Source organism: Ammospiza nelsoni, chromosome 2 (genome assembly GCF_027579445.1).
Source record: "Ammospiza nelsoni isolate bAmmNel1 chromosome 2, bAmmNel1.pri, whole genome shotgun sequence".
NCBI classification, from domain to species: Eukaryota; Metazoa; Chordata; class Aves; order Passeriformes; family Passerellidae; genus Ammospiza; species Ammospiza nelsoni.
Genome location: NC_080634.1, coordinates 105,318,493 through 105,434,454, shown reverse-complemented (window position 1 = coordinate 105,434,454; position 115,962 = coordinate 105,318,493). Strand labels below are relative to the sequence as shown.

The 115,962-nt window shown below is 39.9% G+C and overlaps 2 protein-coding genes across 4 annotated transcripts; both read right to left on the bottom strand.

The window, feature by feature from the left end:
• Positions 1–4,602: 4,602 nt before the first annotated feature.
• On the bottom strand, positions 4,603–45,816 carry SMS (spermine synthase). The gene is made up of 11 exons (XM_059494014.1): positions 45,662–45,816; positions 32,190–32,310; positions 24,750–24,843; positions 23,936–24,000; positions 21,224–21,399; positions 19,307–19,461; positions 18,218–18,307; positions 17,136–17,250; positions 16,599–16,678; positions 6,323–6,438; positions 4,603–5,012 (listed from the first exon to the last, which is right to left on the bottom strand). The coding sequence occupies exons 1-11, from the start codon at positions 45,711–45,713 to the stop codon at positions 4,970–4,972; spliced, it is 1,107 nt and encodes a 368-aa protein (XP_059349997.1). The 5' UTR covers positions 45,714–45,816; the 3' UTR covers positions 4,603–4,969.
• A 21,172-nt stretch (positions 45,817–66,988) lies between these two features.
• On the bottom strand, positions 66,989–107,483 carry MBTPS2 (membrane bound transcription factor peptidase, site 2). 3 transcript variants are annotated; one of them, XR_009420517.1, is made up of 12 exons: positions 107,345–107,483; positions 102,328–102,476; positions 100,510–100,648; positions 96,610–96,713; positions 94,108–94,235; positions 90,217–90,335; positions 89,200–89,380; positions 86,672–86,766; positions 84,258–84,453; positions 84,063–84,127; positions 74,151–74,226; positions 72,788–72,857 (listed from the first exon to the last, which is right to left on the bottom strand). XR_009420517.1 is itself a non-coding variant. In XM_059493694.1 (11 exons), the coding sequence occupies exons 1-11, from the start codon at positions 107,417–107,419 to the stop codon at positions 72,635–72,637; spliced, it is 1,485 nt and encodes a 494-aa protein (XP_059349677.1). In that variant the 5' UTR covers positions 107,420–107,483; the 3' UTR covers positions 66,989–72,634. The 3 variants fall into 3 exon arrangements, 2 of the variants coding, with proteins under 2 accessions (XP_059349677.1, XP_059349678.1); XM_059493694.1 differs by lacking the exon at positions 84,063–84,127 and having other exon boundaries at positions 66,989–72,857; XM_059493695.1 differs by lacking the exons at positions 84,063–84,127; positions 107,345–107,483 and adding an exon at positions 106,940–107,117 and having other exon boundaries at positions 66,989–72,857.
• Positions 107,484–115,962: the final 8,479 nt, after the last annotated feature.

The window sequence follows — 115,962 nt, the reverse complement described above, 5'->3', positions numbered from 1 at the left end:
ATTGAAAACACCGAAGTGTTACAAGACATGCCAATCACTAGGAAGTAATTTCACAGAATGTCCAGTGAGGAGCTTAAGAGCAGAATCAGGACAAAGCATGGCATAAAATAGTTTTAAAAATCAATGCTATCAGGTTTGATAATTAAGTTAAACGGGGAAGTGTTAGATGACACTAGCAGCTACCAGAAAAACCAAAGGCTTCAGAGAGCTGTACACACTCATCTTTGTTATTCCCATCTACTAAAACCAGTGTTTTATTCCATTGGTGCATTTCTGTGCCTATACAATAACAGTTGCATTAAGATGTTTCCATTATACACCAATAAAATACTTTTATATTTGGGTGCTGCACAGCAATATGGCACATTGTGCTGTGCATTCATCACTGATAAGAATTTCCTCTCAAGTAACACACAAAGTCATCATGGCATGTTGAAGTCAGATGGCTGTAGCAGTGCTTTTTAGTTATTATCATACATTTGCCAGTTCTGATCAGCATTTCCAGTTGCATGAGTTGAAGACAGCAAAGACACCACTAGTATCTTCTACCTACCTCCCTTCCATGCTCAGTGACAATCCATGACAGTTAAATCCCACAGCTGCCCTGCCTTTGGACTTCATGAAGTTTGTAATTATTTGCTTCAGTAATCAGTCTACCCTTAAACACTCCTTAATCTGAAGTTTCCTTTTAGTCTTCATTTAATTTCCAGCAGTTAAGCTCTTTTCCTCCGAAAATACTTAGAAGACATCTTGCATTCATTACTCAGTTAGAAAAAACAACAACAACAAAAAAACCCCAAATGTTTCCAATTTCTCTTCCTTCTCCATCCAATACCATCAGAGGACAGGCTGGGCAGTGTGACTGGCACTTTTTTGTATGTCCAGATGTGTTCCCCAAATCCCCACACCACATCTGTTGTGCTGTCCTGTTTGTTGGTTCCTCTTCCTGGCTCATTTCCTCAGTTCCTTTTCAACTTAATGCCTCTTGCCCCTGCATCCTTTCTGCTCTTGACACTGCACAGGAATACTTCTCATCACACTTCCAATTATGAAATCAATTTCACATTTTACTTTTCCTTCTTTACACCTTCTCCACTTCTACCTCTGAAGCTCAAGTTCACTGCAATGTATGACCACAGTATGAACTTCTTGATATCCTCCCAGTTCCCATTCCACATCCCTCATTCCTAGCTTCCTACAACATTCCACATTTCAAAAAGGCACTTCTGAGCTGCTCAGTGCTATTATTAATCACTGCAGCAGTTGCTTACTTTGCTACTACTCTCACTTGCTCCCTTGGCATCTCTAATGACTCCAACTACTCTTCTCTCTGTGGGCAAAGTTTGTCAGCTCTCTGCTATTACCCACAGGCAACATCATCTGCAGCCTCCTATTCCTCAATTAAAATAAGAAATTGAGTTCTCTTCCTCTCAGCCATCCCCTCACCTTGTTCCCTCCAGCAAGCTGTCAACACCTCAGACTCTCAAACAGCAAAAATAAAAACCCAAGATATCTATCTTCCCTACTGTGCATGCAGGCACTCCAAAATTACCCCTTATTCTATGTTCAGTCTATGTGTAAGATTTTTTTCCCCTCAAAGTTAAACCTTCCCCCTTTCTTTTTCCCTACTAGCAAGCTTTCTGCTATCACTGTACTTAATGCAGATGCGAATATTTCTCTTTTCCAGTTGGCTGGAATTCATGTAAATCTCTCTATATTTTCTGTGAGTAATGTCTTTCTTTCATTTATAACATTATGATAGGGTGTGATTTGGTAAGGCTAATAACTTCTTTGATGTGCCCTTTCTGTTTGTGCCCTTCTCCCTGTTTCCTAAACTTCTGTGCCAGTTTCCATCATTCTCAATGTCACACTGACTTCTCCTAAGCCTGTCTTTTCTCTGTGCCATACAATGAATCACTGTCCCCCAAAGCCAACTTACTACTTTAGCAGAAAAATTCTCTTCCACTTAGAGACCTTCAAAGAATTCACATCTAAAATGCTCTACACAAAATTAACTCTTTCTAGGCAAATATCACTGAAGCCTCTAGTGATCCCCCCCATTACAAATATCAGTGTGCTGTTCCATATACAGAGTATCTTATCTGAGCATTTATTATATGGAAAATAACAATTTATTAATCTGAGACAGAAAAGATACTCAATAAAAGGACCAGGAAATACCTTTATGGAACAAGGAAAAAGGAGGTACAATGGTATGCATCATACCCATCAATTCTGTCATTTGAACACTGAATCCACAGTGGATTTAACAATTCAAACACACAAGTAATGACAGCGTACCTTTATTGTAACACGTGCACTGCACTGATGCAGTAGATACAATGCCAGCAATCTTCTCCTTGCACAAACTATTATCAGTCAGGAACTTCTAGGTGGAAGCAGCATTTAGTGCAAAGAATAATTAAGAAACCTCTAATGTTAACCATGTCTTGGGAACTGTTTGCATACATAGTGCAGCACTCACAGGCATTTCCCAAATGCCCTTAAACATGGAAAACTGATCAGCTATAGCAGTTTGCATTTGAAAATTCTAACACAGACTTCTTTTTCTTTTTAAAAAAAATCTATACTACAGCAACAAATAAATAAAGGCTAACAATGTGTATATATATTTGCTCAGAATCAATTCAGCAACTTAAAAAAATATAATGTTCAGTGTTTGCTGAATTGCTTTATACTGCATCTATCACTGTGAAACACTACATTAAAAAAGTTAAAGAAAAAATTCTTCCAATTCTCTTCATACCCTATTAGCTGAAAAGTTTGCAAGCACTGCTGTCTCTCAGCTATTAATATGCAATTCAGGTCCCCTGGTCATTCTGGGAATCTTTCCAGAACATCCCTGCACACCCAGCAGCTCCCTGTGCAGCGACACCAAAGGGAAGCACAAGCCCTGGTACAAGAGCAGATTAAGTCATCTTCCAGCTCACAAAATTCCTTGCTAAAAACTCAACCACCCCTACCTGTTGTGACTGATTTATACATCTGCCAAGCTCACCCAGGAACACAGATGCTCTGAGCTCTGTCCCTGTGGGCTTCGTTTCATCTACATGACTAATCACACTAAGAACCAATGGAAATATTCATGCTTGCAAAGTTATGGACACACCTGCTTACAGGGTATCTGCATTCATCTGCAGCTAGACAAACTGATTGCAGTCCTGGATCATAAATTAAGAGTCTCTATTAGACTACAGATAATAATATCAAATTATTTTCCGGGATGCCTACAGCAGACCTAGAACACTCAGGGAAATACAGGAAACTTTATTCTGTTTAGAGGGAAGCTCTGTTCTTTGGGAGTATTCAGTGATTCACAAGCTGTAGGCCATGGAAGAACTGCACCCTGTGTCTATTAGAGAATTAATTGAGATCATTTAAATCAGTAAGACTGAAAAATGCTTCTATTGGCTATCCAAACTGAAAACATTTAGACCAATTATAGGCCAAAGACAAAGCAAATTTTGGCACATTTTTGAGTATCACTCTGGAATTCTGCATAGGCTACTCAGAGTCTATGAAGAGTTTATATATGTGGCATGCAATAAAATTTTTCTTTATGAGTGGTTTAGAAACATAAAGGACAGCTTTTGTATTGTTTGTTTTCATTAACAGTATATTGGTGGGGCAAATCAACTCTCTCCAATAAAACTAAGAAAATGTTGATATGGGTGTTGAATGAAACATCATTGCTCAGGATTAGAGTGTTTAGGGAAACAGTACACTTCTTATTCTACCTTGGAAAAGTAAAAAATGCACATATTGGTCATATCCTTCCACCTCCTTTCAAGTGGGATTTTTAAGCACAAATATTTTAGTTGCTAGATAGCAAACTCTTACAAAAATATAACTTCTGACAGCATGAGAAAATGCTGAAGAAAAATGCATTTTCTTCCAGAACAGAACTACAAGGCACCCCAGCTTCTACTGATTTTTACACTGCAAGTGAATTTAACTGAGCAAGAGCCTCAGACAATATGGGCCATCTGTGGCAATACAACCGCCACTGACCCTACTGAAGCACACACACTCTTCAAAACATCCAGTACAGGTGCACATAAAGATAGATCATATCACACCCACATTTCTTCATCCTCTAAGCCAAATTTTACTTCAAAAATCTAGTGCTTCCCATAAGGCTGGGGAGAGGATATGCCCACATGAACCTCATTACACTCAATTTCTTGCACCATGGTGGAATGAAAACCCAGACTTGATCTTCATGCTTCAGTACAAAGCTACTGTGAAATCCATATCAGAATCCAAATCAATATGGCAGCAACTAAAAAAATCCAGGAGGTAAAAGGCCAAAGATTCTTCTGCAGCAGAGATTACAGCAATGATGAATTGCTAGGGTAAATAAAAATTTAAGACTGGCTTTCTTCCCTTTGCAACAAAGGACTTGGGGTATTCTCCCACAAGATTTTTTTTTCTTTTTTAGTTATGCTCTTCTCTATATGGAAGCACTGCAGTGTTCATTAAAAAAAACCCAAAACCACACAAAACCCTCTCCCATTTTTAAAAAGCACCATAAATGAAAAATCTGTTGGAAAAACAAAACCAACAAAAACTCCATCCTCCTTCAGGGATGAAATGCTAAAGATGTCTTTTTTAATCAACCAGTTTGTGAAGATCTACAAAAAAATGAAAAGGATCACATTCTAAAGGTTCAGTGCAGTCAGCAGCTATATAGTTTTGCTGCTTATTCATCTAAGTTGACTTTCAAAAATAACACCCTAGCTCGTCAAAATATACATTTTCCATTTGCTTTTAAATTAAAATAATAATAAAAAACATTTAAAGAATTCACAATCAATAGCATGACTAAGTTTCAGGATCATCTACAGCATATAATTTAAAGGTTCAAGATGCCAATATGCAGCATGTGGCAGGCCTATATGCTCCATGCAGCATGTACATTTAGGATCATCTCAAATAATCTTGATGTTCAGATGTTAGTCTGTTTCTTCCAAATTGTGTAGAATACCCATCTGGAGAAAGTAAGCAGTTAAGGAAAAAAGGCAACACTTGTACACAGTTAAAATGCAGTTCTTTTTACTTATATTTAAATTCTGAAAACTTCTGGTAGCTCATAAAGGGCAGGGAAAACACTCAAAAGTGATATCTACCTGGATTCTCTTCTTGACTCAGCAGATCAAAGATGCCTACTCTTCAAAACACATACACATTCCATTAAGGCCTGGCACTTGTAAAGGCAAAAATAACCACTTTCTCTGAAACTGTAATCTTTAAGGGCAAGTATCTTGATATCCTTCACATTCTCTTGACTTGAAAAAATAAGGTCAAATCTGCATTTCCCAAAGAGCTGACAATAATGAGAAGCAGGAGGAGCTGGCTGGGGTCAGCACGGGGTCAGTCTGGGGGCTGCAGCAGTGAGCACTACCAGGCTTGGGGACACAGGAGGGAGGGGAATGAACACACACAACACAAGAAAGGCTGTGGCAGTATCATGTGCTTAATGTATTATGAATAAGAAGATTGTGAAAAGATGTTTCCTGTCAAGAGAGACAGCCAGAGCAGGCTTCACTCTGCAGGAACATTTCCAGGGAGATCCCACAAAAGCAGTAAACACTCAAGGCAAATGCAGATGGCAGAACCACCTTACAGCAGTTCAAAATGCCCCTCTCACACTAAGGGCTTGAAGTTTAAACTTCTAGGCTCCTTACATAACTTCCTTACCACCCACAAACTGAAGAAATTCTGAAGGATTATATTTAGGAATGGGAGATTGCTGAGAATATGCATAACCCTCTACTTGGAATATTTTTTCCAGTAACACTAACTAGTAATTATTGATGGGAATCACTCTTCCCCATTCCCCAGCCTTAAAAGTAAAGTCTGAACTGTATGTTCAAGAATAGCTCTATCAGATAATATCTAAAGATTTGGATCATGCTAATCTGTATGAAGTTAGTTTCTTATTTTAGTAAAAGAAGAAAAGAAAATAAGAAGATACAGCCTTGTCAGAACTGCCAGGCAGTATTACCTTTATCACACAATTTATCCTATATCACATACACCACTCAAAACATTAACAAAAATACAGCTTATTCATGAAAGGTGCTGATCATTTTACCAGCTATGAATTTATAGCACTTTTAGAAAATAATTCCTACAGTTAGCCTCAAAATAAAACTGCAACAGTTCGTTTACTATGAAAAAAACATTAAGTATTTACATCAGAACTGCCTTTTTGCTTGAGTACATTACCTCCAAACAATCTATGCTTGCTTGATTTATTAATACACAATCTCCAGTTTTCCTCAGTCTTTAAGGATACAATTCCATGTAGGAGGGAACACACACAGTTTCTTTTGAAAACTCCACAGGACAATAAAGCCTGCTAAGCTGTTCTTCATACAGAGTCAAGGCATCAGTCAGATTGATACAGTTTCCCTGAAGAAAAAAAAAAAATCCCAGTCACAATCAAGCAAATAAGCAGAATTTCAGATGAACATATACATTTTGACATTACTGCAAGGCTCCCACATATTTCAGAACCAGATACATGCTGTTCTTCATATTTAATATTTACAATGCAAACACTGAACAGCTTGTCTTCATTCTGCCTACAGCAAACAACAATTTGTATCCTTTCAAGACAGGGTAAGTATGGGGGGGATTATCTATATTCTCATTAGCAGAAGCAATCATTGTATGAGGGCTTCCAGTTAAAACAGACCACCATGTGTTGTTTACCTATAACATCTACTCCATTACCATTTTCTTTATAATTGCTTAAACTTATTAGTAAACAGTATTACAACATCCAGATTTTTCTCAGTTATTTAACATTGCCTAGATCTTACATGGTTTAAATGAACTTTTTTAAAACTATAGCCTATTAATTTTAAACAAATTCTTCCACAAAGCAATATGACAAAATACATTAAATTATATAGAAGTTCTCTGGCTGTGGGCTACATCATTGTCTTGAGTTTCCACATGTCATGCTTCTGAAAAATAAGATTTTCCTGCAATACTTTTTTTATCTTTGGGGTGAAACAACATCAAGGACTGAGTGAGGAATTTAAAAAAAAAGCAAACCCCAAGAAACAAACACCCCACCTCCCAAAAATCGCAAGTCCAAAAACCTCAAAAAAACCAAACATCCTCCTCCCTCCCACACACACAAAAAAAATTAAAACAAAAAACCCCACCCAACTCTCCCCTAAGCAACTCCTATTTGCCAGCAATACCTTGTCCCAGGCTAAGTATTAATAAGAAGCAGAAGTTACTGCAATATACCTGGGGTGCCCATATGGAGAAAGCTCTAATCAGAAGTCTGAATTCTCCATATCCATAACACATTTGAAGATTTAGTGGTTACAGTGAGCTCACCAGAACACCAGACTGAACAAACACCAACAACCCAAAGCAAGAAAAGTCAATTGTAAGTTCAATCAAAAAACCTTTGTCAAATTTCTTGACTACATAACCAAGTAGACAAGCAAACACTTTATAACTTTAAATCCAACAGTCTTAGGAAGAATGTGCAAATACAAGTTATTTGGACACTAATTTGAAACTAAGTGAAGTTGAATACAGTCACCACTGCATGGTCTACAAATCACTCAAGTTGTTTTTTTCCAGGTATGAGGCACTGAAAGAAGACTCATCAAAAAGAAGGGTACTGTTTCTGTGGCACAGCACAGAGAAAATATATTCTGTGATTGTGGTCAAGGTGGAGATACTGTTACAGGCCCTTGGCACACTGACACCCAAATGAATTGAATTGTGGTCTTGTACTTCCACCACTTTCTTGAGGAATCTTCAGCTCTACCTACAGGCCCCAAACATGCTAAACCAGCCATGCTATAACACTGCACATCAGCAGCAGGTTATATGATGACTGTGAATCTCTCCTGCCCACACAGTATGTGCCAGTCTGGCCACATGTGGGGCAGGATGAGATCTTCAGGAGATGTGTGTCCCCATCTTCCCCTAGTGGTTGGGTTTACTAGCATGTAGTATAAATGTCTTGTACTGTGATCTAGCACAAACCCTCCTTTCCTCTTCTCATTTCTGATCAGTAGATACAGAAGCATTAACTAGCATTTTATAGAGCTATTCTCAACATATATAAAATTCTCAGCTTTCCCACACGCTTTACCACTTCTAGTGGAGAAACGTTTGCCAAAGAAGATAAAAAGGAGAACAAAAATGAAATTTTTATGTTAACAAATACACGCAGTTCCTAAAGATCCAGCACAAGAGCCAAAGTCCCACAAAATTATAGCAAGAAATGCAAGGCACAGAAACTGTGTTAGAAAGAAGTCTAAATCAAGAGCCTCTATCTACAGAATGACAGCATCTTCCTGTTGCTCTGAATGACTTTGGGAAGTGTTTGTGTGTACACACAAGTACACAATTTTGGGGGTTTTTTTAACTGACCATTGAATGCAGCATCTCATTCACTCCTGCCATTCAATAACATGTGTAACCTGCTCCTGACTGTGAAAGAATGCAGATGGCTCAATCAGAAAACACTAGATCTAATCAAAAATCAGCTCCCTTACATTCACATCTTACTCTGTATTTTAGGACCTCTAACTTGAAATGAGGACCCCAGGCACCAAGGACTTACTTACTCAATGCTTCCCAAGTGTCTGACTGCCTTTGTTTCACACCTTGTGTTGCTCTGCTAAGACACTGCAAAGGTTTTAAATCCAGGAGCAGGGGCGTTATGCAAGACTTGTTTTACTGTGCAGCTTAATTTTGGTGCTCCCAGATTTTTTTAAATGGCCTTAAAATTATTACATGCACACAGATGCAGCTGAAAATTAATTTTCACAAAGCAAGGAACTAAGATGCATTTGAACAAGTACTATCTGTGCTCTATACATCATACAACAGGCAGAGGCTAAAACAAGCAGAGGTGACATTTGAAATCAGTATTTCTAAACAGCTCCATTTACATTGATTTTTCCATGTAACAACATCAAATGGTAAATAGAACCAAACTGTAAAATGTACATTCTGACTTTGGGATTTATACTATTTTTCCTACTTTTTATTGGTAGGATTTTTTCACAGCATATTTAAAACATTTCTATTTCCAGAGGAAGTGAAAAGAGAATTCATTCCACTCATCTTCCTCTGAATTTTTTGCATCCTGTTCAATTTTGTTTAGGATTGTGCTCAAGTCTCCACAAGTAGAAAAGAAAACTTCAACTTAAAAAAATGCTAACACAGCATCTTGAAAATGGTCTCAGCCACATGATGTGATTCTTGGGGCTCTCCTGTACAGGGCCAGGAGTTGGACTTGGATGATTGTTGTGGGCCCCTTCCACAGCACAAAATCCTATGACTCCACTCTATTCTATCACTCCCTAATCTTTTAAAAATCATATTTGGGAAAGCACTCCTTCAAAAGAACTCGCATAAAACATGTTTGATTATCATCTTGGTCATATTGCACAAACAAACCAGTACTTTTTTATTTGGTAAAGGAAAATGACTTGCTGTATATAGAAATTTCCTAATAAAAATTTGGGTTTCTAAACCCAAATGTTTGGGTATCAGAAAAGAAACGAGACTTGTCAAAAGTAGAAGACTAACACAAACTGAGCACAATGAACAGACTGCTGCAGCACTTGTTTAGTAACCTGTTATTATCCAGGGGATTGTGGTGGGTTTTTTTGGTTCAGCTGCCCTTCACCAAACATATTATTTTGTTTCAACATCAGACTGAATGCAAAAGAAAACTAAAAAACAACCTGTGTGTGTAATTTGAGTCACAAATAGGAGCACTGCTAGGTAATTTACAGAGCACACCACTATTACGTAGGAACTTGAACAGGATACACAATGATAGAAGAGTATACAGTTTCCCAGACTGTCCTTCAGCATTTCATCATTTCTCCCTTCTTCAGCAAGAGACAAATCTCTGCAGACACCATGGAAAACAAATTACAGATACAACGAACATGCCAAAAAACAATTTTTACTTTTTAAACCCACAACTCTCCAATCTCCAAATAAAGATCTTGCCTAAAGCTTCAGACAACTCACCTGGCTCTTTTATCAACATTTTTCTTCTGGACAAACATTACAGGATTTTGCAGTTCTGCATAGTTATTTTTTTTAACTATCTGGCTTTACTCAACACAAAGTTAAGCCCTCCAAAAATCAAATCTATGAAACTTAAGGCTTATTTCAATAAGCTTATTGAAAAAAATCAGTATTATGAACACCTTTCTTTAAAACATGACCAGCTTTATTAACCAAGACTACAGAGTTAGTAACAATGTCAATCACACTTAGATGTTCCAGTATCACCAAAATGCCACAGGGAACCAAGCCCAGAATGCAACACTGTTCACTTTAACTCCCACTGCCTAATGAAGAGCCATGTAGTAGAGCAATGCATTCTTTGTTCTGCACAGACACCATATAACTGAAACAATAGCTAATACTGAAGGTTGTTTAACAAGGTTTAAAGCAGATGACTCACCAATTACACGTTTTCAAAAGCAAAATCACTTCCTTTTATTTTTCCCACAGGGTTCAGCCAATTTTTCAATATATACAAAAGCCTTTACCAAACTCCTCTCCCCAGACCCCCTCACTTAATCTCTGTTCCATGCCAAACAATTTGGTAAGAACTAGGAAGGTAAGAACTAGGAGAATTATAAATTTTTTTTACCCTTAAAATGCATCTTTCTGACACAAAAGTACTTGAGGCAGTTTTAACTTTGCGATTAAGATTTGTTAATCTCTAAAACCTTCCTTAGACAGCTCCTGAGCTGTTTCACAGCCTTTGCATCCTTAGTCTGCTCAGTGCTTGCACCCACTTCAACAGCTCATGCCCATCTCCCAATATGCATTTTTCTGGGCTCTCACAAGGCATAAATTCTGTAGGTGCAAGCAATAATTTTAGGTTACTACAGGACAATGCACAACAAATTTAAATAACAAATACAGTTCTGGACAGACAAAAAACATTGCTTAAACTAAGCAGCAAAAAAAGAATTGTTTCAATTAACCCTGTAAGTTCCATTTAACTCTGCCCATCTATAAAGTGGATGTGTCCGTCAACTGGTTACATGTTGAACTTAGGCCACTATGCTTCTTCCAATCCTCAAAAAGCAAACTAGTGAGTTGAAAGCAGGTGAAAGGGCCCCTTTTCCTTACTTGCCCATTTCTTACATGTCTTACCCCTTATGTCATTGTCATGGGCCACCTTTGTCTGTGACTGTATGCCACAGAAGTTTAATTTTTATGTTTAGCATGGGTTTCTATTTTTATTTATTATGATGTGCCAGAATTGGACACGGCCATGGTTGGGTTTTATCCTTCCTCACTTCAGAGTGACTAATGAGCAGTAAGACAGAGAGCATGAAACACCTAGCACCAAAGCTAGGCTTAGGTTTTGGGGGGCAGGGAGGGCTGTTAAGGAAATAATGGAGGCAAACCCAACTGTAAGTACCTCCACTGGCTAAACTCTCAATAACATACAGAAATGAAAATGTCTGTTAATTCAAGTCTCTCAAACTACCAAGAAATCAGAGGCTCACATAGGGACATACAGCCATTCCTCCAGCCTCCTTTCATGGCTCAGTCATGGAGAATCCTCTTCCCTCAATGGAAATGCTAATTAGAAAGCCCACACAGCAGCCAAAAAAAGGAGTCTAACTATGGAGCAACATGATGATTGTCTGGACATTTAGAGAGTGGCCGGGAAGAGAGAGCTGAGTGAAGGGCCACATGTTGGTGTGGGAGACACATGATGCCTTCAGTGGGTCAGTGCTGTTTACTGGAACCTGGGAGTGGTCTGTGGTTCTATTCTGCCTGGGCTGAGTGACCCCAACCAGGAAGTCACAAATTCCTGTTCAGACGTATTTTTAAAGGTTCTACTACATAAACAGGCTGAAAATTACAGCCTTCTCAACCTCAAAAGATTAGATCAACAGAACAAAAACTTAGCACAGAAAAAGGCATTTTCTTAGCTACACATAATCCACTGACACTCAAAGACAACCTTACAACCAGTCTCTGAATCTGGCTTCACAGCTCTTGGGACAATCCTCACATGGTACTGTGAATGCACAAGTGATGGCTCAGAAAAACAAAAGCCAAAGCTACGTATCATTCTGATATCTACAAGTATATATACTCACTTGAATTGAATCACCTGGACCATATAAAAATCATACTTTTAGAAAGTCTAATACTGTAAAAACACCTAAAGTGTCTGAAAACAAGTTGCCAGAAAGGTATATTAGAGATGAAAGTGGACCTCAGGATACATCAAGGTCTTACAACCTTATCAATTCCCATTTCTCTCCACTGTGATGGCTGGGAGCCTGGACCTCTGTCTCTCCTTGGAGAACATAAGACCAAGCACCTCACAGACATGGCATCATATCATATCATTAAACACTTCAAAGCACCAGTTTCAGAAGAAGAATGGAAATAAGAGCATACCATATGACCATTGAACCTCAGAGCGGTGGGATTATGTTTAACAGCAAGTTTTCACAAACAAGCTTCAAGTCGCAAACCTACAGACAAGTTTGCAAGTTCTGCAGGCTAAGGGCCCTACAGCTCATGTCTCTCCGTGCAGATCCTGTGTAGGCTGCATCACTCAGTATGGATGATGCAGCTAGAAAAGCAAGGGTGTGTAAAGCACAGCTGCTACTCATACAAGTTTTTGTTCTAAGCTGTGATTACTATTTGCACAGAGAAAATAGAGGCATTTTTCCCCAAACACACTCAGACACAAACTTAAAGCAGCAGAGAATGGCATCCACTAACTGCCCTTTTATATCTTTTCAGAGATGAAAAAAAGGAAGAAGTCCCTCCTGCATCTTAAAATTGGCCACATAAGTTCTTGTATCCCCTAGGAATACAAATAAATAGTCTGAAAAACCTTCCACAGGCAGAATCTCTATAAATGTTCATGAACTGCCAGGCAATACTGGTTACCTGCCTCCACCTAGTGGTGACAGGACATCCTGCAGCAGCCTTTGGAGACTGCTTCGAGGATCAGCACGGAAGGAATCCCGAGGGAACCACCAGGTGTGTTAAGAGCAGCATGCCAGAAATAATTCTTTTTATAATCTCAGATAAATTATATCCATCTGGAGTTAGACAGCACTAGATCCTGCTTGCTGACAATTCACGTGCAGATCAGAACATTTCCTAAAACTTGTGCAGAGCTCAATGAAGAGGTGACAAGCATTTCCCTTTATTTTTCCCAGCAGTGGCATTTAGACAGACAGCAATACATTATGAGAAAGGAAGGCATTCTGTGAACACAACTCCACTTTCAGGTAAAGCATTTCTTTGGCATTGATATAAATGACAACCTACTAGATGCACATGATTCTGTTCAGGGTGTAAGGGGACAGACTACAAAGGACAGAAATTTTCAATGTTAGTAAACAATGTCAAGGCAGAAGAGACAACTGTAATTGCTGGCTAGTGGTCACCAGGACAACGATTCTTTTGCTGCATTTTTCCTATGGCATTTCCTCACCACAGCAAAGATGATCTCTGACAAGTGGACATTCCCTCAGTCCCTTTCCTTGATGAAATTTAATGTTTTTTGATTTAGAGAACCAAAATGCAAAGAAGGGGCTGGGGGACACTAGAGTCCTGCACTTTGAAAACACAACAAACAACATGTGCTTGAAAGGCACATGATTTCTTCAGCAAGGCCTGCTATGTAACATAAGCATCCTGGAAGCAGAGAGCTGGAGCAAAATTAACTTAAATTCCCAATTCCACAGAGATAAAACCACTGGCATTTAATAGCAAACACAACAGAACATTCAAATTCCTTTATGAGTTCCCAGTGTGTGACTAAGCTGCCAAAGTTGGTAGTGGTCATGCTTGACCTTCTGTCTATAGTTAAACCAATCCTCCAAGTAGCCAGCTTCAGTTAGTCCAATTGCATTAAAATGTAAGTAATTTGAACAAAGTTATACACAGTTAATTTTATTTTAAGCACCCAATAATCTGTTCATCCTATGGCCAGACTGTTGAGTTGTCTGAGGGTGTGGAGGGCTCACCCTGTCTGGGTGCCAGGTGCCCACAAAAAACACCCTGGCATTTCCCTGCTCAGCTGGAAAGAGGAGAGAAAATACAGAAAGGCTCAAGGGCTGAGATAAGGCTGGGGAGAGAACACTCACCAGTTACTGTCACAGGCAAAGAGACTCAACTTGGGTAATAAACTCCATTTTCTCATCAAATCAGAGTGGAATAATAAGAAATAAACTGAAATTTTAACAGTGCCTTCCCCTACCTCCCTTTTCTCCCCAGAGTGAACTTTATTCACAAATTCTCTACTTCCTCCCCACTGCACTGATGGAGGATGGGGAATGGGGATTGTGCTCAGTTTATCCCATGTTATTTCTGCTGCTCCTTCCCCTCACACTCTGCTCTGCTCCAGTGTGGGGTCTCTCCCTATGAGAGACCTCCATGAACTCCTCCAACATGAGTCCTTCCATGGGCTGCAGTTTTCCATTGTTCCAGCAGGGTCCCCTGGAGGGACACAGGTTCTGCCAGGAAGCCTGGTCTAGTGTGGGCTTCCCAGAGGGTCACAGCCTCCCTCAGGTATCCACAAGCTCCACCATGGGGCCCTCCAGGGGCTGCAGCTGGGTCTCTGCTCCCCTGCGGAGCCTCATGGGCTGCAGGAGCACAGCCTGCTACACCATGGTGTTCATCATGGGCTGCAGGGGAATTTCTGCACTGGCACCTGAGCATCTCCTGCCCCTCCTTAGGGGACCTTAGAGTCTGCAGAGCTGTTTCTCTCCCATGTCCTCACTTCCCTCTCTGGCTGTTGTGCAGCAACTTTTGGCCCTTCAAAAATCTTATCCCAGAGGCCCTACCACAGTAACTGTTGGGCTCAGCCCTGGTCAGGAACAGGTCCACCCTGGAGCCAGCTGGCAGTGCCTCTGTTGGACATAGGGAGTTCTTCCCACTCCCCCCACTACCAAAACCTGGCCATATAAACACAATAGAGAGGGTTATTCTATTTTTACAGAGGACTATTTTGCTTTTTCAGGCCCAACTGGGAAGTGGCTCCAAGGACCATCAAATGGGCTGAGTAGTCTATCAATAGCTGTATCAAAAGCTCTGACAGCTGTCTGTCCCAGTATTAACTGTCCTTTTTTCAACATCATCAGCAAGACTAAATTGCTAGAGAACACTGCTTCTACACTCCAGCCCTTGCACTGGATACCCATTAGCCCTAAGTTCAATTTTAAGCCACATCAATTTTAATATTGTTTCTTTCCCAACCTGCCATGTACCACCTTGTTGCTTTGGGATCACAAAATATAACACTGCATCATTTCACAACAGCTAAAGCCCACCAGGGCTGGTTCAGGATTGCTGTCCTTTCCTTCTTTCTGTGCAATCACTTGCTGGAGAGCTGATTTATCTCCTCCCATGAGGACAAATGAAGCAGAAGGGGCTGCTGGTTCCAGCTGACACAGAACAACCCCCTGCCCTCTGGCTGCAGCACAGCCATCATTTCAGCTTTCAGCACAAGCTTCTTTTTAAGAGTCCTTATGTAAAGTCCAACAAAACCTGTTCCCCGATATACATTTACCTACATTCCAACAAGGTGAGCTAGTATCACTGTGTATGCTACAAGGACAGCAACTGTAAGACAACAACTTGCTGTTTCCTAAACATTTAGTGTCCTTTTGATAGCAAAATCTGCCACAAATATTTCCACAATCAACAGGACTGCAATGCTGTTAAAATTTAAAGTGTGGAAAAACCACATTAATCATATTTTTTGTTTCAATCACAAGATAATTTCTCTTGCCCATACAACTACAGCATTTTAAAACAGAGCAGCATACTAGAATTGCCAGAAACCTCATCCCCCATGTTTTCCTTTTCTTTATAAACCTGCGCAATTTTACAGTAAACCAATTTCTATATACTTCAGAGCTTAAGGATATTGTTCTAAAATACAGAACTTAGATTCTCCACACATCAGAAGACTAGTTTATGAGCATGACAAAAGAAATACAACTTCAGAGACTGAGACTTCACCGAACCATCTGCTGGCTCCTGTCACATTCTTGTACAATTGCACACAACTTTGTGGCATTTCAAATTCAGGATTACCTGAAGTATTATCTGCTGAAAGCTATACCACAATTCTGTTACGTATGAGATGACTATAACAATTTTCTCATCCCACTGCACCTATGTCACTCTCACACTTTAATGAATGACAAATTTCTGTGTTTTACACTCTACAATTAGCTTAAAAACCATGTATCTCTTTATTAAGTACATCTGTTCTGCTTTTCCAGAGTTGTTTAGCTGCAATATTCTGCAGTGTGCCTTTCTGAGTCTTCAAATTATGCTATTGAACTCCAGACAAAAGCACCATACATTCAGCTGAAATAATGAAAAAAGACAAGTCAGTTAGCAAATCCTAACTTTCAGGAAAAATGTCTGATAGGTCATTAAAGAGAGAAAACCAGCTTGAAGTAGATTTTTAGTTAGTTTTATCTTTTTTTTAATGAAAATATGCAAATTGCAATAGATATAAAGCAGTACTTTATTACAGCCAAGTATCATACCTGTGTGAAGTATTTTCCATCTTGCTTCAGGACTTTCATTGAGAGGTCAAGAATCAACCGCAGAAATTCCCATGTGGAATCTGCATATGGGCAACGATTGAAAAACAGAACAGCACATTATTGGCTTGTTTACTTATTACATATTCAAGACTTGGACAGTTAAAAAAAAAATGAAGCCTGGATTAAAAAAAAACAAACACAAACCATACACAATGGCAATGATGGCAGGAGTATTGTTTTTCTTCCCAGGAGTTCTCCTGAAGTTTTCAATAAATTATGCAGTGAGGAAAATTCACTGGAGTACGAACTGCAAATACTTCTCAAGAGCTACATGAGTTCATATTATTCTGGAATAAGAGACTGAAAAGAGTGCTAGGCACTTGCTAGTCTTTTCTAATATTCAAAAAAAAAAGCTGTCTTTTTTTCTCAGATCTGCTATTTAAATTGAAAAAAATAAAAGCATTTATGCTGCAGACTTATGCAGCAGAAGGACAGAAATGTGAAAATTCTCAGAAGCAAATAAATTAGAAGACTTACCTTCCTCTGGAGATGTGGAGATTGGAACAGCTGTCAGATCATTAATTACATAATCAAACATTCTTCCTTCTTTGGCATACCTCTTCAGTACAGGAATACAGTCTTCAATTAGAACCTGTAAGAATGAAATATTGTTGCTAGTCCTAAAAATATCCTAAAATGACCAGGTAAAAGGAACAAATGTGGATTCACAGAAATAAGAAAAAAATTACAAAATTAAATACATGTTGAATTCTAGGCTCCACTTTCAACTTTTTACATCATATAGAAAGGAGAAACTTCGTAGTAAGTATGGCAATGAAAACAGAGGCATTCCAGGACTGAAGTTCCTAGATCTGTGACCACTGCTCTTTCTACCAAATGCTGACAACAGTCACCAGTTCCTACATGCAAGTTAAGTAAGATATTTGTATGAAGGGCCACTGATTTCCATGGAATAGCATGTGACTTCTGTTATTTTTTAGTGTGTTTTTATTAGCTAACTCCTGTAAGTTAATAGCTGTGACAACATCTAAGGGCCAGTAATGAAAACAAAAGCATGTCAGATTACACCTGGGCTCATTTGTAAGTGCTGTCAGATGCAGCACAAAGAACTCAGCTGCAGGGATGCATGACATCTATTGGGGTTTTTATCTTAATATAATAGCAGTGTAATACTAAGGGATTTTGCCTGCAAATTAAAAATAATTCTTAAATGTGTATTACAAATTCAGCTATTTTCATCAGTACAGAACAGCTAAGAAACGCATTCTTCTCTCTTTTTAACTGTTTAAGCAATGATGTTAAACACAACATTCTACTGCTATCTCTTCTTTATTTCCAAGTTATAGCAAACATTCTCCTATTTCATATTCCTTAAAAGCTACATATGCAATTCATTTTAGAAGACTTAAAGCAGAATTAAAATACTTCCAACATAAACTCCAGTTATTAAAATATGCAAGTGTCATGCAAAAGGAAAAAAAGCTTCTCTAACTTAAATCAGCAGACTTGCCCCCAAAACTTTGCCATAGCAGTCCTTCTAGACTAGGTCAATGTGTATTTGAAATATGAGTTGCAATGAAAGAAGAACAGAACATTACCTGGTAGCAATCTCCCTTCAGATTGTCTAAGATATCTCCGCACGTTTTCCGCATGTGTTTTTTACACCCGTCAATCACCATTTGGTCAATGTTTGAAATTTGTCAAGGCATCATAAATTCCAGAAATAATAGAGGTAAGAGTTTCTACCTCTTCAGAAACAAGTTCACAAAGAGGCATTCACAAAGAAATAATTAGATGTGTCTGTTGGTATATATCCTGCAATAATCAACCTTAGTTACCAGTACATAGATTTTGTACTGGTACACAGACTATGTACTCGTACATACAAATCTATACTGCAGAAATCAGATGATCACAAAGTGCTTCTTTTTAGTTTTAACCAGTATTTTTGATAGCTTAGGTTATCATTACTATGAAAGCCTGAAATGTGAATTGTAAGACTACCAAAAACTCCATAAAGTTAACCTAGGTTAAGATTTTAACCTATATTTTATAACAATTATTTTTAGTCTCAGCAAATAGATCTCATATGGCTAACAATGGTTCATGTTACAAACTATACCAATTACAGAATGTTGAAAACTTGATTTGTATTGGTGTTTTTAGAACAGGGTTGGTCAATTCATCAATACAGTTCATCAAGTCCTGACACTTCTATTGATTAAGTTTTTTTGCTTCTAGGAATTATTTTTTTAGAACAGGGTTGGTCAATTCATCAATACAGTTCATCAAGTCCTGACACTTCTATTGATTAAGTTTTTTTGCTTCTAGGAATTATTTTTTTATAGCTTTCTTTAGGAAAACAGGCAAACTCAAGAAGGCAGAAGTGAGCCCAAACTTGACAGACCCGTCTTCTGTTATTAGAGGAAGCATCAGTCTGATGGCAAAGGCATTCCTTTCCAGCCTTATGCAAACTACTACTGAGAGTTATGGTATGGATTTGGAACCTGAAAGCAGGTGTTGCATAATGATGCACAAATGTGTAGTCACTGGCTCTCTCTAAGTTGACAAAAAGGGTCTGAAGTGAAATCTATCTCCTCATCCAAATCAGGTAACTATGCTCAGTGTTAAGGTATCAGCAGAAAGCTCAAGTTGATATGAATGAGGGACCATTTGTCAAAGGATATCTCTACCATAGTAACCATCTTTGGCTTCAGTTTGACTATCTCATAGAGTATACCTCCATCACCACCTCCTAGGATTAGCACTTCTTTCCCAGTGTAATCTTCCTTTCCACTGCCCATTATGGCTTGAGTATATGCCAGGTCACTCTCTGCCAGATCTGAAAGAATTGGACAGCAATATTAAATCTTCAGTAGTTCTCATTAACTGGTATTAATCCAGAGGTGATACAATACAGACCAAAGCAAGAACATCTACAGAAACAACCTGGCTCTCAGAGACAGTCCAAGTAATGAGAATCCCACACAGGATTTCTCCAGTTCTCCCCATGAGCCCAACAATGGCCACCTCAGCATTGAGAAGTACTGTGTGTGTGCCAAAAGAAAAAGTAGCAGAGCAAAACCATCAGTCTTTGTAACTTGCTGCTCACTTCATACCTCAGTGGGTTTTTATCTCAGGCTCATCCTGCAAGAGATAGATCTGGAAATTTCTGAAAATGCATTGTGGACCCCAGCTAAAAAGAGCAACCTAGATGCACACCAGTGGATCCCTGCACAGAAACAAACGTGACCATCAACACTCAGGTGCTGAAGGGCCCTGCAGCTAGTCTGCTGCCAGCAGTGGCTTCAAAGCAGGCAGTAACACTCCCAAGCTGCAGCAACAAGAGCCAAGATCCACACCAGCAGGGCCAAGCTTTGTGCAGCAGAACATTGTGGCATATCCTGTCACTCTGCCTGGCAGTCACCACCTCACTTATGAGTGCACAACAACAAAATGAGACAAAGCATTATTTCAAAATCCCCTGGAAGGGAAATAAATAATGGCATACTTCCCCTCCTACAAGGCACATTGTCATAATGTTCAAGCAAAACCTCATCTCCATATTAAACTCTGATAAAAATTTCTGGCTAGAATAATTGAATATCCAATTTGATGATTTCTAATACAATTCTATCTGGACTAGAAAATACCTTGTTAATGAATTCAATAACAGTGCTTTTCAGCTGCCATCTGCTCAGAAGCCCTCTTGACAGTTGCAGAAAGCTAACTGAATTGTTAGCGGTACTTCCAATGATTTCAAAAAGCTGTATTTCAATTTCTTAATTACTCTGCCATTAGAGTGAAAATAGGTATTCTATACCTGGACAGCAACACTCTTCATTTACCAGAGTCAGTCCTTTTCAACATAAGAACTAAGAGATTTTACAAAGCATAGTCCTTTTGTTGCCTAGATTTTCCAGCAGTCTCCAGCTTTAATGAACAGCAGTCCACCTTTCCTAAGTCCACTTTCAAAAATACAAAGGTCAGCACGCATGAAGTACCACATATAAAAACCCCAACATAAAGGTTGGGTCACTATTTTGATTAACTTATGAGTTCAAGTTCTATTATTTGTTCACCAATAAAGCAGCTAAATGGTTTGAGATACAGCTGTCCTATACCTCACCAAGCAGGAAACTCCCTTAGAGAATCAAGGGAGCAGCAAGACTATACACACACGTGCCAGGTCACTTCATATTTCTTTAGAACTCCACTGTGTTTTGAAGACTGATAAAGTAGCTTGTTTGCCAAAGAGAAGCTCTTAGAAGTTGGACTGGCAACAAACAGAAAAGTTCATATAAAAGAGTGGAGAGCAAGCTCTGCTATAGAATACCATCTTCTGCTCTCCCAGGCCACTTTCTGCAGCAAAGATACTAACTCAGGAAAAATGTTTGGTTTTTTTTTTTTTAACTCTAGATTTTACTCTGGTCAGCCTGATTAACATCCTGAATATACAGGAACAGATATATGTGTACATACACAAACAGTTTCCAGCACCTGAACCATTACCCTTAGACATCCATTAAAACTGCCATAGCAGGATAGAAAACAACACTTTTGACATTTTCATACCAGAGATCCTTAAATGAGATGATACTTACTAACATCCCCACTGAGAATAAGAATATTCCCAAACTGTTTTGAATGCAGAATTTTAATATTCTGAAAAGGTGAATCTTCATCATAAACAACTTCATCTATGTCATACTCCACCAGGCGCCCATCAGCTGTGGGCCAGTATCTATCAATAACACCTCCTCTCAAAATGGCTGGCAACCTGAAAAAAAATGAAAGATTTTTATTTTCATTGAAAGATGATTACAAAAAGATGAAGATGATTACAAAAAGATGATTGAAAGATGATTACAAAAATTTGGAATTTTTTTTTTTAAAATCCACTTCAAACATACTGTGGATTCACCACAATAATATTCATGAGAGGCTTCTAAGAAAACTTATCACATTAAGTGTTAACAGATATAAAATCTACCAGTTGTATGTTAAATATATATAACTTGCTAATGGACAGGTAGTTTACATGGTTCTTCTTTATGTACAACTTCTACAATGCACTTGTGAATTTCTCTCTAAGAGATGGAATTTTCATCATGAACGAGCCTCTGTAGAAGAACTAGCTCATGACTAGAAATTAATACAATACAAAAAACAGAATGCAGGAAAAAAACATGACAAAACCTATTCCCATCTTCATTCAGTTAAGAATGACATTTCTCTGAGATTAAGTAGATCTCATTCTGAAGCTATACTGAGACACATTTTAACACATAAAGAAACAAAAAGAGAACTGTGACAGCGTTTCAAACCGAGCTGGGTCAGCCTGCAGTACATAACCACAATCCTTGATATCACTTCATAGTCTGCATTACTTTTTAAAAGTGGTTCAAGTGTCTGCTAGGACTGTTTTGGGTATGTTGTTTGTGGGTATTAGGATTTTTTAAAATTCCATAGAGATGTACCTTGGTTGAAACCAGCATTTCACCTGTAAAGACAAACTATCTTTGAAATGACAGCAAACAACCAGAGATTGCATTTAGGCAAAACGTGCAGGCACAGAGTTCATCACATCTCGCACACGCACTTCACAGAATTAAAGGGTTTTTTCCAGGAGACTGCAGCAGAAGATCAGATCCAACAGGCTTCTTCTAAATTCCCCAGGGATTCCCAATCAACGTTCCAGAAACACTTCCTACCCGCAGCGAGCCGCCAGATGGCGGCACAGGGCGGGAGCAAGGGCAACCCTGCCTTACAACAAAAGGCGTGAGAAACCTCTCCAGCTACTTTCATCCTACTGCACCTGCACGTGTGCAGCTGGCACCAAAACAAAAACAATGCAAAATGCAAAAGAAAAAAAGAAATTAAAAAGAACCCAAAGAAAACCCATAAAAAACCCCACAAACCAAAAACAAGCAAAAAAAAAAAAAAAAAAAGACATTGATGAGCATGTGACAAGATCCATGCCAGATAGACTGTTCTAGGAGGTTCACTTCCCCATACTAAGGTAAGCAAAAGATCTAGATCACTCCAGGCAGACATTGCCCTGACCTGTTTTTTAAGAAATACCTATTACAGGGATTCAACAAACTCCCTTTATCATTTCAGCATCAAAACAACATCAGAAAGCTTCTCCTCCATAAGCACAGATACAAGATCATCTATGTTCATACACTGTGTACCTTTTGTGAGGCTTTACCAGGCTGAAGGAACAAGGTAATTACTCTGTTTTACATACAACTATAAAACAGAAATAATATGCAAAAGTATAATACCACTTTTCAAATTGCTACCATTTTGCTTCTACTCTCTTCATAACTTTCAGATCTACTTTCTGCCATAGTACTGCTTAACCATTTTCCTATTTTTTGTAGTTTGCTCCTTGGCTTTACTGAGCCTTGTTGATTTCACACTTGCTTTTTACTTTTCTTGACCCATTTTCACTTTTATGTTCCTTCAAGCACCTGCTGCACTTTCTACCATGTGCACGCCTAGAGTAAATGCTCCCTGGCCTCAAGGTATCAGACACTGCCAAACAGTCACCATGAAGATAACAACAAGCCACATCCAGTATGAAAGTTATTTCAGCACCAGGCCACGAGCTGCAATTTGAGTCCTTAAATTTTAAGATATAGCCTTGAATTTAAATACTAACTGACAAAGGGCTTGCAAAGTCTCCATCCTTAAGTTTAATTATAAAAATTTGCTACAAAACATAGCTACCTTCTTGGCAGGTCCCTAAACCACACATACCCACAAGCAAGCACCACGAGGCACGGCAGAGGCAGAGATGTGGGAAAGGGCTGCAGAAAACCTTGTCAGGGCAAAATCTCTGTGGGCTTGAGCTCCATTTTAGCTCTAATCCTCACCCCTGGTCCCTGTGCCAGAGCTGCACTGCAGCTCCATCCCCACCTGCCCAAGTCTTTTGCTAAGCCCTGACACCCAGCTCGTGCTCAGAGTTGCCTCAGTACTATAGCCCAGCCTGCAACCACAGGGCTGGGTCTGATCCTGGTCACCATCACCAGCTCACCTTCTCCATGAGCTCTGGCATGTGGCCCACAGGGTACTGTTTATGCCATGGCCTATTCCTCTGCCACCCCTGGCTCTTTCAGAGCAGTCTGCTCCTGCTTCCACACTGCATTTTTCTCTATTTCATGCAATCCTTGCAAGAAACTAAAAAAATTCCCATCCATATCTTCACACTCCAGGCTATTCACTGCATTACAGCAAAGCCTAACTTGCTTATTATCTTTAGTAACTATGCAGACAAGCCACATACAGAAGTAGAGGTACAAACTTACCGTTTCACCCTTTTTATGTTACCATGAATCAACTCTTTCATTCTTTCTTCTACTTTGTTTAGAAGCTGCAAAAAATAGGAAACAAGAGGTAGGAATTTGTAAATCAGCACTTAAGGCAAAATATCTGTTAAATTAGCTACCTGGAGGTCAATAAAGCAGCACCTGCCATGAGAAAGCTTTGAAATGTAACATTAGAAGCCCAAGAGTAACTAGCTGGCCTCCTCAGCCTTGTTACTAGCAAGAATGTGCATATTTCAGCAGCTGTGATCACTGCAGTTAGCTGTTCTCCAGGACAATGCATCCAAAGAGGGAACATGAGAACCCTTCAAAGTTCCATTCTTGCTACAGCAGTGGGCTCTTCCCCTGCAATATTCAATGTCTAGTGCCTTCATGCCAGGGAAGATGAAGTTGTTTTTCTTCATGGTGCAAAAGATTGAGTATGGAGACTTCCTACCTCTCAGAACAGAGAGTACAAAGGAGTCTCACACTAATGCACCAGGCTGCAGACTGAGCATCTCATGTCCTCCCTCACTGACCTGGGTAGCTGAAGAGACCCAAGCCCTAACCAAGGCTGCTGAATTTTCACAAATATTACAAAAAACACAAGGCCCAGTACCTGCAGAGGAGTGTGTGCATTCGTGCACTCATGTGTGCACAACTTCAACAGGTGCTACTGCTCCTCATTTGTGAGCACCCAGGTTTGAACTGACTTCAATATTTCTAATATTTTACCACTATAGACTTTGATAAGCCCGACTAAAAAGGGGTTCCCCATACAGTTAGGTAATCCTAGTAAGGTAAGCAACATTCATACCTGATCAACTTCTTCTCTTCCTTTCATGTCATCATTGTAGCTCTGCAGATCCACCAACACCAGTCCATGAGGGTGAATTCTCAAATTGGCAAAACTACAACACAGATAGTAATGACAAATTTATTATCAAAAATCAGAGTATGGAAAGAAAATCTAAAGCAAGTTGTATAAAGTTCAGAATGAGTGTATTTTTCTCCAGCATCTGTAACTGTTGGCAGTGCCAGCTCGAGTCTTCCTCTTCAAGTCACAAAGAGAAAAAGTTGCAAGAACTTGCCTATCACTAAACAACTAATAAAACCAGTAGGAAGCAAGGCAGTGAAACAGTGTTTAAGCCACAACAACAATGGTACAATGAGAATGCACTGCTTGCTAGTCTACAGGCCTGCTGGAACAGGTGGGTTGGTTTAGGCTTTTTAATTGAAAACAATCCTTAAGAAAACATCTGGACACTTTCCTTCCTCTGTGTTTTCCTCTTCACTTCTGGGGGTGTGTCTCTGTTTTGTTTTGCAGGCAGGGTGGTTGGGACTGGTAGTTTGATTTTTTTGGTCGGTTGTTTTTTCAATTTTTTTTATAGTTACAATTCAGAGACACTGATCACATTCAAAGCTGAATAAAAATCTGTAAGTGAAAAACAATAAGCATCCTGGAGCAAACCACAGCTCTGACGGGCAAAGAAATTGCACAGCAAACTCTCATTGATGAATACACATGCAAAGTCAACAAAACTCCTACTGTATATTTACTACAGAAACATTTAAAGACCAAAGAGCAAGGCCTTGCCAGGCTAAGTACAGTAGGCGAATAAATAGTGGATCTCCAAGAACTTGCAATGAGGATAACAAGAACTAAGGGCAGTGGGGAAAGACACAATGAAACAGTGTAGCAGAGGCAATATCCTTCCTATTCTAGGGAGGAGAGAAGACAAAAAGAAACAGAAAGGCTACAAAGGAAGCAGAGGAGAAAAACATACACCGGAAAAAAAAGCAGAAGAGGGGATGACAACAGGAATGGCTGAACAAAGAAAGGGTATTCAGGGATAGAAATGCACTAGTACAACACAGAAACCTCAGATAAAGCTGTATCATTCTCTGCCTGCCTCCTATCACCCCACTCAGCCCCAAAGGAAAACACAAACCAACTATTGTTATGACAAAGTTTATGTGACCTTTCATCTCCCCACCACTCCCACCTTTTCTGTCTCTTCCAGAGCCCCTTTTGCAAACTGTCAGCCTCAATAGGAACACCACCTTCCCCATGGTGCTGGGACTGTCAGCCCTCAGCTGCAGTCAGAGATAAAACCTTGAATGTTGTGTGTTGTCTGAAGATAACTTCTGCTAACTGTAAAACAATCAAATTATGAAACTGACTGAAGCAACTCAAGAATAAAAACACCTTGCTGGCTTTGGAACAGCAGTGATCTGCAGCTCTCATTGTTACTACTGTCACCCAGTTCTCTTCAGAGGATGGGTCTGGGCAGTCTGAGTCTTTCTCAAGACTCTGCAGACAGGTCCTGTCTCCAGAAGAAGAGGCATTTCCATTTACTACACACATGCACACCCAGAGCACACAGACTGTCACCACCGGGGAGCAGCCCTCCCTCCCTCCATCCCAGAGCTTCCCCACTAGGTGTCCTCTGACACAGGGTTTTGGTGAGGAAACACAAAAGCCCACCAGGATTCTGTTTGCGTGAGGGTTTGGGGTTTTTTAAAGGAGAGAAGGACAAAAGAGCAGAACTTTGAAGATGGAAGTACTGGCCACTCCAGCAGGTTTTGGATATGACCATTCATACTGAAAAGGGTTAAGTCCATATGCTCTCAGAGCTGTGGCAGTACAGACAGAAAAATGTATATGCACTTCAAAAGACAGCTCTGATTCCCTGAAAACTGGCATGGTGTCAAATATTTTTGCTGTTAGAAAAACTTTTTATCAGCTTATTTCCATATTCCAGGAGATGCTGTTGGCACAAATGAGCAACAGATTGACTGTCCATAACTCAAGTTCTCTTTTAAATTAATTTCCTACAAGAATCACACAGCTATCATAAGATTTGACAGCTGACATCTTCACTTCCCCTGTGACTCCATGAGAGCCTCAGCAGGGGATTTTCCTGCCCCTGCTTTGAGGTGGGAGGTGAGAGGCAGAGGGCAGAGTTGCTCTGAAAGTACAGCCACACAACTTCACAGATTTGTAAGTGGTATGACAGCATTAGAATACAGAGACAACAGCCTGCAGAACCATCCATTTCATCCAATTGTCACCTCTAGCAGAAGAGAAGGGTCCTGACACCTGGGGCAAGGGGGATGAGGTGAAAGGCAGGCAGCAGGCTGTGTAATGGGACTAAACTCCAAGTTCCAAGTTTCTGGCTGATATTCTGAGCTATTTTATGGTAAAAAAACTCGAATGAAATTCAAAATTCTCAACAATAATACAGGTACAGGTTGGTTATACCTTGGCTATAAGTTATCTGGATGAAAAGAAACACCTAAAATAAGCTAAAATGCCTGTAAAGATTTAAGCACACAGCCAACAGACTCAAATATGAACAGTCAGTATTAAGTGGCATTAATGCAGTAGTGGTAGGCCAAAGCTGAACTCACAAGAAGTTACCAGCTTCAGTCAGCAGACAGCAAAGGCTATGCTGGCTTTTGTCACTTTACATTTTTCTACTTGGCAGAACATATATGACCACAGGTTTTTATCAGCAGCTGCTCTTTTAACATGTGGGAGAGGGTTCTTTAAAACAATGAGAATAGTTTCCATTTTCTATATATAAATATACAGGAAAGATTAGTTTAGAATCCAATAGCGGAAAAATAAAGTTTGCTTCAAAATTAGCCCCTACTGTCTCATCTTTCTGAAAAATATAATACATGTTTTAAAAAAAAAGCCACCTGCCACACTTTTGATGTGTGCTTGCATGTAATTTCATAAAAGTAGCAAGGGGAAAAAGCTCAGTGAGGAGGTATCCTCTTCCTTTCCATCTGGCAAGGAAATCTGCACCTGAAAAGCAGCCCCCACTGTAAGAACACTTCACTTGCTGCTGCACCTGTATATCTGTCACATCCTCCAAGGCAGTGCTCAAGCTTTCTGTGCTGGTATGCACAGGTGTCAGCTACAGACACAATTCTACTGAGTGCTGCACCTCAGCACCTGAACATCAGAACACATCAGATGTCAACAAATAATTCCAAACTGCACAAATCAAAAAGTAACTGCTTGAAACAGAACTAGGAAGCAAAGATCAAATCATTCTAACCCAAAATGTACTACCCTACCTTAGTTAATTGTATTGCAGAGAACAATGGAACATTGCAATCCCACATACACGCGAAAGGATTTCCCAAACCACCACACCCAGAGAAAAAAGCTGGATAGAAAGACAGGTACCTACAAACCCATCAAAGCTTTTATCCGCTGACTAACTTTGAATCACTATAAAAAGAGAATAGTTCAAGTATTTAAAAAACAGCTTGCCACTAAAAGCATCACCTGTCAAACTACTCAATGAGAGAGGAAATAAAAATTTGCTTATACCAGGAAAACGTAAAATTTTTCAAACTGGCATGATACTGTTTTACTAAAACACACTTTTTTAAAGTTCTTCACATTAATTACAAAGTACTTGAGGGACCTTAAGGAGCTAGGCAATCACATTTCTTCATTATGCCATTAGTCCAGTTCTGTTTTTACAGAATAAGAAAATTAAACCAAAAAAAGCTGTTGCTGCTTCCTACCAACTGCCTCCTATTCTTCAGCCCATTTTTACACTCTGGGTCACTTCATAGGCAACTACAACATTTTAGCCAGAAACTAAGAGCTGAGGAATGTTCATCCTGCTCCTTTAAAATATGCTGTCTAGCATACAGAGTGGTTAGCAAAAGACTAACAAAGAAAAAAAGTAAGCACGCTCCCCTCCCCCTTCACAGGGTTAACATATTCAGCATCTGTGACACAGAAACCAAATTCAACTGGGTAAAGCTTGCACTGCTGTGAACAGTGAAGCCAACTGCAGTAGGGTTATACTTCTCTAAGCAAGAATTCAGACACCAAAGTTAAAAATGGATGTGTGCTATAAAGGAGGTCAAAGCTTTTCTAAAAGACACTCTTCTACTGTATAAACAATGACTCAAGTTTCAGGTTTTGGGGGTTTTTTTAGGAACTTCAAGGTGGAGCATGACAAAAGATGGAGCACAGATTTACAAGGAAAAACTCTGATAGCTCTATGCAGTATGATAAAAGGAGAGTTGCTCATAAGCAGTAATGAGATTAAAACAAAGTATTAGTTCAGAAGACAGCAGTTTCTAAAGATTAGCTTCACTGATTTTTCTCCTTAACTTAGATGTAACAACACTTGTCAATCTGTGGAATATACTAGGCAGTATTACTGTACAAAGTCACATATACAATAAATAAGATAAAAATTTCACATGTTTTAAACTTAACTTTTAACTGTTTAGTCCAAGATAGTGACATTTCTGTAAAAGCATGCTGCTTAATGTGACCCTACAAACCACTCTAGAAGGAATCTAAAAAATACACAGCTCAAGAAACACCCAGCTCAGAAAAACAAGACTGCTTGAGACTCAAAACTCAAGAGACAGCTCCACTCAGGCACATTTTACAGCTCCCCAAGTGTCTGGGCAAGGGGACTGGCAAAGCACAGAGGAACGCATCCATCCCCACCACTTGAGTGGCTTGAGAGAACTTGAGTGGCTCAAGTGAGCCATTCCCTGCCCCACTCCAGACCTTGTGTTGACAACCCATTAGTAAATATCTTCAGCTGAACCTCCCTCAATTAGGTTTTTTGTCAGAACAAATCACGAAGTAAATGGACCAGGTAGAGTTGCCACATACGACTTTTGCTTGCTTAGCTTTGGACAAAAGAGAACAGGGATCTGTTGCTTTGGTGATGACAACAGGAAAGCAGGTCTTAATCCCCAAATCGGCTCCAATTCATTCCACCAGTGCAGCCCTCCATGGAGCTGTTCACTTGGCGGCTTTGTCAGAGACAGCTTTGTCAACAGCAGGGCCCACAATTCCACAGAGTGCAGCACAGGGCACCCTGCAGGCTATGGGGGTTATCTCAGCAAACTCGGGAGTACAGACACTGTTTAGCAACACATTACTATCTCATCTCAGATATTTTTCCCAGGGATTAGTACCCAGCTTGTTATATCAACTGCACATCTGTCTTGCAATGGCTCAGTCACCTTTGGCTGGCTAAAAACATATTTGTGTGCACATGCTCACAAACCCTGACTCACAGCACCCCCTCCATCTCTCCTTCTAGGGAACTTGTTGTAGCCAGTCATCCTTACAAGAGCTGCTCGTGACATACCTACATTACAAGTCTTTTTTCCAAGTTTTACTACAAGCTGCTGCTGGAAATGAAGCCAGGGCGTGCAGGCTTTTCCTCTTCTTGCCTTGCCAAACACACTGTTTTGCAAGACAAGAAGAGGAAAAGCCTGCACGCCCTGGCTACTTTCTTCGTAGTTGTGTCAGGTAATATTTTTATGCTAATTAAAATGTATGATATTTTAAGGCACTAAGATAGAGTGCAGACAAACTTGCTGGTATTAAAACAGAACTAGGCAGGTCTGTTTTAATTATTTAGTCAGTTGAAATCCATACGTTCATCGGTTCATTCTCACAATTTGTAAAACCTGTTTGTTTTGCAAGGTTTTTGAACTGTCCAGTCTGTTGGGTTTTATGGGTTTACAACCTCATTTGTTTAAGTTAACTGAAACTACATCAAACAAATACAAACTACACTAGCAGAAATGTATTGTTTAGGGTTACCTTAAAAAAAAAAAAGTATTCAGGCTTGTTGTATAAGCAGAGGAAACAAAATTGCTGAGGTCCCAAAACTCACAGAAAGTTCCCCTATGCATGTGTTCAGCTGACAGTGTAACAAGAGCAATCGAGTCAGATACTGTAAAATTTAGGTTTCTATAAGAGCCTTTCTCAGAGATGCTTCCAGGTGCCAGTTCATTTATGTCCTGGAAAAGTTATGCAACAAAACACTGTTTTTTAGGAAGTTCCTGGAACACCTCAAAAGACAGGCAATTTAACTCTGAAACTGCTCCTTTAGAAGAGGCTATCATCTTAAGGCAAATGATCAGATGAATTTGCAAAGAGAAAACCCAATTTGAGAATTCACATCTCATATTCCTCTAACACTCAAGGAAATGCAGAAAAGCAACATGAGGCCATGTAATCAAATAAAACCAACCTTTTAATCTTCTAACTTCTTTTTACTTTAAAGTAATATCTTTTAATTCTTCAGAGTTGGTAGAAACTTGATATTATCTTTTTAGAATTACATGAAAGCTTAACAATAGAGAGGAAGGATATTTACCAACTATTACAGAGGAAAAAAATTACCAACTTTGCTATATTTTCACCAACTCAGAGACATAAGGTTACCAGAACTGCAATGTTGATCAAATAATTCAGGAAGATCATAAAGCACATGCAATTAAAGACAAAATAAACAAGGCTGTACAAAAGCAAGATACAACTAACAGATTTTTCTAGACATATGAAGTATAAAAAAACAAGTAATTTTGAGCAGAAAAAGCCAGTGCCACATTTGAAAAGCTAACTGAAATATAATAAAAACTTCATAGAACACAACTGAGAATGATAAACATAGAACTACTCATATCCACTTATTTGTTACCTTAATTTGGGTCCCAAAAACCCCCCCACAAAAAAATCCCAATTAAACAAACAGAACAAACTACCAAACATAACAAATGCAACCAGCAAAAAGAAAACAGGCAACCCTAAAGCAGCAGCTGCCACAATTATGACAGGAACAAGTAACTGAATAACGATAAACAAATTTAGTGCAATAAAACCACGGTAGTTACTTATAAATAGACCAGATTAATGTACACCATAATCAACTAACTGTGAAGCAGCATCTGGAAATAAAGTGAATGTAGTTTTGCTTATCAGTTTGTCCCAGTAGACTCAGCTTTTGTGTCACTAATGACACCAATCACCCTTATCATGCTGCTAATTACCTCAGAAGCTGCTTGAGAATTTGAAGCATAGAACAGCATGTAAATACAGACAGACACAAAGCTGTCATTGTTCACATGCCAAGGTTAGACAACAACACGTTTGGACATATTTAATGGTCAGAAAATTACAAATACATTGAACTGACTTGAACTTTCCTGCATCTGGAAGGACTAGTGCTGAGACCCAGGCACCATTCTAAGGTACAGATCAGACTGACCAGTTCAACCTTCTGATATCCAAACTGCAAAACGACATAGTCCAGATTAGAAACAATATTCGGCTTTATCATAGCTACTGCATCCACAAGGCTGATAAAAGGAGAGCCTGCCCTATCAAGACTACAAGAGGGAGAAATAAATACTTAGAGGAAAGACAGCAGAGACATAATCAAAAGAAAAATCCACTCACCTGCCATTTTTTTTGATGTAGGTTACTAAATAACCATGGTCTTCCCAGTTATGAACTGTTTCTGTCATTCCCTGCTCCTGAAAAATGGGCTGTAGAGCTTTAAGAACGGCATTACAATCAGCTGCAAGATTAAGAGAGAAAAAAATAATCAGTGAGGATTTTCAAGTCAAGTTACTTCTGCCTTTTTCTAGAGGCTGGAAAGTTTCTCCTGGAAGCCTGGATTAATTTTTTTTAAGTACCATTTGAACACTCTTTCATGTATCTTCTCTTCTGCCCATCCTCATCTACCAAGAGATATTTCTCTGTGCATGGGTATCCAAACAACTTTAAATCAGTTTTCACACCTGAGCAAAAATTGTTATTCACATGGATGTAATCAGTGTTTTTATTACAGCTACTATTGATCATATACTATATCACAATCCACGCAAGTCTTTACTCACATAATTTCTTTTAAAATCATTTAACACACAAACAGCAATCCTAAAAAAACCCCACAAGACTGACAAGAAATCTCAAAAAAAGTTAAGCTGTAATACTGGATAACAAAGGCATTGAAGATTAACCTATCCACCCTAGCCCTACACAAACATCCTTTTTTCTAACATCGAGGCCAGAGCAAGTCTCCAGTTGAAATCCTCATGATATTATGGGAAAAAACTCTCAGAAGAGCACAAAAAATTCACTTGGAAATAACTGACACTACTCTGGTACAACTACCTTCAAAAGCAAGCTGATAATTTGTCCATAAAGGTATTTATTCAGTCAGAATACGCTAAATTCAGAGGTGTCAAGTTTGCTATACAGATTTGTGGGGTTTTGTTACCCACAACATAGCTTTAATGAACAATTTTAGTTTCTTCAAGTAAGTGTCTCAAAAACAAGTTGCAAGCTTTGCCCATTTATTCTGGAGTTGACAAGGTGAATTAGGGGAGGATGCTCCTAAAGCTGCACTTAGCAGAACAACAACAAAACTGGAAAGACACAGCCCACCAGGGTCACTGAGGAGATCTAATAAAACATTAATTTACAGGCTGTCCCTGGAAGGCAAGTAGCATCATCTCCACTTCACAGAACACAGAACTGAGCCACCACGGTCATGCAATGGCAACAATGTAACCAGGAGTTCGTATCTCCACCAGAGGTATCACAGACCTTAGTATGCAGACACAGCTTACAACCAAACGCTCCAGCACAGACAATCTTCCCCATTGTGCCTTTCATAAAGGGTTATTCCCAAGGTACTTATTTTGTTTTACCCCTGCTCCCAAAATGCATTTACATTGGAAGCCAGTAAAAGTAGCCAGCAGACATAATCAGCAATAGTTCCAGGATAAAATGGAGTTGTACTAGGTATAAAGAACTGAAAAAAGACACATACCAAATAAATCAAAGTTCCTGAATCAATCATCTCTATGCAACTCCACAGCAGACTAAACTAAAAATCTGACTGCTTGAAACTTATGTTTGCCCATCCACAAACCCCAGACTTGAACTACCCCTGAATGTTTCAACCAGATAAACTGAAGTAACTGACAGAGTATTTACTTTTCTTTAAGCAAAACCAAGAGCAAGCCAATTCCCCAGTAGCCAATGATATTTAATAGACTTTGGAAGGCTTTGCTTATTACTCATTCTATCTGATCTTGATGTATGTTCTGAGATAGATTTATTTTTCACCTTCTAAATCTCACTCAACTCCATGTTGCAAGCTAAAGGCAGACAGGACCAACAAAACCAAATTCTGCTAGACCACAGTGAATTATTTAACTGCTGGTTCCTTCTTAGTCAGGAGCACCACTGATGAAACGCCACAGCACACTACCACCATGAAACTTCTTCCTTCCCCTACCTTTCTGTAAAAATATGCATCATCTGTACAGTAAGATTTTAGACTCCTATCCAGTGTCAGGTTCTACCAGGGCACAGGCAGTAAGGCTCAGAGTACACAGCCTGTCTGCCCAGTAACCATGGTTACAGCAGTAATAAGTGGGCCAGCAATCAAACCAACATGTTTTTCAGACATCAAAAGAATAGATAAATGGGGCCATAACTATGAGCCACAGTTCTTAAACAGGTTCTAATCTCTGCCCTGCACTGGCAAGGGAACTTTGCAAGGCTCACTTTGAACTTGCAGCTTCTGGCAGGCATCAGCCATTTCTGGAGAAGGTAAGAGCTGCTCCTCCAATGCCAGTACATGCACAAAGAATTTCTGTCACTTCAGACATGCAGTCCCCCCTTCCCCAGCAGCATCTGTTTCCTTGCCCAACTCCTTTACCTTCTCCATCTTTTTCACAACAAATGCCTACTTCCACCACTTACTCCTTAAGCCACCACCACAAAAACATGAAGAACCCTGTTTACTCATGCGTGCCATACCCTCCAAGGGCCAAGAGTAAAATGACATGAGACTCAAACTGAACCAGTGTCCAACCAACCCCCAAACCACCTCACTTCTGCAGTTTCTGGAAGACTCAGCAGCAAGAGGGCAAACAGACTGAAAGACTGAAGTACTCATAACACATTTAGCCTGTTTTCAACAGCTTTAAGGAATCCTGCTAGGTGCATCTTGGCAGGCACTGCAGGACAAATCATCACTGGTATTTTTCTGCTCCATGAACAGATCAACCCCTCACATACAGCTCATCACTCAGCCACAAAGTTCTTTGCTGAGAACCCAGGCACAAGCTTGATTAAGCTCTCCCTATTATGCTATTAACTTCAGGAAATTAAAACAACAACATGCTCTTTCACCAGGTATCCTTTTAGTTATACCACACAAGATTTGCCTTGGAGAGCTAATTAATTCTCCCAAGTTGGAGATTCCCTTATAAAATGTTTGAGGCCTTAAGTGGTTGCTTGAAGGCATCAGGAAGTTTCAGTGATCTCAGGATATCTCACTCAAATCCACTTGTCACCATCTCACTCCAAACTCAGATATGCTCTTATCAAGCACTGATAAGCAAATAGGACAATGGTGATTCAAATCACAGGAGCACCTTTGAATCTACATCTAAATGTTTATTCAAGTAGTCATTACATTTTTGGTTATTCAGGAACAAAAGAAACAAACTCTGGATACCAAGTATAAAATACTGATTTAGACATTTGATAATTATTTGCCAGAAGTAATGAAAAATGCCCAGAGTGTCAACTTTAGAGAACAGGAACAAAACCCACTATGTACTGGATTTGAAATATATGTATTTTTCAAGGGAATTAATGCCTAGTTTAGCAATTTTTGAACCCCAGCACATCTGAGGAGAAGACTTGCAGCAGTTGCAGATGTTTCTCTGAATTTGAGCAGCAAAGCAGTCAGTAATTGACAGTAATCTGTGAACATGAGAGCAAAGTCCAGAGTTGCTATGAGCACCAAGTCTGGCCTCATGCATCAGTTCCACCCTGACACTTGAGCTCAGCATTGGAATCATTTGCTATTGAGCCAGATCACCTCTAAAAATATTCTGGATTAAGATCTCTTCATGCCCTACAATTAACAAAACTTCAGTAAACTATGGGAACAGATTAATTCTCATTGAAAACACCCCACTTCCAACTTCAAACTTTCTTACCCTGATTTTCAATTATTTCTTCTAGCAATTGAGAATATAGCATAACCAAAACAATAAAACACATTAAAGCACTTATATATGATTCAGAAACTGATGAATTTTCCATTGGCAGCTAAATATTCAGTAGAGAAAGGTGAAGAAAACAAATCAAAGTAAGTGTTTCATTAAGAATACATGAAAGAGTTAGCATACATTAGGAATCAAGATGCAGAATATGCCAAGAGTAAATAGCAACCTTAAGTGCTGGCATATTGTTTCAGTTCAGAGCTGTTTAGGTTGTTTCAACATAATAAATCCTTGTGCTTTGCAAGTCTGATATCCTTGCACACAGGCACCCTACCTATCAACTTCCATTATTCAAAAATCTTAAAGGAAAAGGGAATACAGAGACAGGGTGGGAGGGCACCATGTACAAGGGACAAAGGGAACACCTGACAGAAGAGATTCATTTCTGGGCAGCTGAGGTCCAGGGGCAGCTCAAGAAGAGCAGCAGGAGGGGGTGCCTCCAACCTGCTACAGCTGCACACCTGACTGCTCTGGCACTGAGCTCACACAGTCAAACTGGCAGCCCCTCCACCACCACCTCTTACTGGAAACAGTGTCCTCAGGCTCACAGGAGTACAGGGAATCTCATCCAGAGACTGATTCAAGGCATTTTCCCAATGCCAATATTGTATCTCAATCTCAACCATGAAAAAATGGCAAAATTAAGAGGTTTGCAGAAATGTTTGGTGAGCAAATTGTTCATTAGCTTTAAAAATCCTGAGCTAAGGAGAAGCTTCAGGCTCCCATGTATTTTGTATGTCCTAGATTTTTTTAGCACTTGAGAAAACAGAAATAAAAACCCAAAAAAAAAAGCTATAAGTCACAACAGTTCATGGAAAATCAACAGCTGCCTCCTCCTCATAGGTCCCCCTCTCCATTGTATGTGACCAGGTAGAGCAGTACATAATAATTTGCAGATAACTTGTTATCACTTAGACATCAACTCCTGCATGGCAATCATCTTCTTAGAACTAGAAAACTTAAGAATTGTAATTATTTTGTGCTAGTTAAAAGGATCTGCCTGCATGGAAAAAGAGAGCAGGGCACACTGGTGTTTAAACAGACATCTGGAGAAGTTTTCATAGCAATATCACAGGCTCAACTAAAGTCAGAATGCCAACAGCTGCCTAAGCTGAGCCTTGTCCTCCAACAACAAGATAACCCCATGCCTCACAAGAATGAAAGTACACCCTCCAAGCACACCCCAAGAGCCCTGCTTTCATAACTGCCCATAACAAAGCAGGTAGCTTTTTCCTGACATGTTAACTGATGCAAATGAATAACAACTGGCTCTAGCAACATACATCTTCTGGGTATTAAGTTTTAAAGTCTCCCATCAGAATACGCATACAGGAAAAATCCTTTGTTTTGTCCTTGCCAGCTCTGCAAAAGAAGAAAACAGCAGGAAGCAGAAAATTATACTAAAATTACTCCTTTCAATCAATTTGCACCCATGAGGACCATCCTCATTATGACGACTTCGACAAGAAGTCAACAAATCATGTATGGCATGAGGCTTAAGGGGGCAGCAGGTGGAAATAGTCATCTACCACTCATTCATTCACAAGAAAACAGATCAGCAAGTTTCCTAGTGCACTCACTCTACTGCATTAGGTATTACACAAGGTTAGCAGTAGAAGGCTGCTTTTTCCAAAGGTTTCCACAGAATGCCTCCCCCACTCCTATTTTTAAGGATTTCCAGCTACATAGTGAATACGGACAAATGCTATACTGTGTAACTATAGCTATGCTGTGTCACATCAGCAAGTGCATGAACTTAGTGGCACTTCCATGAGATCACCAGAGCCAACAGGAGTCAGTCTGTGCATCCAAGGGTCCTTTAGGAAATTGTGGGTAAAACAACCATGATCACAGTGAGCTCTTAAAGCATTAACAATACCCAGCTACAAAAAGGAGAATTCAACACTCTCTCCTCCCCTGCACTACCACCACCTTGGTATTAGCTCCCTAATCACTTTCAAGGGAGAATTCCACAGAAGATCTCAGATTTTCAGCAAATACAGGCCTATGAAATCTATCCACTTCCATAATGGAATAAATACACAAAAAATAAGTTATTCCTTCACCCTTCCTCTTCTTGATTTGCTGTATCAGGGCTATCAAAAAATCTAATTTACTGTGAAAAGATAGGGTGCTTCTGCTTGTGGATTCATCAATATCTGAAGGCTCACTCCCGATGATTCCTGCACAACAATATATTATGGAAAACTAAAAAATCCACCACAGAGACCTGTGAGAAGGGTTTTCCCTTGCTCGTTTTTGGCAAAATTTTAGAAGACCATCATGCCTGGAAGTACATTAGGGACCATATTTTCAATCACTAGTAGAGCCTCCCCCATTCACTCTGACATTTACAAATTATTTCTTTCTCTAGTTTCAATAAAATATATGCTTTAAAAGTATTCTCCTATATCTGGCATCTAATTGCAGTTAGTAATGATTGGCATCCTACAATAGTTAACTTTTATATGCCCATCTTCTGGAAAGGTGCACAACAGACCACAAAGCAATTCTCTGGTAACTACAAAAAAAATCCCAAACAACACAGGCCTCCACTTGAGCCTTAGTACCAACAATTGTAGTTTCAATGCCTTAAACTTCATCTGTCTCCCAGTAACTGAAGTCCACCAACTGGCATACAAAGACTATTCATATTTTAAACCTCAGCATCTGTTGAAATACCTGCAGACTTTCCACACAAAAAAAGCTGTAGAGAAGAAAACACACTTGGTAACAGAACCTCAGCATGCCCAAATAATATCAGCTCTTCTGGTCACTTACATCTTTCAAGCCACTTTAATCACCTATGACCATCTTCTAGAAAAATATTAAGCATGGTACTTGTCCTATATACTTTCCTCTCCTTTCAAGGATTTTGATATTTAAGAGGCATGGTCAGAGAAATCTGAAATGGGAAATATTGATGTGTCAAAAGCAGCCTTAATTTCCAGCAAGAATTTGCTCTACAGCCTCAAACCATGAGCCTCACAACAAACATCTCCCACACTATTAGCCTTCACCTTTGCAGGTGACAGTTCCTTCATGTCTGAGCAAGCAGCCATTGAGAACTTGACATCATGCTGGAGAATCAGACAATTATACTTTCAGAGTTCCACTCATAAAGTATTTTAATCTTTAAAACTAGAAACCAACAAAAGCAGGCAATGAGTTCATAGCAGCCGTTACTGCTAAAAATGGAAAGCTATTAATACCTGCATTAACACCTCCTGACAAGCCCCATTTGTGCTCTGACACTCAGCAGGCCAGCTCCTGGTCCAGGCCTGCCACAACTGGAGCGTGGAGACCTGCAGGGCTCAGCTCACAACAGCCCAAAGGCACGGCTGAGCCCACACCACTCCTGGAGCTGCTAAGGAAACACAACCCAAACAGAGCCATTCCTCAACTGCATGCAAACACACCTTCAGCAAAGGTTGATAACACAGCTGCAAGCTCCAGAGACATCTGAGTCTTGTCTAAGCCTTATTTACATGGTCTTCACATACAGGTCATAGCTAAGGAGTCAGCATATTTTGTTCACATACCATAAATCAATAAGGTAAGAAGATAAGCCTGTCATCTGCATGTTATCACTGCAATCAGATGTTTCAGCACTTCAGACAATCCAATGCTTGACAGAACCAGTCAAATTTAGCTACAAGGATCAGAGATACCACACCCTCACAAGAAGTTCAAATATACTTGTTTTTACAGCTAACTGCAGCCAGCTCCAGCCACAAAAGCAAAATCTGTCTCACAGAAAAAAAAAAAAAAAACCAAAGCCCTAGCATCTCTAGTACATCCAGCAACAAAAACACCTACCAGAGAACATCAAATCTCTATACAGTAACTCTCTATACAGGTAAGTGCTCAAATCTTTTATTGATGAGTTTTATTTATAATCTTAGGCTTGGACTAATACTGAACTCAACTTCTTCTTGCTCCTTCATACACAAGATTGACTTACTTGAGAAAGAAACCACAAGTTTTCAAGAAAAATATCAAGTTTTCAATGCCAGTCATCTCTTCCTGCATTCTCTGCTATTTCCACACTTTGTATGGGATGAACATGATTCAACATCTAGAACTGTTGATTATCTGCTAAATAAAGCAAACCAGCACCAGTTCCAAATTGTCTTTAATACAGCAAGACAGTTCAAAACACAAGCAACTGAGCTCATTGAGTGGTTTTCCAGGTAGAAGTTAGGGCAAAGACTTCAGAGACAGCAGCAAGAAAGAGCCAATGCAGCACCCCCCAACCCACAGTATTTAGCTCTCCTAAACACTCCTCTTCCCAGGAGACTACCCTTTCAGAAAACCATTTTCTTCACTATTTCTAAAGTAAGGAAACTCAACAAAAAGCTTTTAAAAGGTGTAAAACTCAAGTCTTCCCCTCCTTCAAAAGTTTAATCAACACAGCCAAAAATAAGCACATAAAACTTCAGTACTGCTCCATGAAGAACAGTAAGACTTCCAATCCAAACAAAGACAGGAATGAAAATATTATTTTAACTGCATTCAGTTAAAATATTTAGCAATTTGATAGTGTAAGTAAAAAACTTCAATATTGAAAGAATATTTAGAAGGGTAACTCAGAACACCTGATAGTTAAGATTTTTTCCGCCCCTGCAGTGTCAGAATTGAGCAGACAGGAAGCAAGCTACTAACAGAGGATGCTCAGCCTACAAAAGGTCATTCCCTTCTTTGTAGCTCCTTAAAAACATGAATCTGAGGAAAATCAGATCATGTGCACACATTCACTTAAACTTTTTCTTAAATTTAAGCATTGCCCTAGCTGCACTCTCTCCAGCATCCCCAGAGTGTGCAAGTCACCCAAGAGCTTCCTAAGCACTGGTTTCAGTAACTGTGCCAGCTCAGGTAATCACTGCTCTCCTCACCAGCTCACTCACCTGTGCCCTGGCCCTCAGTGCTACAGGCACAACTCTTTGTGCCATATACTATTTATAATGCCCCCAGCAATAATCCCAAACAGCAAACACGGAGACAATTCAAACTGATTTCCACCTAATCTGCCTTTCTGAAGCAAAGAACCCAAATCTCACAAGAGTCTTCATATTATCTCTCCTCCCACCCCCTTAGAGAAATCTGAAGAACATCCATCAGTTCAATACTCAACAACCAAGAAAACTAAGCTTTGCTGACAAATTCATGAATGGATGGAAAAACTCCCATGTGCAAGCAGATTTACAACATACAGTAAATCTAAAATCAACTCTGTACAGGTATAAGGCATCAAATATGTAAATATCTTCATAATAAAGCCCTCAAAGTAAATTGAGGAGCCTCAAATTCATCTCTTCTGACTAACAAAAAGATCACAACTAAAGCTTTCTATGCCCAAATTAAAGAAGGCCAGCAAGCTGTGTCCATTTTTATAAATGTTAAAATAGTCTTCTTGTATTTTAGGATAGGGAACACTATGCTGTTTGCTTGCTAAAGCTGCCTGTTTATCTCCAGGGTCACAGATAAGTAACATACTTCTGCTCAAAGGGCTGAGCTCTAGAGTTGCTAATTTAACCAGCTCTTGAGAAGACCATTACTGAAACTCAGGCTGTGCTAACCAGCTAATCAAAAGATTCACCTCACCCCTGCTTATATTTTTAACTGACTATTCCTAAAAAACTAATGAGGTGCCTAATTAGAGGAAATAGTTACAAGGACAGGTAAAAGGACCTTTTTCTTAATAGTATATAGATTTTTGTAGTACACAAAAAAAAGACAAGGACAGCACATGGACAAAAGGGTCTTTTTTAATAGCATATGGATTTTTGTAGTACACAAAATTTACTGATTGTTTTTCAAACTGGCAGCTTTTAACAGAAGTACATGGCTTTAATCATCTCATGCAACCCCATTCCCAAGGCAATACTGTGACCCCCATCTCAAACCAACACAAGAGGACCTGTTTTCTCTAACTCTCCAGACCCACATTTTAATTGACATTGCTGGCATTTCCAACAACCTTATGGAAGTGATGACTGCAAACACTAAGGGCTACATAAGAGTTATCAGTCTCACTATTTTTGCTGAGTACATTTGAGTCCTGAAGAATGTACATGACAAGCTCCACAGTGCAATACTCTCTCAGGACTGCCTGAAGAAACCAGGGCTGTTATTGAAAGGGTTTGTGACATGCCAAGGAAGTCAGCCAGTGAGAACAACCCAACAAATCCACACCATTCTGCAGCACAAGCAGTTGCTACCAGCTGCACAAGTATTAACACATGACAAAATCCCATCTTCCTCATGCAGAGTGGTATCCTGTGGATCTTGTCCCTGCAGCGACAAAGAGCCTCCATCCTTCACCCACAGAGAGCCTCAGAAGACTGAGGATAAAGACAAGAGACACATACCAGAGAACAAAGTGATAAACAGATCCCAGAGAACTATTAACATCTCAGCCTTTATGCAGTCTTGATGGTAGACAATTACAGCGATGCCTTTGGATAGCTGCTATGCTAGAAGTCAACAGTGAGAAACATATATAGATTATTTCAACAATGTATAATGACTCTCAGAACCAAGCAGATTCTTAAAAAAAAAAACATTACCATGTACAGTTATTGGAAGATGCATTGCAATGAAATAAATTATTGTGCAACTTTTCTACAAAGTACAGATGCCATTATCTGGACTTGTGTAAAGCCTTTGACACAATCCCCCACAACGTCCCTCTCTCAAATTGGTGAGAGCTGGGCTCAGTGGGTGAACTGTTTGGTGCACAATTAAATCGTTGGACAGTCACATCCAGAGGGTCCTGGTCAGTGGCTCAGAGTTCCAGTGGACGTCAGTAACAAGCAGTTCCCCTCTGGGCTCCATACTGGGGCCAGTTATTTAGTATCTTCATTAATGACACAGACAAAGAGATCAGTTACAGATGGCACCAAGCAGAGTGGTATGGCTGACACACCTGAAGGATGGGATGGCATCCAAACACATCTGGACAAGCCTGAGAAGTGGCTCGTGGGAATCTCATGAGGTTTAACAAGACCAAGTGCAAGGGGCTGCACCCAGGTCTGGGCAACTCCCGGTACCAACAAAGTCTGGGGATGAACAGATCAAGAGCAGCCCTGCCCAGCAGGACCTGGGGTGCTGGTGGGTGAGAGGCTGGACATGACCCAGCAACAGGCAGGTGCAGCCCAGAAAACCAACACTGTCCTGGGCTGCATCCAAAGCACTGAGGGCAGCAGGCTGAGGAAGGGAATTCTGCCCCTCTGCCCTGGTGAGACCCCACCTGCAGTGCTGCCTCCAGCTCTGGGGTCTCAGCACAGGAAGGACATGGAACTGTTCAAGTCCAGAGATGACCAAGTTCAAGATGTTCAGAGAGATAGACAATCTCCCCTACAAGGAAAGGCTGAGAGAATTGGGATTGTTCAGTATGGAAAAAGAAGGTTTTGAGATGACCCAATCACAGCTTTCCAGTACCTGAAGGGAGCTTAAAGATGAAGAGAAACTTTTGAAAAAGAGCCTGGAGTGACAAGGAGGAATGGCTTCAAACTGAAAGAGAAAAGGGTTTGGTTAGAGGTTAAGAAAAAACTCTTTGCTGTGAGAGGTGAAGCATTGGGATGGACTGCCCAGAGAAGCTGTGGATACCACACCCCTGAAAGTGTTCAGCACCAGGCTGGATGTGGCTCAGTGTAAACTGACCTAGCCCAAGGTGTGGCTGCCCATGGCAGGGAACTTGGAAGTAGAGAACACTTAAGGCCCCTTTTAACCCATCCATGATAAGCTGGCAACTTTTGTTATACTAATACCTATACAAAAATACACATTTGTAAAAAACAAGGACACAGCTAATGTTTTGAGGTAAAAGGACTGTGCATTTACCAAGTTTACAGATTCTGCTTTCTCCATAAGATGCAACAGCTTTAGCTGAGACCTAGAAAAATGTTATCCTTACAAGATCTGAAGGTCCAAAACCACACATTTAATTTTATTAAATGCTATTTTCATGGCATTCCAGACCATTCAGAAGTCTAACTGACCACCTAATTTTGAGCAAAAAAAACCTCAATTAGTTAACAATCTATGATTAAGCTATAAGGTTTAACTCCTGTGATACAATCTACACATGCACATTCACCAGTTTTTTCTATTTAGATGACTCCTTTGAGCTTTGCACCATAAACACTAGATGAGAGGGAAAATTCCACATAAGAAGTACAAACCAACTACTGAGCTGTCACTGCTGAAAGTTCTTCATGTCTCACTGAAGATATTTGTTTTGCTGAGACAAGTGTAAGAAGAGAAGAATGCTTCTTCCTTCCTTTGACCTACACAGCAACACTTCTACAGTGGGTCCATCGACCCATCCCCACTTAGGTACATCCATCTTGGTCAGACAACGAGGCAAACATTGCCCTCAAAAGTTAAGGCAAGTGGAAAAGCCTACCTAAAATCAAAGTAATAGTTAAAGTCCTTACCACATTCTCTAATTAAGAGCATTGCTTTTCATATCACAGAGGATCTAACATACCTATAGCTTATTTTCAATAAATAAGCCCTAGGTAAAGCATCTACTTTATCCTCGGCAATTTCGACCCTTCTGCAGAAGTCAGTCATTGTTATAACTCCTGAACCCATGGTAGTTCAGAGAACTACGGTGACAAAGAAGCCATTGTGGGGGCTGGTTGGTTTCTCTGAAACTAGTTTTTATACTGGTCTAGGCTACCAGTTCTGCTCATACTAGATTAGTCAGACAAGGTGCAAGGAAAATAGCAGCACTATCTAATTTGCCATTAGGTCACCATTACTGCGGCTAACCCACCCTGAAAAAAACCCAGTGTAAAAGGGAAACCGAAAGGTTTTCACCGTGAAAACCACAGTACACTATCCAAAAGCACACTCTGGGAACTACTGCAGCATCACCTTCCCCTTCCTGCTCCCGGCTCTCCGAAGTGCACATGCAGCAACGCCACAAAGAGCACAGCTCGCAGCAAAGCTCCTGTGGTCAGGAATCTCTTTCTTAAACGAAGCTTTTACAAGATTTTGTCTTTGCAAGGATGCACGGAAGTGCCTGCACGCCAAACTGGGCAGGATAAAGGGGTTCGACACGGGCCAGGCGGGCTCGGGGGTGGGTGCAGGAGGCCACACCGGGCCCGCGGCCTGGCCCAGCACTCAGCGAGGCGCTTTGGCGCCCACGGCAGCTCCCCCTTCCCCCACCAAACCTTCCCACCGGGCTCGGCCGCCGGGAAACGTGCTTGTGGCCGCAGCTCCCGGCCCGAACGTGCCCCCTGCAGATACCCGCGGGGTCAGGCCCCGCCACAGCCCGGCGCTCCAGCAGGTTCGAGCAGGACCGCAGTGACACCGCACTCCCGCCTCACTCGGCGGCAGCCGCCAGCCCGGCTCTCCGCACCCGCCTCAAGCGCGGGGCAGCCGCAGCGCCAGGGCGGCCTTGGGGGTGCCCGGGCCCGGCCGCTCGCCAAGAGCCAGGCTCTGCTTCCCTGCCCCCGGCCCTCCGGTTCGGCGCCTGCCGTCCGCTGCCCATGCGGAGAAAGCGCGCCCTGGGGCGCCCGGAGCCGCCGCGGGGGAACCCGCACGGCCACCTCGGCCCGGCCCAGCTCCGCTGGCTCCCCCCAGGCGGTGCAGCCCCCGCGGCGGCGGGCTCCGGGCAGGAGGCCGCAGAGGCCCGCCCGCCTGCCCAGGGGCAGAGGCTGGTACCGGGGACAAACACGGCCCGGCGGGAACGCCGGGGAAGGGCCGGAGGGGGAGGCGGCGCCCGCGCGGGCCTCATCCTCGGCGGCCCCGGCGAGACGCCCAGCGGGGCGAGTGGGGTGGGGAAGGTGCGCGCCCCCCGCTGCCTTCCAGCCCGGTTACCTGTGGCGCCGAGCAGGAAGTCCAGGGTGCTGTGCCGCGCTGCTGCTGCCATAGTGAGGTAGAGCCCTGTGCCATGCCTGGAGCGGCGGCGGCGGCGCGGCCCGAGCGGCGGAGCGGCCCTATATGCGCGGGGCTGCGGCGGCGCCGGGGGGGGAGCGCGGCGGGGCGGGGCCGGGGCGGGCCGGGGCGGGCCTGGGGAAGCGGCGGGCCCGGAGACCCCGATCGGCGTGCCCGGGGAGCCCTTGGCGTGCGGCTGACCTGCAGCCACCCCCTGAAATCCCGTAATAGAGGCCTGGCGCTGAGGCCCCGGAGCGGTTCCAGCAGCCGTGGGGCTGCTGTGTGTCACCTGCTGCCCGCCGTGGGCACGGAGGGGCCCCGCTGTCCCTCCCTGCAGAGGGACCAGACCAGGGAGTCATTAAAGCCTTTTGTTTAAAGTCTTTTTTATTTATAACGGATAACTGTAAAACAGCGGGCTGTCGCCACAAATTTCATTAATCACGTGCAATTACAAGCCCAGAAAAATAGTGTTCAGCAGTAGTTGGCTACGGGACTGATCACAGAATCACAACATCACAGAATCAATTAGGTTGGTAAAGACGTCTGAGATATCGAATCCAACCTGTGACCGACCACCACCATGTCAACTAGACCATGGCACTGAGTGCCACATCCAGTCTTTCCTTAAAAACATCCAGGGATGGTAACTCCACCACCCCTCTGGGCAGCCCATTCCATTAACCTTTCTGTGAAGAAATTCCTCCTAATGTCCAACCTAAATCTCCCCAGGTGCAGATAAAGACTGTGTCCTCTCATCCTGTTGCAAGCTGCCTGGCAGAAGAGACCGAACCCCATCCGTCTACAGTCTCCTTTCAGGGAATTGTAGAGAGCATAAGGTCACCTCTGTCTCCTTTTCTCCAGGCCTAACAACCCCAGCTTCTTCTGCTGTTCCTCATCAGATTTGTGCTCCAGACCCTTCCCCAGCTCCACTGTACTTCTCTGGCCATGCTCCAGCCCCTCAACATCCGTCCTGAATTGAGGGGCCCAGAACCAGGCACAGGAGTCCAGGTGTGCCCTCACCAGTGCTCAGAACAGGGTTAGATGTTTGGCTCTGTCAGTCACCAGGAGCTTTGCCAGCTGGCAGATTCTTTAATTTTATTGCATGAATGAGAGTGGATTTGCACAATGCCATGGCATCAATGGTTTCACATGATTCCACAATTAAATTAAGATATTTACAAGTAACTGCTAGTGTGTAATCTAATGTGCTACCATGATTATTTCCATAACTTTCAATAAGGTTTTTTTCAGGGCAAACTTACAGTATCCTTGTTTTGAACAGTTATAGTTCCTCACAGGCACCCTGAGCAAAGCAGAAACATTAACTGGAATTGTGCATCAGAAGACACACAGACATCTTCAGCTCTGTACTAACTGTACTTTCTTCAGATGGACTTTATTTGACACCGCTCATTCACGAGAGGCCAGGGGATTTTGTGATTAATTACCTAAAATATACAGCTTTGCATGTTCCCATTCAATGTCTTTGATCCAGTCCTGGATGTTGTAGGGGGTTACATTGTTCTGTTTGGGTGGATTGTGTATCCTTGTTGCCATTACATCAGGAGTTCTGATTTTTCTTAATGCCTTCTCTCTCTTTTTTTTTTTTTTTTATTTAACCAAAATCAATGCTTCCTTGCTGCCAACTTCAATCTCTCTACATTTTTTTTTCCAGACATGCAACTGCCACAAGCCAGTAAAATCCCTGCTCTTTAAAATCTCTTACATCTCTCACCTTTGCTTGTGGCTGCAGTGGTTTCAGTTACCTCATTCCATAAAGGAGCTTACTGGATTGATTTTACTCTCTTCAGTGGGAGCAACGCCCTGTGTTCTGTTCAGCCTATTACACTGTCTATCCATTGTGGAATATTTGGAAAAAAGTAATAGTGATGTTGCCACCTAAGTACCTTCAAATGTATTTGTTCATAAGTGCTAAGTGCCTTGCTAAATTATGCCCTTACATACCTAAGAACAACTTTCCTGGGTTTACAGGGAAGGGAAAAAAAAAAAAGGAACATCAATATGTCATCCTAATCTTTTCCTGGCATTAGTTTTGCAATTGAAGGCCAACCATTTCAGACTTGGAGAAAGTTGAAACATCATCTTTTTAATTAAATTTGCCATGGAAAAAAAACCCAGTGGTTTTACTGTCTCCTTTTTTATATTATGAGAATTTTATGATTTTGTAGTGGGCTGAAGATCTGAATAGGCTAATGAATTATTACAGAGAAGAGTATGAAGACTGACTATCTTAAACTTTGACTTAAAGGACAGTTCTTATGCATAAATGGCTTTTGCAGCTGCTCATTGGGTTAGGTGGAACTGGGAAAGCTGGCAAAACAACATGAACAAATTCAATACAGAGTGGAAAAGAAGAAAAAGAAGAGGTGCATCTTGGAAACTTTGGTAGAGCTGTAGGAAAACATCCAACAAGAGAAAGAAACCTGCACTATCAGTATGTAGGAGTGAAAGCAAACAGTAAATTACATAGGGTTTTACAGAAAAGCATAAAAACAAAGCCTACAGAATTTAACCCTCCTTGTAAAGGATCCCATTGCTGAGGAAGGAACTTACACCGTTCTCTACCAGTTCTTTGGTGTGACTACTGTGTGCATACTACTTAACTAGGTCATGCCTGGGATATTTTTGGGAATCTTCCTGTTAGAAAATTACACTGAAGGGAATTTAAAAAAGAGCAATTAAAGTAATTAAAGAGATGAAGGGATTGATTTATGAGACAAGATCAAAAGATCTGGAATATTAAAACATGTTTCACAAATGCTGTGGAGTTTGGATGACATCAGGTTGTTAAGATTAGCACAGACTGTTTGGAAAGAGTTTATTCAGTGTGAGGTTACCTGTGTATTTTGAAACCAGTAGAAACTGCAAAAGTGGGGAAAAAAGGTTGAGCCACCAGTGTTTGAAAAGCTTTGTGCTGAAAATCAAGGGCAGAGACCACACCCTCTACAGGTAGATCGGACAGATTAGATAAAGAACATCAGCTGATGGGAACAACCTGCACTTAATGTGTGGTTTAGCCTGCATAACTTCTGTTCTTCATGCAGGACCACAGCAGCTGAAATACCAAGTGTTTCAAGTCTCAGGTGTTTTTAAGCAGGGTGTAATTTTTAACCACAGGTTCCCTGTTCATCCTCTCTGACTACATCCATCTCTGTTCATTGTTCTGAAGATATTTCACCTACAACTGCCACAATCCCAAATTCACCTCAGGAATGAAAGATAAACCAAACTGCTCATACACAGCTAAGAAACATCCTTTAAGAAAAAGATTCGTTTTCCTCATGCTTATAACCTGTTCAGAAATTCATTAACTTCTGGTGCTTCTGAGTCTGGCCTAGGGCTCACTAGGGTTGTTTAACAATAGTAGACTTTTTCTCCTGAATGGCTGAAAAGTTTCTAAAGTGATGACACATTTAAGACAGGAGTTCACAAAGGTTGTGTTCACCCTTGTTTAGAGACACTTTTATATCTCATGGCTTTATCACTTGGGAATAATGTGGCCATCTCACAATGCTAATTGAAATCCTGAAATTAAATGTAATGTATCTATCTAAAATATACATACACATGAGTTCTCTCTCCATGCCTGGTTCTGCAAATTCAAAGTATTGTTAAACATTAATGCAATACAATAGAATTAAATAAGCAGAATAACATGTTCAAACATATTACCCCAAGCTGAAGCGCCTGCTAGAAGATATTACTAAAATGGGAAAAGCAGGGGCTACAAACAGAAGAGGAGTAGAACTTGGTATAAACCCCTGAAAGTGCTTTCATCCTCTTCATTGTTTGTGCATTTGGATCAGTTTTTCCCTAGAAATTTTTGTTTTTTGAACACAGCTCTAGTTCTTAAGTATTTGCTTATCATTGACAGAAGTCATGGTAAAGTTTGAGAGGTAGGAGAGGGAAGATAATACTTCATTTTAGAAAAATATTGGTGGGGTGGGATGGAAAAGGATCTTGTAAGTTAATGGTTGTTTTAGAAATTATTTGAGGTGACAATGTGGTATCACAATTGTGACCAAACATGAAATTCACTTTGCAAAACAGCATTATCATCTTATTATATAAGATGAAATTTGTGTTTTCTAGAGGTGAACTACTGTTTAATACAGCTAAGAAAATGAGAACTGATTATTGTAATGAATTTACTTCTTTAATTCTTATTTCTACTTTTGTGCCTGAGCATGTTACTGTTTACTAAAACAAATACATTTTTTTTTCCGCCTCTCTTGGATGCTTTCTATCTAATATGTAGGCTTGCTGGGGCATAGCTCTAGAGGCTTAAAAAAAGAGAGAGCAAACTGTCCATTTCAAATTAAATTTAGGCAGTTTGGAGTCTACATCTTACTGGAAATTATGAGAAAAATCTCATAACTTTAAAAACAAGCATATTGAGTTCAACAGGAAACTTACTCAGGTAGATTACAAGATGAATAAAGACTCTTTTTTTTCCCCCTTTTTTTTTCATTCTGCAAAGAAAGACCCTGGAGAGTCAAATTATATCATAGGATGTAAGACTTCTCACAGAACAAGAGAACAATTTCAGGAAGTTAGCAAACTCAGATAAGAGTTAATTACTTAAATAAGTGCTACCATAAATTATAGCAGCTATTATACTCCCTGCTTTTGGAGAACCCTCTGCTGGATTTTAGCCAGAGCGCTGTGTGCGAACCCTTGGGATTTCCTTTGGTCCAGATAGACTCTGGTCTGTTTCCTTTGGGCAGAGGTTGTTTACCATGGAGGTGAGACCTCAAGCTCAGTCAGCCTAGGATCCTGGTCATCCTGCACATCTTCTTCAGGGACACCTTACTTGCTTTAAAACACTCACTAATCAGGTTTCAGTCTTGACAGAAACTAACAAATTGTTTTGATAACACTGAGAAGTTGCCACAGAAACCCTCACAGACCCTTCCTTACCTTTGCCTTCCCTTAGCATCCTCTAAGCTTAGCCCATGTTGTACCTCTAACCCGCACATATTGGGAGGTTTGGGGTTGGGGTTTTTTCCAGACTGCCAAAATGCCACAGACCTGACGGAGTTTCTTTCTGTGTTTCTCTGTAGATGTTTGACCATTCAATAGAATTCCCCAGAATCCTGATGAGTGTTTCCTTACCCCCAAACCAAATACAAGGAAAGGATAGATGAACACTGCTTTTCCATCCCAACCATAGTCTTGCCTGTGAACTTACCACATGATGCAGCAAAATTTGATCAAGCTTTTCTTTAACATCTGTGTAATCTCTCAGGACAATTACAGCCTATAAGGCCCTCTTGGTGTTTGAAAATAGCCTTTGAGGAACCTTTTTTATAACTCCTATCAGACAATCTCCCCTATTCGCTCCTTGTCCCCAGTCATCGTCTGATCCCATGAGCAGCCTATCAGGTGATTCCCAGTAACACATCAGATTATCATCCTCTTGGATAGCAACCAAAGGACTTGTCTGGCTTGTCCACCTTCTGTCATGCCTGTCGCATTGTCTGAATGCACCTCCTCAGGCATTGACAGGACCTGCCAGTACAAGTCTTCCTTTATGACCTAAGCTATAGAAGTTACATCTGATGGCTGCATCAGCTTGTTAGAATATCTAAACCACTCCCAAGTGGTGACTTACAGAGTACAGGACAGGACCTGTGGTTCATAATCAAAAAAATAGGATTGTAATGCTTCATTTCCCCCCACACGAAGCTCAGGTGAGGTCAGATAACCAGTGCCAGGGGTGGCTGTGTGTGACATGGTTGGGACTTCATGATAGACCTTGTTTCCAGCAGCAATACAACAGAATCATTTATCATATTACAGTAAGCTGATTTTGGTTGTTTTCTTGGCGTTTTGGGTTTTTTCCCCCCTATTCTCCTTCTGTTTTGTTTATGTGTCCTAATAATTACTGTCACAAAACCACTAATGCAGGTTTCCCCAATCCCTTCAGGTTACAGCATCCTGTCTATTGATTATAATTTCCCGTGGTATGCAGGTGACTTCAGGAAGAGGTTACCCCTAGATATCAGAAAACACACTGAATAGGTAAATCCCCTCTTTTTCATCACAGCACTCTGTAGCCAGTGGACACCATTCTCCTTTCTGCTGCTACAGTTGAAACAATGTAAATATTATAGAAAATCTGATCAGGGTGAAATAATTTCTTTTATACCTTGTAAAATTCTTTATATTAGTGAAAAATGTACATGGGGGAATAATTTGTAATCCTAGCCTCTCATAACATGAAGAAAATAATATTCTTTCTGATCAATGTTGGGTTTTTTTTAGGGAGGGAGGGAATCCCTGCACAGAGAAGAATGGATGGCAAATTGATTAAAATTAGAGTAATGAATTCATCCAGACAGCATGGAGGCAATAAAACAAATGAGCAAAAGAGAGGGAGTGTAAAAAAATACAATAGAAAAGATGTTTTACCTTAACTAGACATCAGTAATATGTACGTTATATGCATGTTTTACAGTATTTCTCATGAAGTTGTTCCTTTTAGTTACCTTTCCCAATTCTCTTTTGAGTGATGATGCTTCAGCATGCATGCTTCTGAGAAATGCTGATAAATTATAGTGTGAATTTTATTCTCACATCTGTATTGTATAGTGGATTCAGTGCTTCTTTCATGAAATTCTGTTGCCACTGAAGTCAAAGACAGACTTAATGCCACCTTCAAGGGAGCCAGAATGTCAGTATTTGTCTGGTGCACTGCAGACAAGGTTAGAACAATACTCTTTTTTATCTGGTCATTTTATTTTTCAGGCAGAATTGTATGTAACAGCATTGAAAATATACAACCAAGGAGAATGAACAAAATGCTTAAATACATGCCAATAACTTATACTAGCTACAATCAAGTAATAAACTCAACTCAACCCCTCAGAACTCTATAAGGGGTATTTACTGTATCGATGAGTTCAGTTTTCTTCCTGTGAGCCAAGGCATTACCATTATGCCTGTCATGAGTGAACCTTTTGATTGCAAGTACAATACAAACTCCAAGTCAGAAAATGGTCAAAGGGATTTCCAGATTAAAGAAAGGTGCCTGTCTAAATAGGCCAACATGCCAGTGCAGAACAGCTGTTGCACATCAGGCTCTCCTGTGCAGCCTGTTCATGAACCTTAACTTATCTTCTCTAACTCAGATATCTACAATCCAGAAGCCTGTATTTGATCTGGCTGTCTTGACTGCATTCAGAAACAGCAGAGAGCCAGTTTAAAGATGTAGTTCATCTCATCTGCAGTTTAAACCAGATCAGATAAAATGTGTTCTGCTCCTATCTGTTGCCTATGAACTGTTCAGGTGAATTCCACATTCTTGGAGTGCTTTGAACAGATTGAATTAATTTCCTTCTATTCAGTGATACTGTCAACATGAAATAAGAATTGCCATGTGGGGATGAGAGCCATGATTACTTTTTCTGAGTTTTCTCCTTAGCAGAAACTTTTGTACCAACTTCTCCATTTTCTATTGTAAATAAGAAACAGCATGTGCTTAGGAAAGGGAGATGAGTTTCCTAGGGGGAAAACCAATACAGTAAAATAATGCAGATCAATTCAGCTGGCCATGATCTCATTTTATTTGCTGTCAGACCATCTCTGAGTTCATTAAATAACATCACAGAAAAAAAGTCCAAAGGACTTTGTGAAAGGCTGTGATTTTTCACAGTCAGTTTCTCTAAGAAGTTGTCAGGTAACATCTAATCATAAATTTGTATGTTTTTTAAATGCAATGTAAATCAAAATGTAGAGTCAGGAATATAATCCAAAGTTATTGATTTATACCTCATCTAAGTACTTTCACAATCAGAGCTAAAATGGATAAACCAAATTTGGAGAAAAATACAAAAGTCTAGTAGTTAATCCTCCAAAACCTATGGAAAAATACTGACCCCATTAACAAGGTAATAAAATAATAATGTATTGCAATCTGTTACCAAAATTTCACCAGAAATTAATAAAGTAGTAATTGACAGTAATTACAGCAAAGTGCCTTTTGGAAATGACATAAAAATTTTCAGTCTGAAACAGCCTGTTGTAAACATCAGAAAATTTATGTATCCTTGCAACTCAGAAGTTTGTCAGGTAAGATATACTGATTGCAGAAGTTAGTCCCCACTGGTACCAGCTCAGTCTTTACTAAAATGTCTCAGCTGATACTTTGAGAGAAACTAGAGCAGTAGGTTGGGAGTCAGGAGATCAGTGTTTTAATTCTTAAGCTGCTAATGCTTATTCCACCCAAAAAGTGGTGGTAACAGTACTTTCTTTCTCTGTTAGTTTGGGCATGAGGATGAAACCCCATGAGGATGAAAACCATTTCAGCTGTGACATTTTAGAAAATACAACTTCAACAGGTAGCTCTAAATTCCTCTTGTGAATAATGTATATGGTATTCTACACAAATTTTCCATAATGGTTCTTTATTACTTGCCTTATATTATCTGAATGATGCCTTACACAGTCTTTAATATATTCTCCAGTTATTTAACAGGATAGTCTAGATTTCTTATTTAGATTTTCTTCTTTACTCTGTTAATTTTAAACTGAAAGAAGTTCTGCAGAACATAGAATGGCATGTAAAGATATTGTCAATGAGTGAGGGGTTCTTCAAAAGATAACATGTAGTTTGCTTAGAGCTTTTGGCTGCAACACTTATATAATGACTATTATTGCCAGCAACATTAAACTCAAATACAAGAAAATCAGAAAAGTAATCAGATAGGAATACTTACCATATGCAAAGTTCAAATGTAGGTGGATTTTTTTTTCTTCCCAGCACCAGAATTCTGGAAGGTTTTCTTCAAAGAGGTGAGAGGTGAAAATATTGAGAGGGAAGATTTTCAAATTTTTAAGGGGATTTCCAATAGAACCTGCAGCTACTGGTAACATCTGAGGATAATTTTCAAAGGCAAGTCTCTTGGGTACTGTATCTGTTTTGACTTTTGGGCTGAAAATGGTGAAAGAAATTCAGACTTGGAAAAAGAGATAGAGCAAAATAATTTCTTATACAGAATTCAAATCACCATTAATTTCTTCTTTCTGGACAAAATAGGAAGCAAAAAACTCCCTTGATGAGAATTATGTCAAAGCCTAGGCACTGAAGATGCCAGCTGCTTCAATAGACAAAGATTGTTCAGCTACACAAAGGAAGGCTATTCATAAATTCTGTAATTTAAGAACTTAAGTATCTTGTGGAATAACATGCAATTGTAATTTCTTTATTTTAAAGTTTATCAATTCAGGGTCTTACTCTTGTGAGTGCACGAATCCTGAAAAAAAAGCAAGTAGCTGTTTTGTTTCCTGTGATTTCCCAATCCCAACTAGACCAGCATGACATGCAAAAGTAAAAACATAAGTGAATAGGTAATGTCATTAGAATTTCTGGTTTGGAAACATTTTAATTTTTCAATTAAAACTTGACAGAAAGGTTGCTTTTATGACCTAAAGCAAATCGTGGGTAATTTAGTTTGGTCTGGCTCCTATGCTTTCAGTGTTTTGGGATTGCTACTATGCAGGGGTTAAGCTGTCAGAAGAAAAGAATGTATTGTTGTACCTGCAGGGTACTAGAAATCCTGGTTAGGTTTCTCTTCTGATCTAGGCAGTGATATGGTGGCCTTGTTTTTGTACTCTGATGAATTCAAGCTGCTGTATTCTGAGTGCTCACTACTTCCTGACCTTTTTTCTATTTTGCCTTCTTTTCAAGGGCTTCATCTGTCATAATCAATGATACTGTGTTTCATTGTGCCAATAGAGCTCAAGATGGGGTCTTGTCAATGCCAAAAGACACTGATTCAAAAAGATATTTGAGAATGCTGAAGTGAAACTCTTGGACTATATTTTCTTCCTGATTCCTGTTTTACATTGTGCACTATTGTATTTCTCTTCATCACATACTCAAACTGAGAGCCCCATGTAACAATAAACAATACAGAACTGCCACCCTTTAACTTTTACTGTTTGCTTAGGAAGTGTGCAGGAACTAATGACAAAGTGTATGAATTCATTTTTTGACCAACGAATGCTGAATAACAGATTTTGCAACAAAAAATGGCTCAGGAAAAGACAAGATAGATTTTCAGTGTGACAGCCACTTCTGGGTATGTCAAACAAAGATGTAAAACTTAACCAATATGTGATGCAGACTTCTTGGAACAAAATATGCAGTTGCCTGACTCCATTCTTCCAGAAAACTTTTCCACAGATTTTACTGCGCTCTGCCATGGTCACACTGTGGCACTGAGAGCATTGACACAAGGAGGCTCCCCTGGTCCATGGGGTCAGTTTTCCTTTGTGTTATGGGCAGCCAGACTTGGTGTGGAGCCTTTGCTGGCTGCAGCACTGCAGGAGTACAGAAGCAGCACCCAGCTCTGCTTTCCCACTCGCTGTCCTGCATTGAAACTCTGTAGATGGATTAAAATACTCGGCCCTAGAGGATAACAGCTTATCCTGTCATAAACCAGGCTTGAGGACTGAGGCTGGGGTCCCTCTGATCCCCAGGCATGGTACTTGCTGTAGTGCTTCCTAGTGGTATGGAAACAAATCCCATGGGATCACTTGGGAGGGGCTGCAATACACCTGCAGGAGGAAGCCAAGATGGTCAGAGGAAATACCAGTAAGCACCTTACTCCTTAAGTATTCTTCTTCCCTTCTTATCAGCATTTCTACTGTTGGATCCCTTCTAGTTGTGGGACCACATGATTGTGGTTTTGCAGGGTAAACCCAAGGGACTCTGAAACATTTCTTTGATTTGTGAACAAGAGAACAAGCCCATTATTACTGTGCATATAGGACTGTTTAGACTACTGACCCCTTGGCAACAAATTTACTTTACTTTCAATTATATTTATTTGAGGTGCTGGAGCAAGTCCAGAGAAGGGAAAGAGAGCTGGTGAAGGGTCTGGAGCACAGTCTTATGATGAGCATCTGAGAGTGTTGGGGTTTTTTAGCCTGGAGAGACAGAATGTCAGGGGAGACCTTATCACTCTCTTGAACTACTTGAAAGGAGGTTGTAGCCAGGTGGGAGTTGGTCTCTTCTCCCAAGTAGCAATTGACAGGACAAGATGAAATGGTTTATGGTTTAGATTGGATATTACAAAAAATTTTTCACTGAAAGCATTGTAAGGCATTGAAACAGGCTAGCCAGGGAAGTGTTGGGAGTCATCATCCCTGGAAGTGTTAAAAAAACATGTGGGTAGGGCACTGGAGGACATGGTTTAATGTTGAACATGGTGGTAGGACTCGATTGATGTTGGGACTTGAGGATCTCAAAGGCCTTTTCCAGCCTTAACCATTCTATTGTTTTCCCATTGTTTTTCTTTCTCATTCATGAATAATATTAACATAAAAACACATGAAATTTGTTTTCCTGTGTTTTGTTCAAAATGTAAATGGTACTTTTTGATGGGAAAGCGACCATAATTCTCTGCTTTTGGGTAATTCTGGTCAAAATGTATCTTGTGAGTAGCGTTAGCTTTAGGCTTACTTCTGTTAGAAAGCCTCATTTATACCTTGATAATAATTAGTGGAGCTCAACTGTGAGGGATAGTGCATGTGTTATTGCCAGAGTAGTCCTATCCATATGACATCCATCAGGCATGGCATATTCCATTGCTTGGATCATGTGCACTCTGTCTGAATGGTAGCCTCCAGGAACACATTTACAGTATATCCTTCTGCTGAAAAGAACACAGAGCTCTATTTATAAACTGTTTAGGAGTTAAATGTCTCATAAGTGTTCCAGCCCTTAAAAGCAAGCATTTCCACTTCCAATGTATTAGTGAAATGACCACATTTATTCACAAATCATTTTCTGGGCTGGTTTTATCAATTCTAAACCACATCTGAATCAATGACATTTTCTCCCTTCATCTGGCTTTCAGTCAAGCCCACAATCACTTTCCCTGTGTGCCTTGAATGTTTAATTGGTAAACACTGCAGGATAATATTTAACTACAAATAAAAATCTATCGTTACTGCCATATTATAAACACATAGGGAAATTCCAGTTTAATTTTCTGAAATTGCTTGCTTGCAGCACTAAATATGTGGGATTAAACTGACTTTGAGAGAATGCTGAGAAGCAATAAGATGCTTTTGGCCTGGTGCTGTTTCTGAAGGCTTTGTAAAGATGCTATCATGCAGCATTTCAGTCATGGCAGGAATGAACTGGAAATTTCCTGAGAAGAGGGGGTGGATAGGTAAAAGGTTGCTATAAAACCTTAAACCTCCCCTAAGGTCATATTGCAGGCTGCTTGAAATAACGAATCTTAAAAATGTGTAGTGCAACTCTGGTGTAAATACAAAAAGTGCTGCATGAGTAAGTAGTCAAGGAAATACTAAAAAAACACAAAATACCTCAGAATGAGGGAGAAGCAGTGATATCTATATGGCCTCTCTCTAATCCTTACTCTTTCTGCAGTTTCAAGTCCCAGTCATCTCTCCCATTCCCCCTTATAACTTCCAGTCCCTCAGTTCCATTCTCTCTTCTTTCTTTCCTGTGATCATCACTTTAAATCTTTGCTGACTGGAGGCCTCATTCTTCAATACTCTCCCAACTATTTCCCCTCCAGTAACTTGATTTTTCATTTGCTGCATGCTACTCCAGCCCTGCTTCTGTCTATAGCTCTTTGATACTTAATTTACCTTAATATCTTTCATTTATCTCAGCATCTTGATCTGTTATTTCGAAATAAGCAGAGCTTTCTCCATGTTCCCATTCAAACCACTTTTGCCCAACCTGTTCTGAATGCAGCACTGTTTGTTCTCTGTGCTTCTTCCTTTCTTCTTCTCCTAAACCATCTTTTATTCTGTTTGATACCATCATTTGCATTCTCTCCTGCTGAGTCCTTTGTAGGATGTTCATTCCCTAAGTTTCTTATTTCCCTGCTGTTTACAACTGCCTTTTCTTGCTCTGCCTGCCCTGTTGCTGACTTCCTGACTGAATAAATTTTCAAAATACATTCTGCTGTTGGAGTTTGGATTGTGTGACAGGGATCATGTTTTAGACCTAGTGTCTGTTTTCTAAAAATCAATTTTTCCAGTGCACACTACTTTCAAACCATCTTCATATCAGTACTTGGAGCTCCTCTCTCCAAACAGTTATATCCTCACATCATTGCACTCAGAAAAGGGAGTTTCTACACAGAGAATTTATGATCCAAATACTGAAAATAAAAGGGATCAGCAAAACACCAAAACGTTATTGCTCCTCTTTGCCATGGGCTGAGCTGAAGGTTTAATTCAGGTCTTGTGAAACTTAGTCCAGTTTGTTAATGGTGGAAATATTCTGTTACTCAAACGATCATCTCCCTGGTTCTCCAAGGAGTAAAACTAAGTCTGGGCAGTTGTGATTTTCTCAGCACCTGGCATAGTTACTCAGCATCACATTTAAGGTGCTGTCAATTTTGATGACAGATGTATTGCAGGCTTTACTGTGAAGGGCATTCATCCAGTAGAAACTGGTCCAAGGCACTAAACTAGGCTGCTATTATTTCAGCTGTCCAGGAAACTAGTGTGATTGTGTGTGATAGTATGGTTACTGCCCTTACTAGCACCTGTCTTTAGTTTTTCCAACAATTTTATTTTTCTTTCAGTGGGAAGTAAATGAGAGTCACATACACAAACACAAAGGTTAGTGTGTGGTGAGCAATGGTTCTGGTGTGCAAGCTGGCTCTTCTAAGAAGATTTCATTTTCTGTTCTCTTGCATTGGAAAAATAAATCCTTTAGACTGAGAATTCTAGAAATGTACCCAGGTTCAGCCATCGCTTTCCAGAATCTTGGCTGGATCTTTACACGATGCATGTGATGCTTACTCACTGTAAAAACATCTTTCTTCCTAAAGCAAATCTTCCTTCAGTGTGAATCCAGGTTTTTGCCTAATATTGCTAATGACCTCAAGGGAGATAAAGCATTAAGCAATAGATTGTATGAAAGTATGTAACCTGGGATATATAAGCTAATAATCTCTGGCCAGAAGTGCAGCCTTTCAAATAGTTGCCACAGCTGGCAAACTGCACATAATTACATAGGGAGTCATCATTCTCTAAGTAGTCCTTGTCAATCATGTCAGCACAGTCATTTCTTTTAAAGACATGTAAAAACCAGAAAGTCTGACAAATACATTTGCTAATTAAGTCCCCAGCTAAATCAAGAGTAAAACACAGATGCCATGCTCCTCCTTTGCTTCCTCCTGGCTGCACAGGAATGGCTTGTTGAGAAATTATCACTTTTTCATTTAAAAATTATGTATTACTGACAAAACAAAGGCAGGCAGATACTAATAACTCTGCAATGTGGTTCTGGATTTGTCAGAGAGAAGCTGAAGTCAAAGTGAGGAGTTGGGGGAGCTGCTGGGAAAAGCAGGAGGCAGAAGAAGTAGAGGTTGTGAATTCAGTGTCAAACTGGTAATCATAGAATCACAGAATGGTTTGGACTGGAAGGGACCTTAAAAATCATCTCATCCCAAGCCCCCTGCCATAGAGAGGAACCCCTCCCATAGACCAGGTTGCTCAAAGCCCCATCCAGTCTGGCCTGGAACACTTCCAGAGACATCCCAACCTGGACAACCTGTTCCAGTGCCTCACCACCTGCACAGCAGAGAATTCCTTCCTAATACACAACCTAAATGTGCCATTTGCAACTTATGCCCTTTCCTCCTTGTCCTGTCACTGTGCACCCTTGTGGAAAGTCCCTTTCGTATGAATGCATGGGCAGTCAGCTGTGACAGGGGAGTTGTATCTCTAATTGGCTTTCCAGCCTTCAAACTTGATCTTGGCAGAAAGACAGAGAAAATGCTACTGAGCAATTCTGAAGGTAAAAAGTGATTATTTACAACTACAGCAGATATGTTTGGTGTGGGAGGTGGACAGGGATGATGTGAGTGAGGCCACACATGTAATTGAGAATGCCTGTCTTCAGGCATACATTTGGCTTATTTCTAAGTCTGTTCTAGACAGGTTGATTTCTAAATCACTATCTTCATCATTAGTACTTTTAAGCATTATTGTTTACTTTTAAAACTCATTTTATTGTAATTGTTACTTAAAAAAAAAGAAGAGATTGTTAGCTCCAGATACCTAGCATTTAGAAATTATTCATCATCATGTTTCAGTGGTCTTAAAGACACACACATATATAAGAAGAGATATTGTGTTACTAGACTAAAATATTTTAAAATTGTGAATGATTGAGACCAATACTTACAAGATTTAGAACATGTCCTAAAACATTCTCTGGAGGAAAGTGGTGTGCATGAATAAAGACCTTTTGAGCACAGTAATCAGCCACAAACCAGTGTTTATTCACACAAAACTTCTTATTCATAAATCTGCCCAAGAAAGAAAGAGGATGTCAGTCAGTGTAGGAACCAACACTCATTATTCTGTTTGACTCTGCACTGCCTGTGCAGGTGCTCTGAGCAATCCTATCCATTAATGTAGTCCTTCTGCAACATGGCTGGAGCAGGCTGTGCCCTGGCTGCTCACCCAGGCTGGGTCTGCAATGTGTTGGGTGAGAAGCAGCCCCAGAGCCTGGTGCTCCTCACATGGCTTATCTGTGGTGGTATGTCTGTCTTCGTAAACTCTAGAGAGAGGCCAGGGTGACTTTCCAAATGCCTAAAGCAAGTGACTCAAGCTAGGTGGGGTTCAGTCCCTGAATTCCTCCCCTCACAGCAGTAGCATGTTCAATCAAACAAGCAGCCTTGAAAGCTTATTACAGCCCAAAGCAAAAAAACCTTCTAAATTCCATTTGATTGCTACATCCTTATGCTTCAATACAAAATAACTTTTACAAGATGTGCTTGAAGAATAGGGCTATGTCTTACACTACAGAAGTAAAGAGCTTTGCAAAAAGCATTAACTACAAGAGAAGCTCCTTGCTTCATTCTGTACATTGAAGCAACTGTTTTTCTCCTTAAGTAGTCCAGTTCTGACCCTGTTCTTTAGGCCTCCTTATTCTGCTGTCACTTTAACACTCCATACTCCCCTCCACAGAGGGCCAGGATGTTTCCCACTAAGGTCAGTGTAGCCAGACCATGTCTGTGGTGAACGGGGACGGAAGGAAGGATTCCTTCACTTTTCCATATTGATAAGAGTCTTACTGCTCGTGCACAATATAGCTCTGTTTTCACATGCACATCATATTCAGGGTCTACTTCAAGAAATCAATTTAATTTGGACCTACGATTTCCTGGTATCAGGTCGAATAGTCTGGCTGCAGTGTTAGATTTCATAGGACAGCATTCCAAAGCCTGGGATGCACAAGCAAAAATTTCTGGTTTCAGATGCTCAATTGACTAATAAGTTAACAGCTGACTTGCCTTACAGCTACACAACAGCAAGTTTTTGGTGCTGATACAAGGTTAAACATTTGGAGCAGTTGAAGAGGAGACAACCCATTTCAAAGCTCCTTTGCTCATAAGCTTCCATGGCCCAAGCTGCACACTCCCTAGACTTGGAAGAAAGTTAAAATATTTTTTTAATCATTGAAAAGGTATTTCAGCAAATTCAGAAAAAGCAGAACAGCTTTTCAAATATCAAAGCAATTTTATTCTTTAAAATAAAAGCCTTTTTCTCCAAAGCTTAAAATTGGCAGCATCCCTTTAACACTCCTCTCCAACAAGAAAACACCTCACTCTTACAAGGTTTGTATGCATCTGCAGATACAGCAAACATTAAAAAAACCATCAACCAAGACACAATTTAAAACACTCCTGGAAACTTTGTGGCTCTGTCCCAGAGATTTTAAGTAGGTCCTGGCCACTCAGGATACTGAACTCACCTACAGTGTTACATAAACTGTTCAGTGGTTCACTAAACAGACACTGGATTGTATCAGGCTGTTTCCCATCCGCTGTATCCTGCTCCCACCCCTGCACACAGCATTTACAAAGACAGAACTAACGCCTGCTGCTTTTTGTGGGATGCTGGATTATAGAAATTCACACCCAGCCTGAATGCTATGCTGAGCCTCAAGCAAGAGGAGCAGCACATGTCATTGCCAGACCCCAGCCTGGATGCTGGATGTGAGCTCTTCTCCTGCCAGGGCTGGCCATGTGCACAAGGGCTTGGGGCTATTTTGGGTAAAAATCTGAGCTAGTTCTGGAGGGTTGTTGACCTCAGGGCAAGAAAGGTCTTAATGGTAGAGCTTAGTGAGATGCACTGGCCCAAGTCCCTGCAAAGGACTCAGGTGCCTCTCTGGGGCTGGGGCTGCAGGTCACACAGGGCAGCACAGTGGGATGGATTCCTGCCCTGCACGGTGGCCTCACATCCCGGGCCCAGACAGAGCTGCTCAACCACTTCTCTTCAGTACAAGTTGTGTTTTATGGATCTGACAGGGCCACTTCACTGCAGCACAGCCTGGATGGTTCACAGCCTTCCTAGGACACAACAATCATCACTTTTATCTCAACTGATGCTAGTGCAGGCCAGCAGAAGTTAACCAAGTGCTTATCAAATTCACAACGCTGTGTATGCACAAACCCATGGCAGAAGACAAGAGGTTCATTTTGCCTTTTAACTCCTTTTTGATCTAGAAGAGTGCCTTCATTTAAGGGGCTTTCCCCCTCAATTTATTTACTTACATGTGATTAATAATAAAATAATTATATTTTAAATTTGCATAACCATTAATTTTCTGGGTTATTTTTGCTATTTTACATCAAGACATGACAGGGTTTGTTTCACGACCACATATATAAGAACAGAGTGATTTATACATTTAGTGTCACATTTAGCATCACTTTGTTAAATTATGCACTTTTATTTTTATACCATCATTTGCACATGTTAAAAGAGAACCCCTCTAAAGTAACCCTGTAAATGAAAGCTAAAATATTCTCTTCAGAATGGCTTTAGGTATTTTCAATCAAAATGAAATAAAAAAGGAGGTTAAAAAATTGGTGCAGTTCCAGTTAGTTGACATCTCAACTGAACAATATATTTCTGCATTTTGATGAAAAATTACCATTTGATAATATGCTGAAGTTTTCACAACAATGACAGTAATATTTTAACTTCTGATCTAACTTCTGGTTCAGCTCCATTTAATTGCAGAGGTCAGTGGTACACAGAGGCCAGTTAGGTTAACTACTGAAATGCTCTCCTTAGCAGTACCCTTGAATATAAATGCTGGAAAAATAACCAGAGCTTTTATCTATGATAAAATAATCTTATCTGTGTTGGTTCACTAAACACAACAGTGAATTTCATTGTAAAAAGCACACTATGCAAGTTTGGGTTCCCCATTTTTTCCTTCCTTCAGCACTGCAGCACATTTAGCACTGCAAGTGCCAGAACATTTCCAGGGAATAAATTCAAGCATCTAATAAAGAGCAGTAAACAGTCAAAGTGAAGGAAAAAAAAATGTTGGTATAACCACTGGCAAGTACCCAGGAACTTGTGGTTTATAATGCACATTCATAATCTTTGTTGATTTTGCAGCAGTGGTAGAGATACAGGTGGTTTGGCCAAGTATCTGCTAGTTATTCAAATAGCTACAGGAATGAAAACAGAGCCAAGGGGCAAAACATTTAAAATTTTTATTTTCTTAATAATTGCATTTGTAAGGTTAACTCATGCTGAAGGGGGACTCTGGAAACAGGAGGAGAAAAGTTCTGACTTTGCATCCAGACTAACTGAAAGTCAGATTGGTCCTGATCCTCAGTCACGGAGAGGGACAAATCTCTGAAGTCTGAACACCCTAAACTGCTGTCTAGGACAGGCTTTTATTGCCCCTCTGATCCTGCTACCAATGTGTTTCTACCAATGACTGAAGTTAGGTCTGGTTGCAGTTCAGCTCTATGAAAGCTTCAATGGAAAAAAAAAAAAGCAGTAAAAATGCTTACTGTGGAGTTATTAATGATTCTGTAAATGAAAAAACCACCTTTCTATCACTGCTTTCCCTGACTTTATCATATTTTTAATTGTAAGTCTCCCTTCTTTTCTCCTGCAAGTTAAATCCAGTCAAATGCAAAGTTGTGGCACTTGGCAGAGATGATCACAGCCCCCTCAATGCCTTGTCTCTACCTGGTGCCTCCACAGCCTGAGACTGATGGGACTTTCCTCACAACATCAGCCTTCCTTTTCCTTGCCTAGGTGAGGCAGCAGCACTAATTTCTGCTGCTTCCAGGCCTCAGGTCAGTGCAGGAGGAGAATAAATGTATTTTGCCAGCCTGACATTTGTAACAGTCTGGATCACACTGCTCTGCATAAACCGAAAAGCTTAGATGAATTTTATGTCAGATATACTTGCTCAAAAAGCCTCATAGTCTACTGTAATTCATAAGCCAAAAAGAAAAAAAATGCAAGGAAGGAAAGGAATCTGTTTGGCTTGATTTGTTGCCCACGTGCAAGCATCTGGTGCGATACAAAATGCCTTCAGGTACCTCTCCAAGTATCCAGCATCCAGTATCCAGAATGTCTTTGATCTCCTGTAGGATCTCACCCACATCTGGAAGCCCCATGTGGAGATCTCAGAAACCCTGGGACTCATCCACCAGGAGACAAAAGGAGACAAGTGGGGGATGAGTTTCAAAATGTTCTTTCAAGTCAGATTTTTAACCTAAGAACACCTTAGGATATCTCAGACCACAACAGATGCCTGCGTGGGCAACTGAATCAAATTCAGTTGGTTTGGGGAAATTAAAAAAAATATCTGGTAATATTTTAATAGATGTCCTCCAAGAGCCATAAAAGGTAAAAGGACAGGAACTTTTGTAATGAAATAACAAGTTAAAAGGACGACATTAAAAAGAAAAAAAGGGAAAAAAGTATTTATTTTCAGTTTGGAAAATTCCTTTGAGGGGGAAATAAAAAAGGATGTAGGACCATGTGTTTTCAAGACAGGCAGAAGTGGCAGTGATATAGAATGCAGCCACTAAAATACTTGCAAAGAACTAAAAAGAGGTAGAACTAATCATAGATGTAAATAATATGATAGATAATTGGTATTAATATCCAACTATATTTCAACAACAGCAGAGCCTTAAAAGTATGAAAGCAAACATCTGACCCACATCTCTCTGAGGTAAAAAAAAAGGGGGAAATTTTGGTCCAGCTACAAGACATTTATCAGCTAAGTCCTCATAAATGTTGTGAATTATCTGTTTGCCACCATAAGATTAGAATCAAACCTTAAATTTTATTTTGTTGTGTAGGTCACATCAGAAGATCATAAAAGTACTTTAAAAATATTTGAGTTCAGTGCAGATACTTAGGAATGCTTCTGCTTGGCGGTTCAAACTGGTATGATCACAGGAAGAATTATATTTAGCTTTCTTTATAAAGTTACCAGCAATAAGACTTGTAGATACAGGCTTTCTTTTTAAATTTTACCCTGAAATTACATTAGTGAATAAGGCAACATTCCTCAGGATGACATTAGGATATAATTGATTGTTTTTCCAGATTACAAGAGGAACCTACCTCATCACAATAAAGGAAAAGCTTTTCAAAACCAACTGAGAAACCTCAGAACTCTCCTAAAAGCTTACATGCTTCAGAAAAAAAAATGCTATTGTATCTAGCTTTAACATGGGTAGGAGGAAAGGGATCTCATCTCCTCATGCCAGAGAAATGCAATTCAGAAAATTGTAAAAACTGCATAGCAACCTCTCTGGGAAATCCTACCAATGTGTCCAATCTGTACTTTGTGTCCATTTGTCATGGCAATCTTTTATCTGGGAACAAAGCCACAACTGCTGAAACAGCTCTGCTTGTATACAGTAACAGCGTGTCCAACAGGCAACAAAGGCTGGCTCAGTTCTCAGAACAAATAACCTGGCTGGCTCCAGATGAGCTTGCTCAAGGAACAGCAACCACACTTCCCTCCCACACAGAGCTGGGTGCCAGCACAGCCCGGACACCACCTGGACATCCAAGGAAACCTGTCCAGACCCAGGGGATGTGCCCAGCTCTGGGCTGGCCTGGATAAACAAATCAGAGGTTGTCCTATGTGAGTTCACCTTGGAAGAGCTGATGTTCTAAGTTCTTCACACAGGACTGGCCAGAGCAGTGGTTTTGCTTACCTTGACATCCAGCATGCAGTATTTCAACTACTACTTACTGTGATAAGCTGATAAATAAGGGAGAATAAAGTTATAGTTATTATTTTTAGGTGGTCAGATACTGAAAAGGATGGTGTATCTTGTTGGTACCCAGAGAGAATATATGTATCACATATGAAGAGAACAGAATATATGACAGAATATGGCAATTACCACTAGTAAGGAATTATGTCACTCTACCTTATTTTTAAAAACAGACTTAAGCACATCAACAATCAGACAATGAATTTATTTGCAGGATACATTTATCATACATAGAAAACAATACTTATTGTTTGGTTAATTAAATAGAGAAAAAAGCAAAACAAAACCACAATACATTATTCAGTGTTCCATATATTTGTTAGCTGACATTTTCAAAATGAAGCTTTCTTTTTTTCCTGTTTTTTAAAAAACCCATGATCATGAACAATGCATAGTGGGAACAAAGGGTCTAGAAATCTAACATTCCACAGCTGTGAGTCAGTGTGAAAAATAAGGCCATGTAGAAGGAAAAAAAATCCCACAGTGAATTTTTAAACAATACATATTCCATTGACAGGCTTCAGTTAAGATCAACTGAGTATATGCAATCTAAAAACAAAGTAATGTAAGGAAAAGATGAATTTAAAATATTAACAAACAACTTGGAAATAGATTTTCCAAATAGGCTTGGAAATAGCCTCCAAACTTTCAACCAGTATCAATGAAGATCAATTATACTATGATGCTACAAAAACCATCCCAGGATGAACATCCAGAGGTGAGAAATACCCAAGTCCATTTTACAAAATATGCTTCAACTACTCATGCTACTTATCAGCACATATTTATTGAAGGAATGACAAAGTGTTAAGAAAAAAGTTTGACCACCAGTCACTGAATGATTCAGTGAAAGGCTGGAAAACATATCTTCCTGCTCTGAAATGTTAATTACAAGTTCTTTTCGGGTTTCATGACAATGTAAATGGAATGAAAGGAATTGCAGTGTCATATCCTGCTCTTTGTTCCTGTCCTTTCACACCAGGTCAGCAGTGTGAAAGTTTCATAAAGCTGCCATGAACTCAAGTCCTTCACTGCCCTTAAATGCTGCCATCTGCTCTTCACATGATGGAGTGGATGAGCCCAAGGCCCAGGAGTCACAGAGCTGCTGTTTTGTGGCAGTCCCCAGTGCAATGTTCCCAAATGCTGCACTGTGCAGGGTGTGTATCCCAGGTAACTCAGTCACATTAAATAACTAATCAATAGAATATGTCACATGAAATTCAGGACCAAGAGGGTATAAAATATTTGCCAATATTGGGTCTTACCTGTGTTAAGGTTCAAGATACCTTACTCACAAAATTACAAGAACAAAGCTGAGGCAAGACTGGTTGTGGAAATTGGTCTGAATGCAGGTGTACAGAAAGCATATTTTACAAATATGTACTTATATCTAGAGTTTAACTGACATATTTTAAAAACAGTTAAATACAGACAAGGCTATATAAACCTTTATAAGCCTTCTTCATCTGTCATTAGTGACATCCAGATGTGTATGAAAGCTCTGAATTTGTAAGACATACATAATTTATTTAAAAAATATTCCTACAGGTCACCCTTTGGCATCACGTAAAATGTATGGGAAGTATGGGAATGCTGGGATTGCTGATGTGCTAAACTGAACAAAACATATCCTCATTAAAAGAAAGCTGAAACACCCTGACTGCCATGGAGAGTTCTGTCCTGAAAACTTTATTTCTTCACTATGCTCTCAGAGCCTTGTTCATCCCAGTTCTCCAGAACAGCACAAACAGCAGCAGTAAAGAGTGAAGGCTGACCTTTTTTAGTTGCTCTGAAAAATCTGTGTTTACCATGCTTGTAGCTGAGGCTTCACAGAAATAAAAAACATGCTTTAAACATCAGCTGAACAAAACTCATGCAGCTGTGGTTACATCATGAACCCATCACTTGTCTTCTGTTAATAAAGAAGTTAAGAATTGCTTTTGGGAAGAAAACATAAGTTTCTCTTTTTAAATCCAGAGAAAACCATAGAGAGAATTCACAGAGAGGTGGAAAAAGAAAAACAAAAGCCTACATTGCAGGATATGGAGGATTGCTGTAAGCTATCCCTAAAAAAGCACTAATCCACCCTATGGCTATGTGTGTATCTGTTACACAAATGTATGTGTACACACATATCCACAAATGTAAAATTACCACATTAACTATTAACATGGTTGTCACAGAAACTAATAACATGGTTGTTTCATTCTAAATAAAAAGGATGAGTTAACACATTTTCCACTGTGGCTCATAATTTGGGATGACTAATCTGCAAGTTTGCCTATACTTTTTCTACAGAAGCCTCTATAATTTAATTTGTACAGAAGCAAGCTGTTTTTAAATTCCCAAGTTAGCAAAGAACATGTAACGTCCCCCATGCTAAGGAGTTTGCCATTTTCATGTCATATCATGCACTATCAGAAAATGCTATGTAAATATTTGCTGATATAAAAAAACAATTTCATTTAAAAAAAGTAGAACAATGATTATAATTATGGAATTCTTCTGGAAATTTTCAAACAAAAGCTAAGTATAACATTTCTGAATATTAGACATTACTTTTTCCATCTGATACAGATTTAAAATGCATAGTATATACATAAATAATAGCAGCCATCCAATCTTTAAGAGTGCTGTTTTATAGTCCAGTCAATATGCCCTAAAATTATATTGATGGATTCTGTAGTAAAGATTCTGAGGGGCTAATTAGAATAAGATGTAGAAGGATTTAATTTAAGGACTTTCTAATTTTACAAAAACAAAACACACATCAGAAATACTGATGTAAAAATCCAACACACAAAAATCACTCTGTACTTTTGTGTTTTCTCTTGCTAAATAAATGACCAAAACCCAAGGAAAAATCATCCCAGTGAGTGTACATATGGCACATGCTTATCAGAATGTAATCCATATGTCAGGATTATAGAGAATGAAATGGACCCACTGAACAACTTCTTCTTAAAAGAGTAGTCCAACCTGACTATTACCTTTGTCTACACTAATCTAAGATGTGCTGGGTCACCATTTATACTCAGTTTGCCTAAAGTCTTTATGTAAAGATCCTGTACATACCTAAATCAACCCTTACTCAGTCAAATTTTAGCATGTGGAGGAATGGACTCATGAATTATTTTTAAGCACTTCTAGTCCTCTCTCTTCCATACATGGTATCTAGAGTCTTTACAGGGCACTAGTGGGTCTGTTTTGCTAAAGCCATGACCAATGGCTTCTCTACCCTCTTCTTCCTTATGAGGTCAGACACAGACTGAAGTTCTACTCAGTAGAACTGTGGCTTTCACTGACTGTGTAAAGTACACTGACTTTTGCTTCATTTGATAAAACTTCATGTTTTGGTAGCACACTAAATAACCAGGAACAGCCAGCCAGCCTCATTATAGCAAATGAAATTTGTGCATGCCAATTCAGAAGCTTTGGGTTTTCCCAAATCTGTTGCCTACATTTCCATGAGAGGCACTATGCTAAAGGATTGTTCCAAGCCATTGTAGTCAACATGAATAAATAAATATCAAACTTGACATGTTTTGAAAGTCAATATCCTATCTTACTAAACTACATTAAAACTTCTAAGTCCAAATTATTTTGCACTGTAGATTGGATGATACAGAGGAAAGTGTTATAGAGCCACTGAAAGGAAGAGCTCAGGTCAGTAAACAGCCACTGATGTGAGAGGGCAGTCTGGAACAGTCTCAGAGCCAGGCCTTGTGCAAGGACCAGGCTGCTCCTGTCCTCCTGCCCACTGAGGGATGGCAGAGTGGCCCATCTGCTACCCTGACTCTCTGTGTTTCCAGGAGTGATGACAAGTTAGACTTACAGAGTGTAGTTTGCTTTTCCTTTCTTGCACTTTGTTTTACTTTTAATGGTCCCCAAAGGGGCCAGCTCACACTGGACTGAAGGGTTCACTCTCTCCTACAAGGACCTGTCCCAGTTTGCCTGGGTTGAAATGACTGAAAAGGAGAGGCACAGGCCAGCCACCCCACAGAGGTGAACTTCAAGGGGCCACCCAGCCAGTGGCAGTGCTGGAAGTGGATGTAAACTAGCCAACAACAAAGAAATAAACATGGTTTATTTAATCATTACTGCTTGCATCATTGTAGGAAAGGAGTGCATCTGAAGTGTGAAAGTTACTGTGCAAAAGTACACATCAGTGGGCAAATGCAAACATCATAGAGTTATAAATTTGTGCAGCAACACCAGGAATTTGGCTCAGCCCCCTTTGAAAATATCCAGGCTTTCACCTCAAGTGCCAAAAGAATCTATTTTACCTGGTCCTGGATGTTTCAGTGCTCCCTGCAAGCCAGGATCTGTGAGCTTTGGTTCCACTTCAGTTCCTGGTGGAAAGGCCATTCTTTAAAGGAATTCTGAGCTGCTCCCTATGGGGAACACTGTATCAGGCAGAAGTTGCAGGGTATTTTTCTAAAATTTTCTATTCCAAATATTTAGGCTCCCAAACCAGAGCATTTTTGTTTAGATATCAGCCTATATTGAGGCAAGGCTCTGACTGAACCTGGTTTAGATAAACTAGGCAATATATCACAGGAGGAAAAGACATGAAATATATAATCCTATTGGGTACAAAACATTGCAAATCGAAAGAACTTCAAAGCACATCAGACATACTCCAGTCAGTAAACACTGACTATCCTTCCACTGTTGATTTAAGAACAAGGAAATGGTCTGTATTCATCTCAGAAAGCAAAGCCAAATGTTTAAATAGTACAAGTCTCAATCATCTTCTTCTCTAAATAATTCATGTCTAAGACAAGCTAAATATCTTTGTTAGCTATCTTTGAACAGAATGAATCCTAGCAAAGGAGAATTACCCTTTGAAATACAGAAAACCATCAGTGAGTTACTGTACATATTGCATGCATAGCATTAGAAGATAGACACCATAAAAACAACAGGTTTCACTTTCAACTGTGAACAGGTAGAATACAGTATTATTTTCTGAGTAAAACACCACAAACATTACATATCACTCAGGAAAACTGTGCACAGCATACTTCAGCACTCAGAAACTAAATTTCAGTTATCTTGTAGCTATTGCTGACAAATATTGCCTTTAATAAAACTTCAGCTGTGTCTGATAACATACAACTGAAAGTGTAAGCAACACAAACATGTGGGCTTTGTTATCCCCCCACATGCTTCATTTTTAGCAGACATTGGCACCCCTCTTCTACATCCTGAGGACAACATTCCTCCAGTCATTTTAGCCAGGTGGAAAGGAAAGCCATTAACCCAAATGGCTGCTCTCTCCCCATTAACACATGGTAGGCATTTACCTAGCTTTTCCCCATTTTGAGAACAGACTTTAGGGCTTCTTAAAATCCAGTTTGGCAGAATACCAGACTAAAAAAAAAACCAAAACAAGTCACTGAAGACTATGCTGATTAAGAAATTATCAAAGCCTACACAGACAATTATTTAATTTATAAAACAAAACTGGTTTTTTCTCCCACTTTACAAATGTTTGAGGCAAAATAATTCCCTTATTTTGAGATCTGAATTAATGAAGTCTGATTTTTTCCTATGAAATCTTAAAATGAAATTTCTCCAGAATAAATACAGAGCTTAAAGAGTAAATAAAAGGGCCCCTACTTTTTCCTACTACATTTCCCATGATCACAGGCATGGTGTTATAAAGTTTTAAATTAAAACAGCAACCAGCAGTTGATTGTTCTTTCAGTGTCATATTAAGGGAATTATTTCAATCTCAGTACTGGACACATTTTGAAATGTAATGTATTCATTATTTCTGTGTACTTTGAGAACTGATGGAAGAATATCCGATGTTCTATCGCGCCGTCACCATCCAAAGTCCCAGTGCAACATTGGCAGCCAAAAGTGCACTCCCAGCAAGCAAAATCAAAAAGCCAACAAGCTCTCTGTTTTGTTTATCTACAATTAGGGAGCTCAGTGTGGCTTCCAGGAAGGAATTTAATATCCACTGACCATCCAAAGCGAAGCAGGGCACAGCATTGATAACTGCCAGTGCTCCTGATAGTGAGATGAGGTACCTGGTGGAATTAGTTAAGGTTCATTGAAAGTATCTGAGAAAATGCTAAAAAAATTAATAAAAAATAGAGATATATGTATTGCATTTCTAGTATTCAGAGAGAGACATACAAAGATTATTTTTCTAGCTACCATTCTGTTTCACAGAAATTATATGAGTAAAATTAGTTTTATGCCATAACATACCCACTCAGGGAATTGCCTTTACAGATTTTTGTTTTTTAAGAGCTAAGTTTGGATACTTAAACCTGCACTCCTCACAACTTGAGTGAAAGCAGGAGACAGCAAAACCACCATCTTCTTTGCTTGCTTTGTGTGGTTTTGGAGGAAGTTTATAGCTCTGATGCCATGCCTGAACTAAGAAGGTATTCTAGACCCAAGTATGAAATCATGATTAGGAATATTTTCCAAAACACCCCCTAGTAAATGACTAGAATATCATCAGAAATCTGACCTATCTCTCTTACCTACCTGTTAGCCAGGAAAGCTGAGTGGATTTCTGTACATGTGTGTGCACGTGGGAATGAGGCACGGGCAGGCAATTTTCACTGCTGGTTAAAGGCTTGCTAACTGCAGTACCCACCTCCATCCTGAACAGCCTGGCAAGAACACAGCCAGAAAGCAGCTGGGGCAGAGTGAACCTTGATGTGCTCTCAGAAAACAGCAGCTTATGTGGTACCTTTCCTCTGCTTCTATGGACTTTTATCAAACTGAACTACACAGTTTAGTTATTCTATGGCCATACATAAACATTTCAGTTCCTAAGGCTAAGGATTCCTAGATTACCCACATTCAAGTCTACTAATCTATGTGTATATATATAATCTTGTTCATTAATAAGCAAGAGTTAATTGAATTATCCTGTTTTTTGAACAGTTATTCTATTTTCTTTTGAAGAAAAAAACAAAACTGCCATATCCTCTTATTTAGTTCAGTATAATGACACAAAAATAATAAAACTTTGATATTGCAAAGCTAGCAAGCACATAGCTTTTTTCCTGACTTAAATTCAGGCTTACTTTGGCTTTCTTGTCACATCTGTTAAGGCTCACCCTCAAGAGTTAAAAAAAACACTGACCAAAAATATGCTCTTAAGCACAAGAAAGTGAGAGATTTCATTTTTAGCTTGGCACATGGACAATAATCAATGCAGAGATGGGATAATGATGTCAAATCTCTACAGAAGTATTTTAGGGCATCCTGTCTAAAATGACATCCAACTGAAGCTTTTAGGTCACTGAATTCTGAACAGCTCCCTTCTTACCTTAAAAGAACAAACATACTTCAAAGGATACTTGCAAAATGTCTCTATCACCACAGGCAGATCGATACTTAAAAAGTTTTGTCGTGGTACAAAACTGCTGAGACTTACTGAAATGAAAATACACAAAGCAGGAAAAGTCATTCCAGGGTTATAAAATTATGAATTTTAGATTATAATTTTGCAGAAAAATCACATGTGAAATGACCCTCTTCCAGGACAAATAATCAATCTCAATAAGGGTTTGATTAGGTTTTTTTGTTTTTACAAGAGTGCAGCTATTATATTTTTCTTAAATGTGTCCACTGTCACAGTAAAGTCACTACACAAAGCACAATCAGCATTTCAGTAAAACTAGATGTAAAGTACATATTTTTAGAGGCATCCTTAGTCATAAAGACCCAACTGTATGACTCCAGTATTTTTCAAAGAAAAGACATTATAGTTACCAGACTTTTTCAACATATGCAGTCCACATGCATACAGTGGATGCACACAGTGAGTGTATTTTTTGGCCAGAAAAAATTTTCTCTGGCAGTACCTGCAGAAGATCCCCCCAGCCCATGAGGCCGAGCTCATAGTGTACCAGGAGAGGGGGAGATGGAGAGCAGAATTCCAAAGTCCCTCTGAGAAAGCAAAGGCTACAAGGGGATTCACAGCTGCATCACACATCACCAGTAAGCTGATGCCTCAGGTTTTAGCTTTTATATTTTTCAAATTCTGTACTGCTTTAGTGTACGGGTCTGGGTCTAGGGTTCATATCAGGGGATAGTAAGCTCTCTTCACAGAGTAGGTAGACAAAACAATTCCTTCTTTAGCTGGGGACCAAGGACAACAGACCCAAATTTCAGGCCCAAGAGCATAACCAATGGTGGAATGAAGAGAGAAAAACAAGCAGTATAGGACTTCATAATCTAAAGCTATAATTGGACAATTAACTCCAATATGCCAATGGACCAGAACTCATAAAAGTGAGAGACCTTGTGACCAGTCATCCATTTTGTGACCATTTTAGGTTCATCTTGGGTGTAGTCCTGGCTGGGCTCTTGTACTGCCCAAGGTGTATCCATTGAGGCCTTTTAATAAATCCCTACTTTATACTTTAACTCTGTCTAGCCTCTGTTCTAGATCAGCCTTCACAGGGCATCATAGTCAGTACATAAGTAGCTTCTCTTCTGTTCAGATGATAAGTGACTTCAAGATATATCTTGGTGCAACTCAAAAACCTGGGAGGTGGGACTTGGCATCCATAAAAATAGTGACTGGAAAATTGCAGTGTCAAGGATCACATGATCTTGACTACTTTATTACTCTGCACACTGTTCTTTGAAGGTGTACATGAACCTTCAGTAGACTGCATGTCAAATGTTTCTGAGACATTCTTCAGGGCAATTGCAGTAGTTTGAGACCTGCCAGAAGGCACTATGTTAGTACAGGGATGTTCCACCCATTCAGGGTCTGCCAGCACAAGGGACCATTTGAGAACCATTCTGTGATAGCTGCAAGAAGAATGCCTTTCCTACTAAAAGGAAGGCACAGCAGGCTCTTATCCCCAGAAGGAAGAGGTTAGGGTAAATTAATGCAGAATTAGAAAACCACCTGGAGAATTAACTTGCAGAGTATCACCAATACTCTCTGTCTTTAAAGAATGACTTCAGATGTGAGTTGCCAGCCACAATGGCCTGAATTTTCCCTACCTGTGTGGAGAATAGTTATAACCATAAGAAATATATACCTCACAGAGAGATATTTGAAGGCAAGAGTTCAAATCCACTCAATACAAACACCCCTTGGGAAAGGAACTTCCAAGGACAGTTTAACCCACCCTTGGAGAAATTTTAACCATAGCTAAGAGAACACTGGGAACATAACATACCAAAAGTACTGCTAAGTATGTCTTCCTTAAGAGTGAGATCAGATTTCTTCAGGTTCACTAAAGAATTCAAGGACACAGTAACAAAGACAGGGGAAAGCAGTTCTAAAGTCACATAAGGCAGAGAATATTGTCCATTCAGCCACATAAAGACATTTTCTTCTGTTAATAGATGCTCTTCTGAGAAGTCCAGCCAACAAACACACCATGGGTTGGAAAGATATGGACAGCAAGGAGAACCAAAAAAAGAATGGGCTTGGTGTGGCAGCAAGCAGAGAGCTATTCAGTATCCAAACTGCCAGTGTGCTTGAAAGTCATGTTTTTGCTTAAAGCTTAAGACTGACCTTTGACTTAGGGGAACTGAGAGAAAATAAGTCTGTTGGATGACAGAGTGAAGACCACAACAGACAGAAATCCTGGATACTACCCAGCTCAGAAAGTCAGAAAGTCAAGTCAATCGCAGAATCATAGAATGATTTGGGTAGGAAGGGACCTTAAACATCATTCTGTTCCAACCTCCCTGGCACCGGCAGGAACATCTACTAGACCAGGTTGCTCAAAACCCCATCCAGCCTTGCCTTGAACACTACCAGGGATGGGGCAGCCACCATTTCTATGGGCAACATGTTTCAGTGCCTCACCGCGTTTAGTGAAGAATTTCTTCATTGTATCTAATCTCTTTCTAGAAGAAAGCCTGTATGATAAGCCACTGATTATCAGAGATACAACTGGGAAGTTCTTTGAAACATTCTATGTGGTTTTTGAGCAGTTTTTAGTATCAAGTAAAAAAATAGTTGAACCACAAAAAAGCCCCAAAGATACATTTTTTTTTCTTTTACCTATTCTACATACAGAATTACTCAACTAAATGCAGTATTTTATTAAAATACTCTTTTAGTCTTATTTTAAAAATTATTGTTAACCAAGCAGACACTACAGCCTTCTGCAGCTTGATATAGGGGATTGCCCCAGAGCAGGTGCAAGACCTTGAACTTGGTCTTATTGAACCTCATGAGGGTTCAAGTTTGTTCAGGTCCCATTGCATGACTTCCCATCCTTCAGGTGTTCCAACTGCACCACTCAGCTTGGCATTGTCTGCAGACTTGTAGAAGGTGTACTTGATTTTGCAGTGGGAAGGCCGTGTCCCAGCCCTTGGATGGAGCTGCCCTATGGGATGTGCTCCCCTGCTTGGGAGGGCAGCTTCCCAGGAGCACCCCAAGTTCCATCCCCACACAGCCCTGCCCTGGCTGCAGAAGACCATGAGGTCACAGAACTCCATGGCACTGCACTGGCCATAACAACCAACTGCTCAGCCCCCAACCCCAACTGCAGCAGCAGCAGTGTGGTGGAAGGGGGACCATGGCCCTCGTCCAGCGTCTTTTCCTCTCCCTCCTTGTTCTCTTGATGGTCCTGCATTCTCGGGCTGCCAACTATGCTCCACAGAAATCACAGGAAGCAGGTAAGCTGCCAGCACTGGTCCAGCCTTTCATGGGCTAGTGGGGTCTTCCCTCCAGTGCTTTAGTGAAGGTTTCCTCTGTGTGAGCACTCTCCTGTTAAGAGAGTCCCAAGGGTTCATCTCTCCTCCAGGGGGGTTGCACATTGTGCTTGAAGAGTGTTGAACTGCCAGCTCAGAGGTCCCCAGGTCCTCTGCAGCTCTGGCAATCCACTGACATCTGGCTCCCACGTTGTTACCTGACCCCCATCCAGGGCTTCTGTACACAAGAGCAGAAGATCCCAACACACAATGGAAACACTTCTCTGTGTTTGCTTCTAGCTGATTCTCTAGCAGATTCTCTGGCAGCTTGGAGGAAAGATGGTTTGGAGCCCTTGGGCGAGCTTGGACCATGTAAGTTCTCAATGTCCCTTCTTTTAAAAGAACAATTATCACTAATGTGTCAATAGCTTACTAATGAGCAATTTTCTTTAAGATGCTGAGGCTGATGGCTCACAGAAATCTGCAGCCACCAAGCATATGCATAATCCCACAGGTAAGTTAGCTAGAAGAAAGTACATTTACCGCTTCCCCTGCAGCTCCATCCCAGAGCTTGTCCTGAGTACCTAGGTGACCAAAGCTACCAAAGTAGCCCCAGGCAGGATCACTCTCATGAGCTGAGGTCCACATTAGTGTTCTGACTTGTATATTGGGCAAGGAAGCTAGAGGGAACCTCCCCATCCTCCTATATCCTCAGTGCCTGTGCCATGCTGAGGCTCTACCTGTATCTGCTTTTTGGCAGTACTACCAAAGTCTGGAGAAAAAAAAAGAATGTGAAAGCTGGTGAATCTCCTCAAGCAGACCAAAAGCATGCAGGTACTGAGCAGTCCTGCTGGGGTCCCTTATGGGGAAACACATCCTGAAACCTGAGAGTGGCTGCAAGGGGTGCACATGCTGGGGAAAAGGCAGACAGGGAGAGGATCTCTTGTGAAGGCCTGCCTCCATCCCCTTGGGGCATGGGAGCTGGCCCAGAGAGGGAGAATTCCACGTGGAACTTCCTGATGAGTTTTTGCCAAAGAAGTGACTGGCCAAGCAGCAATGCCCCCCACTCCTGATCATTTGAGCCCTGTTCAGAGGGACAACCATCCCCAAAGGGTGGGAGTATGCCTCTAGAGTATGCCTCCAGGACCAGCACTGGGGGAAAAGAAGAACATTCTGGTGATATCAAACATGCTGCAAGTTCACAAGTGGTAAATAGGCAGCAGACAGGCTAACACTTTGAATTGCTCTGCAGAAACGGCTGGAGAAACAACCAAAGAAGCTCCTAATGGCCAGGACCACATGGAAAGTGTTTTCTGTCGTGGAAAAGCCTGCATAGTAGCCATAGTGCTAGTCGTGCTTGCTGTGACAGCTGGGATACTGGTGTGCTCTCTCACAATCTGCTGGTGTGACAAAAAACGGTGAGTCATCAATCCCCTAACAGCTCCTGCTTCCCTCAAAGGCAGCTCACAGCCACAAAGTGCTTCTAGTCAGGCTGCTGTGCAGGAGCAAGTTAGTGGCTGGTTGAAAAACTCTGCTGAGGCTTTTGCAGCTGTTGGCAGCTTTAACTGGCCTCTTATTTTCTGGGTCTTCTCTGGGGGGCCTACTTGGACTGGAGCCAGTGTTTGCTCAGATTGAGCCTGCCTGGATAAGAGCAGCTCTCATGAGTGACAGGCAGAGGCAAGACAAAGTCAGGATGAGAAAGAGTGGGGGTAATATTGCTCTAGAAAGCAAGAGATGCATTGGCACCTCCTGCTGACCAGTGAACCTGCCTGAAGGAGTCCCTCTGCTTGGTGATGCCTCTGCCAAGGTGTGCCAGCAGCTCCACTCACAGCAGTGAGCCCTGCCAGCTCTGGGCCCTGCTGTGGAGGAGAGTCCCTGTGCCTCACCCGCAGCTCAGCCACCTCCTCTCTCCACAGGCAACTCTCTGGAGACCAGCAGGAACGCGCCCGCCTGATCACACACTCAGACAGCCAGACCAGTATACCTGAACCTGCCCAGCAGTAGCCCTAAGAAACTCACACATCTAATCCCTGAACTGTCCCTGTTCCCCTGCCCCCCTTTGGCTGCCCTCAAGCAGGTGTGGGAACTGCCCAGCCCCAGCCACAACAGAAACAGCTCCCTCCACCCCCAAACCTGCTGGCCCAGCCCTCTGGACAAAGCTGAAGGTGAGCCTGCCAGTGTAGGGGTTGAGCTGACAGAAACACAACCAACAGCTTCAGGGATTGGCTTTTTGTCTCAATAAAAGGGACAGTCTTCACACAAGTATTTGTATAGTATCAGAATATCCAGAGTTGGAAGGGACTCACAAAGATCATCAAGTCTAACTCCTGGCCCTGCACAAGACATCCCCAGGAGAGACACCATGTGCCTGAGAGCATTGTCCAAATGCTGCTTGAACTCTGTCAAGCTTGGTGTTTTGACAGTCTCTGTCAAGACTGCTTCCCTGGGGAGACTGTTCCACTGCCTGACCACATTCTGGGTGAAGAACCTTTTCCTGATATCTGACCTAAACCTCCCCTGGCACAGTTTCAGGCCATTTCTTGGGGTTCTGTCACTGGTCACCAAGAGAAGAGATCAATGTCTGCCCCTCCACTTCCCCTCATGAGTTTGTAGACTATGATTAAGTTTCCTCCAGGCTGAGGAAGTGATCTCAGCTGCTCCTCAAATAGCTTCCATTCTAGACTCTTCCCCCTCTTTGTAGCCCTCCTCTGGATGCACTCTAATGTCTTTATATCTTTCTTATATTGTGGTGCCCAAAACTGCCCCCAGCACCTGAGGTGAGGCTGCCCCAGTGCAGAGCAGAGGGACAATCCCCTCCTCCCTTGCCCAGCAGGCAATGCTGTCCCTGATGGCCCCAGGACACGGGTGGCCCTCCTGGCTGCCAGGGCACTGCTGGCTCAAGTTCAGCTTACCTCTCACCAAGACACCCAGATGTGTTCCTGCGGGGCTGCTCTACAGCCTTGCATTACAGAATTTGTCTGTATGCAGAGGTCAAGTGATATCCAATGCAAACCACTTGTCAAGTTGAAGACTGGTATCAGAACATCTGATCAGAACTCCTGCTCATGAGCCAAAATAGCAAAATGGCTGAGACAGCCAGTGTATTCAAAGGTTTCAAAAGACACACACTGCAAAACTTGAGTTTCAAAGCTTGACTGTCTCCTGACAAACACTTAATGGCTACTACCACCCTGAACCTGAAATTATGGCTACATTGAGAATGGATCATTGCCCTTCTTCCCTCCTGTTACAATAAACTGTTGTCACTGACAGCCACCTGCATGGATCTAAACTCCAAACCTTGCTGCTGAAGCAAGCTCCAAACACAGAGAAACTCTTCAGGAAGTTGCTGGACTGACCTTTAGAGACTGTAATATTAAGCAATGAATTTTGTGGTTGTAATGGATCAAACCTAATGGTAGAAGTCAAATCTGTCCTCTGAGGAATAACAAAAGAATTACAGAAATTATGCTCTACAGGTATAATCAAAGACACTGCTGGGAAGAGGTGAACAGCAATGAGCCCGGGTGAGAGAAAACAATCATTGTTTTCCCACTCTAATTAAACAATCCTTTGACCTGGAAATAACATTTCTTTTGTTGACTCATGCTAGATGGTATTGGCAAATATCGAGAAGGATTCACAACAGATACAATTTTAATTGGAAGTGACTTGTAGACTAGGTTGACCAAAGAGCTTTGCAAAACTTCTTCATGGGGGAAAGGGCATGTATGCCACGGAGGAGACAGACAGCACGGCATGAGATACGTCTGTGTGGTCTCCCGAAGAACTGTATGTGTAATCCTTTAAGCCTGGGTTAAAAGCAATGAAGGATCATCCTCAGTTATAAGGGTAAACAAGCATGGAAATACTGAGAGAGCAGGGTGTACCAGAAAGACCTTCACCATGGACTGTCGTTGCTCATAAACACGCCCAAAGCCAGGAAGTGCGTTTTTCATTTTAAAAGACTTGGATACAACAGAAGTAGGTGGCTGGTCAAGCTTGAGGAAATGATCTCTAGGTAAGTTCCTTCTTTTTGTGAAGAAAATCTTACAATTTTGGCCTGTGATGGGTAAGAGTAACATTCAGGGATATGATGTTTCCTCAAGTAGTGTGAATTCCTAATATAAATCTTAGTCACCAGATTCTTCCCAACCAACAAGGGCCAGAAAAGGAAGCAAAAATGTTGCACTATTAGAAATGACATGAGGGAATAAAATCCCTCATATATAATAAAGAAGAAACACTGCAATTTTGCATGGCAGTACTGACAGGGCTCTCCATTTCAACCTTACAGAGCAACTGTCCAACAGAGGAAGGGACTTTAGAACAAACTGGCCTGCAATAGGAAGAGTTTAAAAGACTTAATACCATGTGTTTTGAACTGGCAGTATGAATTTATATTGGATAACATTAGATACTTTTTACAGACAGAATGCTAATTAAAAGCATTAATGTGTCTGCCCCAAACAATATGCACTCCTAATCATGCTTCTGTTTCAGTTTTGGCCAAATCTCCACCCCTGTAAGTTAATTTAGGATTATAATTCTTGAAAATTTTGCTATTTTTAAATACTGGAAACAAGTGGTATCTACTGCCTCCATAACAACAAAAGTATTTTTGCTAGGATATTTAAATTTGAGGCAACAGAAAGATTTAATAGAAATAAACTGTTAAGACTATTTCTTCTAAGTAGCTAATACAGATATACTTTTTAAAAAAATACATGTCATCTGAAGTTACCTTCAAATGAAAATATGAATTACTGCTTTTCCATAAACCAGGACTACCATGACAACAATACAAGCCTAAGCAGAAAATAATGCATGCGTAATTTTAGAATGTTATTCAAACATTGCTTCAGTGACATTTCTAGAGAAAGTATAGTCATAGTACACACTAGTACTACAACTCCCATATTATGTGTTAAATATAAGCACCACTCTAAAAAGTAACATTTCCTGCAGGCAGAAAGATCACACTACAGAATAGGCATTTCATTAAAACATATTCCTATTTCAAAGCTCACACAGTACAGGAAGAAATTATTTTCTTTTTTTAAACTGTAAAAAACAGTTACCACATTTTGATCAATCACATTTGGGGAAAAAAAATAAATCAAAAATCCACACCAAACCTGTTGGCCCCAGCCAGTCTTGTACAGTGCAATGCTAAGCCTGAAATATTTAGAAGTTGTTTCACTGGAATGAAATTCTACAATGGCACAGCAGACTGCCTGCTACCCAAGCCAGCATCCTATCATTTTGGTCTAGTGTTTTTCCAAAGGGAACACAAGAGCACAGATTACATTTGCAGCAAAGCTGTTAATAAAATTAAACTTCTAGCTTTCAAATTAATACATTAAGTGCACAATTCCAAGGGTAAATCACTTTAAAATTCTACTCCTATGTGTGTATGCAAACAGTTTTTTACAAATAACTTCTTAAAGAAGAACTACCCCTTTAAATGCAATAACGTTATTTTCTGACTTCTGAAAGACTGGCAGGTTCAATTATCACACCAATGAAAACTCCATTGCTCCAATGTATTGAAAAGGGAACAACATCAATTGATCTTCAGTACCAATAGTTTGTATTGTTAAAGACCAAGAAAAGGAATTCTGAATAATTATAAAACACTATTCTTAAAATATGTTGCTGCATTTGAAATAAATATCATCAGATACAGTAGTGTGTGTTGGTAACACACAAGTGAAAAATGTTTTCCTCTTAAGGAAAGGCCAGAAGTAACAAATGAAGATTATATTTTGGGCTTAAATTAGAGTTATAAATTATAAAAAAAGTTTAAATTATAAAAAAAAGTTGAAATAAGTAACTCCTCACAGAGTATCAAATTACCAGTATGGAAAAATAAAGACTTAATTAAAAATATGATATCCAAGAATGTTATTGGATTTACCCCAGCAGATTTCATCACTGTTTCTAAAACTCTTTTGCACCTAATTCCATTGCTTATTCAGAAAAGTACAATGCTTTCCTAAGGAGATAATTCCAAGTTAGTACTTCTAAACTCACCTCAAGAGTTTCAGCTGTCTGTGAGCAACAGATACCTTCCTCACAGGAAGGGATAGTAATTTAACACTTCAAATTTCTTAAAGCCCATCTGCAGCTAATTTTCACCATGTCACTCAAGCTATCAAGTCAGATGTTGATGAATTTGTTCATTCTTTCCATACTCACTTCAGAAGCAGAATAACTTTTTATTTATATGAGATGCCCAAAGGAGAGTCACAGTGAACTTCAAAGAAAGGAACTAAAATTTTATATGTTACTTAATTTAGGGCAGTTAGATGAAAAAAATAAATGTTGTGATAACACTTGTGGCTCAGCAGTCATGGGAATCTGTCACAGATACTTGGATATTAGGCGTGATTTAAGCTGTCATGCTAATATTCCAGGCAAGGCGTTGCAGCAAGGTGCCCTAGAGATTTTACCATAGCATTTTGAGACATTTGTGTGCTAGGAAAACGCATGCACCTGGTTCCTATGACTAACCTGAATAGGATCTGTTCCAGAAATAGCCCTTTCGTAGTTTTCTGAAAAAACAACCATCTCATATCACATATGGTTTCTATTACCTTCATAACTCATTGCACTGTGAACATTTTATTTTAGGTCTGAGTAGTCCATGTCTCTCCATTGGCTGTAACAAGAAATGGATTCTGCTTTAAACAAATTAACTGAGAAGCACTCTAAGACCTGGTTTAAGCAGGCAGGCAAAGGAAACCATATTAGAGATTGCTTTTGCTAAACTTCCAATAAATGATACCAACCTGTGTACTGAAGATGCATGGGGTGTCCTACATAGAGCATGTCAATATGGGGAGGATGCTTTACCCTGATGAGCCTTGTTTGGTTCTCCAAAGAAGGAGTCACACAAAAGCTTGGAACAAAGTCCTTCTGGCAGTCCATGTTGGTTCGACAAACTTTGCTGGCTTCAATAACTTTTCGCGCTGGCAGACAGGCATACTGCAAAGGGCATTCAAATTCATCATGAAAGGTAAAGGTAAGCTATTTTCCAGCACATCAAATTAAAAGGAACAAAAGATTCCTTTTTTAAGCAAAGAAATGCCTCACTGATATAAGCCCATGAAGGGCTAAAATCTAATTTTTCCCCCTAGTTTTTTGTTCTGAAATCCTGACAAATCTCTACCTGATGCATATTCAACCTGTCATTCCATATTTTGAAGTGTGGAAGAGAGAGTATGTACATATTCCAAGATAAAAGCAAACTTTTTCTAGCAAAGTATGTATATGCACAACAAAACACCATGGCATCTAAACATAGGTCAGTGATTTCTAATGGACAGAGCCTGTATCAACAGCCTAGTGACTTACCTGCTCAAGATGAAGTTTTAGCAAAAAAACCAACAAACATGCTTGGTGTGTGGTAGCTAAGAAATCATTCTCAACTAAGATGAACACAGGACTCAGTGCACTGCTGTGCCCCAATCCCTGCCTGTAACACTCTTTCACTCTCTGACAGACCAGAGCTTTCTTGCTCCCCATGGGCCAAAGACAGTACAGCAGGAGGGAACAGGAAATTAGTTTTCCCCTTCATGTCTCTTGGAAAAATCTCAGTGACACTTTTCCTTTTGTTCTAAAAATAGAAGTAAGGAATTATAATCTACTATTTGCCTTAGGAGGAAAAGCAAAAGTAATTTCTACCTTCTCAGCTTGATCATTGCACTCCCCATAACACATGAGTGTCAGACCCTCACCATTAACCTTGATATAAATTCCTTCTACTCTAATGAGGGAGAAGACACACTTTCAAAAACTGCTGCATAGCACTGCAAAGACCATTAAAAAAAAGTTCAAAAATCACAGCCAGTCTAAAGACACCTGAAAGTCACAAGGTCTCAAGCTTCCTGATGCTTTTATTTCTTCCTTGTTTATAAGTAGCAACTACAAGCTTAAGAATACCCAGGCTCAATGGGATAGTGATTTATCAAATCTTGCTGCCACTGCCATATTTCAAATGAACCACTGGAACGTGTTCAGCTCTTAGTGGTTAAATACCCTGGAGTGGGAAGTTTACCACTGCAGAAACTGTAAACATAGCAGATTTGGAAAAAATTTATTTTAATTTCTTCAGGTATTTATCACTAGAGTCAGAACAATAACAAACTGGTATGTGTAGAAGTTTACACAGTTGATTCGTGTGTTCTGCTGCTTGTAAAGAGCCAACAGAAATATTCCATCACTGTCAGTATGGAAAACATATTTTAAAAAACACTGATGTATTTTCATAGAATGGCTACCCAATGGCTTGGGTTGGAAGGGACCTTAAGATATCCCATTCCAACCCCTGTCATGGGCAGGGACCTTCCCCTGGACCAGTTACTCAGAGCTCCATCCAGCCTGGCCCTGAACCTTTCCAGGGATGGGGCATCCACAGCTCCTCTGGGCAACCTGGGCCAGTGGCTCAGCACCCTCACAGTAAAGAATTTCTTCCAAACATCTAATCTAAAGCTGTCCTCTTTCAGTTTAAAGCCATCCCCCCTTGTCTATCACTATATGCCCCTGTGAAAAGTCTCTCCTCAGCTTCCTTGTAGCCCCTTGAAGCACTGAAATGCTGCTAAACCCTTTTCTAAGGGAGTAAGGCAAAATCCTACTGATAAACTTTGTTTCTATGTGACAAGAAATTCAACATAGTAAAAAAAAATTAAAGTATAGGCCCTTATTTTGAGAAACTGGGCAATCTCTAGGACCTTCTCCTGCATGTTTTTATTTAAATTTAGGGAGCAGCACTGTTGGCTTCAGACAAAATAACTGAACAGACAGTCCAGGGCTTTACTTTCCCTGTAGGGCTGAATACTTTTAGAAGATTGAAACACCAAAATAAGCAATTTCGACTTCTTCTCAAAAGTTGTTTTTTCTCACCAGTATTGTGCATCCAGAATACTGAAAATGACTGAGGCGTCTTTCTGCCTAAAGGAATGAGGTGTTTAAGATTTTTTATGATTCTTCCAGAGACTTCCTGTTTGATTATGGGAAAAATTGTAACTAGCATTTTGTAGTTTTTTAAGCTGTAATTGGGAAAATTGTATACACGCACACCTTTATTACAAACTGTAGATAGCCTTAAACACTTGAGTATGCTGTATAGGTGTGGGCAAATATTACTAAATTAATACAAAAAAAATAGATTTACCAAAGAGAATCAGCAGTTTAAGTAACTTACCAGGTGGCTGTCCAACTTATTGCTGTATGAAAAGCAAATGTCTGTGAGGCTGTTGTTACTACAACATTCTACTGTGCCATCAAGTCTTCTGTAAACTAAAGAACATAGGCATAGAGCAAAAAATCAATATTATTTGCTGGAAAAATTAGTCTCTGAATGAAGTAAAACTATTATTTGTATTATTAATTGTCCTGCAGCATTCAAGAATTACACTAATTCACAGTCTAGCTGAGGCTCAGTCACAACTACAAATAAAGTTTTACCACCGCCATGTGAATGTCCCATGATTTCAGTCACGTGCCATACTGATTTTTTCACCTTTATAAACCTCCTTGAGATACTGGAGATCTAACATTGCATTGTTTTGACTATTACAAGTTGCAAAACACTTCTATATCCATTTCCAATAACTTGCACCAATATTTGGCATGGAAATTTGTTAGCTACTACTGTAGTGATTTCACTGGCTGGCTATGGAAATGGCCAAGACTCAAAACATACTTTTTACATCATGAAAGCCTTCCAAGCCTTGAAGGCTGCAGCAGTGAACAAATGATGTTTTAAACCTTGATTTAACTTCTTTCTGGTAAAGAACCTTTGCATATGTGCTCTTGAAATGAATTAAGCCTAACTTGCTGTCCAGCTGAAACACACACAAATGCAGAAGAATGGTCAGGGTAAGGATCTGTATCACAGCAAGGGCAGTCCCTTCCCAGGCAGATCCAGCCTGTGATACTGGCTGCTGATTTACCACTGCACAACCTGCAATCGCTGACATGGAGCTCTATGCCTGGGGCTTACAGGTGCAAGCACTGTACCATACAAACCTTTTTTCAAGTACCCTGAGGCTAAGAAACCACAGATATTTTTGAATAGCAAATGACCATAAAATTAGTATTCTTATAAACTACATTGAAACCACTTTTTTTCTAATTTCAAAAAGTTCCTTAGGGCATTGTTTTCTCTCTAGCTTCAATACCCAGATAGTTCACTCTCCATTTGTTTTATAGTCAACTAGATGGAGTCCATTTGCTATATACATTTTTTTCAATACTCTGCATTTATGTCAAGTTGTGAACTGTCAAGATTTTGATAAATGACAGCTGCTCAAGACCAAACAGAGTTCATTTAATTTCAGAGGAATATTTCTCACTGCTGGAGGCTTATGACTCTGAAAATGCAGACAGACTGGTCTGATTAGAAGGCAGCAATGGGGACAATGGGCTGCTAACACAATACAGCAAGCAGGCTTGGAAGCAATATTCAATCTCCAGCAGTAAGCCTCTAGTATTCCAATCTAAACAGGACCAGTTCATCTGCAAAATATGCAGTTTTATTACCCATGACTCCAAAATTGCACTTCAGAGAACAGCACAATCTGAGGATATATATACCTACAACATCTGAGATTTGGCTCTTGCCATCCCTGCCCAGCTGAAAGCATGGGCCAAATTTGCACTCCTCTTCAGAGACATAACCCAAAGTGTCAGACCTCTAAAAGCAGGTTCTTACCCATACTCCACTAGTTTCCAGTTTAAATATTTATCTCAGTATCAGGTATAAGATCACTTTCTTTACATAATTAAAAAAACCAACTTTTCCAGTGTCACGGAAATTCTGTAGTGCATCAAAACCACGGACAGTCGAGTTGCCTGACCTCCTGTTTATTTCCAGGATGATGGAAAAACGCAGTGACAATTTTAAAGCTCTGACTAACATCCCACAAGCTTTGCTCAGCAGCAGCCCCTTACCTCTGGAATTCAGTTTCCATGAGTGCTTGCATGAAAGAAACTTAAGAGAGCTTCAGGGCATGTCACAAGATGCTCAGCCAATTTAACTTGACTGTTCTTTTTTGTTCTACTAAATTTTTGTTTATTGTTCTAGCTCAGTTCAGTTTTTTGGGTTTTTTTTCTCGGTTTCTTGGGCATAAGCTCTTATAGCAACAAGCACTCTAATGTATAAATGGAAACAGAAGGAAGCACACTGACTTCTAGAAGCAGTATGTGCAATCCAGATAAAACTGAGTTCATGGGCAATGACATAAAACCCTATAGGGAGACACATATGAAGAAATGACCATAATAAAGCACATAATTGGGTTAAATAATACAATTTGCAATGTCATGCTGATCAAAGCTGTGAGGTAATATGAAATTTACATCTGCAAAAGATCACTGAGTTGATCTATTTTACAGAACTTAAAATAGAGGAGATAATTGTACTACTGCTAAGAACCAAGTTCTGCAATATCCTGAAGAAGCAAATTTTATTATTCAGATCATACAGGATATTTGTACAAGATGACTGAAAGACAAGAGAAATTCCTATGTGTAGCCCTCTCTCACTTTCAGATTTCACAGAACAGCATGGCACATTGGTAATTGCTTAAGACAGGACAGCAGATTTGACTTACAAGAAATCTGACCCCAACAACAAATTCTGAATCCAAAAAGTCTTTAAGACATAATTAGATTAAAATAGAAATTAATTAACATACAAAATAATGAGGAGAGCACCTTAAGTCATACCTCTAGCTGGAAAGCTTAATTGCTGTAGGGTGGCTGCACTTACACAGTAGCCGACCTGTGACTTCTCTGAAATGTCTCCCAGACAGGAATTCCAGTCTTCCACATTATAGACTGGGCAGTCTTGTAGGTTAGTGACAAGGTCTCCCACAAAAAGACCTCTTGGTCCATTGGCAGGAGAATCCTGAGAAGAACAGTGAAGTCAATCATATTACTACAGGAGGATAAACAAGGATTAGTTTACAGTTCACTGAATACTATGAAATCTTTAGGTTAAGACACTAAAAAATGTGGGGGAAGGGGAGGGAAAGGGAAGTCTTCAAGTGTCCTGGACACATCTTCGGATTTGAGTAATTATTTTCATATGGGTCAAAATGCTAAGAAAATCTACAACATATTAAGTTCAAGTAACTTAAATTAATACCCTGAACTTTTCAAGAAAGCAGGTGTACCTATATTTTCAAAAGTAATAAAGCATTATAAATGTCACTCTCTCCTGAGTTTTATCAATTGACTTTTAGGTCCAAGAAAGATTGAATCCTTTCAGCTCTGCTGTTCAACTGTGCTCTATTTGACTAAGTCAGAAAAAAATAATTCCTTTCCAGAATCCCAGAAATCTATCTCTACTTTGCTTCCAGCTGACCAAACAAGGAAATCAGCTCAAAATAATCTTTAACATTGAAAAAAGATAGCAGTAACTGGGTGATAACACAATTTCCAGTAGATTTGCTTTGTGCTAATACTAAAAAACAGTTAAAACCAGAAAGAAACCTGCAAACTCATCTCAAATGTCTCAACAGTTTTATAGTATGCTAATTAGTCTATTATTATTCACACCATGTTCCTTTATTTACTAATACTAAGATACATGAGACTGAAAGGAAAACTTTCAGCAAGAAGTTCACTATATTGGATTCTGCAAAGAGCTGCACTGACCAATTCTGATTGTGATAATCAGAGATACAGGTACATTTCAGATCACAAAGCATATAATATGGAAACAGCAAATATCCTTCTTACCTCTGCTACCTCAGTGACAAGTGCCCCAACACCCGTGTAATAGAAAGGGAAAAGAATGGCTGGCAGCAGAAACAACACCATGAAACTGGCAACACCAAGAACAAAATTATGCCACACCCCTAAAAAGAAGGCAAAAAAAGTTTCTAAATAAACATTAATAACAAAAAGCTGGTTTTTAAATGATCCTACAGCTGCCTTCTAATTAACTTTCTTGAAATTATTACTGCAAGAATAAATTAAAAGTTAATTTGTGAACATAGGCATAAAAGAAGAGTACATAGATTACAAACTTTAGCTTCTATAATGCCCTTTTGAAAGGCAGTTTTAGAGAAAACTCTAAGCCCTGAGAATTATACTATCAAAAAAGACAGGAGAGCAGTAAGTCCATTTCTAAGGTATCATTCCACCAGAGTAAGATTTCATGTACCACTACTTTTCTAAGTATGAGAGGGTAGTGTACCCAGAAGAGAAACTGGGCTTCTGAATCAATTATTAAAATACAGTTTCTATCTACAGAGTTGTCTTCAATCATAAATATTAAAAAAAAAATAATCAGTGGAATGAAATACATTACATGTTACCTTCTAACACAATAAACTGTTGAAATTAAGAATTTCAATACATGGGCTTATTTTTGAAAAAATACTGTTTGTCCTAGAGAGCAAGATGTCTGAAATTTACTTGCAATTCAGTATTTATGATGGTAACCTACATTATTTCAATTAAAATTATTACATGTATATGTGCCAAATGAATTTAGGAAATTATTTGAAAAAAATGGCTTCTTCTACAAGAACATATGGACCTAAAAGCCCATCAAGAAACCAAACAGCAGCACTTCCTGATATGTTGTTTTGGGGAACATATTTGCAATTGCCATTTGTATAGTATGTGGTTCTCCATAAGAGCAATGAACCACTATTATAAGGCACAGCTGGTGTTCATCATCAAAGCTTTGTGGCTTTCCACATTCAGCACTACACAAATTGTCTCATTCGTTTGTGTTCTTGGACAAACAGTTTTGTATGAACAATGCAGGAAAACTTTTCAGTGTTGAAGAGTCTTTATTTCCTTCTTACAGTGCTTCATGCTCTTGTGAGGAGTTGGATTCAATTCTGTACTCACAGTGCAGTTACAGCACAGGAATTCAATTAAATATATTCACAAATGTATTAAACCTATCTTTCCTGCAGTCTATATAACACAGAAATCATAGCATATAGCAGACTTATGTCCCCTGTCTATCTCCACACCTCACCTCACCTTCTTTCACATTTATATTGCTGCAGAAATGAGAGACATTTTTGGAGTCCTTGAAGTAAGTTGCCATTTCCACTGGTACATGCTTCTTAAAGTAATTTTTTTCAATAGTTTTAATTGTATCTCATGGAAAGGCACTCAGATAGAGGAAATTTTTTGTAATCCCTTCTCCTTATCTCACATACACACATTTATTTGCAACAAATCTAGAAGTACTGAGCAAATATTTTAACTTTATTGTTTTAACTTTTTTATCTTAAAAATATTTTTTCAGCTTAACAGAAGACAAAAAATGGGAAATGGAAACAAAATTCTTTTCAACAGTGTGGCAGCCACAAAGAGTAAACTGAAAAAATCCCAACCCTTGAAATAATAATAAGAGGTAATGGAATTGCTAGAGAGTGACAAGGAATATTTTCAGTTAGGAAAAAATGGCCTTGCTACCAAAATTGACACCATTCGCTGTGTGGAATACAGAAAGGTTTATAAACTCATCCCAGGTGATCCACAGAAAAATAAACATGCTCTAAATCAGAATACCTGTAGAGGCACACTGCTCAGTCTACTTCAACTTCATTTTGCTAAAAATACCTCATCCTTGGACACCTAATTCCTTACATCTGAGAAGAGACACTTTACACAACCCTAAAACACCTTAAAATAATTTATTAACTATTATTTAATTAAAAAAATAAAACCAAAAACATTTAACTCCTGTTAAAGACAAGATGAAATGCATTAAAAATTATCTCAGAAAGTAATACAAATACTTGAACTAATTACAAGAAGGTGCTGCACAGAATCCCTTTTGATCTATCTAGTAGGCATGGAATTATGCTATAAATATCACAAGTCTTACAAGAACATTCATTTCCTATTCTTGAACATATGATGCCATCTGCTGTACAAAAAATATATTTGTTAATCTCCAGACTATAGCTGGACAACAAAAAGAATATTTGGTATTGGGCTCTAGTCTAGCTCTGTTACTTAGCTGCTATACAAAAATATGAGCATATCTCCCTAAATTCAGATTTCTGAACACCAGGAACAGGTTCATTCAACTGTTCTGACAAATAAAAGTAAAAGAAATTGGTTGTTTATTGAATGTTGCATTTTATCATTATCAAGCATCCTAGTTCTGAAGCATATCTATCATAAACTGTGAAAAAACGCATTTCTTTATTATCCCTAACTGAAAGCAAGCCATTCATGCTGACCAGTCTTGCAACATGTTTGCTCCTGCCTTGTATTCCCCTATCTCAGGTTTCCTGAGAAACATGAGAAATTATTACAGGTGTTTGCTTGTCATCAAAACAAGCAAGCAATTATTTTCTATTACAGCTGAGAATTCTATTTTTCTAGATAATGTCTTAGGAATCTATTTAAGCAAACAATTTTGAAATTCAGTATGCCTTTTCTTTCAGTTCTGTTCCCAGTAGATGGAAATGGAAACAGATTAATTTGAGAAACAGGTCTTCCTAAAAGTTAGCCTATTGTATGTGAATGACTTTTGTTGATTTGGGTATTTGGAATACAGACAATATTTACTTACCTAATATTTGTAATTATTTACTTGATTTATGAAAGCTTGAAAACACGCATGCTAAAGGTTTCTGTATGTTCACCCTCTATATGATGTTTTAGATACAATATTCAAGAAACAATGTTAATTAAAACATTACAACAGGCTGGCTGCTAGCCTGCAACAGAAAAAACACCAGTATCAAGAACTGAACCAAGATGGTAACTTTTCTATTTCTATTTCAGTTCTCTGGGAGGCACCTTGTCTCTAGAAATAATCATACAAGTGGTTCAGGCAGAACAACACAGTCTCAGTTTGACTTTTCACAGCAATGAGGGTCTACTTCCCAGTAGCCAGAGACTTCAGAAAACATCAATTCAAAAACATCTGCAGGTTATCTGGAGCCATAAGCTATGACCCTCTTTGGATGTTTGTGTTTTAACCTTTATTTCCTCCTGATGGCAACATCAAAACACAGTGATCTGTACAACTCACAGGTCAGTGAAAATCACAATACTTTTGAAAAATAGATTGTTCCTATTGCAGAAAACAGTAATGAATTGTTTGAGGATGTTGACCTGTGTTGACAGGAAGTAGCTTTCCTCATAGCACCATTCTGGCTCAGTATTTCCCAGCTTGTGTGCTCCAAGGTTTTGCTACTTAGGCCATACAACGTGCAGAAACATCCCAAACAAACAAACATAAAAGACAGAGGAACTTCTGCACCTAGTGCAAGAGCTCTTTCTAATGAGAGGAACATCAGAAATCAGTTTTTCCCCAACCACACAACTGGAATTTCTTATGCACAACTATTCTGAATTGGATCTAGAATAGAATAAAGTTCTTCAAGACAGGAAATTTGCACTTGTTGAAGATCCTAGAAAGTGACATCTCTAGCCCAGAAAGCATCTCTAGCCCAGAAAGCAGCTCAATGAGGCAGTAATGATCAAATGCCAACACAGGTCCAGAACAGGAGGATCACCATTAGGTAAAGAGAAGCTTTGGTACTTATTCACTCTAAACCTTAAATACTCAATCAAAGATTCACAATGATGCCTTGGAATGGTGCTAAGCAAAGATTTAATAAAAAAACCACAAACTATTACCTGCACAAAATATCCTTAACTGCTGAACAGGAGATATCAACTGCAAGTGAGTTGTGAAGAGGTCAACGAAGGCTCCAGGATAGACAATGAAGATAAAAATTCCAAATCCATTAAATCGTACTTGTTCTCTTAAAAAGAAGAAAAGAGAAGTGAAGTGGTGTAACTGCAAACAAACAAAAGAAAAACTGAGAGAGTCTACAAAGCACACAGTTATTGACAACAAGAATAACTAAATTTTAATTATAAAACTAATTTATTTTTTATATTTTCAGTAATTGAAAGATAATTAAACTAAAGGATGTTTTCTGCAGTAGTTGCCACTTCTAAGCAGTATAGATTTTTAAGTTTGGTAGAAACATAAACTTCTTTTCTGTCTCCTGGTAACAGTTACACATAAAATACTTTTTAAAAACCTACCTAACTTCAATGTTAACACATATTTCAACATTTAGGGTAATAGCTCTTTTAAGTAAAAAAATGGCAGCTTGTTGTAAGCAGTTTCAAACTCATCTATGTAAAAATACTTGCAAGAATCAATTGCTTTTCATTTAATTAAATACTTCCACAGTTCTGGAATTTTTAATTCCTCTGTTTCTCATAAATGGACCTTAGAGTACATTGTAAACTAACAAAATGAGTGAAATATCATCTGAAAAAATGAAAACAAGTCAAGAGGTTAAAAGGACAAATGCTAATGCCCTTCCAAACCTTAACACTCCATGATTCTATTGAAATATATTAGTAGCTGACACTATTACACAGATAATATTTTTCCCAAGGGTTTTGCAATTACTTTTAAATGGATTTTTTTTACCAAACACATTAAGGTTTTTTTAAGCTAGAAATTGTACAAGGGACTTAAGAGAAGCATGGCAAAATCATATTCCAAGACAAACCAGGCACAGATCAGCTAATCCCCTATCTTTACTTGGACAATATACTGGGTCTAACCTTTTCCTTATTTACATTTATCTATTTAATGTGTATATACACCAAAAGAAGACAATTATACAAAACTATTCAGAATTAATTTTCACACTAATACTGTGGAGTTAACTCAGCCCATGCTACCAATTAATAACAGGCAGTTTAATTCCTGTTCAGGATTTCATGACTTGGGTAGAAGACACACAGGGAGGAAGAAAAAGACTTGTTTGGTATAAACGTTGACTAAATTAAGGCTCAAATATTTAAGCTCTTATAGCTCACAGCTAATGCTTTCTAGAACTTAAGTTGGCAAAAAGTGTATTAGATTTCAGGAAGGCTAAGTGGCTTGCCAGAATAATAAAATCTGCCCACAGCACAGCTTTTTCGTGAAGCTGAAACCCGGAGAATTTACAGTAACAGCACTATAGACCCAACCTGTGCTAGAAGGAAAATAAAAAAGTCAAGCAGAAAACAGCAGCAGCAACATTAGCTGCCAATGTACATTGGACCAACTAATTTCTCCTTTGGAAATACTGGAAAATAATTTTTTGATGAAAATATAATCCAAAATTGAATATTCAAAGCCTTTGCTCTAGACCTTGAATAAAGATATCTCACCATTAAGATACAAGAATTATTCTTCCTTTCTGCATAAAAAGAGCTCTGTAGTAACTCCTAGCTTCTCTGCAGTCTGCCAGCAACATGCACTAGAAAGAAAATTTTGTTGCTTCTTCCTGTGATGGGATAAGCAAAAGGTTCACCCTCCACAGAAAATTCCCTGTGAATATTTGAAAATTCCCTGTGAATATCTGAGGGAAGAAAGCTGAAAGACAAGCAGAGCATATGAGAGAGGTTCTCAAAACACTCCTTTGTGGTAGCATATGGGTTCAAATGCAGTCATGACTCCCTACACTCAGGAAAATCACAGAAACAACTTAGGGCTTTATGTTCAAAGAAGAGAGAATGATACTGCCCAGGAGAAATGTGGAGGACCCCTGATCATCTGTCCACTAATCACTGCTTAACCTTTTTATGCTAAAGTGGCATTTAACAGTAACGACTAACCTGTCAAATAATTTTGGTGAAGTAATCATCATAGTTAAGGACATTAAAAATATAATTTTTGATCAAAGCTAATAAATCATTGAGGTTAACAGGGACAAATCACATTTGACCAAGTTATTGCTTCAATCTGTTTGTATCATATTTCATGAGCTATGTTTAAACAAATCAATTAAAAATCTATTTTCACTGTGCAATAGTATGAGTTCAAGTGCCACAAGCACAGAAATTAAACTGCTGTGTAAAAAACTGGGCCACTTAAAAAAAAATTGTTTTAAACCTGATGCTATATTTGCAAAGCAGAAGTCCCTTCCCATGATCTGTATAATAAATACTGTATTAAAACTCTATCCCTAATTTGTACACCCTTCCAAACTTCAAATCTAAGGAAGCTATGAATTACAGACTCTCTAGATAAAACAAAGCAGAGCTAACAACATTCATGGCCAGGTAACTGCTCTGGAATATTTGGCTTTGTTGTCAAGAGTAGCAGAAAAGCAAAACAGAAATTACCGAATAGCTGCCACCCCATGGCCGACTTCATGTATCACACCGCTGATGAGGATTGCAGAGAAGAAATAGGTCAGCTGGCTGATGGGCAAATTGACACCAGGCACCTGTTGATGTGGGCATGACAACAAAACAAAACACAGGAGGAAAACAAGAGGTACAAAGACAAATCATTCTGCTCCTAAATTTGCTGCTCTCACTCACTCCTTCACATCCATAGCAGACCAGGGGCTGTTCTCAATGCAGCACGATCAGTTTGCACCTCTTTTACCAACTTATTCAGTGTATTTTAAAGTATGTTAAATATATATTATTTTGTGGAACTTGAAAAAGCTCTCCAGGCACAAAAGCCCTCTCCCTGCCCTATATATTCCCCACAGCTCTGACCAAACAAATCCTACTCTATATTAAGCTCAACAAGTTTATAAAAAAGTACACAGACTTCCATTCAAATGAAACAGCCTTGGCACTGTGAGCATTAGTTTACAATTTCCTGCCACCACTCACGTAGCTACAGAAAAGATCCACCTTTCAAAAGAAAATAGTAACAATTGTAAGGCACTCCAAAAAGTATGAACATGGAAAATTCAAAAATTACTTGACAGCTGAACAGTCAGTCTCTTCCTTCTCCCTTCCTATAGAAATCACAAAATTATTTCAGTTTACAGTGTCAAAAAAAAAAAAAAGTAATTTTCATCTATTCTTCAGGCTTTGGTAGCCTACATATGGCAATTTAACCTTAAAAAAACCCCACCTTGAAATGATTTTTAATTTACCTAAGACATAATATGCAGGCCTGTCATATTCTTCCCATTGCTGTGGATTCCCACCACTCCCAGGTCCTTCACTGTGCTTGCCATGAGATACCAACTGCTTCCAGACCAGCTTCAAAGTGGTCACTAATGAAAGCAGGAGGAGCCATCCCCTCCTTCCTCCTGATGGACCTTCATCCTGCTCAGCTGCATCACCCTCAGCTGCTGGGCTGCAGTGGGATTGCTCTGGGACATTCCTCCTGTCAGATCTACAGCTTTTTCTACCCATAGCTGGCTGCACTCCAGTATGCTCACAAACAATTGATGTGAACACAACATGAATTGCAATCCAGCCTCACAAAACAGATGCTGTGGGCAAAAACTCCTGGCCTGTCTATAGAACTCTGTAAAACCCAGCATCATGAAAAAGAAAATGCTGCACATCCAGCTAGGTAGGTTGGATTCTACCTTTGTTCAGTCCTGCACATTCTTCACTTATATGCATTTACCTACCCATGTAGCAGAATTCTACAAGAGTTGGTTGACACAATCTAGCTGAATTAAATCCTTCAAAAGGATTTATTAATGTTAATCACCTCACAAATTCTGTCCAGCGTGATGGTGACCAAGGAATTTACCTTAACTAGCTCAGCTGTGGTACCTCACAGTATGAAAGACAGCCACACTTCACTTCTGAAACACCATTGCTTGCATTACAGCATCAGCTGGTGGCACTAATGCATCACTTCAGTGGTGCTGCCTCTCTCTGCAGTGGGAGGACAGATGGCAGCAGCAAGAGCTGCCATCTCCATTCCACCATGACTGCAGCCTGCTAGAACACAGCACCAGATGCTTTCAGACTTTACGTCAATGGAGCTATTTTAAGATTCACCTAAAACAGAAGTTACCTCTCATGAAGGGCTCTGCAATCAATAGCAGGATTTTGTTAAAAAGCATGCTGGCTTGTATTTTATGGCCTTCTGGAAATGCCTTTAGTAAAAGAAGATCCTTTGCTTGTAACTAATCTGCTTCTTTCCTACTTTTGTCAGTAGGCAACCAACACAGGAGGGGGCAGCTGAAGACAAACAGCCCAGTTACCTATAGACAGGTATTTTACATCAAGTACATGACTGAACAAAAGAGGAAGCATACAAAAATCTTAACAAAATATAAGTACAACCGTTTCTCTCTCTCTCCACACCCAGAGGGTAAAGGCTAAACAGCTTTATGCCACAGGCTAAAATTAAGTTTACAAAGAAAAAGTGGGATTTTGTTAGGTTTTTTAAAACTAATTTGCTCTCTTCCAGACAGCCAAATACAAGTAAATAATTTAAATGAGACAGTCCTCCTAATTAATTCTTCACCTCTTTGCAACCATATAAATCTCTTTTTGGTGTCAATTTACACTAGCACATTCCCCTTAAAAAGAATACTGAAACTTGCTAAAGGCAGAATTATACAACTGTGACCATTCAAAACTGAAAGAATGAGGTAAGAAAGGAAGAGAACCACAACTCAGCTTAGGAGAAGTAACCTTATCCCCACACATGACATTACTTTATCCCTATCTATTAAACTGTTTTCAGAGCCAGTCAATCCTTGGTTTGAATGCAGTGATATTGCCAGGAGGCAGTCACTGAGGAAACAAGTCCACACTGAAATTGTGACCATTATCCTACATTTCTACTTTCACTGTTCCAGTTCACACCAGATTGATTCCAAAGGCTCATCTTTACTTTGGTTGTGTCTGTGTTATTTTCTCCAAAGAGCAATATATTGTCAATGACCACTGTACTCTGGTGTCACAAAAGTGGATGGATCCATACAATGACCTCAGAAAATGAAGATGTAAAGGAACTCCAGAAAAGTTAGGACAGATCCTGTTGGAATGTAAATTACAAAATTTTCTGTCTCATGTTCAGCTCATGCCCTCCCAGATGCACAGACTGCCCACTCCTGCCTGCCCCTGGAGGTAATTCAGGAGCAGGCTCTGGACAGGGGACAGCAGTGGCAGTGACAGTGGTTCCCCCTCAGGTCTCACTGCCTGCTTTTTCCAACACACACTGAACTCTGTATATTCACTCTGCCTGTGTGAAACAGACCCATCCAAAGGCACTGTGTTTATGGCACATGCTAAATCAGGCTTCCTGCACTCATGCCAGCCTATCTGCATGCAGTCAGTTTAGTGCTTACAGGAAGGTCTATTGTGTCTGCACACAATTCTCAACATCTGGTCACTTGAATAGCTGAGTACTGAAATAGAGCAACATGGCTGGGCACCTCTGCTCTAAGCCATGTAGCAGAAGGCAGAGCAACCCCATAACACTTTCTGAATTTCAGGAAAATGACCATACATTTTGGCCACATTGCCCTCCTGGTATAAAAAAGGTGACTAGGAATCCTTCCAGGTTAAAACTGTTGCAAGGCAATGTCAGTTCTTCCATTACTGCCTTGCAAAGAGATTAAAAAGACAGTATTTGAAATCTCCCCCATCCTGTGAAATATTACATTCTGAAACCATACAATATATTGTCCAGCACCAGAAATGCACAGAACAATTAAATATATCATTGGACTTTGATACTGCCAGAAACAGCACTTGAAATTTCACATAGTAAATTAAGTCCTAAGTCCTTGAAGAATCAAAAAATAACTCCTCACTGACTCTTTGCTTCTACTATCACACAAAGTTTTTTGCCCTTCTTTCCTTTTCCACTGTTGTTTTCTATTGTATTAAAAGAAACAGAACTTGTCTCCTCTTGTCACATATGTATGAGCTCTGCAAACTGTAAGGTCACCAGAGCTACTGCACAGCTCACAGGAAACGAGTTCTTAACTCAGTTTTATATGCTCAGTACTATAATTTTATTCTTAGTACTATAATTTAGGGCTTTTCAAAATGATTATCCAATTCCCACTCCTGAGGATTTTCAACATAAACTCTTCCACATGTTTGCCTTCATTTTCCCTTTTTCTATACCCACTCTCCCATTTTTAAGGCTGGTGAAAAACCAGCACATTTTCATGTAGATGAACACCAGGAGTTGGGTTATTCTTGCATAGGAATATTTTAGCATCCCATACCCCATTAAGAAGCTGCTTTAGATCTGTACACAGCTCTCAAACAAAGACCTGAGGAGGGAACACTCACCACAACCTGCAGCATTCGATCATTCTGGGCTTTTGGAGCCTCGGTGAGCATCTGGGTCAGTGTTTGCAGCAGGGTCTTCCCAAGCAGGATAACAGAGCCAAACATGGCAATGATTCCAAACACCATTCCTACACTGAACCTACACAGAGAAGCAAAGAGTTCAGCAATGCACAGCCAAGAGAAAAAGGGTGTCATCTCTGGCTCTGCAAATCTCTGCTTTACAGTACAAGTTACTGCACAAAACACAGGGCAAAACTTACCTGATGCTACCACAATTCACCAACAATCCAGTACAAAAATGCTAAAGGAAACTAAGAACAACAATATACACAAATACCTTATATTATCCTTGTTTAATCCTGATCAACTTTCAAATACTTTTATTCTGTTACCCAATACATGTAACTTGCCTGTAGCAATGAATATATAAGTTTATAAGAATATAGAAACTTAAATAACAATGCATAATTGGCCATGTTGCACAACAGCATCACATATTTAGAGACCTGGATCAAATTATGGGGCAGCTAATGCACTTATATATATAAGCTTCTTTTGTACATTTTGCAGCATTCTCACAAACAATAAAATGGGCTAAAGAACAATAAATGAGACTCAATCTTTTTTAAAGAGTAACTAAAAAGTACAACTGCAAGACCACATTAACACCGATTTCTTAAGCTACATTGTTCTTCTCACCAATTTTTCATTAAAATCAATTTTGAAAATAATTTCAATTCATGTCACTCCACTTAATGACAAATTTTTATTCAGCATTAATATTATTATTCTTATTTTACACTGTCCTATAGCTGAAGGATGTGATAACTCTTTTTTTCTAACAAAAAAAAACTTCCATGATGTAAATCCAGTACATACACCTCACTACCAATCCTTCCTCTTCTCATAACAGCTCAACTGTTCTCTTATCAGCCTTAATGAAGCTCACTGGGAATTAGTAGATTTATTTTAAGCAACATGTACTTGTAATGTTAATTAAAGAGACTAGTGGAAACATTATACTGTAATAAATTATACACATTAAAAACTGTAATTGATATAGAGCTATTTCAGACTGATTATTACAAAATCATTACATACTAGAGAAACCAATTTGAAGCAGACCTCTCTTTTATTACTCTCTCACTGAGGGTAGCAATACAGGAAATGAAAAGAAATTCAAACCTTACTCATTTTATATTTTCAGATACAAAGTAATGCTATGGAGGCAATTGAAGAATAGTTTTCTAAACCAGTCCAGGAGCACCCATATTAGACCACCCTACTATCTACCCATTCCCAGGACTCTGCAACCTTTGCATGGAAAGATGTAGGCAGATAAAAGACAGAAGGTAAGCAAAATGCTCCTGAGCAGGTATCATTGCTGAATGTCTGGGCAGTTATTAACTACAGGTACAGAGCTGGCCCTGAATACTTTGTAAATTCTAGTGAGTGGGAGAGCTAAGTCTACAGCTTTGGGAATGACCTAGGATCTGAGCAAACACCTTCAGACCTACTTCTGTATGCAGTATTGCATGTAACAGCTGTACTCTTCAGAACTATGCATACTTCAAACCACAGATAAAAATAGTTTAAGGATTTCTGGTTTTATAGCAGCTCAATATGCAACTTGTATTACATTTATGTATTTTTTAGAAGAGGTTAAATACTTATACTGGCTTAGAGCAACCACTCCAATTGGTTTTATCATTAGCCTACTAAAATATCCATGTCTACCCACTGCCCTTCTAATGCTGAAAGGCACCAACGTGGTTCAACTGTTGACTCTGATGAAAAGAAAAGAGGCTGAACTGGTACCATAAGTAGAGGAATTTGGGTTTCCATCTGCCCCAGCTGTAGAACTGGCGGTTGAAGAGCGCGGTTTGCCAGCGCAGGTGGAAGGGAGAGACGCTCAGGCCGCACGTCAGCAGCCAGTCCTCGTAGGACGCCTTCAGAGAGTTGGAGGACTGCAAAGCAACAGAAAAGCAGCTTGACCAAAACATTCTGGGAAGATTTTGTAATGTGACCAAGCAGCAAATGTGATCTGTTTGTATGAAAACAGATATAGAATTTCAAGTAGATGTCCTACACCTTACTTACATTTTGACATATAGGTGTGACTTGTAATGTGAAAAAGTTATGTCACATGTAATGTCATAAAAGTTATGTCACTGTTTTGATGTTATTTCCAACAATTGTAGGTTTGGGAGAGAGACTGGGTATCCAGTTATCTGACAAACAAGGTCTTGCATCACCTTTCCTAGTGTTAAACCCCTTTCAGTAGTTCTACCTTCTGGTTAGAACACTAGAGACTGTTGATGGTAGTCTTTCAACATGCAATTATATTCCAATAAACATTTTAAAAATTACAATAATGAAAAATGCTTCTTTGTCTCCAACTGAAAAAAACTTTCTAATATAGATGAGATATGGCTCACTATTGCAGATACCTGCTAGTAAGGACAAAAACAGGGTCTATTTTTCAAACACAAACACTATGCCTAAAGGAGGTCTGGAATATCTGATCAGGCTGACAAAACACCACAAGAAATTTAAAATTATCAACCTGTATTGCAATAGCAGTTTCACTATGGTAACTTTCCAGCATTTCAAGGTACTTCTAGTAGTTCCAAAGATTTCTCTTGATGAGAGATGTGACCTATTAATGTGACCTATGAATACCCATCTGCAGCATTATCTGGAATTATAGACATGGGTTTTGCAACTGCTAACTTTACTTTATGGTGCTTGCATTCTCAATAGGCTTTAGTCACTTGCTTCATGGAAGCTTGTGTCATTCCCAGATGAAGGAATGCTTTCCTTGGAGGAACTCGGAGCCCAGGAAAAGCACAGATGAGCTTTGAGCCTTCTGACATTGGGCAGCTCCCAAGGCAGGAGTGTCTCTGATAAAATCCAGACAAGTCTTTGGAGCTGTCTGAAGTGGAGCACTGTTCCCAAGGATCCCCACAAGCAGCAGCACCTACTGAAGACATCCAAGTGTGTAGTTCACAACAGGCTCCCTTCTCTCCCCGACAAGGAACTCCACAGTTTCTGGCTCTTGTCTGTGGTCCTTTGAACAAACTTAGAACTTGCCAATTCCTTGCATTCCTCCTGCCCTGCACCACAGTGGTGCTGGGGGTTGAGGATCTCATACTGCACACTTCTCATTTTGTCAGATTTTCTCATTTTGTCAAATGAATTAAATATTGAAGACTTAAAAGTTTATTTCAAATAACAAATTTGCTCAGCTGTGAGACCCATTTACTTAAGCCATTGTTCACATATCACCTATTACACCATTTATCCTTTCTGCCTATATATTTCTGTATAATTTCCTTCTTCTTCACCCTACTGATTTCAGCCACATTTTCGTTCTGTCAGCTGAGGGCACCAATAGAAATTTTCACTGTAATGCACTCCCATCAACACCACTCACTCCCCATGGCAACATTAAGTTTAGTGCTCACAATCACATCAGCTTTTGCTAATTTTAACAGAGGAGATCAAAAAGATGATTGGATTTGTACACAATTAGTGATACATAAGCCAAGGAAACAAAGAAAAAGACCTCACATAATCTACCAGATAATTAAGAACAAAAATATATATATCATTAAGAACCCCTGATGTGAGAAACTGTCTTCTGTGAATTTAAAAAAAAAGTCCTATTCATTCACACAGTCAAAAAAAACCTCAGAACAACCCAAATACATTATTCTAATAAAGTTAATCAGATACACTGATTAGACACTTGAAAATGTGCTCCTACTATCTCATGCAAACCCCACTTTTTTTCCCTAGAATTGCCACAAATTCATCCCTTTGAATTCATTCCAACATCACAGCCCCACTGTCCTAGCAAGACAAACAAGTATAAAGTTTTCCATGAGGAATATGGAATCACTGACCATACAGCTGTCAAATGTGGAAAAGAAAGGTACCAAAACTTTTCCTTTTGTATTTTCCTCACCAGTTGTGTAAATGTTATTCATAATCACTAAATGGCTGCAAACTTTTGCAAAATAACTTAAAAAGCTCTTTGCAAATTTTTGCTCCTTCTGTCCTGATCCCAGTGGGATCACCACATTAAACAAACACCCTCATGCCCTTGTTTCATTTCAAGCTGCTTCACACAGAGTTGGCCCTGCTTCTTTGAGATCTAAGAGGTCTTTGTTAGATTAGTTTTACTATAAAAGCAGCACTTATTTATTTATGCAGCCTTTAAAATGCTGGACACCTGCTAAACACCCCAGGAGCTCCACAGGAACCTGCCAGCAAGCAGGAGTCCTTAACATCCTTCTCTGCTGGCAGAATCTGCTCAGGAGCTCTCAATCATTTCAGCTTCCTGACCTTAAAAAATGAGAACCAACCTTGACTGAACGTGTCTAATGCATCCTTTATTTCCCACAGCAGAAGGAGGGACAACCTCCTGCACTTCACTCACTCCTGATCCTTCAGGCAAAATGGAATGTGAAGACTTAGGATGCTGGGGAGAAGGAATTTAGGGGTCTGAGTGAGTCCCTCTTACAGAATTCAGGCTTCAATGAAAATGTTGGTGGCAGCAGTGGTACAAGGACAGGCAACAAGGGGGACTTAACATCCAAAATTCCAGCTTGATTTGGCATAGCTTTAGTTTCTTGACACAAATGTATCTTTTAGTTCTAGGAATATTATAAAATGTGGATTTAGCTGGGAAAAAATACATTATACTCAGTTTTACTTTCTATATTGTAGTCTAGGAGTGAGACTGCCAAATTAAAATAGTTAAAATCTCAACAAAACCAGTAAGGGAACAAATTGAGCAAAGAAATATTGCACATTGAACAGGTTTACAGAATAAACATTAACTGCAAGTTACAGCACACATCCTGCTCTTGCCAAAAATATCAACAGGATCACACACAGAAAAGTGCTCCTATGCTATTTTTCACTCATGCTCTGTACATCCTCTTGGTGTAATTACACTGAAAGTGATTTGAGATTCAAACAGTACAATTAATTAAACAGTACAATGTTGCTGTGGTTGCTGGCAGCCTTGGGTTGTGACTGTGGTGGGGATTTACAGTACCAGCAGGAAAATAAGCAACCTGAGCTTTCTAATGATATAAATCTGGTTATTTAATCCAAATTCTATTTCAGCTGTGGTACTCACAGTGAAACTTACAATTGAGACGTACAGGAAATCTACCACCGAAACTCAACAGCTCCCACATAATTCCTCAGGATTAATAACCTAGGTCAACTTTTAGTTAAAAGATCAGAATTAAAATTTAACTGCTGGATTCTCATGCTTGCTATAGAATTCTAGGCATCCCCACTTCTTTATCAACATAAACCAGGCATTAAGTAGGCTCCAGTGCAGGGTTTGTTTCTTTTTTTTTTCCTTCCCTTGCTGCTGCAAGAAATGTAGGGGCTCTCCTTATTTACAGAAGTAATTTTATTGTCTAATAAATGATTTTATGGTCTAATGCAGAAAGAGATCTTCAGAGTCTCAGAGATGCAAATGGTCTCAGCACCATGGCACAACAGGTCTGGCACCTGAGCTCAGTTCTTGCTTCACAGCCCAGGAGTCTCCACCAGGCACAAATCTGCTGCCAAAAGAGAAGCAGCAGCCTCCTGGCTGACCTTCAGTCAGAGCACGTTCCTCTGGTACCTGGCTAACCTCATGTGTTTCAAAACAATGCTGTTTTGTTTTGTTTTTTTAATACTTAACATAGACTTGCTGCAAGAAAATTTGAGAAGTCTTCAGGTAAATGACTGTATTTGTTATTGTCATTATTGTATAGACTGTATTTTGCAATTATCAGCTTTCATCACTAACAGAGCTACATTTGCTCTCCAATTAGCTGCAGGGGGAGACACTTTTCCAAGTTTTCTAAGCACCTGAATTTTCTTGTATTTCTTCCTGTATTTTACAGAAGTGACAAAATGCACATTTTGTACTTTCATATCACTAAGCTTTATCTGCCTTGGCATTAACAGATGCAGCCCCTGGACTGTAAAATTAAGAATTACAGATCAAACCCCTCATTTCATTTTCCCTCATATTTAACCAGCACACAGCCTACTTTGTATACATTCTTTGCAATTTTGGTCATATCTTAGAAATCATACCTCTGAATCTGTAAAAAAAAAACAAACCCAAAACAATGCCACACCACTTAATGAAACTTGAGCAATGCACAGCTGCATCCCAGATATAACAAATGATGTCTTGGTGTATTTTCTTTTTAAAACTTCTCCTCTATATCAGAAGGAAAAGGATGACTCTCCTAATACTCTCCGAGAAGCAAAGTTTGTTTCTTAAAAAAAAGTATTTGTATGCAGTTCTGTCTCAAATTTTCTCCAGTAGAACTAAAGACATTCAAAAGAAATAAATATGCATCGCTTTTTACATTTTTTAGGAAAATCATCATTATAAGGCACATACCGCAGACTTACAAGGTTGTATGTTAGGTTTAGTTAATAATAAACTCCAGACACCCCGTTAAGCTGCCACGGAGCCGCTTAGGCAATCTATTAAATGCTGTTTTCCCCAACTTTCCGCGGCTCCGGTCCTTTAGCACAGACCGGAGCCCGTGCACTGTCCCGGGCGGCGTTCGGAGCGCAGCCCCGGGGGAACGGAGCGGGGCCTGGCGGGCCCGGCTGCGGAGCGGGAGGGGCTCCGGGGCCCGGGATCGCCTCAGAGCCCGCGGGGCGCAGCGGGCCCGGCCCGGCCGTGGCCGCTCCGCCAGCCCGGGCTCGGCAGCGGGGCCCGGGGCCGCCCGGCGCGGGGGGAACGGGGCTGCCGCCGCCTCCTCCCGGCCCCGTCCGGCTCTGCGCCCTCGGCCCTCACCTTGAGCAGCGTGTCCGCCAGGTACACGGCGCACCAGCCGCCAAGCACGGTCACCACCACCGGCACCGGGATCATCGCGGGCCGCGCCGCGCCTCAGCGCGGCAGCCCCGGAACCCAACCGGCCCGGAACCTTTCTCCCACCGGCTCTGCTGCCCGGGCGGACGCTTCCGGGTAGCGCGTAGAGCGAGGGCAGGTGGCGGCATGACGTCACAGGCCGGGGCGCAGGGCAGCGCTCGGGGCGTTAGGGCGGCGCGCGTGCGCAGTGGGGCGGGAGGGCCGAGGGGCGGGGCCGGGGCTGAGGGGCGGGGTCGGGACTGCCTGGGGGCTCCGCGGGGCTGAGGGGCGGGGCCGGGGCGGAGGGGCGGGGTCGGGACTGCCTGAGGGCTCCGCGGGGCTGAGGGGCGGGGCCGGGGCGGAGGGGCGGGGTCGGGACTGCCTGGGGGCTCCGCGGGGCTGAGGGGCGGGGCCGGGGCTGAGGGGCGGGGTCGGGACTGCCTGAGGGCTCCGCGGGGCTGGGGTTGAGGCCGTCGTGGCGTTTCCCCCTCCTCGTGGGGCTGAGGGTGCCGGGGCGCTGAGGGCCGTTGCCCCTCCTCTGGTTAAATTTCCCTCACCTGCCTGCTCCAGTGGGTTCTTCTGAGAGGCTCCACTGGCAGCGATCAGGAGACTGCGCGGGAGACTTTTGTGGTGGCAAGATGAAAGCGCATTGCGGAAACGCTTCAGAAACGAGAGAGTAACGGGGTTCGCTTTAACCGCTGGCGTTCTGTCACAAATTTAGCACCGGCCTCGATGCACAACAGAATCATTCTGTGCGGCTGCCTGGGAGCGCGGCTTTTAAGCAGATGCTTCCTGGCCGCGAGTTTCCTTCCCAGGCCGCGCTCAGTGCCAGTTCTCGGGCCCTGTGCCTGTGTTGGGTCAGGCTGACACGGAGCTCACTTTCCCTCACGGCTTTGCATCGGTGCCTGCGGAGGTGTTGGTGACGCTCCGGGGTGTGCACGGCATCTGCGCTGTCCCTGCGACATTGTCCCTGTCAGTGGGCAAGGTCCTGGGAGAGGATACTACTGGGACAGCTGACCCACATTAACCAAAGTGATATTCCATACCGTGTGGCATTACATTAAAACACTAAGCAAAGGAGGAGGAGGTGTTTGTTATTTACAGTGTTTGACTTGCAGAGCAAGTGAGAGAAAACAGCCCTGGGCAGCCTCAGCGTTGGCATTTGTGGGCACAGAGCAGGAGCTGATGCCAGTAGTGCATGCTGGCTTTCACTTGTTGTTTCCTCAATTCCTTTGTCTTTCATCTCAGCTCGGGGCTTATCTGCCCCTTACGTTTAGATTTTCCATCATTCTAACAACCCTACTTTTTGATGGAAGCCGTCCGTGTTGACTGATGCCTTTTGAGAAGGTTGGAAAGAACTTCGTTTGGACATAAAAGCTGAAGAATTACAGGAAGTGTATCCAGCCCTGCATGCAGCTGAATTTGAGTTTATGCACTGACATCGATGACTTTGGGATGTCCCCAGCATCTAAAAGGACTTACAGACAGTAACAGCATATTGAGATCTGATGATTTTTTTCTGCATTGGTTCCCAGTCTAACAAATCTATCAAATCATTGAGAAATTATGTAAATATGATTTATTCTACACCTTATTGATTGAAAACTCAAGTTGTTCCATAGACCAACATGAATTTAATATAAATATACAGACTGTAAACCAGTGGTGGTCTCCAGAAGCAATGGAGTGGAATTGTATTCAAACAGTTGTGAACACAAGTACTTTTCCTAGTGTCATATCCTCACTGAAATAAAGCAAACTAAAATGGACATGTTTAAATAAACCAGTTGGTGACCAGGTTTTGTAACTTTATTTTATTTTTGCTTCTACATTCAGTTAGTGTACCATAAAAATACAGACTTGAATTTTATTAAGTTTTTATGGAAATTGGAAGTGCAACTAAAAAAGGAATGAAAATAAAATACACAGTCTGTATTTTACTGCTGGAAAGTTTATCTCAAGAAAACAAAAATAAGAATTTTCTAAAATGCAGAAGATGGATGAACAGTTCCATCAGTTCTGAGTGAGCTGCCAGCCCCAGTTCTGACTTGGGTAACTTGAGCAGGTGTTTTGCCCAAGGCAGAGAGGCAAAGTTTATCCTTGTTCCCATGGAGTTAAATTGCTGTGGACTGTGTTACACAGAGTGGTTGTATTTTAAAGCAAAGGTATTCAGGATTAAAGATTCCCACTTTAGAATGGTTCGGGAGGTAGCACAGACTCTGATACACATTCTCCCCCTGCTTGGTTGTGCTTAGAGCTGGGATGGAGCTGAAGCAGGGCCCAGAGCAGAGTGCCCTGCAGTCACCATGGGAGTGCACGGTGTCCCCACGCTGTTCAGAGCCCTTCAGCTGTCACACTGTCAGCAGCCACAGCTCAGGGGTGCTCAGGGGAGGGCAAGGCTGGACCTCAACAGGGCAAGTATAAAAGAATGCTGGAAAAAGTTAAACATCAGTCATCACACAAGAATATCTAAGTTCATGCAAAAAGCTTAGACAGGAAAAAAATTCTCTCATAAACAATACTACTGATTAAATATAATTAATCAAGTAAATACGAAATAGAATCTGTTAATAATACAGTAATTAAGATATTCAAGTTCAATGAGTGATTTAATATCATAGGCATCTTTTTCTACACATAGTAAATACGTTTATCTTGAGATTAATTAACAATATGTCTAATAATTAATATCTTCAACTTTGATCTGTTATTGAAGGAGATATGTGATTATTCAGATATTACCATAGAAGACATGTTGCATAATGAAAAGTAAAACTAGCCTGAGCAGCACTATCAAAAACTCCAAAGTTAGAGGGGTTTGCAGGGCTTCAGGGAAATTGTACCCAATTGCAGTTCATCAGAAGCTCAGACCTAAAATCAGCTAAGATGTTGATTTTGTCAAGGAGAGGTTGTGAATTTTACCAGTTTGAAGATACTACAATCAGAACATGAATTGATTGGATAAGTGTTTGAGCCTCAGGGAAAGAAAATGGGATATTAGATATATTCTGAGTAGTTTTCATCTCTAGATTGTTGTGCATAGAGATGAGCTAAGGACAGCAAAGGACTGCTGGGATGAAATGTGGTTCTGCAAGTGTTTATGTGCCTCTGTAACTCAAAGTGAAGGGGTGCTTTCACAGAGTGCAGCAATGTTTCCAGAATGAGCCTCCAAGCCTACCTGAGAATTTAAAGTACAGACTAGAATGCATGAAAGAAGAAATCCGTGGGAAAAGATGAAATAGATGGTCCATTTAGCACTTCTACAGGTTAGGAGATTGCTTCTGGAGGAAATAAAGAGTCAGAATAAAGAAGAAATCTGAGACACAGGACAAGACATACAGAGACTGGCACATTACAGAGATGTGTAGCATTGGTTGTGAAAGTATGAAGGAAAATTGGTTTCATTACCTTACTAATATTATTGTATAAAAAACTCTCAAGATATGGAGAAACTCAAGTAGTGGGAATTATGAAGATAGGTGGTATGTGTGATATTTTAAACTGAAATCCAAACAAGAAAATAAAAAAAATCATCTTTGCTCTGCTTAAAACAGATAATAGCGGGATGTTACACTATTTTATTGGTTTGGGTGTTTTTTATGTTCCAATTACAGTATAAAACAGTCTTGCTTTATTTAAATAGAAATGAGGTCAAAATACTCTGTTAAGGCTCAGAATTTGTTTGCAGTATTTAACCTGGTTACCAAAAATACTTGGTATTTTTGGAAAGGTGTGATTTTGATTCTTAAAACAAATGAAATTTGTTCTTAAATCACTATTCACATGAAAACATAGGTAAAGCACAAGTGTTCTAGAAATATGCCTTTACTAGATTATGATGCAAAAAATAATAGTTGTACATGCCTTTTCACCAGTTGTCTTACAGTGTTGATCTATGGCAAAACAAATGATAGGTTTTTCTTATCTGCTGTGAGTTTGCAGCATTTACCTCTCTGTGTTTACTCTGTTAGGCAAATCTCAGCTGGAATTACATCTAAGAGAGGGTCCTCCAAAGCTGTTGCATTCCAAGGAGAAATAAGTATCAAAGAAAAGCAAAGGAAATGGAGGAACTTGAGAGATGTGGCTTGAATTTTATTCTAGAATGCAGTTCCATAAAAATTCTAGTTTCAGGCTTGTGCTACCCATTTTTAGATTATAGTCATGCTTGCATCCTCTGTAAAAATTTAGAAGTTAAACATGAGGAAAATCTCCTGGAGAACAGCTGTTCAGCGTTAGCTCTTATGTTGGGAGCCCTTTACAGATTTAAAAGTCTATCCATGAAAGTGAGTTTACCTAAATTACAGGAAATAAAAGGCTTAGTCAGTGAAGAAGAAGACCATAAAAGGGCATAATATCAAAAAATTGTTTCAAGGTTTGAGGGATTTTTTTTGCTTTAAAGTACCTGCGAAGTTCCTATGGACACAATCCCCTATTCTACTGCAGAATGCAAAATAAATTGAATAGTTTCTGTCTAACAGGTATTATTTCATGCCTACTGTAACCTGAAATAAATGCACCTGATAGCTTTAGACCTATCAACTTTGAACCTCAAAAGGGAAGGGAAGGGAAAGAGAAAGGGAAAGGGAAAGGGAAAGGGAAAGGGAAAGGGAAAGGGAAAGGGAAAGGGAAAGGGAAAGGGAAAGAAATGCCCTTAGCATTAGCAATTCAAAGTGAGGTAAGAGTTTGAGACAAAGTAGTCTGTAGTTCATAATTTCATAGACCGTTAAAGCCTGAAACATTTTTAGAAGCATAGATTAGGTTGGGTTGGGAGGGACCTTAAAACCATCCAGTTCTAGTCCCCCACCATGGGCAGGCACACCTCCCCCTGTGCCAGGTTGCTCAGGGCCCCATCCAGTCTGGATTAATCTGTGCATATGTGATACTTGGCTGTTCTGAACAATAGGAATGTCTTGCACAGGATGGATCAGTGAGGATATCCCCAGAACTATCACTGATGGCTGAAGCAGCTCCTGAATTGCTTCATCAGGCAGCACAGCACTCAGTTAAACCAGCACTGGCTTTGTTCTCCCTCAAGGACAGAGGGGAGCAGCTTTGTGATTACATAGCACTGCACACAGTGGATAACTAATTTTAACTGGTGTCCCAGTACTACAAATCCACTCTGCCTCTTGTCAGCCAGAGCACCTGTGAACTCCCCATGACAAAACTGTGGGTTTGCCTTACACAGACCATTTGTGTTAGGAGCCTAAGCTAAGAGCATTTCCTTTCGTACTAATGAAAACAAATAATTTGAGAGCTGGCTGCAGTAAAACAGGGAACATCTTCGTGGAGACTCTAGTCAGAGTATAGTCACCAGTAGCTACCAGTTCCTGTGCCCACCAGCTACCTCACCAGTAGCTGGTGGGCACAGGAACCCAGAGCAGCCTGTGGTTCTCAAAAGTAATTTCCAAGACAAATGATTTTCAAGCATCACTTTTAGCTCCAGATCTTGAGAACTGAACTGTACTTTAAAGAGCTGTGTTGTGCAGCCACAGGAGATGGAGCGAAACAGCTTAACATAGTTTCTTTTTCCAGGCTATTTTTATAGAAGATACTGCCTGTCCACAACTCTAATTCACATGGGTGTAAAGTAAGATGTGAAGATTTTATAAAATACTTTGTGTAATTTCTTAAGAGAAACACTTTTTGATTCTAGAGATTTGATATTGTATTGGAAAACATCATTGCCCAGTGGAGCAGCTGGAGGATTTGTCTTCCTGTGCCAACACTGAATTCTTTTGGCAATTTCTCTTTGAACATTGCAATATTTGTATGGCAGGAGGTCAGATAATTGAAAAATGTTTTTGTAGCAGATTTGATTCAATAAAATAAAGGTTATAAATAGAGATCATGTTTGACTACTTCATAGATAGGCATGGCTAGTAGATTTATTCATATCTTCACCATGGAAAGCAATCATTCTTAATGCTCTAGTTTTTCACAACAGGTGTGACAAGGTAAGGATTTTTTCCTAATGACTCTTGAGAACTAAGCTTAGTGTCCTGATATTGATTCAAACACTTAAAATCTTCACACCCACGATTTAATTATTTTCATCTTTTATTTTCTGTCCAACAGGTACAAACCAAAGATAGCAACTAATAAATCACATACAATTCAGCAGGTTGGTGCAGTTGTACTTGAGTTTGGTAACTTTTTATCTAAAGGCATGAATTTATTTATACAGTCCTTGAAATTCTGTTTCCTCCAGCCCATTTCCTCATCTTGTTCTGGGTGCATCTTTCTACCAGACAGATTTTTAATGTCCCAAACATGTATTTCTTTCCTCTCAATATGCCATTCAGATGAGAAATCAGGAGAATTTAGTCATTGTTCTTTTTGTTAGACTGCAGATGATTGCACTCACAGAGGGACCATAGCTGCAGTTTTTTGTCATGCTTTATCACAGCAGATAAATAAGGTACTTTCTGTGGTGCTGAGTTCCTAAGTCCTCTGGTACATCTGTACTTAGTTCTCATATATATCTCTGTACTGAGTCAACAGCAAAATTCCCTGCTGCAGTCAGGTAAGGTCTTAATCTGAATAAAGATCTAATAGTGCACAGCTGATATGATCAACTGATGGGGAGGGGCATCATCAAATACGTGTGTGATGGGATTGAGAAAGATAGTAGATGCTTACTTGAATTATCCTGATTTGTGAAAACAATTAATAGTCTCTCTGTTGAAAGTCTCAACAGTGATTTAGTAGTTCCTGTTTTGTCAAAATGCTTGCTGAGAACAGTATCTGATGGGGCAGTGTCATGTTTCTGGTTTCTTTTCCAAATAATCCTGAATCATTACAGTAGACAGGATGTTTACAAAAATCAGCATGTAATTTAAATTTCATATTCAAAATCTGCCATTAGCCTTGCTCTTTCTTATGCTACCAGCTTTGCCAGATATACTGGTTAAAATTTACCAGAAGAAAAGTGGAAACAAATTTGTTGCTTGTACATCATCATCATCATCATCATCTTTTGGTTACTGAAAACATTTGGATAACTAGAAATTTTACACAATACCAAGCAACAGAGAATATGGCTTTTGGTTAATAGTGGTCAAAGCTATGATGTTCTAGAATTTGTATGGGTTGCATTCATAAGGCAGTTTTCAGAACTTAATATAATTTGGTAGATGATGCTAACAACACCATTAATGATGCTGTAATTCTGGAATTCAGAACAAGGTCACTGCGAGCCTTTAATGAGACCATCTCCTTAATACAAGACTAATTATTTCTCTATGGAACAGTCTGTGATAATAATCATCATACTTTTCTGTGGAAAAGAGAGTGTGCGGGAGTTGAATTAATATTTAGTAGCCCAGAAATGCCACAGAAACAAAATCAGCTAATTTAAATATGTTTTGTATTGAATTCTTGCCTACTAGACAACAGCAAAAATTTTTGCATGCTATTTTATGTCATTCATTATTTAAATAAATTACTGTTATTGTTGTTGGCATAACTGTACAAGTAGAAACTCAAGAGCAAGTGCTTGATTTTTTTCTTGATATTAAGAAATAGAGATTGGGCAAAATAGGAAGGCATATACAACCAGTAGATGATACCTCCTCAAACAATATTTTTTCTGACAAAATCACTGAGGTTTGATACTCTTTCTGCAGTCTATGATTCAAAGTTGCTTTCTGTTGAAATCAAGCATAGGAATTGTTTGTGATGCCTGGTAAAACTGATAGCTCCACATATTTTAAATTTCTGTAGTTCTGACTGCGTGTGACTGGGTACCATTGCTAAAATTCTCTGCCTTCCATCAAGTCTATGTGCTAAGTCATTACTACCTGGATGCATCTTTACTAAGGAGAAAGAGCCCAAAAATACAAATAAAACCAGAGTGACTTACAAAATGGATGATGAGTCTGGGATTTTTTTCAGGATCCTCTGCATAATTCCTCTGATATATCTGTCTCATAGCAGGTTTCTTATTTTTACATCTTGACCAGTAATTTTGGTGTGTTGACTGAGGAGAATAGTTATACTAGTTACACAGCAACTTTAGTTTGCGTATTCTTCATAAAAAATTCAAATGAAGGTAAAGATAGGAATTAATTAGCCAAATACATAATATCATCGGCCCACTATTCTTCCCTGATAATAAACTGTAATTTATGGAGCTAAGATTAAGACAGAGAAGCAAAGTTTTGCATTTCTAAAGATCTGTAATTTGAAGCAAAACTCCAGAAATGTATTTTTTAACTTTTTACTTTAAAGAAGTCTTATTTCAAGTGAACTGAGGTTGGGACTTCTTATGTATGGACTTGCACTTTCAACTGTATTACACTGTTTGCATTACACTGAAACATTGTGGACTACAATAGAAAAATAAGTTCTTTTGGCATGCTCAGGAAGTTTTATCTATGCTCATGAGGTTTCTCAAAAAGCAAAACATTTACGTAAATGTATTAAGTAGTGACAGCTTTAAAAAACAGTTCTGACATTATGCAGTGAAATATCTCAGTGGAGAAGTAAGACACATACACATTTCTGTTAACCATCAACTTCACTTTCAAAACTAGTAAGTTGTGCCAGGAAGCATATTAATT

Bases quoted from the DNA above. Each gene is read 5' to 3' on its own strand.
- SMS (XM_059494014.1), bottom strand. From the start codon at position 45,713: ATGGCAGCAGCAGCGCGGCACAGCACCCTGGACTTCCTGCTCGGCGCC. The intron at 21,400-23,935 runs GTAAGTTTGTAC...ATTTTTTTTCAG, and splicing joins AACATAAAAAGGGTGAAACG to GTTGCCAGCCATTTTGAGAG. The intron at 6,439-16,598 runs GTATGATACTTG...TTTTTTCTTCAG, and splicing joins ATGGAAAATACTTCACACAG to GGAAACTGTATCAATCTGAC.
- MBTPS2 (XM_059493694.1), bottom strand. From the start codon at position 107,419: ATGATCCCGGTGCCGGTGGTGGTGACCGTGCTTGGCGGCTGGTGCGCC. The intron at 100,649-102,327 runs GTACCAGTTCAG...TTCTCTGTGTAG, and splicing joins CCCAAATTCCTCTACTTATG to GTTCAGTGTAGGAATGGTGT. The intron at 84,454-86,671 runs GTAAGTTACTTA...TGCCCTTTGCAG, and splicing joins ATAAGTTGGACAGCCACCTG to TATGCCTGTCTGCCAGCGCG.